This window comes from Megalops cyprinoides, chromosome 8 (genome assembly GCF_013368585.1).
Source record: "Megalops cyprinoides isolate fMegCyp1 chromosome 8, fMegCyp1.pri, whole genome shotgun sequence".
NCBI lineage: Eukaryota > Metazoa > Chordata > Actinopteri > Elopiformes > Megalopidae > Megalops > Megalops cyprinoides.
Genome location: NC_050590.1, coordinates 6,415,891 through 6,560,069, shown reverse-complemented (window position 1 = coordinate 6,560,069; position 144,179 = coordinate 6,415,891). Strand labels below are relative to the sequence as shown.

General features: G+C 44.2%; 5 protein-coding genes across 5 annotated transcripts; 3 read left to right on the top strand and 2 right to left on the bottom strand.

The window, feature by feature from the left end:
- Positions 1–1,145: 1,145 nt before the first annotated feature.
- On the bottom strand, positions 1,146–3,767 carry fem1b (fem-1 homolog b). The gene is made up of 2 exons (XM_036535674.1): positions 3,209–3,767; positions 1,146–2,859 (listed from the first exon to the last, which is right to left on the bottom strand). Exons 1-2 carry the CDS (start codon positions 3,454–3,456, stop codon positions 1,227–1,229), a joined length of 1,881 nt encoding a protein of 626 aa, XP_036391567.1. The 5' UTR covers positions 3,457–3,767; the 3' UTR covers positions 1,146–1,226.
- A 1,693-nt stretch (positions 3,768–5,460) lies between these two features.
- Positions 5,461–12,086, top strand: cln6b (CLN6 transmembrane ER protein b). The gene is made up of 7 exons (XM_036535791.1): positions 5,461–5,522; positions 7,417–7,531; positions 7,763–7,861; positions 8,874–9,062; positions 10,114–10,169; positions 10,651–10,773; positions 11,757–12,086. Exons 1-7 carry the CDS (start codon positions 5,461–5,463, stop codon positions 12,025–12,027), a joined length of 915 nt encoding a protein of 304 aa, XP_036391684.1. The 3' UTR covers positions 12,028–12,086.
- A 3,487-nt stretch (positions 12,087–15,573) lies between these two features.
- calml4b (calmodulin-like 4b) lies at positions 15,574–18,749 on the top strand (the record flags this gene model as incomplete). Its single annotated transcript, XM_036535617.1, has 4 exons — positions 15,574–15,640; positions 16,858–16,998; positions 17,619–17,807; positions 18,476–18,749. Coding segments are annotated over 4 exons (495 nt in total), but the record flags the coding sequence as incomplete, so codon positions are not given.
- Positions 18,750–26,096: 7,347 nt separating this feature from the next.
- Positions 26,097–28,178, bottom strand: LOC118782134 (relaxin-3 receptor 1-like). The gene has a single exon (XM_036535399.1). It carries the CDS (start codon positions 28,070–28,072, stop codon positions 26,837–26,839), a length of 1,236 nt encoding a protein of 411 aa, XP_036391292.1. The 5' UTR covers positions 28,073–28,178; the 3' UTR covers positions 26,097–26,836.
- A 2,601-nt stretch (positions 28,179–30,779) lies between these two features.
- On the top strand, positions 30,780–140,382 carry LOC118782252 (A disintegrin and metalloproteinase with thrombospondin motifs 7). Its single transcript, XM_036535557.1, has 25 exons — positions 30,780–30,909; positions 34,953–35,320; positions 38,175–38,349; positions 38,834–39,024; positions 43,527–43,610; positions 45,239–45,363; positions 48,049–48,198; positions 52,290–52,433; positions 61,307–61,451; positions 67,223–67,315; positions 68,569–68,714; positions 75,915–76,084; positions 77,262–77,395; positions 78,704–78,824; positions 79,247–79,491; positions 89,051–89,201; positions 107,392–107,518; positions 107,852–108,065; positions 111,745–112,751; positions 113,478–113,724; positions 114,431–114,583; positions 115,186–115,359; positions 116,088–116,234; positions 117,388–117,547; positions 140,234–140,382. Exons 1-25 carry the CDS (start codon positions 30,780–30,782, stop codon positions 140,380–140,382), a joined length of 4,950 nt encoding a protein of 1,649 aa, XP_036391450.1.
- The last annotated feature ends 3,797 nt before the right edge of the window (positions 140,383–144,179 follow it).

Here is a 144,179-nt window from a genome sequence, read left to right as displayed (position 1 = left end):
CCTTACAAAAGCATTACCACCATTAAAATTCATCACATTTCCTCCAGAATATGTCAAAAAATAAAAGGTATGAAAGAGATGTGGAAACAACTTTCAATTTCTATGTTTCCATGGTAATCTCTGACAGCTCATTTCTTGAAGAAAAAAAAAAATCAAACTATGAACAGATAGTAGTTACATGGATGAAAACGAATGAGACCGAGTCCTCTATAAACCCCCACAGCCAGGCCAGAGCTCCACAGATGCAGACCCCAAATGCCTGCCCACTTAAGAGACAGGGTGGTGTACAGCAGACTGTGCCCATCCCAATGCCCAGTTGCTCTTGCGTTCCTTCCAACTTAAGACCAACAGCCACCTGAGAAACCAGAAGAGGTGGTCTTAAAAAGTCAATTGTGTTTATGGAAATCGTGTATTAAACAGAAGAGGAATGAGTACAATACTATATTCATGAGATACATGAATAAAGTATTACATAAAGAGTGCATTACATAAAGAGTATCTCCTGAATGATGCACAGGTCCTGCCCCATAGACCGGGCTGGCTGCGCTCCCAGAGGCTGGGCAATGAGCCCAGCACACTCCCCGCCTCACCAAGCTCCGCATCTCAGACAAACACGCACCATTTCAGGGTATCCTTTATTCTGCCATTAACACAACAGGTCTGAACAACTGAAACAGGCATGAGAGCATTAAACAAAAGAAGCTAAATCACAAATCGAAAGGAACTGCTCTCTGCTCTCTTTTTCGATTTTTTTTTTTCTTTTCATAATTTTATCAGCCCTGGAACAAATATTGCATAATTGTTACCCATGTCAGGCTGGGTTTGGTCAGGTGTTAAAGCTCTGTTATATACATTTCTTATGTACATTTCTTATATACATTTCTTTGGGATTCACTTCAAAAGTACAATCACAATACACCCCCCCCTCCTCCCCGACTCTTAAGTAGGCATCAAGGCAAATGACAATTTGCTGAGAAGGACATGCCATTCTAAAGTGCTGGTACTTAAACTTAGAATACAAACCAAAAAGTAACACATAGCCATGTTAAAACAAAAATTAAAAACAACCAAACATTCACATTTCATTCTTATCAATTTCAATAATTTAACAATATTTGTTTTATTAACAAATGTTATGCCCAGCACCATTGGATTAATTGGAAGAAAAACTGAAAAACAACAACAACAACAACAACAACAACAACAAAAGTTCAAAGTTCGCTGTGTTAGTGGAGCTCCACAAACTCCTCCAGGGACTTGGGGACCTGCTTGCGGTAGGCAATCTGGTGCTTCCGCACAGCGCGCGCCGCCAGGCACTTGAGGCTCATCTTCATCCGCGTCTTGAGCAGGATCTCCGAGACGCCGGTGGTGCTCTTGTCCAGCGGCGTCTTCTTCTGCTTGTTGGTCATGTCCATGTGCGCGCCCGCCTCCACCAGGCTGACGATGACGGCGTGCAGGGTGAGGAAGTCGCTGACGGGCCGGTTGTACTGCGCGATGATGTGGAGAGGGCTGTTGCCCTCCCGGTCCACGGCGTTGACCCGGGCACCACAGTCCAGAAGCAGCTTGGTGACCTGGGCGTTGGGGAACCTGCACACACCGTTGGTGTGGAAGTCGTCGTCTGGGCTGGTGCTGACGGCAAGATGCAGCAGGGACGAGCCGTCCTGGATGCGCGGGTCCTGCCGCAGCAGCTTGTAGATCAGCTTGTTGACACGGGTGCGCCCCTCCTCGTTGCACTGCATCTTGGTGGAGACGGCCACCAGGTAGAGCAAGGTGAAGAGGTTGAAGTCGTAGTTGCCCACAGCGATATGCAGGTCCAGACCCTGCGCGCCGGCCGCCCGCCCCGCGCAGCGCTCGATCTCCGCCACGCTGTGCCGCAGCACGGTCTCCACGTCGCGGGCCCGCACCGGCACGCTCAGCTGGATCATCTTGGTGAAGACCTGAGCGAAGCGCAGCAGGTCATTGTGCGCGCTGTGGTTCCCCCTCTGCCGCAAAGCCAGGGCGTGCAGCCACAGCTCGATGCAGCGGTCGAACTCCAAGCTGTCAGCAAAGATGGTGCCGCAGTGGACGATGTTGGGCGCGATGTCGAAGCCGCTGGAGCCCAGGATCCTCTCGCGCACAATCAGGCCCTCCATCCGCATGGCGATGCTGTCCTGCCGGATCGCAGTCAGCTCCTCCTGCGTGCAGCACTCCTCCCGCCCGCCGTACGCCTCGATGGGGGGCAGCACCTCCTTGGCGAGCACATCGTCAGGGTCGCAGTACCGCTCCACCATGCCCAGGTCCAGGTAGAGGTAGGCCTTGGCGAGGTCGTAGTTGTCGCGGTCGGTGGCCAGTGAGGCACCCAGCAGCTCCACGGCCTCCACCCGACTCCTGACATCACAGTCCGTGTTGGTGAGGAACAGCTCCACCACCTCCACCTTGCAGTTCTCCGCCGCCACCTGCAGGGGTGTCAGCCCGTCGCCGTTGGTCGTCATGGAAGCGTGGCAGTGCATCAGCTCGTCGACGACGTACAGGTGCCCGCCCTTGGCAGCGAAGTGCAGGGCGGTGCCCCCGCAGTCCGCCCTGGCGTCCGGGTTGGCCCCCTTGTGCAGCAGGAAGCTCACCACGTCCGTGTAGCCCTTGAGGGCGGCCACCATCAGGCAGGTGTTGTTGTAATCGTCAACGAGGCTGATGTCGGCATGGTGCTCCACCAGGTACTGCACGATGTCCATGTCGCCGTTGAAGCAGGCGGCCAGCAGAGGGGTGGATTTGGTGAGAGTTGTGTGATTCACGTTGGCCTTGTGTAGCACAAGCAGGCGGACAACCTCGAAGTGCCCCGCCCTAGCTGCACACCACAAGGCTGTAGCACCTTCAAATACATACCTGGGGAGGGACAGAAGCGTTACTACACTGAAACAGCAAAGGATTCCCATCATGAACAATAAGACAAAACAAGACCTTAAGTAGTTGCACATGGGATTATTTTCCTTTTTGTTTTGTTCCATTTACAAGTTGCATTGGTAAATTATAAATTATAATTATACTCATATTAGAGGTAAACTGAAGAGCCTTTTCAATATCGACAGAATGACACTAGAGTATTGTATGTACTGTGGGGTACAGCAAAGCAAATATCTCTAAATCTATGCAAATGCATGCTAAGCGACATAGTTTGTCAATACAATTATTGAATTAAGGGGGGAAAGAGGAACAAAGTTACAGTGACACTTACCCATCGAAAATGACGGTTCCGGTTTGCTCGGTGTCCACACGATAGTGCTCGAGAAGTAACTTCACAACTGTTTCATGTCCGTTTTGGGCGGCAATGAGAAGGGGAGTTAAGCGTTGGAGGGGTTGGTGGGTCACATAGCTTAGCAAATAACGGGTTTCGGAGACCGAGCGGTTCAGCAGCAGGGCCACTAGTGTAAGAGCGCGGCCCTCGCAAGCCGCCTTGTAAACGTACCCGGCCAGCAACTCCATCCAGGCCCACCCAGTAGTTGCACCTCCGTCTTCGATAGAAACGCCCACAACCCTGGCCACAACGTAGCTTGTCTCCCATTAAAGGATCAGCACAAGCTCCGATGCACATACGAAACTATACTGCTGGATTTTTGGGGGAAGAAGCTAGCATTCCATTTTCTTTTGCAACCAATGATGCAAAACGTAATACCTTACCAAAAAAATGCCTTAAACAAGATCACATAAATGGTTAATTACCCCAGCAGAGAAAGCTGAGCTTGTCGTCTCTTTTCAGTAAGTTAACTAACCGTTCAAAGTAAATCTACAGGCACCTATCGTTACCTGAAGCAAACGGACAGTGACTGCAGTATTCTGGGTTCATTCACCAGCGGGGTTTTCTTCGCGCGAATGCCGTTGTCAGCGTTTGGTTAAGCACAGTATATCAGCTGAAGGTTCCCTGTTAGCCTGCTCTCTAATTGGGAATGTTTTACTTAGTCAGTGACTACAAGATAATCATTCACCTCTACTACTGTGCCCAGGATAACGTTCAGCAACCATTGTGCGTATGAGAAATACGTCCGACTAGAAAATGGTGCTCAACCAACTGGTCCGGGACACAGTCGACCTTTATAAAAGTTGGCAAACAAATTTGAGGCGTGGTTAATAACTATCGATTATTAGTGTAACAGGTGAATAATAATGTTGAAGTGTCATATTACAGCACTGCCCTGTCCTAGCCTTATATTATATTGAATGTAAAAATGGATGCGTGTATAACAGATAATTGACAAATTTCAGGGTCCAGGTTCGTATTTTGTGTACAGGTGTGTATGTGCCCACCCACCAAGGGCTACTTTGATATTTATGCATAGTCTAAATATTTGCAGTCTGACGCTGCCGTTTGATTCACATTACACAGTTCTCTCCTTCATTCATGTTTTCTGAATTGTGTGTTATCAAATATTTTAATACCTAAATCATGACTAATCTAGACAGGTGAGAGGTTAGGCTAAATAAATGTTCCGTGTAGCCTATGCCAAACGTTAGCTTTTTTAGTTGATTGGCACGTATCAGGGAGTCAATTTCTCAATTAGTGCGTTTTGTTAATAATAATAATAATAATAATAATAATAATAATAATAATAATAATAAGCTAGGTTAGTTGGCGTTGACGCTTAATATAGCCTATGTCCATCAGCTGTCCACTGCGCCCACCTCTGTTTAATTTCCTGCCGCAGAAAGTGGGTGAAAAGAGATTAAAGGTTTATCTGCAAACCGCAAACATTACATTCTGATGTCAGGGCTTCATCCGGCAGAGCGCGGTTTCATAAAGCTTAATACCAGAAGAGGAACTGAAAACGCTTATTTTTTTAAAACAAACTCGTGCCGTGTGCATTCAGCTGAAAGAAACTCTGTTTAATTTCAGCCTACACATAAGTGTGTGCTCTTAATTGTTCAGCCCTTGCAACCGTTAACATTACGGCGCTTCGGTCTTTTAAAGGATAATTCAACTTTACCCCTCCAAAATACACTGTTGCTTCAGAGCTGGTGATACACACATTCGGCTCGTGGCAGAGGTTGCTCTTGTGACAAATTACGCTTATTTTCAGAGCCGCACTCTGACTAGAAGAGGAATATCACGTATCGGTGCCTGTATTTAAAAGCGTAGTGAAGTGTAAGAGAAACTACTTCTAATGTTACAGCCTGTTACGGCTAGTCAATCTGTATCGTTGGGTTATACTGGCAGTGATGTTCGCTACTCTGTAAACAGTGTAGTTAGAAGTAACGCTAAGGGAGACGAGAGACCGGAGCAACCCTGAAGACACAACCGCTTGTGGACAAAAAAAGTACATTTTCTGTTTTGTTTTGAGAGGCGAGAAGTTGCCGGTGTGGATTTACTAGCTTTATGTGCTCACTGAGGCTGGACTGCGAGACCGGGACTGCGGCGTAGACGGAGGAGGAGGGGGCAGGAGGAAGTTACCAGTTACCCAAGAGAGAATCTTCGTTGCGCTGCTGGAAGGAAGAATGCAGGCTACAATGCGAAAGCGACAGAACTCTGCTATTCAAGCGTCAGCGTTTCACACTAGGTTTGATCAACTAACTCATCTTCCCCTGCAAATTCAACAAAAGTGCTTCCACGTTAAAGTGTAGTTAATCAGATAGCTGCACAATAATGCATGTGAGGCACTTTGTCAGTAACGAAAGCACATGCTGTAAAATCGCTATACAACGTTTAACTGTTAGGAATAAAAGTGCCTGTCTGTACGCATTGAATCTTTCCAGTGGTTAGTGCTTATTTTATATATTCAAGTCTGTATTAGCTGGGAAAAGGAAAGTTTTCCTTATTAGTGCTTTATCAGATGTTTCTTCCCCTCTCCCCATCAGTTTGATTTCTCTCCCTTTTGGTACCAACTAATTGAATCTTGGTAATTGGTAGTATATGCATAAGGATGATGTGTACATGATTGAAGCGTATTTGGAAGGTATTACGACGTTATTCAGAATGTTCATTGAATAGCCTATCTGACCTGCAGGTCCACTCAAACCACTAAACAGACCTGTCTTCAGTGGATTTGCAGAAAAAATGCTGTCAAACATTTTACTGAAAACTATAGACAGACTGTCCTCCTTTGATTGCAGTCTGTTTTTTTTTTTTTTTTTTTACCAAGTCTCTCAACATCCTGTTTCCCCTTTAAACACTGGAAGTTTTTTCTCATCCAAAAACACAACTTCTACTTTCATAAATAGGCAGTTAAAACAATGATAAGTTAAAATAAAACTCAATGCCTGTTATTTAGTGAACAGCAGCTTATTAAAATTCCCAGTAAATGTAGCATACTTTTCTTTCTAGAGGGCCGGGAGGGCCACAGCACAGTGTCACATTCATCCCAAACTCATAGCACCTGCTACCTGCAGATAGTAGGAGGAACGTGATACGCCCGGCTTTGTTCTGGTAGAGCTTTTCCGGCCGGGGACTGCCCTCTCTGCACTGAGGGAGCACCGTCGGTAGGGGACAGAGGAGATAAATCGGATGGGATTAGAGCTTTCACTGTTTTGGAACGGTTCGTATTCGCAGGTTAGAAGCAGGAGGATCACGGAAGCGCCCAGCTGTCACTCAGAATGGGGCTGACGTTTTTTTTTTGGGCTTTTCATCCCTGTCAGAATGGGGCTGCTCTCTGCCGTTCGGATGGCGAGTCTCCAAGCCCTGCTGCGGACATGACTCTGTGGATGGCTAAGTCCACGCAGGCAAACACAGGTTCGGGCCACAGACAGGAGGCGGGATATACCTGTATAATCTAAGCGCAGGGTGGCACTTCAGGGTTAAAGAAGCTCTTTTTTTTATTTCAGCGTTTTAGCCCATTTTCGTGCCCATCGTGCACAGGGTGAAAGGAACAGATGGGCTTTAAAAGCAAGCAGATGGCCCTGAGAGAGGGGAGGCCAGTGTAATCTCCTGCCGTGGATAACACAGCAGACTGAGAAGAAGGAGCGCTCAGTGCTGGGCGTTTCAGCCCTCCCCTCTGGCCTCTGCGGTCCACGCAATTCCACTTTATTCCAAATGGCCTGAAACCAATCAAATGCTGCCCGGTGTAAGAGCATCAACAGGTGGATCAAGGTGCTTAACAATCAATCCAGTTTGGTGCTTCTCGGGAAGCTATAGTTTAAAAACACACAGTCAAATCAAATGTGCTCGCGGAATTTGAACACAAGGGTTACGCCAAGGTAAAATTGAGCTTTGCTAATCTCACAGCCTGACAATTTTGTTGGTATCGCACCGTTTGTTGTTGTGAGTTTCCTTCCTGGTTCATTACACCCATCGTAATTAACCTGTGCCCTTTTGACTGGATTATCAAGCATTCAGCGTGCATTCCTTGACAGTCTCACAAGGTTGTGCACTCTCTGTACACTGGGATCTTACTGCTTTGGAGGATATATGCAAAAGCAGTAAGGAAAGCTTTGTTTCTGTGCCTGTCCTTGCAGCAGACATGGGTCCAGAGACACAGAGTCGGGACTAAAGAAGCCAGAGTTCCACCTGGACCTGTGGTTCTATTTCACGGTGCAGAACTGGGTTCTGGACTTTGGACGGCCCATTGTCATGGTAAGCAGAGCACCCATGTATAAACATGTGGGTAGTGTAGTGGCAGATTCCTGTAAATTGTAGGAAATGGATGAATCATTTGATCTTAACTCAAATTACCATGAATTAACTACGATGCCTTAAAGCCATTAGTTTCCATTGTTCAGGCCCCACGCTACCACTGCAACCCCCCAGAGAGAACAGAACATTTCAGCCAAATGTTATGTCCTTTGAGGCTGTGTCTGCTTGCAGATCATTCTACCTCTGGAGTGGTTCCCCCTGAACAAGCCCAGTGCTGGAGATTACTTCCACATGGCCTATAATGTCATAACACCCTTCCTGCTGCTCAAGGTAACTGGAAGTACTGAGCTACAATCTGCACCATTGCTTGACACAGCGTGGTCTCTTCACTGACTGTCTAGGGCACTGTTTGAGCTGAGCTCAGGGACCTTCAATAACTAATAGGGACACAGAGATTACAGGTGCACTCTTAATTGTGCTGTGATGGTTTTTAAGAGAAGGTCAGCCAACGGATGTTGTTTGCATAAAGATTAACATTTGTCTGAAAGTAAGTGTGTTTGAGCAGGATCTCTAGCGCAGATACAGCCTCCTGAATTAAAGGTGTCTGAATGGAAATGCCCTTGTCCCTGGACTTGCCTTCATTCAGAGCCTCTTTTATACTGGATGTTAAATGTCAGCAATGCGCGTGGAACAGAGAACCAGCCTTTTCACTGTCCATTATTTACAGCTGACCTTCAAAGTATGGTCTCTCTCAGCCAGGAGATTAACAGGCAACGTTTTTATTAGTGAGCCAAGAAGTTCAAATGGAACCAATGTCATTGGCATAGCCTGTTCCTGAGCCCCCAGCAGATGGATGGACAGCTCACCTCCAGTGTCTGAGCTGATTGAGAGGAGGAAAGGATCTAACACACAGCTGTGTGCATGCCTGTGTGTGTATGTGTGTGTGTGTGCGTGCATGCGTGCGTGCGTGCGTGTGGTGTGTGTGCGTGCGTGCGTGTGGTGTGTGTGTATGTGTGTGTGTGTATGTGTGTGTGTGCGTGCGTGCGTGCGTGTGGTGTGTGTGCGTGCGTGCGTGTGGTGTGTGTGCGTGCATGCGTGCGTGTGTGTGGTATGTGTGTGTGTGTGTGTGTGTGTGTGTGTGTGTGCATGTGTGTGTGCATGTGTGTGTGCGTATGTGTGTGTGTGTCTGTGTGCATGTGTGTGCGTATGTGTGTGTGTGTGTGTGCGTGCGTGCGTGCGTGTGTGTGTGTGCGTGTATGTGTGTGTGTGCGTGCGTGCGTGCGTGTGTGTGTGTGTGCGTGCGTGCGTGTGTGTTTGTATGTGTGTGTCTCTCTCTCTTTAGCTGATCGAGCGCAGCCCAAAGACCCTGCCCCGCTCTGCAGTGTACCTCTGCATCATCACCTTTGTCATGGGCGCCAGCATCCACCTAGTGGGCGACTCCATCAACCACCGGCTCATCCTGAGTGGCTACCAGCTGCACCTGTCCGTCAGAGAGAACCCCATCATCAAGAACCTCAAACCTACCTCCCTGGTACTAAACCGCAACACATCACAGCGTTACAGCTGTTTAATGGACTGGCTGATCCCTTCATCCATGAATTAAAATAAGTGCAATGAGAGATTGCGTACTGTCACCCATTTATTTCCACTTATCCCGGCACAGGCTCCCTTAGGTGCCCAACTGACTCTAGCACGCAGGGAAAATGTTGAAGAAATGACACCCTTTTGTCACGTGAAATGGCACTTGTTTCCGAGATGCTCTCATTCACAGACAAGTGCAGTACCTTTGGGGCGAGAGAAATACATGCACCTATAAGCAAATACAATGTGATTGCTCACAGTGGAGAGGTGTATCATTAACCCCCTCCTCCTCTCACTCCTGCTGTGAGTTTTAATGACTGCTTTCCCTCATGACTACGGAAATGTCACTACAGCTTATTGCCAAAAGAAAAAAATGGCATTTTATTCAACTGAAGGTGAAACTGACTTAAACTAAATTAAATATTGTTCACTTGTAGGAGAATCATTCCACTGTGTGTATGTGTGCATGCCTATATATATATATATATATATATATATATATATATATATATATATATATATATATATATATATAATGTGTGTGTGTGTGTGTGTGTGTGTGTGTATTATTCTGCAAAATGTTCAGACAGTGATCTTCAAAGATTCTCTTTACAGATCAAAATTGACATGCTGTCATATAGCATCATATACCGTCTAGTGTGTGGCAATGAATCTTTGCAAATACAGTGAACTGGCATGCAGTAGTTCTGAGGGAGATGGTCGCAAAGCAGACTTGAGCTCCTAAATGAAACTCAGGCAGCACACACACTGACTGGTACGAAGGACCTTTCTCCTGTTCGGTTGTCAGAAGGGCCGTGTGTAAACAAATACGTGCGCCAGACTTTAGCGTCTGATGAGTAGTGGAATTGAAGCCCTCTTTTCACTGGCCACTCTTGCTCCGGTTCACAGTTTCAGTTGGCGGCCTGTGAAACATGAAGGAGGAGTAAACATCTCACATGGGTGACGTGATAAGGTGTCTGACGTTCTTCTCTTTCCAACAGATCGACTCCTTCGAGCTCCTCTATTACTACGATGAAAACCTGGGCCACTGCATGTGGTAAGTGGCGGCGCAAAAGCTGTGTTTCATTTACAGTTTTATGTTTGTGCTGTACCCCGACAGCGTTTTGTCAAGATTTTTTTTTAGAGTAGGACAAAGACAAGCACGCAAAATTCATATACCGATGAGTTTGAAATATGAGTTTGAAATATTCTGGTGATTACTGAAACCACACAGTACACATAAGTCCTCCTTATGTCGTTGGTGTAAGTTAATGATTTACGGCAATCTGGAGTAGACTTGCAATATATCAGTACAAAATTGAAGTTGAGATTTGGCACATTTTTTTATTTACTTTCCTGTAAGAACTTGATTGCTCAAGCAATACACTAGTAACTTTTTTCACATCTGAATTTAATCAATATATTACATACAGCTCTGGAACAAATAAATGATAAATAATCAGAGCCAAGTAAAGTTCAGCACAATCACAGTAAATGTTTCTGTTGGTAACAACCTCCAGTTTTGTTCTCTCATTTAGGTACATCCCCTTCTTCCTCATCCTCTTCCTCTACTTCACCGGCTGCTTCACGCACATCAAGGAAGAGAAGAAGATGCCCCTCTCTGCCTGGCTGCTGCTGGGACCCAGCGCTTTCTACTATTGGTCAGTCTCCTTCTCACTTCCCCCTTTGGCCCCTCCCACTCCCAAAGGTGGCACCACAGGTGTCATGAAATGCTGCCAAAGCTTGTAATGCTAGAAGATCTGTTAAGCATCTATCAAGTGAAGGCAATCGCCTATCCCCCAAGAACAGTGTATGACACTTGTGTACCTGTGCATTCTGATTTCACTGTACCCTGTCAATAATTCACAAAAGCAATGTTCAACCCCACATGGCCTGGCCTGTTACTGCAGAATTATTTACAGACAATGTTCTTAAAGGAGGACTTGAGGGTGCTGTGGGGATTCTCTACAATGAAGGTTGTCTTTGGCAGGTGTCACCTGAATTACCGCAAGGAAAACATGAAGCAACTAATGGACCTGTGTGACAGACTTAAGCACAATTAGCTGTTATCCAATTACTGGAGTTAAAAGTTTTCTTTAATTTGTAGGTACGGAGAGTTAATTATGTGGAGCATTGATGTCATTTTTGTTTCACTTTATTGCTGTGTTCAGTGCCTTCCTGAACTTTGATGACAAGTTCTCTATTGCATGGGAGATAAGGTTATGTATACCTGCAAGAGTACAAACTTTGCAAAAGTAAAGAAGTAACAAAAAAGTTAAAAGAAAAAAAAATGCTGGAATTTACTCTTGGAGCTAGGCATTGTGTGTGCATTATATTACATTATTTCCATATAGCAGACACTGTTGTACAGAGCAACTTGGGTTCCAGTTTTTTTACATGTTATCCATTTATACAGCTGGATATTATGGAATTAGGTGGGTTAAGTACCTTGCCCAAGGGTATAGCAGCAGTGCTCCAGTGGGCAATTGCACCAGCAGCCTTTCGGTTACAAGCCCTGCTCCTTACCACTATGCTACACTGCTATTTGAGTGAGTGAGTGAGTGAGTGAGTGAGTGTCTGTCTGTCTGTCTGTCTGTGAGAGTGGCACAACAGGTCCCCTCAGTCTCCGCTCTTCTCTGCTCAGGTATCTGGTGACAGAGGGCCAGATCTTCATCCTCTTCATCTTCACCTTCTTTGCAATGACGGCCACTGTGATGCACCAGAAGCGCAAGGGCTTCGTCCCCGATAGCAACGGGCTCTTCCTGCTCTACAGTTTCTCCATAGCCCTGGGGCTGGTGACTGTCTGGGTGGCCTGTCTGTGGACTGACACGGTCTTGCGCAGGAAGTACCCTGGTGTCATCTACGTTCCAGAGCCCTGGGCCTTCTACACTCTTCACATCAAGAGGAGCCAGTAGCTGGCAGGCCACGGCTCCTTTACCCATCTGGCGCGCGTTAAGACCACTTACCAACCTCCATTCCCTGCAGTGAGTTGATCCCACGCTATGCAAAGAAACAGTCAGCACATGAACGGGTTCCTGGGCTGTGCCAAGGATGTACATGAACCCCAACAGGGGTCTGCTCTGTTTCCAGTTCCTGATTTTACAGTTGGTTGACCCCCCCCCCCCCCCAAGCCGACCCCCCCGTTGTTGTTTTCGTGTTCTGTGCCTGCCTGTTTTGTCTCCCTGGCGAAGCGCATCGACAGAGACGGGTTGCTGCTCAGAACCCTCCGCTACCGAACCTCTGGTGCCCTCTGCAGGGATTGGCCTGTCTGCTGCCCGGGCTGAAGGAGCAATCTCACCTCCAGGTGCAGCCGAGACACCCGTGGTGTGGAGCGGGTACTGCACTGGGGTGCAGTACACCTGCAGCTCTGCCTTTTCCCCTTCCCAAAGCCTCCCTCACCCACCTCTACCCCTCTGTCAGGATAAAAGCACCAATGATTCTCTGTAGAACCACACATGCATAACTATAACTGCCTATGTACACATTGTGGGTGAGGTTTTTTTTTTCAAAATTCCTTATATATTCTTTGATATGGGTATGTTTTTTTTTCCTGTTTTGAAATGTCGTTCCTCCTCTCTCCCTATGCAATGTAATGGTACTGTAATGGTGCTTACCCATGTGATGGTGCTGAGTAGAAACTGTGACTGCAGTATGCAAAAACGTACAGGATTGCATCATTTCCCTCCTAAATGTAATATTTTTCTACACCTCATTTGTCGATAATACTTCTGCTACTAATACAACTGATTAAAGGAAACATATCAAGTTATGTCCACATGAATTGTAATCTATAGCAGTGTTATTTTGCAAAGTAAGAAAACCTACACTGTGTTGTCCTGACATATGAGTACATACTGTATGCACCTTTTTCTTCCTGTCCTCTATGTTCTACATATAATGTTTCATTTGATTGGATCAAAGTGTGCTTGTTCATCATGATATCATACTAACATTGGTCCATGCTTCTGATTAATTATTGACGTGACAGGGTTTTTACTTGGCTTTAACAAGTATCAGTGCAAATACTTGTGATTATTCACATTATTTTGTGTTACTTTAAAGTAGAGGAATTGTCATTTATAATTTGCAATGCAATACTATCCAGAGTACTTCATGGCACACCTGTTAAGCAGAGGTAGATCTACTTCACAAGTGGATTTTTTTTAAATCTCCGATCCTGATGTATGTGTCTCTTAACTTGATGGCCTTGTGAGAAAACTGACTTTCACACAATATTTACTTGTTGTTGAAATTGTTGTGGGCTCAAACTATTGGAAATGTTTTTTGAGTATTGTTCAAGGTCAGTAATTTTGTTTCTGAGGGGTCTATTAGGTAAAAGCCACCATCTTATTGGACTCTTTAGTTTAGCAACAGTATTGTCTGTTTTATGTAGGACTGATCAGGAAGGCCATTACACAAAGGTCAAAGGGCAGAGTGTATGGCAGGCAATCACTTGCTGCAAAGAGAGGCCTCTCCGTTTGGGATGTAAGAACTCATGTCATCTTTGCAATTACATGCCTCCAATCCACACACTGAGGCATCGTTTTAATTTTCTCTGACCCCTCTCCAGAGCTATTCAAAAAGGGATGATTGGAATGATAGGCTATTATGGTGATTAAGCGCAATCATTATAATTAGCGTAATATGGAACTGCGGAAGATTAAAATGCATTAAATTGCGATTCACTGGTAAGGGAACGTGGTGAAAATGAAATTAAAGCGGGTTGAAGACCTCTGTGAGGTCTGTAATTGTGTGTCCAGCGGCCGTTGAAAATAAGCAAGAAAATTTATATGGGGAGGGGGGGTGCTTATGCAGATATCTGAGCTTGTGCCTAGTTAAGGGATTAAAAGTTAAGGGAACGTTTGGCTTGGTTATTAATTTTAAGAAGTCTCAAGGGAAGACTGCCAGATGGGTAAGACCTGTTGTGGGGACTTGCTGCACAGCTAACAAAACTGGCTGACACAATCAGTGACATCCACACCAGAGCAGAGGCTTAGCTTACTCCTCTCATCACGATATCGGCAGGGGTGCCGTAAGGTGACACCCTTCGCTCCTTACCTGCTTATTAACGCAGCTCGGAGGACTTTGTGTCTCAGACGGGCGAGAGCGGCTCGCAAGGGAAGAGGAGACGACCTGCGCCGTCGGTGAGCGGACAGGTGACTGGCACCAGATGTGACCACTGCCCTTGACTTTGCAGATGGTATCGGACAAGGGCGAGAGGGGGCCGAGAACGCTAATCAGGGCAGATAGTGGGTGACGGCAGGGTTGAGTCATGACAAATGACGAGAGTGAGTGACCTACAATGGCACTCGTAAACCTGTTGCCTCAGACCCAGATCTGGAGTGGATTTCGGAATTCTATTGCACAGGAGTCCTGGATGGACGAGACTGAGGGGCACGCAAGGTGCAAGACAATTACCTAGCCAAATCACAGGGCACAAATCCTACATTAGGACACAGCCCACAGGACTAAAGCCTGCCTCAGAGTGATCAAAAATAGTATGAGGAGAAGAAGACAGGCGCTTGACATCAAGTGCCCCCCAAAAAACTGCCAACATCAGCAGGAGAAGGGCTGTTTCGTGTTCACAGCCCTTGCAGGATCGGGCGGTGTTTAATGGTGTGAAATGTCATCATCCACTGTTCCATGTTGACTAGCTAGAAAGCAAGTGCCATCTAGTGGAAGTTACAAATACTGCAACTAATCGTCTTCTGTCAACGGTCCCGTTTTTTTTTTTTTTGACTGGTGAAGACACAGCGGCACCTTGGAAAGTTTCCCAGTTGGCTACTTACAGCTGGGTTTACGGTTTATGCAAGTATATAGGCCTATCTCAGTCTCTGTCTTCGTCCTTAAAAAAAACGAGCAAAATACTAAATTTTGACTTTTATTACCACTTTGTGAATCTACAATTGGATTTTATTTTATTGTGAGGAAAATTCAGAGTAAAATAAACATCCTTCAACCATTATGAAAAATGGCAGATGTGTCTCCCACACTAATACCTGTAAAATGCATTTGCAATGAAGCTCCATCTTGGTTCGCGGAAACACGTATGACTATGATGTGTAAACCAAGGCCAAAATGCACTGCCGTGATCAATATATGAACGGAACTTTTAGCATACGTCCGCGGGCTCCTGCGGCCACTGGATGGAGTGTAATCAGACGCACACCGACTCGATGCTTAAGACTGACTGGGGATAAAATGATCTGCGGTGTCATATATGTTGGTTCCCATAGCAACAGCATATCAACTACCGCTGTCCCGCGGTGGACTTTAGAATCGAATGAGTGAACGGAGATACGGAAGGCGGAAGAGGGAGGGAGAGAGAGAGAGAGAGAGAGTGACATTACAGTCAGGGAGGTGGAGAGGGAGGCACCCGAGGACGCGGAACCGCAGATGAAATGGTGAGATAATTCATTCTTTTATTCATACCATTCCTTTAATTCGAATCGTTTAAAAAACGAGACAGTAAAGTTTTCATTCTTGTTTTGTCACAGGCGAAATTCCTATCACAAGATCAGATAAATGGTAAGACGTGATGTTTTCCCAGCGATTACGTCCTTTCTCACTTTGCCAATTGTTTGTCCAAGTCCAACATTGCCTATACAGTAAAAATGTCAACTTCAAATATTTGGACGGAATTTTTTCGCATTCCTTCCGACGAGGACGCGAGCCAGAAGCGCTGTTGGAACGATGACACATCCTTATATTTATCTTTTATGTTGGCAAAAGACGTTGTTTAATACCTGTCTGTATCTACTGTCCACACCGAAGGCAAAGTCTGGAACGATTAAATTCCGCGTGGCTGCCCCAACACAACGCACTCTCTGTTGGAGCTGTTCAGCTACAGTGGTTACAATACGAACAAGACACAGGATACAGTATGTGCGCGCATGATTTAACCTTTAGAGTACATGGCGCTGTAGTCAATTTTATTCCCATATCTAGCCAAATAATTTATGTCATTAGACATTTAAATATATTCATTGCTTCGGCTCTTAGAGTAGAAGCAAAGAGAGGTGGTTAGTAATCAGAATAGAATAGAATCAGAATAGACTTTATTGTCATTGCACGGTGGGGGTGCAACGAATTTGTGGGCTGAAGTAGAGAGCCTTGAGCCGCTGCGTCCGTACGCGCCGCCATCTAACACAGTTTTCATTCACACTTTTCATTCAGATTAATACAGTAATGTATTACTCATAAAAGATATTGTGGCTCCTGCCTCAAAATGCTATATATAGTACATGAAGAGGGATGTTACTAGACTTTCCCTACAGTGCGTCCAACAGGCTATAAGGATTAGCAGCGGTGCTCAGCCAAGCACCCTAGGGGGTAGTTTTAATCCTGCAATGGCAGCATGTGGCAAGGTGGCTGAGGTATTTCCGAGAGAAAGCTCCCAGGCTGTGAGGGCGTGGTTTCGTTTAGAACTTTGACTTCTGTGCTGCAATAAAGCGTTCTTATGGAACACCGATGGCGTGCACCTCCACCTCCTCTTGTGTTTTTATTACCAAGAAACTAAATGTGCAGTTGCAGAAACAAGGAAGCCTAGGTGGATTAAGGAAATTAAAAAACTTTAAGGCCTTCCAAAAGAGACAGAAACACATATACTCTGATGCACACTTTGTTGAGTGCTTTCTAGTAAAAAAAAATGTTCCTTTTCAGAAATGTTTCATGTGTGAGTAAACTGTGAAACTAAGGAGGAAATGTGGAAATGTTGCACCTCAGCCTTCTCCCTAACACTCTAGAGTTCAAGGAATGTTTCTCCCTGTACGACAAGAAGCGGAAAGGGAAGATTGAAGCCAAGGACCTGATCACTGTGATGCGTTGCCTTGGCACCAGCCCCACCTTCGGCGAGGTGGACCGACATCTGCAGGTCCATAAGATAGGTACAGGCGGGGTGAGGCTGGGGTTACCCTGATTCCTGTGGTCCAGATCTGCTGAGATCACTTCCATTTATAAAACCCGGAAATGTTTTATGCAGAGCATGGCATTGTTGTCACCTTCATTATCAGTTCTGTACATCCATCTGTGCAACTATCAGCACTGTGAAACAAGGGCAGCTGTTCACCTTCTTTAGCAGATGCCTTGGGCTGGAAAACAATTTGGTTTGTTCCAAATGTGTTGAATGGCATTGCAGAAGGAGCTAAGTATTGTGGGAACAGAAATCACATTATTGATATTTAGCAGACACTCTTATCCAGAGCAACTTACACAGGTTACAGTTTTTACAATGTTATCCATTTAAACAGCTGAATATTTACTGAGGCAATTGTGGGTGAAGTATGTAGCCCAAGGGTAGAGCAGCAGTGGCCCAGCTGGGAATCAAACCAGAAATCTTTTAGTTATGAGCCCTGCTTCTACCACTATGCTACACTTCCAGACAGACCTATTTCCTTATTATTATTATTATTATTATTATTACTTGATAATATGGTTTATGTGGGTATAAAAAAATGATACCCACATAAAGTAAAAATCCGCTAAACAGCATCCTCTTGTGGCACAGATAAGAATGGCGAGCTGGACTTCTCCACCTTCCTGACCATGATGCACAGGCAGATTCAGCAGGAGGACCCCAAGGCGGAGATCCTGGAGGCCATGCGTATGACGGACAAGCAGAAGAAAGGCTACATCCTGGCCTCGGAGCTCCGTGCCAAGCTCACAGGACTGGGCGAGAAGCTTACTGATAAGGAAGGTACAGCATTTATAGCGTGGCCGATGCACGAGGATTTAAAGGGCAGCCCGGGATTTTCCCTGAATAATGATTATCAGGCCAACATGGAATAAAGATGCTATTCAACATGTGAATCTGATTTAAGATTTATATTAATTGTGTGTTGTCTGGAAAAATTCTGAATCAGATTGATTAATTCTCCCATGTGGAGAATTATTCTGCAAATAGAAGAAGGAATATTGCAAAAGGATCGTAGGGATAGAAACAGTAAAATAAATAAATAAATAAATAAAAAACAGGATAAAGTTCAGACTTATATGACAATGAACCTGGATCTATCAAGTAGTGATGGTAGAGTAAGGATACATAGGTAGAGGTGCTATGTATTACTGATCGCTCACTTGAGTGAATGATTTTTTTTTTGCTATGGGCCTTTTTATTAACTCTTTTTACTGGCTCATACCAGTTATTGAATGACAGTGTAGGACAGTTCCACCTATAGTTTTGCGGGTCATAAAGCCGCATTCTCCCATCACTGACACCTACCAGCCATCAAGTTAATGGATGTGCTGATATCTGTGCGTAGGACAGTAAAGCCAAATAAAATGTTGAACTGCTAGGACGTTATTGAGAGACAAGCACTGTGCAATCAACGATATACTTGTGTTCTCCCCTCCCACCTACTGCAGTGGACGAGCTGTTCCAGGAGGCGAACGTGGGTCCGGACGGACGCATACACTACGAGGACTTCACCAGGATGGTGACCTTGCCACCTGTAGATTACTGAGTGGGAGGCGACGAAGGCTGGCATGGGCAAGGGCACACTGGCTCACTGGCATGGGACATACCCCTGCTCAGAATACAGCGCGCACCTCATTTACTTCCACTCAATTATCCACAACCTCTGTCTCAGTACCTCCTGTACATCTGTCACTGACAGGCACTGTAATCCATCCCAGAGCACACCAGCGAGACGGAGCTCGGTTGCTTTAGCCTGTCCTGGCTGTAGAATGGCAGTGCCCAATTAGTTTCCCTCGACTTTGAGTTGAAGATGAAAATGGCTTTCATGTGGTTTGGTGTAATAAAGGATTTTGATGTTTTACATAGAGTTGTGTGAGTCATTTCAGATTTTAGCCCTTGTTATTAGAGTAAAAACCCCGGAAATAAAAATATTTGTTTGTGTTCCGTGTGCCTTGGGGTTGGATGGGAGAAGGGTTGTGAAAGGAAACTACGTTTTTTTTTATATCTTAAGGAAGATGGCAAGTGATGGAGATTTGAAAATGTGGGTAAAAGAATATAGGGCTGAACCAGACAAAATTCTGCTCTGAGTATCAAACTGAAGATAGTATAGAAGATAGATACCGAAGATAGTAGAGATATTCTACTCACTGCAGTCTGTATGGAAACCCTTGCATTGCTGAACCAAATGTTATTTCTCTGGAACTGTTTTCCAAAATTTGAAAATTTGAAAAAGAGGAGCACCCCAGACAGACTAAGAAGGAGTTCTTGTCCCTCCAGTGACAGAAGGTCTCCGATCAAATCATTCTAATCAGAGTTTGTGGGGAGCCAGTTTAACAGAATATTCACCCTCATTTACTTTGTATGTTTTCTTTTCTCAGCTAGTTTCTAATTATATGAGCATCAGTACACTGACACAATCCTCTCGAAAACATTACATTCAACTTAAAAACTGAGTTCTAAAAGTTGAGCTTTTGATAAAATGAATGCATTTGATGCACAGCATTGGCAATGTTTTACCAATAGGTCAAATGACAGGAGTCCTTGAAGTGTTGTCGATTTAACTGGATAACAACATGAAAAATACAATGTAAAATTGCAGTAATAACAACCAGTGTGACACTACAGCACTACACACAGAACCATCGGCACTTTTTTTTACCTTAATAGCAAACTATACTGCCACTCTCAACCGTGGCATCTCATATGAACGCTTTAACGGCCCCACATTGGTTCATTTAATTCTGTTGATTTTTCTGTAGTGTCCTCATTGAACAGAATCGATTTAGTGCGTTCGAAATGTGCTTTAAAATCTAGTGATTTTTATATGTATTGCAAGCAGTCATTTTTCTAATGACCGGGAACTGCGTTACACGTCGTCCATAGGTCTGCTCTATGAGGCGCAGTTGTGGACGAAAGTCGTGCGAAAAACGCGAGAGAGAACGAACCCTGTTTACGCGAGAGAGATCCAGTTAGCAGGCGAGAGAGGTCCGATGTCAGCCCGCGAGAGCAATTGAAGCCCTGCGAGCGGGATTGAAGCCCTCTAGTGGCAGGTCCAACGGACAGTGCGCGCGAATGAAAAATCTAGGTAGCTTCAAACGAGTTAGCTAGCTAACTAGCCAGTTAATCTCTGTTGATTTACCAGGTGAATTAATATGAATAGCTGGCTAATATAATAATGATGATCATGATCATGCTGACGATTATTTCAGTGTTTTATTCATATATTCATATATTGTAGTTCCTTATTGTACATTTGCTAAAAGGGCAATGAAATTGTATAAAATCAAAATAATTTACCAAACGACTAGCATGGGTTGATAGAGAGGACCTAAATGTTCAGGAAAATGGTAGTCTCACGTTTGGGCCACAAGCAGGTTGCTTATGATAATAGCTTTTGTAAATGCCTATGGTAACAGGAATGGGATATCAGAATCAGAATCATACGTTACAACCCGCTACTTGTCCTTACTAACCGGCTATGTGTGTAAATATTGGAGTAAGTAATTTATTTCTGTGTTGTTCTACTTTGTTTCCATATGAGTTGTGGCAACAACATCATTGCCCTTAACTATATTTATAAGTGGTTCAATGGGACCCAAAGGGTTTTAGGCCTATACAATAAATTACCCGGGTGTGACTCGGGTGATCCAAAAAAATCTAAAAATGTTGGAGCACATAGCCTAGCTGGTTGTCAAGAAAACTTTTGAGTTGAGAACTTCTGTAGATTCTGCTTAGCCAGCAGAGATGACATACAGATCAAAGATGTCAGCCATTTTCAGTTAAGAGCAACAGAGTTGCACAATGATATTGTAGGTAAACTTGGAGACAATGATGACCTGCACAGTTCACATTGTGTCAAAAAAATGTTGTCTCAGTGAATTTTTAGCATTCTTCCATCTAGTCACTCAGTTTCTGCTAGATATTCTTCATGATTTTTTGGAAGGAATTGTCCCAGTGGCTGGCAAAATGCCTGAAAGACGTGGTATCAAATGAACACTTTACTCTTGATTCTCTGAATAACTGAAACAAGTCCTTTCCATATAAGGACACTGACATAGTGAACAAGCTTTTTGAAGGGAAATGGGCATGGAAATGGACATGAAAATTGGACACTTTTACGGTTGTTGCCACTAATGATTGGGAGACACAGTATGTACCCGAGAGTGAGGCTTCATGGGAAATTTTGATGGACTTGAAAGAAATTGTTGAGTTGGTGGTTGCAACAAAGTTCTCAGAAGCAACATTGTCTTTCCTAGAGAAAAACTGTAGATCAGAGAGAGTTACTGATAGAGATTTTCCCTGACATGACATTGAGACCCAAGCATCATTACATAGAACTCGATCTGCTGCTTTGGGCTATTACTAGAACTATGGGCCATGAGATTTGCGGCTAAACAAAGATTTTAAAAAGGTAGTGTATGATGTTCACAACTTCAAAAACACTGTACTCACTCTGGTGCCAAAACACCACCCTTGCATGTGTATAATGTGAAAGCAATCAAAACCTGTACCTTTGAAGTGCCACTGAAAAATGCAGTTCTCTGAAAATATCCACACAGAGATATTACAACTCTTGCTTCTGATGCACGCTTGCAGGGTATTCAGTTTAGGGAAGGCGCAGTCTTATCAGTAGGGTGTTTCAGTGGTTTATCAGAGATTTTCAAAATCCTGTTCATTCTTGTTGATACTAATGAGGCATGTTTCCTGTGCCAGAGGTTGTCCTCTTGGTACATTGAACGCCTTCGGTGTTATGAAGGTTACGGAAACAACTGACATTGAAATTATTGAGCTGAAGGACCTAAATGATCATCATCCTTTGACAACCTACCCTGTGGGCAGAAGGACACTGCTTTCTCTGAAGAGGTTCCTCCTCCATTGAGCATATTTACATATTTCCAGGTGTGCCAAACATGTCAAACCTGTTTTGATTGGTTTACTCAATTTGATTGATTTACAACAGCAGCATCAAACCACAGACCCAGAGAGCCACAGCACTGCTCAGTCAAGTACTTGATTTATTTCATACATCCTGTCATAATATTGTCTTTGTTTTTAATATCACAGAAAATGTTGCTGCAAGTCATATAATCACTGCAAATAATATTGGAAAACTGCTTATTACAGAAGAGTTGATGTCAGTCGATCAGCTGAAAGAAATTCTTAAGGCAAGGTTTGGCCTTGAGAGTGACTTTCTAGTGTTCTATTTTTTTTTTTATTTAACAACAACAACAACAACTACAAAAAACAAAGAGCAAAGGGAAGCAATGAAGAAAAAGAAAGAAAAAAAAGGAAAAGGAAAAACAAAAAACAAACAAAAAAACAAAAAAAACAAAACCCATAATAACATTTAATAAATACATAAATAAAATGAATACATCATTCTTTCTATATATGTATTTACATTTAAAGGTTGAGGCATAAGGCAGAGAGTGACTTTCTGATACAGTATGAATATCCAGATTTTGACAATGCACTTTGCAATTTGTCTGACATCAGTGTTAAAATCATCACGAATGAAACAGACTTGCAGGTACCCTCCAGTTTATCATCCTCCTTATTAACAAGCACTAACCAGAGTTCATCACCTGCGGTTATTTACATTTACATTTACATTTATTTATTTAGCAGACGCTTTTATCCAAAGCGACTTGGATAGTGTAGTTGGATAGTAGTTACTGTATGCAAAAAGCATACAGTAAGTATAGCGATAGCGATCATAGGTTATGATGCAGCATGCCAATATAGAACAGTGGCCCTCTCCATTTCCCACTCCAGTATTTTCTCGTGTAAATGGAACTGACCTTTTCATTTCATGTTGTAACAGATATCTGTTGAGTCCTACAGAATCACATGAGTTACACTGATGAAGACCTTTCTTTCTTCCTGGGATATACTCTCTGCTAAGCTGATCAAGTTGTGTCAGACATGGAGGGGTGCACTTGGAGAGGACATGCAAGTCCTCTTGGACAAACTTTATGAAAAGGTAACCTGAGTGCTCTCTTTGCATACAAAAAAAGGAATTTGAGTCCATAATGTTTTATATAGCAAATTTACTATTACAAAGTAGAAATTTACAAAGTAGAATTCTAAAATAACTTTTTATGCTTAAATTCTTCTCCCTTTTCAGACCACTGAAGTCCTTGCGCACAGGAAGTCATCATCACTTTGAGATCTACCCTTATTTGTGACAGAGAAGACTGACAGCCTGCTGAGGATTATGGCTGGTAATGGTTCTCCTTCATTTTTTATGTTTTAAACTTTAAAGACATTTACATTTATTTAGCAGACTTTTATTTAGCAGCTTTTATCCAAAGCGACTTACATAGGTTACAGTTCTTTACAACATTATCCATTTATACAGCCGGATATTTACTGAGGCAACTGTGGGTTAAGTACCTTGCCCAAGGGTACAGCAGCAGTGTCCCAGCGGGGATTGAACCAGCAACCTTTCGGTTACGAGTCCTGCTCCCTAACCACTATGCTACACTGCCGCCGCTGTAGACACTCTACAGCATGCCTGGAATTTAACATCTTAGCTCTTATTATTGCCTCTGATCTGCGTTTTTCCTATTTTCACTTTAGGATACAGATCCAGAGAAAAGCTACACAAAGGGAGCCAAAGTTGGCATCATCACCGTATTTGAGGATGACATTACCACGGTCCACTCCAGCCCGAATATTAGTAGTGTAGCAGTTGCGTTGGAGGAACAAATTGTGGTGGGCAGTCTGGGACATCTGCCTAATGCATTTGCCCTTCTTTTTGTTTTCATTTACACGTTGAATATTGATCATCCAAAAGAAACCGAGTACGTTTAGTAACGTAGTTCAAGTAATTCAAAAGTTTCTCATGGACCTTGAGACCCACTGCACAAGGTTTTAAGGGACTGAATTCAAGGGTTGGGTGTTGCCATTGACTGTGAAGGATGCTTCAGGAGCAAGTTTTGAACACCACTACAAGTCTTTATATACAGCAATAATAGAAATGTTGCAAAGAGGTTTACATATATTTATTGATGTAATGCATTTCCCTCAGCTGGGCACTTACCCATTTACCCTCACACATGACTAGGGTGTGTAGGACTTTCAGTTGTACGTTATGTTTGGAAATATTTTGTGGTACACTGCTGTTTCAGAAACCTGCCTTTGTCAGCTCTCCACTATTTTATTTATTCCTTTTGCTGTTGCATTTGGCAGTGTAGTATTTGTTTTATTTATAATGTATGTATATATCTCACAACAAAGGTTTACATCCTTTAGCTTTTTTTGTTGAATCTTAAATTGGCAATTTAATGCAGAAACCATGAAAAATGAAGGCAACCAGCTGCAAGGTTTTTTTTTAATGATCTCAACTTAATGGGCATTAAAGTTGTACTGACACAAAGTCTTCAAGGTTCACTGGATATATACATATATATAGTACATTTTGTTCACTATACCTACATTTTTGAACCATTAAAATTAGAACTAAATGTTTGCTGAAGATAAAAATATAAGCTCATTCAACTTGAGTATATAGGTACCTACGACTATCAATGAAGAGTTTGTCGAACTAAATATTAAAATTTGAGGGAAATTGCAGCTTTAAAAATAAGTTTATGTTACTGATGTGCCGTACAGTTCAGAAAACTCAAAAAGCCGTACAGCTTTGTTTTTATGTTTTCAAGTTGTGTTTCAAGGTCATTTTTTACAGTCTATATGCCGATATAGATATATAGAGTGGCAATTATACGATTACATATAGATGAGTGGAAATTGGGGAAACGGTGTTGTGGATTTCTATATAGGCCTACTTGTTGTAAGACTTATGGTGAAGTCAAGTCTTTACAAGAATCATCCAATTGAAAAAAAAGAAAACAAAATATCCATTGCGTTTAGAAAGTCGGTCCAAATTTCCTCTAAAGTAAAAGTAATGTTAGCTACATTTGCGTGAATTCATTTAAACCCATTACCTGAGTAGATGCCATGTTTTCATGGTCCCTTAACTGGCCGTCTTCAATATTCACACATTTACAGTTCAGTCTTAAGGTTCTATAATCTTTACGTGGCTGGACCCGATGTTGATCATTACCGATTATTGATTAGTCATTGGGCCATTTAAATCTAAAGTAATCTGAATAAAATAGTGACAGTATAGGTGACTGCAGCCACCTTAGTGATCACTTGACATTGTTGCCCACTTCTTATCCAACTAAGCATTAATTTAAAAAATACGCGCCTTTCTCGCATTGCGAAACCGCATTTTAGTGTGGCGCCATTACGTTATTTCAGTTAAGTTAATTCCTTAACGCTTTTAGTCAAGGTTATGCTGGGCGCCAATAAAGCTTTGTAAGAAAAAAAAAAATACTGCACCGCAAATCCTTTCGCTCCTTGGAGAATGTCTATTAACGCCCACTTGCGGCGCCTGTGTTGGGGCTCAGACGCAAAACGAAGCAAGCCTGGATCACGCTTCCGTAACACGTAATAGTAGCTACTTGATATCGTTCCTGGTGGAGATGCTTCAAGTCACTAATTACTGCTAGTGAATATGAATTTCATTTAATTTCGACTGTTGAAGAGTTTGTTTCCGAAGGTTTTGGTTGGATATTACGTTTTAGTTTTCGTTTAATTCACATTTACTTTTTACTTTTTACTCTTTACTGTTTATTGTGTTATTGGACGTGACACGCCCTGCGGGAATAGTACAAATGAGCCTATTCCTCAAGGAATTTTAAGAAGATTGTTTATCAAACTACTCAGATGATTTGCAGAAGCTTTAAAACAAATGAAAATACTTGGCGTTTAGAATGTAAGATGCTAATGCCAAAGTATTTTAGCATATTTTTCCTTGACAGAAAAAAAACTCCGGAATAAAAGTATACTATACCAAAATTAAATAAGGTATCCAGTCCCATGTCGAAGTGATCAGGTAACTTCAGAAGGGCTAATAACATGAATACAGGTGTACATTGCAAAAGCTTGTGATCGTACATAGTCTTATGTGACCTTGCAAAACATGTCAGCCGAAAGCCATTTTTGCCCATAATAAAACATTTTATTATGCGAATTTACAGTCGAACGGTGCATGGACAGTCCTTACATTCAGTTACTCAAGAGAACACAATGCTCATTTGCAACATCTACAGAAACATTACTTACATTAAAAATACAGAAAGTTCCCTTTCCCTGGATACTTTTCGGATAGATAAGACCGGTATTTAATGCAGGTATATCTTTTCTATCCGTGTTTATAGGAAATGTATACTGTCTTGAGGCATCTGACAAAGTATAGCTAAAAAGTAACACTGAAACATACTTTTCAGATCAAAACACGGTATAGGGCCATAGTAATACTTTAAAACTATATTTAAGGCGAGACAGCGTGCGCTCAAATCTTATTTTTTGCACATTCCAAACCCCAAAATCACAGCACACCAGTGTACGCCCACAAAGAACAAACACGTGCTTGTGATTTTGTGATCATAACACTGATGCGTAAAGATTGCGGCATATGCCCAACAAAACGATTTCAATGAGCACTGCTTGTTGCATGTTTACATTTAAAAGTTGGCTTTGCTGACAGAATGTTGTATAGTACAGAAAGGCAAATTCAAGTCATGCACATGGTTTGAACCGCAGAGTTAATGCAACTTAAAAGACACGCATGTTTACAGTACATACTGAATTTGGCACGTCACGAATTTCACATTTTAACATTGACATTGGCGAAGAAAATAAGAAAGGTCTCAGTCGTAAACATATGACATCTTCAGTCGCTGGTATGGGCACGTGTATACGTTGCATGGCACCTCCACCTTCCCGTGTGCAGTCCCTCACCTCTCCACCACTCCGCTTGAAAAAGGCAGCGCGTCACATCGTCCGTTAATGATGGATAGTCTGGAGTGCTCGGTGTCGATCACGTTGAGAGGAATAACTACTTGGGTGTCATCCTGTTCTGGTTTTATAGTGCCAGAAAACGGGCGTATTTGGCAGCTGTTAGAAATAGCGGGTGAAGAAATTCGCCAAAATAAATCCTTTAGCATCTTCCTAAACTCCCTTCTCATTAAGCAATATAGAACTGGATTTAAGCAGCTGTTGACATGAGCGAGACAGACAGTTACTGGAAACACGTAGGTGTGAACGATGTAGTATGTTCTGTCCCAGTAAACCACATTGAATTTTACCAAGACACCCCAGAAAGTGATGGCATGGTTTGGCATCCAGCAGAGGAAGAACGAGAGCACCACGATGGTGACGGATTTGGTGACTCTGGACCTCCGCTTTGGGTGGTTGTTGTTCATGCTTCGCAGGCGAATGAATCGCAAAAGCATCAAATAGCAGATTGAAACTATTAGCATGGGCAAAACAAAGGCAATCAGGATTTTCTGAAGGTGGTAAAGGGCTAACCAGTAATGCCCAGCGGGAAACTTCAGAAGACAAAGCTTCTCTCCAGCTACGGTTGTCACTGTGGAGAATATGGATGTTGGTGCCGTAGCCACAGTCGCTGAGATCCACAACAGAGCGCTCACCCATTTCACCGAGCAAGTTATCTGTCGAGTTCGGTTCTTCAGAGCCGAGGCGACAGACCAGTAGCGGGTGATGCTCATGGCAGTGAGAAAGAACACGCTAGCGTACATGTTCATAACGGTGACGGAGAGGATGATCTTGCACATCGCATCTCCAAACGGCCAGCTGAAGTCCAGAGCGGTGTCTACCGCCCAGAATGGCAGGGTCAACACAAACTGGAAGTCTGTCACAGCCAGGTTAAGAATAAAGAAGTTGATTGTGGATTTCTTTCTCCCCTGCCTTATCTTCATCAGGAAAAACACCAGCAAGTTCCCCACTAAGCCCACGGCGCAGACAACGGAGTACACGATCGAAATCAGGATCCTGAGAACCGGGCTCCCGTCCGCAGTGACATCTATGTCCTCCAGGCTGCTGAATCTGTCCGTCAGAGACCTGTTAAACTTGCTGCTGCCAGCGCTGTGGTTGAAAATCTCCCCCATCATGTCTGATAAGAACGCTCTCCCAGGTGCATTTACCAGCACCAGGTGGTTTGTCGATTGCATATCAACAACTACATTGCATACTCATGTTTCTGCCAAATGACAGGGTACCGGTCACTCACATCTCCTAGACTGCGAGAAGTGTACATTTTTCTGCTGTCACCGAAAGCCCTATCCTTCCGTTCTTCCGATCGTTCTGCGCTAGCGTTTTAATAGAAGTGCGCATTCCACGCGCCTGCCCCTGAAAGTCAAGGATTGGTCAAAAGCAATTTGATTGACAGGTTATGTGAACAGCACCGCAGGTGCTAGCTGAGTATCAAAGAGAGATCAGAAACCATGTATTACACACTGGATTGCAGAGAATTGTGAAATTTAATATAGTTTCTTCCGGGTACCAATATGCAAAGGATGAAATAATAGAGTCGCGTTTTATGAATAATGCACTGCTATAGTATCTCAGACCAGTTAAAGAGTGATTCTGTCTTTGCGCAGAGATTTAAGCTTTCCTTCACTTGTTACATTTCACAATGTGCAAGGCGTATTTTTAAAGTTCTACTACAGGTACATACGCCGCTAAAGAGCATATTCCACGGTAATCACGTTAATCACGTACCCATGAACTCATCATTTGAAGGACTCACGTGCGGACAGACCACGAAAACTGGTTCTGTCCAAGATAAAAGTGGCAAAAATATAGTGGGAAACCGACTTTCCATTTGATTTTCTTAATTCTCTCTCTCTCTCTCTCTCTCTCTCTCTCTCAGACACACACACACACACACAAATGTTATAATATGCTGAAGCCGCCACTCGTTCACGGGGGCGTTTCACGCTTATATCATGGTGCTGAAGTGACAGCGCGCGCAGGCTTTGAAATCACTTCGAACCACTCAGATCCATTTTAAGACACCAGTGTTTAGGGGTTGTGAAAATACGCTTAAAAACTTTCATCAGCGATCAACGATGAAGCAATGATCCACGTGTGCTCCGTTTTGTTTTCTATAAAACCCTGTTTGGAAAACATGCATAGCCCCGAGTGCATTAGTTCAACCCATTCACCCTGCGTAACATGCCTCCAGTTTCAAGTTAATGCTTCCATTCAGTTCATTGCATAACGTCTAATAGCGTTGACTACATACTACATACTGCCCCTGTGGCTATGCAAGTACCAGTGCACCTCAAGGGTGCGGTAAGACTGCAATGCTATGAACTTACTATATGGCAATTATTTTAATACAGAATGATTTACTCAATGTTTGGGACGTCTGTAAGCTGCATAATAACTACGCTTACAGGCATGGATGTAGTTGTCTGCGTGCAAGTCAGTTTTCCCACTGGACTATTTTTCCGCAAGAGGGCGCACACACTGAAGAGATACGTCTACAGGGGGAATCGATTTGTCTCTTTTTGTTTTATCACTACCATAAACGTTTAATTTGGCTAACATTTTCATAAAAGGAAATTTTACACTTTTTCCACAACGCCACCAATCCGAGGCGGATAACAAGCACAACTTAAACATTTCAAACTGACCATATTCGACAACTAAATCCCCGACACCTTAGCCAACGTTGTAACGTGCTCAATGCCCACATGATTGAGGGCCTACTTGCCCCTGAACAAAGTTACAGTTAACCAATTTGTCGATAGCTTGGTTATTTATCATCAGCCTTGTCTATCCATCATTTCGATCCATATGCTTCAGGACAGAGCATCTGTGAAAAGAGGGGTGGGGCAGAAGGGGTTAACGATTTGTATATTCAGTTGGACCGGTTATACATTGAGATACATTGCAAATTCAAATAATACACAATATCTGCTTAGGTTCTAGGAAATCCTCTCGCGAGGGCTTCGCTCGCCCTGACAGTGGGGCTTTTGTAAATGCATGCAGGAGCATGCTTGCAGGCACTCTGTTAGTAAACTAAAGTGCACGTTTTATTGCTTGCAATCTGCACTAGAAAAAAAAATGTACATTAAGAATTAATGGCTTGAGTGTCTGTCTTATGTGTTGTGCAGTTGTTATCGGCCTGCAGATGGTCATCCCCATTCACGCTGAGATCCTAATTTGGTCCAGGACCGCTTCGGTCATGTAGTCAAGTCCCACCTAAAAACTGCATCACTCGGGATCGTAAACGGTAGAGTTTAACTGCACTGCACAAGTATTAAAGTCTCACATTTTAAATCAATGCTATAACGCCTGACTTTGTCCCTCATCACTAACGGTGTCCCGTGCACGTGTAAATTGGCGTGCACTGCTGCAAATGTATAAATACTTACGTCTTGAAGTAACAACAAACGAGTCCTTAGCTGAGAACTTTTCTCTTTGTTTGGTGCGGGGGATTCAATGAAAGAGGCATTCACTGAAGTCCTCCCACAAAGCTACTAACGTTATCGGAGAGGCGTTTCTGTTCCAAAGTTTGTAAGGGAACTACCAAAGTGCCATGCATTGTTTTGGGGACTGCTAGTAGGGAAAGGACGGGGGAGTCTTTTGTCACTTGACATCAACGCAAACTGTTCCCGAAGACCCGTTATGCCGAGTCCCTCACTAAGAGTTGCAGAAGTTGAATTCTTCTGATAGACTGCCGGGTGAAGAAGACGTTTATAAACGGAGCCTTTCCCCCATCTTCTGCACGTCACTTCAGTTGGGAAAGGATACCAGATGATTTTAGCGTGGAGAAGAAGTCTAGTTAACGATGAAAAGTACATGAAATGACATTTGGGTCGCGAGGAGGACGGATTACGAGGGGGTTTCCTTTAACCGTGCGGCAACATGCTCATTCACCGGTATTACGGATCTAATATTCTCGGACCAACTTTCTCTCCCGCTAACTTTTTAGTGGCGGCAGGGATTTTATCCGTGCTGGAAAGCCGTATAGCATTTGGACTTGAACAAAAACCAGGTGAGTAGAGTGCTTGCAGATGTGCTAAATAACAAAACCTTACATTTATTCAAGTTTTGAATTTTTGTATTATTTAACTGTTATTAATTTATTTCCCTGTCAAATATTTATTTATGTGTAATATCCCCAAGACATTCCCTCGAACATTATTTTTAGAAGATCTGCTGACTAATTAGCTCATTGTTTCCAGTGTGGACAGTTTTCTTCCCTTTTGTGGATGTATTGAGATGCAGGGTGGGAAGGAAAAAGGCGAATAGCTTTAACTGAAATGATCATTGCGTCGTGTGCAGTGTTTCGGTTTCATGCACGCATTACTGAAACGGTGTATCTGGAAGTTTTTTTGGTGAAATTAACTCAAGCCACTTGAAAACCGGTCCATAAAAGGTTTTCCATGAACAGTTCTTTCCGTTGTCCTGGGAATGTTTTCCTGCCCTCAACACACAGCTGTGTGCGGAGCGGTGCCAGCGGCGAGCTCGGGCACTCCAGTTCATGTTGTTGGACTCCTACTCTCGGCGGAGCGTTTACTGGCGACCTAGCCCGATGACTCTCAGGTTAACGTTCTCTGCTGACTTCTACACTAGGTGCACTAAGTTCGCACTGCTCTCTGCAGAATCTCGCTGCATTTCCATTACCCTCCAGTGGCGATGGTCACACACTAGGTAACCCTGACCGTATGCAGGTAGTTTACAATATTACCCCGTGCACGCACTTAACTGGTAATGCTGATCTCTCTCTCTCTCTCTCTCTCTCTCTCTCTCTCTCTCCCTCCCTCTCTCTGTATGTGCGTGTCAGAGAGGCGCATCTGTCTGGGTGTGTTTTACGTTCTGTTTGTGTTGATAGATTTCACAGAGAAGGCTGACCTCACTACCACGTCTAACTATATATCAAGGGCCGTTCTGTTCCAGCTGCGTGCCATCATATCAAAGTGTACACAGCACGAGATATAACCAACTTCCTGTTGATGAGCACACTCTCCTCAGAATACAAATTCATATTCAGAGATCCCTCTGCAGATTTGTTTAAAGAATTTACTGTAAATCAAAACATACATCAGCTAGAATCCCCGACACATATACGCACACACATTTATCATGTAGAGTGACCATACGTCCTTTTTTCCCCGGACATGTCCTCTTTTTGGGACGCATTTTTTTAGGTCCCAAAAAGAGGACATGTCCGGGAAAAAGAGGATGTATGGTCACCCGAATTTATGGTTTGTTTCTTTAAGCATATTGTGGATTTTGGAATGACAGTAGTATAATGCAAAAGGCGAAAAGACAAAAGTACAATGCCAGGTGAGTCTTACATAACGAATGAATTGATTCGCTCGGAGAAGGACTTCAGAGTTGGTACTGTTGTGTAATTTTCTATTATTCAGAAAGGGTCTGATTAAAATCACTATTCTGAGGTCTGTCATCTTTTGTGTCTTTCAGAAAATTCAGTTTGTAGTTGACAATCTGTTATGTAGAAATTATATTAAAATGTATAGAAATGGAAAATATCCCAGCAACAAATACAAAAATATAATACTGTGATATTTGATTTGAGTTGATTGCTAATAATACTCATGGAAACAGTGAGCATACATGGTAAAAATAATAACTCGTGTACCTTTTAAATAACCGGACAGATTCACTGTAATATATGCGCAGAACAAAAACTGCTGGGAATGCCAGTTACACACCAGCAAATTTCTGCTTTTGCCTGCTGCACCGTTGCATAGCAATTCAAGGCTGTCACCTCAAGGTGATACAAAGATTATGTCCAGTCGAGCTAAAAGGGCAGTATTTATTTATAAGAAAAAAAAAAAAAAACCTGAAGCCATGGAAACGCTCCCCATAAGTGCAGGTGCTGGTTGTAAATTACATTTGGAAGGTTTTTAAATGAATATTTATTTGCATTTAGTGGAAAACATTTCACCGCTGGGAGACAGCCGCCTATATCAGACCATTACAGACATTACCTATCAAGCAGAAATAATGTGGTTTCTCTTCTTTTTTTTTCCCCGCCGCAATGGAGGTTAGACTCACCTGTGGGTGCCTCGAGTGGAGATAAGAGAGGGAGTAAGTGAGGAAAAAGGAAGAGATAAACAGCAGGGAAGCTACCGGCTTTGACTGTCACCTTCCACGCAAATCAGATGGGACCGTGGTGCTAGAGAGCTCAGGAGGAGGGTTATTGGATTCTGGATGAGCTAGGTGGAGGGCTGTGTGACAGACGGAGAGGATTTTTCTGGTTCTGTGACCGTTCTCCACAGCCCAGCGCTGAGAAGTGATGGTATTCTATGAGAGTCGCGCCCGCCGGCAATTGCTGTCGTAAACTGACATTATAGGTTCTCCTCCAAGCCAGCTTCCGTTTGGCGACTCCCCACCAGCCCCCCCCCCCCCCCCCCCCACCCCCCCAAGAAAGTGCTCTTTGGGTATTCACGGGGGTTTCAAAGACGAAGAGAGAGTCCTGAAAGTCACTGCATGAATATGAAGCAGAAACAGAATAGCTCCATTGTCTGAAGGGGCTCCAACCTGCTCCTGGAACGTTCCTCTATTTGTCGGCTTTCATGCCGACCCCACTTCTGAGTCACTTCACAGGAGCAAATTCAACACTTTGCCGAGTACATTTGTTACGTATAGTATCTAGGCATTGTTGCATTGTTTAATGTGTGGGAAGTCATTTCCTTAAGTTTGTCCTGATTTTTTTTAAGCTACATCAAGAAGAATGAATATACATCAAACAAAAGTGAATTGTATTGTCAGATTTTGACACAGTCTCTCACCCAGAAAGATGTTCCTGTTACTATCCCTATAAGTTATAGGGGGGCTTTCAACCTAACAGTTCTTAACTGTCCTTAAATTTGAACAAAGAACTGTTTGAAGTCATCATATGTTCTGCATTAGATGAAAGGATCCAATGAAAAATCTCCAAAGAAAAATCTTCATCAAGCAAGCAGAGATTGGGTTTTACCCCTTGATCATCGTACATTTTGGCCCGTTTTTAACCCTTTTACCTTTTAACGTTTGCCTGTATTACGATTTTTTATCTTTTCTTTATTTATAATGTTTCTTTTTGTACATCTCCGTCCTCTTGTCAAGCAATAACCTTTTTTAATGGGAGAACAGTTACACAATTACCGCATGTAGGGTAATGGTTTTCAGTCATTGTTCAATGCTAATTATGAAAAGTTCAGTTAAACTGAAAGCCAGTGCACATGGATCCACCAGGATTAGGATTTAAATGATATATCTGGCAAATTCTGAAATATAAACTGCCTATCTGCCTGTTCTTACAATGAGGTTATTCAGAGTGTAATTAAGCTTCTTGTGTTTTGCTGGTAAATGCATTGTAGCTATACTTGCTCAAATGGGAATACTCTCTCAAGGTCACTTGTGTTCCTGTTTTGATGTGAAGCAAGTGAGACAGTCAAGTCAGTGCCCCCCGAAGACTATTAGGAGGAGAATTCATTTGATCGATGATGATAAACCATTTGTTAGTGGCTCAATGATCCATGTTGCAAATTTAATAGCTTTCCAGATTCCACTGTGTCATTTCTCCCATTTTTGTGTCTGCTCATGAAACACAAAAATAAGGCTTACCCTTGGCCTGATAGTGTGTGCTTTATGCTGAAAATAGCCAAACATCATCAAGACTCCGTGTTATTAATTAAGTTCAGATTCATTTACAGTTAATCTTATGGATGATTAAGACGAATCATGATAACCATATGCTCTTCTCACCCTCACTCCATCTCTTGTCCTCACTCTTTCATTCTCTTTTTGCCTTTCTTCCTTTTCTCCTTCTGTTTCTCTCTGTATTTCTCCTCCTACACTGTCCATCTTTCCCTCTCTGTCGTATCATAAGAGGTGTACTTTGTTATGTTGATGAGAGAGGAAACTTTGTGCTGACCTTTTAAAGATGTAGATTTTTTTGTTGCCTGTTTTCTTTCATCTTTCTTTTATCTTTTTTTTTTTACTCAAAATATGGTAATTTTAAGTATTGATGAACTTTTTAAAAGTCGAGAGTCTTCCCTCACACTCTTTTTTTTCCCACTGCAGACAGCGTTCTTAAGGAACTTGCCCAATATGAGATCGTGCACCCCTCGAGGGTGGATGCGAGGGGTCAGTTCGTGTCGAATTTCGTTTCTCACCGAGTAAGCCGGATCAAGAGGCGGGACGCCCCATCCGCGGAGAGACCCCAGACCCGCGTGTTCTACCAGCTGCAGCACGGCGGGCAGGACCTCCGCCTCAACCTCACGCTCAACTCTCACCTGCTGGCCCCGGGCTTCCTCACTGAGACGAGGTACGGTGGCCTGGATGGGGCGAAGATCCGCTCTGGAGGCCACGCCCTCTGCCACTTCATCGGGGAGGTGTGGGAGGAGAGGAGGTCGAGGGGTCTGGCTGCCATCAGCACCTGTGATGGCCTGGTGAGTATCCCCCCCCCCGAGACACAGCTTCAGTAAAGACAGGACTCAGAATCCTTTGGCTCTCTGTGCAGGGGAGGGCTGGCGGACACCGACCTGTCCAGGCGTTAACACATGCGCAAACATGATGGAAAGATTGAGTCCGCCCCAACGAGGTGCAGCAGACCGATAGTTTTTGATTGCTCCCTTTTTGACAGGTTGTTCAGATACCAGAGGGAAAAGTCCGCTTTAATTCTCTAGCTCATCAATCCGAGTTTGAAGGCATTTGGTGCATGTTATTGAAGAGAGTGCAGGACGGCTGAATGGAGGAGCCTCTCTATGAAACTTTCGATGTGTTTGGAAATCTGTTCAAGAGCAGCATGACATCGATGGCTTCCTGAGGATTTTGCATTTAAATTACAACATTAAATTACAACAATACATGCTGCTGTTTCAGCAGCAGAAAGTAGTTGGCTTTCAGTTCTCCAGATATTTTGATTCTTTCAATTTTTTACGTCAGATTTTTTGTTTTTATTTATGCTTTCTTTAACATGGAAGTCCCACTGATATTACAATTCTCTTTTGCCAGTCTAGACCTGGCCAAGAAGATAGCATACAATACATATCATGTTGATATGACAAACAAATGCATTTATCACAGTCAAATAAATAAAAAAAGATCATGACAAACATGATACATCACAGTTATGTAATTTTGAATTATCACAGGAAAACAAATCAAAACTAAATCAGATCAAGATTCAAATTTATAGCCACAACAACCACAGCAATACAACTGATGTGGAATAATGTCATTGTTGTGGATGTTTTTTTCCAGTAACAAATTGTAGGAGGGTAATTATGTTCAAAAGATCACAATAAAGCATAAAGATCATTATTCTATGCGGCCCTCAGGAAAATGATTCCTATCTTGTTCTGTTTGATCAGCAAGAGGAGTGCTGCTTAATATAAGAGTGTTTGATCCCAGAGCTATGAGAAGGTGGTTATTAACATGTCTATTGTATCACACATACATGTGTGAGAAGAGGCATCTCGTGTCACCAATTAAGAATTCTTTTTTGGCACAACAGTCCCGGTCTTTGAGGCACCGTCTGTGTTTGATGAGTATCCTGAGGACAAGGTCAAGGTGCTCTCTTTATCGGCCGAGATGGAGTAACGGCCCGCTGTTGATTTTCCCTGCTGTTCTGTCTTTAGTTGACAAATGCTCTGCTTTGGTGATGCAGTGTCCCCAGGAGCCCCCCCCCCCATCCTCTACAGCCGCTTCCACTGCCACCATCATGGATGCATCCTGGATGCATCCCCACTCAGCACCACTCCCCAACATCTGGAAAGTCCAGGGCGCGCTGCAATTAAATTTTAACCCCCCCCCACCCCCAAACACCTCATTAACACACAATTTGTCTCATTGCGCCTCCTCTGACTGCCACCACAGCGTGTCACAAACTGCTGGAGAATGCTTGATGGGTTTAACTTGTGATAGTATTAAGATTCATGAGTGCTTAAATTACTGTTGCCACATTAAATATGGAGCTGCAGAGGTACAGAGCTGTGGCAGAAAATCTGACCGGCAGGAGTGAAATAAAGTTAACAAGCCATAATGGGTAACCTCAGGATATATGGTAAACCCAGCGCAGGTTCTGTAGGGCTCTTTTGTGCTTACACGGCATAACAGTCAATTATTTCAGAAGCTGTACCCTTAAGGCATTTTTGGTTGTGTTATCCACCTTCCCATTCTACATACATTACGTATATTCCTTTGGTGAGCTGAGCTCACACTGTGAAGTTTGACTTATTCATTTTTCATCATTTCTTGCTTATCTGCTCCCGGTGATGCTAGCGTGGTATATTCATTGTAGTACTTTGTCATGTATGGCTGTACACTGTGCAACCTGGCATTAACTGGTCGTTTTATTCGGTCAGCACCATAAATAACTTTGTAGTAACACCAGTGTTGTGGACCCAGTTCCGTGCCTGGCAGTGAATAGACCAGCCCGAGCTACCCCACCAACAAGCTCCTGTGAGCAGAGTGGGTATTGAGATGACTTGGACCGAGAATGAATTTTGATTGCGGTGTGTCAGGAAGCATTTTTTGGAAATCACAGGACAAAAAAGGCCATCTGTCTTCGCTTTGATCGTTTGGTGCGAACCATCCTCCCAGCACACTGGGCCAACCACCGATGAAGAACTTATTATGTGGGCAATTTGGACGCAGGGGAAAATGCCGGTCGTATTCAGTCAGATTTTTAAATAAATGTTTTTAAATAAATAAATAAATGTCTTCGAATGTGACCAACGGTTTTGGCCCAGTCTTACAGTCCCTGCTGTCTCAGCATGTGTGGTGAGGGACTTGTGTCCAGGGATGGCAAACAGAAGGTATGGCAGACATGCTTCTGTTTAGACATGGGGAGGAAGTTTCGGTCCAGTTCCCAGAGCAGTAAAAATGACATGGCTCTGTGGGTGGTTGCTTGTGACGGGGTGAGAGTGGACTGTGTGGGTGGGATGGAGGTGATAATTTGGCACACGCTCCCACCTCCCTTCCCTAGCCCCAGAGGTTTTGTTAAAGCGAGCAGCACTTTGGGTCATTAATCACATTCGGTTCGGAACATCTCGGACGGCTCCGGTCGTAACTCTGTATCACTGAGTGGGGCCGAATCCCCCCTTATTTTTTGTGTGAGTTTTAGTTCCCTAGAGTTAAATACCACAATAATCTAACAAAGCTTCAAAACACGCTTGGCATTTACATAATGCTTTTTGGGTGTGATGTCCCCTCCCCAAAGGGTATTTCATATGCAGACAAATGTTTTCCACTCCATAAAACCCCCCCATCTCCAGTGATGACCCCTCTCCTTTTCTCTAGACGGGTCTGTTTAAGCTGTCAGAAGAGGAGTTCTTTATCAGGCCTCTGGAGCCCGCCCAGGATGAGGGGTCACCACAGGCCCATGTGATATACAAGCGCCATATCGCCCAGCCTTCAGCCCAGCTGATCCGCCTGACCCAGGAGCACAGAGCCAATGGGACCTGTGGAGTCAAAGGTACGGGAAAATGGAAATGTTCACAAGCCCCAAGCCTGGCTCTGTATTCTAAGGCTGCACTACAAGAGAGCAGCCCCTTCAGGCTGCAATATCGCTGAGGCAAATAGAAAGAGACATACTGGGCACGGAAAGCTGCGGCTGAGAGGAATATCCTTCAGCGTTTGAGGCCCCGGGAGCACATAATTAGAGGTTGTCTTCAACTTGGCACTGCCTCCTGAAGTGTTCTTCAAAGCAAAGGTTCAGCTTCCACTCTTAAGTTGTGGTGCTTGGCTTCGCTGAAAGCATTAATGAGACATTTCATTCAAATCTCTATCATCCCCCTGTTTGTCGGGACTGTTTTCCCCAGCCTTTCGGTGCTTTTACTTGTTTTTTGTATCCATAGCTACCCCTCCCACCCACTGCTGTGAGATGTGTTTGATGATGACGATTGTGTGATTCATCTTTTTTTTTGGGGGGGGGGGGGGGTTCTCTGTGTCCACCCCAGACCTCCATGAGGGCGGGGCACGGGCGGAGCGCCACCGGGAACGGTGGGAGCAGAAGCAGCAGAGGCGTCGGATTCGCCAGCGCTCCATCAGCCGGGAGAAGTGGGTGGAGACGCTGGTGGTGGCCGACCCCAAGATGGTGGAGTACCACGGCAAGGGCGTGGAGAGCTACGTGCTGGCCGTCATGAACATCGTGAGTGTCTGACCTTCTGGCCTGTCTTCTCCCCCAAGCATTTTCACCAGTGCCCAGTTTACGAGTTTGGTTCCCAGGTAGTGTGCCGCTGTTGTACCTTTCATTAGGGCGCTCACCCTGAATTCCTTAGGTAAACTGTCACAATTAAGCGCTTACAGTTTCACAGGCTTGAGTGTAAATTTGTCACCTCAGACTGCAGTGCAAAGATTTGCTGTTAAAAGGTCAGCGCTAAGGCGTTACAGGGAAAGAAAGTGATTAGTGTTAATTATGTCCCAGCTGTCCCTTTGCTGTAACAGCCATGCTGTGTTTTGTTTTACTCCAGCACTCCTCTCCTGGTAACATGTGTTTTTGTCTCTCACGGCTCCGTCTGTCGCTTTCCCAACGACTGTGCAACTTCCTGTCAAGTGACCGTTGTTCCAACAGCCCTCATTTTGGATGGGGTCCCAGTGGGCTGACCCGTCTCTGAGTCCGTTGCCCTCTGTCAGGCTCATTTTCCAAAATACACAGGGCCTGCCGAGGACCAGCCGGCTGTTATCGGGCCCAAGTCAGAGGAAGCGGTCACCTCGAGAGGGGAGGGGGTCCGCGCGGCCGACTGGAGTCACGCAGAGAGGGAGCGCACAGCTCTCATTGACAGCTGCCTCTTCCTCGGCTGCCCCGTTCACCCCCCAACCCCCCCAACCGGGGGGGCCACCCATTGCATATTAAACAGCTAATGAAATCCAGATCCTCGCCGGAATCTCTCAGTGGAAATCACACCGGCGATGAAGCGGCGCGGCTCACCCGGCTTGAGAGGGCGTGTTTCTGCAGAAGGCACACAGAGCAGGCCCAGACAGTCCCAGGGACTGCCCCATTGTTACAGGGGACCAGTGGACCTGGCGCTCTCCGATAAATGGAAATAGGAAATGCATTTAACAGCTCCCACCAGGGCGAGATTACGCGGCGTTATGCTTTGTTGTTCCTCTGCGGCGGGCGGCTCTCGAAAGTCAGGAAGGAAGCCTTTTGAGGTAAATAGCCAGGTGTCATTTTAATTGCCCTCTCCGCAGCATGGCATCGGTGACAAGGGTAGCGCTGGCGCCGGGAGAGACGAGCGTGTTGGTGGTGCCAGGTAGGGGGAGGCTGCCGGGGGCTGGGCACGACGCCTGTGTGACTTCTACAGCTGCATTGTTTTGGGAGTGCGTTTTCATCCTCCCCCAAGGATGGCTTTCTCCCTTGGCAGCGGGGAAAATTACCAGCGCGCCCCGTAATGAATGAGTCTCCTTATTCACAGCTCCCGAGATACGGCGCCTTTTTCGATCCCAGGAGACAAAGCGGAGCAGAATCTGTCATTCGCAGCAGCAGTGGCTGAAAACCCAGGCGCATGGAGGGTGCTGGAGTAAAAAAAAAAAAATAAATAGAAAGCTGCAGTATTTCTCAGTGGTGGTTCCAAACCTTTCCCATAAGTGCACGTTGTGGATAGCGGTTTGGTAATGTAAATAGAGACGTGTGGCTTGCTTTCATTTGTCACATTTAACTATAGCTCTAGGACCGCCCACAGTTTGCGGGTCTGCCCACAAAAAAAAAAAAAAAAATGGATCTCCATAAACTTTCCTTCAGGTGCGATGACACGTGAATATATTTGCGAACTAATTTCAATTTGTTTGTGTAGCCCACTTGCCGGGTTCTACAGATTTTATTTTGCAACTTTTCCTTGCGCCTGGCTTGCTCTACCTGCAGCCGAAATTCTCAGAGGGACACGCAGCTGTGATGGAGAATACAGATACCCTGTGTGTTATGCTCCTGCTTGCTTGCTTGCTGTTGTGTTTAATTCAGGTGCTTTAGCCAAGCAACTGAAGTGGAAGTGGAACATCTTGTAAAAAGAGTTGCAGGACTGCGTGTGGAAGAGATGAGGCATCCATTTGGAAACACGAGGCCAAAGATTCACTTCGGCAGGCTGCGGTTTGGTGCCCTTTTTTGAGGCAGTTCTTCCCAGCTGGGGCTCAATGTGCTGTTTGCTTTCGTTCGGCACAAATTTTCAGCGGACCAAAATAACAAAAGGCACAGACGTCTTAACCCCACCCCTCTGTAGCGGCCGTGGTTCAATTGTTTTAAGTCGCATCCTGAGGAGATTTTGTATCTGTCAAGATTTCACAATGCGGCTCTGAAATGGTCTTAAAAAAACAATCATTCAAGGTAGTTGAGAATGGTGCCTGTTGTTTCTGAATGTTGAATGATGATATTCACCAGTGAAGTAGTTTGGAATAGGTGTTTGTGATTGTCACAACTGTCATCTGTATACCTAACTGAGAAGTAGGAGGCCTCTCCAAAATGTGAGATGTTTATTAGTGCTTAATGTTAAATGTTTGCGTGCATGTATTTAGCTGAAATTAAATACCATCTTCTCAAATAACAGAACTGACTTCATTGGCTCCATTTTCGGTTCTGATTAATTGTAATTGTCATCGTCTGTAATTTGGACTGTGTGTCAGACCAGTCATTGGAGTTAATGAGCCACACCTGCCTTATTAAATACTGCAGAATACAACATATTAAATACAGATGTGTGGCTGAAGACCCAGGTCACCCATTTCAGTAGCTGTTTTTTGGTAGCTGTGCACCTGTGCTCTTGTTCAGGGTGGTTATAGTCCGCTTTGTTTCATTTTTAAAATAATTTTTTTTGATTTTTGTACAAATTCTCCTTCTTGCAGTTTCTATGTGTGATTCATCGAACAGCAGCGCCACACTAACAGTCTGTTCATTGACTCTCGGTGGTATTTCTCAATGAATCAGTCAGTGGACCCAGCTGTGGGTTGTGGAATGCCGGAGACAGCGTGTGGAGGATGAGACGGGGTGAGACCGGCATTAGTTACAGAAAGCGTCAGAGTGAGTTAGATCTGCAGTCACACCGTGGTGCCATCTGACAGCCAGTTTTGTTTTGACACAGTAGTAACGATGGACCAGAAACGCTCAGCGATAGTTTTGTCGTGGGCCGGCACAGAGGAGAGCTGCACCAGGTGTGCGATGGCACCTCTGCCAGTAGTACTGAGGCAAGCCAAAGCATCTTATTTTCTGCAGGCAACCCGGGAAGGAAAATAAATTCATTCGCAGAATTTATTTTTTTCACAACCATACCCCATGGGCCATGAGCAGAAGCATATTTTGAAACAGTCCTTGGGCTACTTGCTCAGGCCACAGTTGTCAGGTCAATGTGGAGAAGAGTGGAGTGTACAGTTTATTCTGGCAATCTTACGGTGATGGCAGAACTCCGCTTTCTCAGTTCATTTCAAATTTATGTCAGCAAAGTGCTGACATTTCTACTCTTGAAGGTCTTAAGATGGAGCGTGGAAGGTCTCCTCTCCTTTTTACTTTTTACTTTTTTTTTTTTTTTTGGTGTGGTGGCAGGGAGAGGGCTGAGACGCTCAGGGTTGAACTGGATTAAATCTGCTCCCCCCGGGGGGCGGGAATGGGACCGAGGGGCACCTCTCTGTTTCACAGCTTCTGAAGAGATTGCCTCTTTGGCTGGAAGGAAATGCCGGTCACATCCAAGAGCCTGTGAGTGCCGAGGGAGACCTCTTCAAAAGGGAGCTGGAAAGGATGAAAATGATCTGTCACCAAGGAATTCTCTGTGCTCTGGTGCAGTACAGGACGGAATGTTACACTATAGTACAGTATATTACGGTTCACCATGGGTTGGAATTGCACAGTGTTGTATTAAGTTGTAACACTGTTGACAGCTCCATGTTCAGCACTTTAATTACTCAGACATGCCCAGAGACTGGATGATGTGCCCTGCATTCTGCCTGGAAGCTGGGAAAAGGCGCAAGTGTTTGAATTAATTTTTCTTCAAGTGGGACGTTGGAGAACTGCAAATAATTGCTAATTACTCGCTTGCTGGAGATTACTGCCATGCTTTGCTGAATTTGCCACCTGTTTCTTCCAGTGTAGTTGAAATTTCTTGAAATTAAAGCCAAAATAATAATAATAATATTAATTGCAAGCTAAGACACAACCTCTCTGACAAAAAACAATGTACTTCAGCAGCAGTGCCAAATCAATAGTGCAACAGAAAATAACTACTGGAAAGTGAAAGGCAGAGGATTTGATTGAAAGAGAATTCTGCGGTTATTCCAAACCCCTTCTTGAGCAGTTTCTGGGCCATGAGACACTTCTTATTCTCTGATTACCGTGGATACTGGTAAAGCATCACATCTTTTATTGTGATGGACAGCAAGAGGAAAGGAAGAGTGGTTGTAGCACTGTGCCTGTGGCTATTAGTCGTGCCAGGGCTAACCCTTGGGAGCCAATTGGGAAAACAGTGGCCAGCTCAACAGGGAACGGGCATCCAGTAGCTTTTATTTAACTTTGAGAGCCTGAGATTTCTAAATTCTTCTCTCTGACTTGCAGTTGATATGCTGGCGACATGCAGTGCTGGTACAGAAGAGATATAGCCATTGTGGGTGGGGAAAAAGGGTTGATTACTCATGGAAGGGGGGGGGGGTTTCCCTGTGCTTACCTGTGCGTTTCAGGTGTCGGGGTTATTCCGGGACGCCAGCATCGGGAACTCCATTAACATTGTGGTGGTCAGACTCATCCTGCTGGAGAAGGACGAGGTAAGAGCGGATTGTGTGGCGAGTCACTTCGCCGGAACATTCTTGCACCGCTTCAGGGTCTGTTGACCAACATGACTGCACATCTTGTGCCCACTCTTTAAAGCAGATTGAGAGTCCAATTTGGAGCTGGCCTGGCCTGTCTGTGGGTGAGGGGAAAAATAAATCTCAATTTTCAATTAGAGGGTTTGTGAGGTGTTGGGGTGGATTTTAACACAGCGATATGAATCATAAATGAAAAATCTCTCCCAGATGGTTTGTCTCCAGTGTGCTGCGTGAGCTAAAGTTGCCTTGGTTGCAAGATTGCAGTAGTGAATTTAATGATTTTCATAGACCTGGCTCAGTAGCCCTGTAGGAAGAATGTCCACTCATATTTCACAGGCAGAGCCTTTTGCTCCCACACACTCACACATCCTCCCATTGCCATTTTACCAAACGTTGCATGAACAAGCGTGGTAATCGCCTAACATTCAGTTACCCTCTAGACTTTTTGCAACCAGAAGTCCCTACTCAGCATTCTGTGTGAAAGCACAGCATGTTATAATTAGTTCCATGTTCATCTATCCTGAATACGTACATAGTATTAATCAGTGTATTTAATGTGGTGGGGAATACAATATTAGGCCTGAGGATATGTACTACCCTTAGAATACGTGTCGTAGTGGCATGTCTCTCATCCCTCTTGTATGGTTCCATGCAAACACGTGCAGTCGATACATAATGCTAGAGGTTGTTCATCTCAGCAGTAATGATGAGTGATTATAAAGCAGAAGGGTGAGCTTTTCACGAAGGAAATGAGAACCAGCTCTAATGTCATTTTTTGAATTGTGTTGATATGAGTCAACTCTGTCCGGTGTATTTATCTCTATAATCTCCTGTTGGGTGCCCCAGGGAATGTCCACATCACACGGCAGTTCTTTTTCACAGAAATCTTCACAGTGTTATTTCAGTGTCATGAATGGACTTTTTGCCTAGACTGTTTGCGTCATACAGCTAGTGTTGGGTGGAGTACATTTTTTGGGGGCCTTTTGGAAATGGGGATACGTCTGTGTTCAGTTTTGTGGATGCACTCGTTGCGTGACTGAGTGCTGGTAACATGTCATTGCTCTGGAGCCATCAATCAGACTGAGCCAGGACTCACTGGCAAACCACGTCATCGCCGGGTCCTTTTCAAGGATTTCTGTCACACGCTGTTCCACCAGCTTTGTCATTTCTGAGTCTGGTGGAAATGAAGTTGTCAATCATTGTATTATTATTATTATTATTATTATTATTATTTTCTTTCTTGCATCTTGTAATATATCCAAACAATGACCCTTGGGTGCTAGAGGATAGATTGTCTTTCATGTAATGGAGAGCACCTTCCACAAAATGTGTGCTGTTTCCAAACCATCACCTATAAGAGCAACAGTACATCACAGCATTCACATATTGAAAAACACTGATCCGTAGGAGCAGAACTAGCTTTCATAACACTAATGTACTCACTGTACACAGAAATAACCTTTAAGAGCAAGGTTATACAACATCTGCTGCTAGGCATAGTATACATCCATGTTTCTGTGTGACCCTTTGTTGATCCGATGACGTGGCAAAGATGATCACGTAACCGTGATCTGACTGTTCCCCAGGAGGACCTGAAGATCTCCCATCATGCAGACAACAGCCTGAGCAGCTTCTGCAAGTGGCAGAAAAGGCTCAACATGAAGGGGGACGAGCACCCGGTGCACCACGACGTGGCCGTCCTCCTCACCAGGTACACCAGACCAGTGTTTCTCAATCCTGCTCCTGGAGGCCCACTGTCCTGCACGTTTTCCATCTTTCCCTGCTCTACCTACCTGACTGAACTCATCAGCGGCACTTTTGATTAGCTGAGCTCACCTGATTTAATTAAGAGCATGTTACTCACACTAATCAGGTGTGAGTGTGAGTGGACCTGATCCACAGGTGTGGGTCCTGCTCCTCCACCCATCGAAAGTGCTAGTAATTTTACCAGCCCTAGCAGACAGGATCATGTTACATTTTTTGGTGCTGAGGAGAGAGAAGATGCTAATTCTTTCTTTCTAGCATGCCTGATTTGTTTACAGGGGAAACAAAGTGAAACTTTCACCAGAAAAACAGCGTAATCCACAGCGTAATCAAGGCACAATTGCAGACAGTTGTTTCCAATTAAGACAAATACCTTGTGATTTTCTTGGGTTGATGTGTGTCTGCTGTTGCAGCACAATCCTCTATTGTAATTAGGCAAAAGAACATGATGTGTGGCTTAATTTCTAGAAATGATAAATGCATTCATTGCAATGAGAACTTCTGGCATGATGGCTGAGGTATGCTGTGGAGAAGGACAATGTTCATGTCAGACTGCCTTTATATATTGGTGGTTGAACAATTTTAATCAACATTCTACAAAACGATACAGTACAACTCCAGAAAGGACTGGAACAATGTACGTTGTTTTTTGTGAGAGGACAGATGTGAGCAAGGAAATGTGGCATAGGGGTCATAGAGAGGAACGGGCCATCACACGAGAGCTTTATTTACAAAAGTGGCGCAGGTGATTGGTATACACAGTGCAAGTCCAAAACAGCAGAGGTGCATCAGAAAAGAAAAAACACAAAGTATACCAATAATCCAGGCCTAAAGCTGCCTGCAAGCCCTACCGGCTAATGCCACTGTTGCTGCCAGGCAGCTGGTGTACACTTAGACTTACAAGGAACACGGGCATAGAAGCTAAGACCCTCTCCGGGTCTCCCCTTAAGTGAGCCGACCAGCAGTTAAAATGAACTCACCTTACCAGACCCCGCCGTAGACTACATTCAATATCCAAATGACACTTTAAAAAAAAAGAACACAAATTAACGACATTTAAGAACGATAGGAGCGCTCCCCTGTCGCAAAGCCGGAGTGAGGCGCCGATACAGGTATAAACATGCACGTGCATGCGGCCGCATTCCCGCAGCGTCCGCACCTGCAGACCACGGTAAGTTAGTTTTCGCTTTAGTCCTCCCGAACACAAGCAGCCGTTTGCACAGTATTCCTCTTCAAACTGCGATGTTGCCAGCTAGCTAGACTCCGCATACATGCACGGGCGCAATGATAAACACTCAAGCTTAACATACAGAAGTGTTTTGAATTGCACGTCCGCTGATGGTAAACTTCGCTCCGTTGTAATCAGTGACATTCACAAACGAATGGAAACGACCAAGGAAATGTGACGGCGAGGGAACTCGCTGGTAAGGACTGAATGGAAAAATAAATTTAATGGGCATACATGTTATTAAGGCGTCACTTGAATTGACTGTCAAGTATAAATAATTATAACTTGATGAAGAAGGGGCCTGCTCAACTTCATCACAAGAGAACACAAATGTAAATCTGCTGAAAGTGTCGTCATTGAAAAATTACTGGTATCGGCACTGGTCACGATAACATCTCAAACACTAAAATACTCCAATGTAGTGATACACTCAATAAACAGCGCCTGTCTGTTTTTTTTTTTCCTTTCATTAAGTTTATTGTACTGCGAGATTGTGTACGGTTTCAGGTTTCCGCGCATGATCTGGTTCACCTTTTAAGTGGAGTACGCACGTTTTGATTCACTGCCTTAAGGGACGACCTGGCGTCAATTTGTTATATGACAGCAGAAACAACAAAAGAGGGACCAGGCGTGCAAACCAAGAAAGGCGAGGCTTTCCTTATCAGTGTCCTCCCAGCCCAATCCTTCAGCGCTTTATCTTTTTGCCCCTGAAATTGCGTCCACCATACCGTGGGCTACCGTAATTGAATTAGGCTCGCTGTTCGCCGTCAAGCCAGCTCTCCGCTCTGCGCCTTATTTCTCGGCCGCCCGTTTACTTGACGACCTCAGTAATTAAAGGAAGGCGTCTGAACTGTAATCACCGAAGCGTGAGGAGAAGACCCCAAGGCAGTGTGACAAAAATCCGGTCGCGCTACTTTAGCAGGAGGGGGGGGGGGGGGGGGGGGGGGGGGGGGTGGCTGTGCGGGGGGGTTGAACAGCTTGCTAGGACCCTGCCATGTGCCACTGGCGAATTTAATTCCAAGTGCTTGCTTCCATGGAGCCATCATTTTCTTACCTTTATTTTCAGCGCATGGTGAGCACAGCATATTCAATGTAAAACTAGAGAGCAGCTGGACCAAATGTCTCCCCCCCCCCCCCCCCACACACACACACACACACACACACACACACGCACGCACGCACACAATGAAGTGTACAGGGAAACAGAAGCAATAGTTGATAAAGACAGTAATATTCTGAAATCCTCTAAGAGCAATACTCTGTCCCCCTGACTACAGTGTTTTATGATCTGCCAGTAGCATGTGGTGTGGTGTGGTGTGGTGTGGTGGGGGGGTGGGTGGGGGGGTTTGTGGGCCGCTGCGGATATAACCCTGTAGAGACTGACGGCTCTCACTCTGTGCACAGGAAGGACATCTGTGCGGCCATCAACAAGCCATGCGAGACGCTGGGCCTGTCCCACGTGGCCGGGATGTGCCAGCCGCACCGCAGCTGCAGCATCAGTGAGGACACCGGCCTGCCGCTGGCCTTCACCGTGGCGCACGAGCTCGGCCACAAGTAAGCATCGCGAGCGTCTGCCGCCGCCCGGCACTGCGCCCCACCGGAGTAAACTGGCTCAGCGTTCACAGAGCTGGCTCAGATCAGTGTTACCGAAAAAAAAAAAAAAAACATTGTTAGTGTGGGTGGAAGGTTCAACCTTTGCGGAGTAATTATAGCCTGTTACCATTATCAAAAATTTAATTTGTCTTGCCACAAGTTGCAAATTTGGTTAAATTAATCATCACCTCTCTTAGCATTGACTAGTCTGTTATGAAGCACCTACTCTGAGTATCACTCAGTATCTGGAGTTTTGTAATTTAGTGTTCATAAGATTAAGATGCAAAGGGCTGTCCATCATCTTTGGTTTACTGGTGCAATCTTGCAGGAAAAAAGTGTTTTCAGATTAATCTCAATGTCTTTGGGGAAAACGAAATTAACCTGTGAAAGTAATTACAATATTTTAAAACGCTTATATAGATCGACTTTCCATTTGCTATTTTAATGTGTTCTGCATGTGTGAGTGTGTGAGTGTTTGATCCCCAGCTCTTCTGTACATTACCTCAGTTGTCTAATTTATGTCTTTTTAATCTTATATTTTGAGTTAGCATTTATGCAAAACACGCAGCGGAGGGAGGAAATCTAGCAGTGTTCAGAGATTCAAACAAATAAATTATTGATATCAAAAGGGCTCTTGAAATCAATGCGGTTTCCAGTAATGTTCGTAATTTGTTTTCATTTCTCAGTTCAGTGACACAGCATATTTAATCAGTTTGTTATTGAAGAGGAAATTTACCCCAAACTTACTGTGAAGATAGTTTTGTCCCGCTCAGCAACACTGATATCTTAATTATCTCTCCCTTGAAAATGCGTTGCTGGCAGGGCATAGAGGACAAACGGATCTTCGGGTTGAGTCAGAAGCCTTATCGGGCTTATATCTGCAGTTTCACTGGGAATGCTTTCTCTTGGGTACCAATTAGACTTATCAGACAGCTGCTTTTGTTCTCCCGGGAATAGCACATTAAATCCCCCATGCCAGCATATTACACAGGCTTATGCTTAGTACAAATTTGGCAAGGTGTTTAACAGGATCACGATCACAATACATTACGGTGATGTTGAGATACTGTGCGCTATCTACCTGAGTACTACCCTTTGCTGCCCCTCCACTTTATTTTATAGCTGAACCACTTGGGTACGTGCCATGAGTTCAGAGAGAGAGCGGTTGTGGTATATTATACATATATATTAGGGTGGCAGTGTAGTGTAGTGGTTGAGGAGCAGGACTCGTAACCGAAAGGTTGCTGGTTTGATTCCCTGCTGGGGCACTGCTGCTGTGCCCTTGGGCAAGGTACTTAACCCAATTATCTTAGTAAATATACAGCTGTATAAATGGATAACATTGTAAAAAAAAAAAAAAAAACTGTGATGTAAGTTGCTCTGGATAAAAGCATCTGCTAAATGCCAATAATATTATATAATATTACATTGCATTCCCTTTTGGAGCTACTGAGGGAGTGAGCGAGAGAACGGGAGAGTGAACGTGTGATTCAGTGAGGGAGCGAGTGAGTTGGTGAATTAGTGAGGAGGAGGAGGGCATAGGTTGAGATGGCTCAAGTTTCAGCCCTGGTGCACTGAAGGCAGAGAGAGGAAAAAGGAATTCCACACACAGCAGGGGTGATGCTCGGATGAAGAAGGGGGAAAAAAAATTGAATCCTTATTCCCAGAGACACGCATACATGTTACGCACACATGCATATATACATTACATTACATTCATTTAGCACATGCTGTTATCCAGAGCAACCTCTAACACAGCAGAACATACGCACATACTCATACATACATACACTCTCACAAGCACAACCTCATGGCCTCACACACACACACAAACATGCACGCACATACACACACATACATACACATGTAAATGTACTCAAATGTACACTTACACACACAGAAAAGAATAGAGAATAGAGAACACTCACGCACGCACATTAAAATAAATTCACACTTCACATCCCATAAACAGCTTCAGGCCTTTTTGCTTAGCTCTGCGGTGTCACATGATATACTGTGGAGCTCTTTCTGAAATAAATTCAGATCATTTCCACCAAACACTCTGCTCATCCATTGCAGTCTCAGATTGGGATTTATACTGCCTCATTTGACAGAATCTTAAAATAGAAACTTTTCAATTCTTACTTGACACAGTTTAAATTGCACACCGTAAGACATATGGTACACTCACTGTATATAAAACACATGAAGGCAGACACTTATTTAACCTTTCTCTCTCCATTCGACCCCCCCGTCCATTTCAGATGTTTTCTCAAAATGAGTCATAAACACACAGAGATGTCTCGAGACACCAGACGTCTGATCCACATACTATATAGAAAAGCCACACAGAGCAATTGAATAGAGAAAGAACAGTGCTGAATGGAGCTCTGTTAGCAAAGCCTGTTTGGAAGGGGAATATTAGATAAACTTGCACCTCGCTCTCTAAAGAATACCCTTGTTATTTTAGCTCAAGAGTCAGCCATTAGGGAAGAACTGAGGTCATTGTACCCAGAGGGAGAAAATCAGACTGCATGTGTGAATGTGTCTGTGTCTGTGTGTGTTTTGTGAGAGTCAGTGTGCACATATCTGCATGCCTCTGTGTGTGTGTGTGTGTGTGCATGTGTGTCTGCGTGCATGTGTGCGTATGTGCATATGTGTGTGTGTGTGTGTGTGTGTGTGTGTGTGTGTGTGTGTGTGCGCGCGTGTGCATGTATATGTGCATATCTGTATGTGCATATGTGTGTATATGTGTGTGTGTGTCTGTGTCTGCATGTGTGCATTCATATTGGCATATCTGTGTATGTGCATGTGTGTGCGTGTGTGTGTGTGTGCGTGTGCATGTATATGTGCATATCTGTATGTGTATATGTGTGTGTGTCTATGTGTCTGCGTGTGTGCATTCATATTTGCATATCTGTGTATGTGCATGTGTGTGCGTGTGTGTTTCTATGTGTCAGCCTGTGCGCATGCATATGTGCATATCTGTGTATGTGTATGTGTGTGTGTGTGTGCGCATGCGTATGTACATATTTGTGTGTGCACATGTGTGTGTGTGCAGGCGTGTGTACATATCTGTGTGCGTACATGTGTATGTATGTATGTGTGTGTTGTTCTGTCAATCCATTTGTAACCAGTTTGTGTCTCTGTGAACAGTGGCGGCATCCATTAAATTAAAAAATACGTCTGGCATTCTTGTCCCTTCTGCAGTGCTGTACGTCAGTGCAATTCCCATGTAATCCAGGTGCATTCAGAAACAGTCTGTGGGAAACCTTTAGGCAGCCAGCCAGTCACCTAGCCAGGCAAGCCTCATTGTTTCGCGAGACGCTGACTGGAAATTTGCGGTCAGCGGATTTAATTACCTCTGAATGGCAACAAATCACAAAGCCGCTCATACCTTCACCCAGGTCGGAACATGCATGGGGGCAGCCTCATTCCCAGGTGTGTCAGAGGCAAAAAAGGTCTGTGTTCTTGTTTTTTCCACAAAGCCCAGCTGCTGCTCTCTTAGGTTGGGAAAGCCAGGCGTGAGATACACAGTGAAGGAGCAAGGCAGCTCACCTCAGTCTATCCAGGAGCTGGAGTTTGCCAGCAGACATGAATCCCCCTGTGAAGCCTGGGAGCTGTTTTGTGAGCTCTCTCTCAACCAGAGCAAGCCTTTTGTTAGGGAAGATGACTGAAACTGAGACCAGCGTCATTAAACCTGAAGGCCTTCTGCCTAAAGGAGTGAGGATTAGGGAAGGCCGGGGGTGAAGCAGAGGCAGACAGTGATGCTGGTCTGAGAGGCTGGTTCTTCCTCTCGTCAGGACAATGTGAAGTGGCATCGCTGCCTTGGCTCAGAGGAAATGCTAGCAATTATGAAATATCCCAAGAGGGTTCTGAAGATCAAGTTTGGTTCTTGAGCTGACTTAATGGGAATGTGGAAGGTGTGTGGGTGCATGTGTGTGTATGTGTGTCTGTCTGTCTGTGCTTGTGTGTGTGTGTGTGCGTGCGTGTGTGTACGTACTGGATGCTCACTCACACTGCCCCCTTGTGGATGTGCTCTTACACTGCAGCTTTGGGATTCAGCATGATGGGAGCGGAAATGACTGTGAGCCGATTGGGAAAAGACCTTTCATCATGTCTCCACAGCTCCTGTACGGCACCTCTCCGCCCAGCTGGTCTCGCTGTAGCCGCCAGTACATCACACGCTTCCTCGAGTGAGTCCCTCTCCCCCCCAGACCCTCCCTCTCCCCCCCGACCCTTCCATTCTCATCCACTCTACCGCTCGCGATATACGTCCTTCATCTGAATGCTTTTATACAGGTTTGAACACGAGGGCCCTGAGCTTTCTTATTGTTTCCTTGTCAGAGATAAAACGCTTTTGTGTGCTGATGTTCCGACCACCGCATCACAGCTGTGTCCATTAAGCGCCCTTGATGGAGAACAAATATTTCAGCGACCTTCATCCTCCAATGACCTGCCTATTTAGCGCAACGAACGAGGTACAGATAGGTAATGCTGTAAGTCCCAGGAAACTGGGAGGGTAGCGGCTTTCTATAGGAGGATAGCGCTGAACACCTCCTGTTTTCATGTTCCCATTCTCTCCCTTGCACGACCAAGTGAGCTGACTCCATTCTCAGCCTCCGGTGCAGGAGCATATTTCCAGCTTCTGCATTTTCCCCGGGATTTCTCTGGGCAGGAAGTGGAGGGGCTGGGCAGCAGGCATGGCCGCGCCCACTCTTGCATTGAAGTCGCTCCGGTTTGAAGGCGCATGAGCCCGCCATATGGCTCGCATTAAGCGTGGCTTGGCGGCTGTGGATCGACCCCGAGTTAGGGAGAACTAGCGCACCCCAGGGACCGCTCTGCACGGCAGGCAGTGACCCGGGACCGTGTAACCCAATCTGGGCCCGGGCCGGGTATTTTTTTTCTTGTTTTTTTTTTTTTTTTAAGGAGCTGAGTAATTGATTCATGTTCTCGCCTGCCCAGTGGCCCCGGTTGCTCCCACACTTCTGGCAGGCCCGGGCAAACCCCCCTCCCTCCAGGCTGCAGCTGGGGTCATGCGCTCAACATTTTTTACGAGCAGCCTGTGATGTCATCCTTTGGAGAGTTGCCGTGGCGCCGAGGAGAACCGAGTCCAGAGAGGGAATCCCTGCAGCCAGCTCGCAGAAAGAGAACAATGGAATCCGGGGGCAAGACAAAGCCCAACTGTCTTAATCAGGTCTGACAAGGAAAACAGGAGCCTTCATTAAACAAAAAAAGTCAAAAAAACAAACAAACAAGTGTCAGTATCTGATTTGCAGGTTCTCAGAATCTAATTACTGGTGAGGAGTCAACACAAAAATCCCAACATATTGGCGAATGCCTTCGTCAAGGGAGAGCCAAGTCAAATTAAGTAAGGTAGGCAGATTAAATAAATGATTTAAATTAGCAGTGATGAACATCTGCTGCATACAACAAGTTGCTAATTTGTCAATTAAAACATTCTGTCTCTGAATCCTTATTGCACTGACAACTTGATGCAAGTGAAAGCCCTACTCTGACGTTAGCAAACAATTAATCATCGTAATTAATGAAGGCCTAAAAATAATTAGAATAAAATCAATCAAAAAAGTTTGCTGCACCAAGTGTATAAATCAACATCAGAATCACTCAAGTTACACGAACAAACTACATTTGATTTATTTTTATACATATTTATTTATTTATTAATATTTTATTTTTTTTATTGAAGGCAGTATCTATACGATAGACCATATGGGTCAACATTATATTAATTTTTCCCCCAAAGCAGTTGTTTTAATAGTGAGCAGATATTCAAAATATATTGTTTTTTTTTTACATTTAATTAATTTTATTCAGTGTCTTCAAATAGTCTGCAAGCTCACAGCAACACAAAATATATTCAGCTTTATAATACGCAATAATTTAGCTTTCTGACCTTTTACATCCACACGTCCCATCAAGATTACTCACGTCCGCTGACCAGTTCCTTTTAGTTGTTCCAAAATCAAGGTTGAAGCATAGGGGAGATCGTGCCTTTGCACTGATAGCACCTAAACTCTGTAATGAGTTGCCTCTGCATGTAAGGCTGGCCCCTACACTGCCTGTTTTTAAATCTCGTCTTAAAACACATTTTTATTCCTTGGCTTTTAACTCAGTATAAGAGTTGCTTTTGCTTTTTCGTTCGTTTTATTGCTATGGTCTCATTGCTTTTATTTATTGTCTTTTGTCTGTTTATTTATTTATTGTTTTCTGTACAGCACTTTGGTCAACTGCTGTTGTTTTTAAATGTGCTTTATAAATAAACTTGACTTGACTTGACGACACCAAAAGAACGAGAACGACAAATTAGATGAGCACGGATCACACGTCTATCTCTTGTTGAGCCCTCCCGGTACTGCCTTGTGAAGACTGCAAATCCAGTCGGCCTCCCGTCAGAGGATTAGATTATACATCACCACAGGTTGCGTACCTCACACTGAGAGGGAATGGAAAAAAAAATGTTCAAGCTTGAAATTCAGCAAAGGCCCCCTTTTTTTAAAAGTCTGCTGATGGAGGCTTAGGGAAATATTCATATTCATGATTATCGACTTTATTTCCTCGGTAGGTGCTTGCTGTTTTTGTTGTTGTTGCTGTTGCTGTTGCTGCTGCTGTTGTTGTTGTTATGGTTATTATTTGCATTTTTGTGCTAATTTGAAAAAAGATAAGCAGGCACCGGAGGCTAAAATATTAGTCCTATGGGAGTCCCATTTTTTTAAAATGTTAGACCATAACAAAAGCACAGCTAACCCACTTCCTGAGGCAAACTATAACACACAGGAAGCTTACAATGTAAACAGAGTCCTCCACCAAAAAGCAGTGGTTGTTAGAGGGCCTGATTAGAGTCTGTGGCCATGTTTGTCTCTCTTATGTAGCCTCATAATGGCGCTTTAAAAATAACCTGTTTGGAGCACGTTCTCAGCCAGCGGAGTGGTGGAGCATCTTGCCGCATGTTCAATGGGGGTGCATTAATGCCATAGTGAAAGCGCTGTTTGTCACAGTGACACGCAGTAACGCATTCATAACCATGGCTTAATTGCTGCCCAAAGCATTCATTAAACTTTCAGTCAAACTTTCGGTCTTGAGTCGCGCTTCTTGTGGCCATTGTGTAAATTTTCGGGAAGGGACAGGTTGTCCTTGGAGAGAGTGTGAGTGCTTGGTGCGTTATTACATTATGAAACGCTACCATGTCTTGCTGGGTACGGCCTGGCAGAAGGGCCGGCCCTGTATCACACCAGCGTTCGGGATGGGAACGTCAGGACCTCCACCCTCCGGCTGAGTCTCACTGAAAGCATGGGCTTGTTGCTTCTCTCTTCCCGCACACAATGCACCTTTGTCTTGTGATTGGCCCTGATGTGTCACATGAGGGTGGCAGGACCAATCAGAGAAGCACGTGAAAAACAAAATGCCTCCTTTCCTGACCCCTTGCAGCCCAACCCCTCCTCTTTCTCTCCTCCCGTGCAACTTGTGAACTCTGTGAGACACTCGGCCCTCTGCCCCTCACGCTTCTCTCTCCCACGTGTTGCTCAAAGTGGGCACCAGGCTGGGGGGGGAGGGGGGGGGGGATCTCAGAGCCCTTTGTTGAGCGTTTGTGGTTAATGCTACGTCGGGCCCGAGGTGTTAGCCTGATCTGGAATGTGGCAGGGCAGATGGGGGGGGGGGGGGTTAGGGGATGGGGGGAGTGTGGTTCAGATGGTTATCGAACAGAAGGGGCTGTGTTCAGACAGGGCCCTCTCTCTGCCGTCTAGACGAACTCTATTTAAAGCTTTTTTTTTCCACAAGCGCAATTATGATAAAAGGAACATGGGTATTACAGCGGGCGCAATTTACTTTTGTTTGCGGGTTTGATCATCTGTGTGCAGACGCAGCCATGATGTCTCCACCTTCAGTCTGCCCCCGCAGAACGCAGGTTAGGGTGGTGTTTTTACAGCATGCGCAGAGCTGAAATATCTGTGGGTTTGGTTTCAGTCCAGTGTGATAACCTGAAGCAGGTTAAATGCAGGCTCAGCGCCCGGAGAAAATACAGAGCGGTGCACTTGCAATCCACGGGAGTGAACAAAAAGTCATATCTTAAAAAACGCAATAAATATTATGTAGACAAGTGTGTGTGCAAAACTGGAATATCTGTGGGTTTGGTTTCATTCCAGTGTGAGATCCTGAAACAGGCAGCGTTAAATAGCTGGGTGAAGGTGTGTATAAGCCACTGAAACCTAGGATATGTCACTGCATAGAAACATGAAGACACTCCTTTTGTTATTATTGTTAAGGTCAATACCTGGAGATGTTCTCCTGGACAAATGGGGCATTTCCATCCTGTAGGTCCATTAGTGCAGATATTTTTCAATTTTGTATTTTATATGTTTTTTATTGGTATATTTATGATTAATCACTGTCACATGTTCTTCAGTTTGAGTTCATGTTGACCTGTTCATGTACAGTACATAACCAATCCATGCCTGAACCATTTTAGAAACATCCATTATATTACATTATTGTCATTTAGCGGATGCTCTTAACCAGAGTGAATTACATAGGGTACCATTTTATTCATTTATACAGCTGGATAGTTACTGAGGCCATTGTGGTTTAAGTGTACAACAGCAGTGCCCCAGCAGGGAATCGAACCAGCAAGCTTTCAGTTGCAAGCCCTTCTCCGTACCATTATACTACACTACTGCTCCATGAAGGCTGTGCTGAAATGCATTGTTGTGGTTTTAAGAATAAAGCTTGCCTGTATTTTCTGTCTGAGAGTCAGAGAAATGTCTTTCACTAGTTCCTTTTTGTCCCCTTATGTCTTTATGTATTGTTCGTGGGAGATCAGCCAAGTGTGTGTACCACTAGTGTGGTTTGCTAGTGTATTCCTCTCCTAAAGTACAGGAGACTGCAGTGCTGTCAGATTTTATCAGCGATAAAAGCCCCATATCAGAGCCCTTCCACCAAGGTACATGTACATTATATTACATTATTATCATTTGGCAGATGCTCTTTTCCGGAGTGACTTACATAGGTTGTAGTTTTAACATGTTATCGATTTATACAGCTGCGTATTTACTGAGGCAGTTCTGGGTTAAGCACCTTGACCAAGGGTATAGCAGAAGAGCCCCAGCAGGGAATAATCGACCCAGCAACCTTTCAGTTACAAGCCCTGCTCCTTACCGCTACACCACACTGTTCCCCCGGATCACGCAGTTCTCTTCGAATTGCATTTGCATGCAGACAGGACAGCATCACTGCACCTACGTTAAATTTTGAATGGAGATGTGATTCAGTCACTTACGCAAGTCACATAAACAAGCTTCTCTGTTTTAAACTTGATGATTTTTTTTTTTAACTTATTGGACGTCTAAACCAGGCTGTTTGTTGAGATTTCGCCTCCATCCGGCGACCTGATTGCTTTGCCAGATTGCTTGTTTGTTTTCTTTCTTTCCTTCCTTTCATCTGCTCCTCGTGTGCTTTCGTTTAATTGAAATATCAAGATATGAACTGCAAACAAATTAATCACAGTTTTGATTCACTGACTAAGAAGTCAGTGTATCTCCCTATGCTTTGCAAGAATCAAAACGCGTGGCAGTGTAGCATAGTGGTTAACAAACAGGGCTCGTAACCGAAAAGTTGCCGGTTCGATTCCCCACAGAGGCTGTACCCTTGGGTAGGGTACTTAATCCGCAATTGCCTCAATAAGTATCCAGCTGTATAAATGGATAACATTGTAAAAACCTTTAATTGATGGAAGTCCAATGCCAATAATGTAATGAATCAGTGGTAAGAATAACCAGGTTTACACTGAATGAGATTTGTGAAAAAGATTCTGTTGTGTAAAAAAAAAAATGTAAACTCAAAAATTCTGTACATTTTGTTTGGTAAACAACAGATGCGGATAGAAATTTTTACTATACCGTAAATGGCACAATGGTTGATTACTGTCCCATCTACACTTATGCACGGTATGTGCCGAAGTGTAGAGGGAACAATTATTAAACAGTTATTAAAGGAATGTTGCCAGGACGTGCCGTTGTATGATATACTCTTAGTCAGCTGACCACCAGAACCTTAACATTCAGATGAAAAACATGTTGGTGGAGAAACAGTTACCCCTTGAGGGTGGAGGAAATTAAAGAGTTTCTCAGTTTGATTTTGCAGCACGGTGTTGCTGCAGTGGGATAGGTGCCAAAGAAATGTCATTCTTTTTCAGCTACTTCACAGAGAGATGAGTTACAGCAATCAGTGGACACAACAAATGGAGCAAGTGGAAGGTGTGGAAGCAGTCTTACATACTGAGGAGAGATCTAGCACACAGTGGAGACTGAGAATCAAGCACATTTCAAAGAGATGGATGAAATCCTTGCACAACGGCCCTTTGTCATGTCAGTGTGATCAGAACAAGGCGATCAGTTTCAAAGAAAAAGTGATAATTGCAGCATAAGTCACTACAACGTCTTGCTGGAACTGACTTGGAGAGAAGTTTAAAGTTTAAACGTCTGCACTTCAGAGTAGGGTTCTGCAAACCCTGTTTACACACCATATCTGCAGCTCCCACCCCCAACACACACACACACACACACACACACAAACACTATTACTGAAAGGCAGCACAACTGCCTTACCATGAAAAACGAATAAAATAAAGGTAAAAATGAAGAGTAAAAACAATGACAGATGCAGCCATTCAGTTTATAGTGAGAACCAGCCCTGCATATGTGATAGGAGCATCTGAGTCAGGAGCAGACTATGCACAGGGGTGACTCTTCTGTGATAATGAGGAGGTTGTGTTTTGGTTGGAAAACATTTTGACCTGCATTGTGTAAGACACGTGCAAAACCCATTAGTCAATGTAGCTAAAGTGCCGAAATGCGGGATGCATCAGGAGTGTGTGTACAAGGTCCACATCTGAGTGCTTCACCACGGTTACACCAAAGGCATCCACCTTTACCCTACCACTGTTTAGAATTCAAGAGATTCGAGGCTGTGACATCATTGAGTCCAGTCTTTTTGTTCACCAGGAGCTAGCTGAATGAAATCTGAATGAAACGTTTGAGGATAAAACGTGAATAATTTTGTGTTTGAACTCTCAATCAAAATTCACTCAAGTTGTGGTTATTGACATTAATGATGTGTGTTATGTGGGTGATTTTTTAATTTAAATTGACACAGTTGTTAATCAATCAGAAGAATCAAAAAAAAAATTTCTTGGTTAATTAGCCCTGAAAAGCAGGGTTGCAATTATGTGTTGCCCTGTTATGTAACAAAGCTGGTAAGAGCCTGTTTTTTGTACATAGCCTACAGTCAAGGCAATCTAGGCTTTGGCTCCATTTTCAGGTTGGGGGGGGGGACTCTCTAAGTGTTCCACATGCTGCTGTGATCATATTGTACTAATTACTGGGCTGGATACACTGGTCTGAGCAACAGCAGAAGCTGCTTGCTTGCCAACTCTGGGAATTATGATCTGCACCGTTCATAATTGGCAATCCCTGTGTTGCCACGGTAATCCCTGCAAGTAAATGCAGCGGAAATGGCTTTGTGTCTTTGCTGATTACTTTGTACACACACACACGCACACACTGACATACACGTGTGTGCGTGCGTACACACACACACACACACCCCCCTCACCGTTCTTGCTGAATCCTTAAGTTTCCTGCAACTCTCAAGAGGAACGGCTATACAGAGCTAGTTCTCCAGCAGCACTGTAACATGTAAGGCATGAGCTTGAATGTGGGGCTAATCAGCTCATCAGTGAAATACTGTTTTATTGTTTCTGCTTTATTGCCTCACCAGCAGAGAGAAAATGCTCTAAATTGCTGCATTTGAGAGATTTTCACTGTTAGCGAGCCCCTCTGTTCGTCCGCTGTATGTCTGTTGTTGCGTTCTGAGGCACATAAAAGGCAGCTGGTTCTTTTAAAGATTGAATTTTAAAGGACAAACTCCAGCTCATTCTCGCTCTGCCTCAGAAGCAGACTCGTCTATTGTGGTGTGTTCGTTTTTTATTTATTTATTTTTTTAGCCTTGGGGTTGACTGGTACATCTCTCCTCTGTGCCCACTATCAGGACCTTCCTTTGTCCAATCACACAGTTTTCGCCTCTTTGTTTGATTGACTGCATGACATAGCTCTCGTTCTAAGCTTGTTTCTTAGTCAGTCATACATGAAAGAAGTGTCGTACTGGGTAAAGCTTGGAGAAAACGTATTCTTTGCAATTACAAAAAAGAAAAGTAGCTCTCTGATGTAGGCTTAAGAGTTTGCACGGGGGCTGACACGGCCAAGCTGTTGGTTTTGGGATTGCGGCATCGTATTCATTCCACAAGTGGTGGAGGATTTATTCTGGCTTGTGGCTGATGGAGCATACCAGGCCAGAGCTGGGCTGAAGAGGGGAATTCGGTGCAGCGGGGAAGGCGATGTGCAGCCTGCAGCCGGCCGCTGCGCCTGTCACGTAGAGCCCTGAGTAATGTCTTCCAGCTGAACCACCCATCTTCCAGCCCCACAGCGGCGGCAGCGACGGGGTTTGGATCAGAGGCACAGGCGCGGGCTTCAGTCTGGGGGTGCTCTGCTTTTTACTGCACCAGCTGCTAATGGACGCCAATCCCTAGACTTTATGAGAGACGCTACTGCGGGAGTGAAATGTGTGAAACGTATGGGGAGTGTAGGGAGCATGTCAGACTGCCCAGCATATGGTTTTCTGTGTGTGTTTTTGCGTGTGTAGGACGTCTGAAGAGGATGTGGTGCGGGGAGTATTTCAAAGCATCTGGTTGCCCGTGTATGTTTGTGTGTGTGAGAGTAAGACTGTGTGCATATGTGTACGTGTACGACTGTGTGTGTGTGTGTGTGTGTGTGTGTGTGTGTGTGTGTGTGTGTGTGTGTGAGTGAGAGTGTGCATGTGAATGCATGTGTGTGCATGTATGTGTGTGTCTGTGTGTATGACTGTGTGTGTGTGCGTGTCTGTGTTTGTGTGTGTGTATGACTGTGTGTGTGCATGCGTGCGTGTGTGTGAGTGTGTCTGTATGACTGTGTGTGCGTGTGTGTGTTACTGATGCTGGTGTTGTTGCTGTGTTCCACAGCCGTGGCTGGGGCTGGTGCCTGGACGATGCCCCTGTGCGGGACGAGCTGACCTTGCACTCGGCGCCCCCTGGTGTCCTGTACAGCGCCGCGCACCAATGCCGCCTGCAGTACGGCTCAAGCTCCCTCCTCTGTGACGACATGGACGTAAGACACGCCTCCTCTCTTCCCTACCCGCACCTCCTCAGGTCACATGGACCCAGTCCTCTCATCCTCCCAGGGCCCAGCTGGTTGATATATGGCAGGTGACTGTTAGGGGAGACAGGGTCATGGAGGGCACACATGCAGAGCATTCATTATCGACACAAATCCTCATGCAGCTAACGTCCCACACAGCTGTATTCAAACAGGCGTTGCAAACTGGAGATTTCAGACTTTTTTAGAAGTGCTGGTTGACAGGTTGTAATCAAACACAAAGAAACGATGAGCAAGTTGAAAAAATTGTTATATTGTACCGTAGTGCGCGGATGGGCAGTAAATGGTTTGTTGTCGTTTTTTTTCTCCCCATTTCATCCGCAAAACCGTAGAATAAAATCCATCACAATTGTGTTCACTGAAAGAGTACCTGAAGCGCATCATGGAATGCAAGATTTCAAATGAAAGGAACAGAATCAACTTAGATAACCTTAAAGCCTGACCTTACCTTACAGTCTGAAACAATGACGGAGAATGCCTACAGCTACAGTATGGTATCCGCAAACTGAGCCGCATCGCAAATGCTGATCTTATCCAGTATCGATCTCTGTCGTGCCCGGAGTTGAGCGCATGCAATCAGAAGATATCCCAGCAAAAAGATATCAGCCCTTTGTGTGTTCTTCTGTAATTTATAGACACAGAAAAAAAAATGAACCGCCTTGAATCATCCTTCATGCGAACACAAAAGGAGAGTAAAACAGGTTTTTATTTCAGATGTCTGTCTGTGCTTTTGAATGATACATTTTACCCATACGCCAAAAAGCCAGACTTTAGAGAGTGGAAGCCAGTCACTCCGTATCAGCGGTTTTGCGATAACTCACAGCCTTCCCCCGAATCGTTTGCCTGCAATTTACACGCGAAGGCAGCCAACCCATTTATCTGTATGTACACACAGAGGTCCCGTGGGGGCTCCTTGGCTGTTGGCAGAATGAGAATACTTCTCCTTCGGTAATGGATTTTGACAGAATCAAAGTGCTCCATATGTGTCTGTTTAGCGCTAATGGAGCGATTTGTTTAAATTACCGCCATGTTAAAGCCCAATCTGAAAGATAACCCCCCGTGTTTCTGTTCATGTACATGAGGGTCTAATCGACCCAACAAAACCAGGAAATATGTCTCCATTCATCACCTGTTGCCTGAGGTAATGGGGCATGAACCGGTCAATTGATGCGCGTTACCCAACGGTCAGGGCCACATCCTGAACCCTAGAAAGTCCTCTGTTAGTAAAGCTCCCCCAGCCGTCTCTTGCTAGTCCCCACCTCAGAGGCAATTCGCATAATCTAAGGCCCCCGCTGTTTGCCAAGTGCTCAGAATTGATCTCATTGTGAAACCATCCGATGAAGCAAGCAGGGCCGCGCTCTGTATTTGCGGGTAGGGTTTTTTTTGTTTGTTTCCTTGCCTCTAAGTCGCCTGTGGACCACATGGATTCAGCTCAGAGGAGCCTCTCGAGCTGTCAGGACGGTGTGATCCGTGGGGTTTGGTGGCGGTAGGGAAGAGGAGCAGGATGGGAACAGGAAATGGACCACACGCATGCAGCAGACCCTGCTAGGAAAGCCGTTACGGCACTTCCTGTCTCATAAATGATTGTGGCATGGTTCACATGGACGGAGCTTTGCAGACAGGAAAACAAATGTGGGACAGAAGTCAAGCCACAGTCATGCTTTTTCATGTCTGTGCCAAGGCTGAAGGGGGGGGAAATCGGAATTTAATTTACATTTACTGTCTTTCCTCCCTCGTACAGTATCCTGTTTTTGCAAGCAGGATGACCCCATATGCTGGCTGATACAGTTCATAAACTCACACACTTAGAAAGCAATGAAAACAAATAGTTTTGTGAAGAAAAGATTTTGAAAAACATGTAGAGAAAACAGTCATATTGCAGATTTTAAAAATAGATGCAGTGTATTTGAGTATGGCCTCTACATGTTCACAATGCATCATATTTGCACCAAAGAGTGCAAAAGTTTTGTTTGTAGAGACAGTGTGCCATTTTGACACAAAGCATATCATTTTTTTGAAGAAACAGACCTGTTTGAATTATGACCCTCTTATCTGTAGCAACTAAAATAGGGTCAGTGAAATGAGGGTCAGTTTCCCAATAAAAGCACTTTGTCAGTATAATTTTTTCTCATTAAATTTGGTGGTCGCTGAACTTGGTGTACTGTGTTTGTGAAGGGAAAAGATATACATTAATTTAATTATAAAGCAAAGTCGAGGAATAATACGGATTTGCTGCAAGGATGCGTCTGGGATGAATGTGGCAGCCTTCTTCCTGTCACTGCTTGGTGGCCCAGGCAAGTGTAGACAGGAAACAAATCCAGCCTTTGCCGCCCTCAGATGCACATCTCTGATTAAATGCCTGCCAGACAAGACAGAGCTTTCCCTTCATCAGTCAAAAATGTCACAAGAGAAGACGTCCGAGAAGCTGATTGGGCTCGGTCGTCGATAAGACCCGACAGTGACCCCCCCGGGGCTTTTATCTGACTGACCCATATCGAGAAGGCTGTTCATCACCTCAGGCAGCTCAAGTAGGTGATGAAATCCACCCCTGCACTCCCTGTCATTCTACCCCCCCCCCCCCCCCCCCAACCCCCAGTTGACCTGGGTACAAATTCTCACCTTCCCATGTGGCTTTGAGCTCCTGTGGGATCATTCCAATCCATACTGTGTCAAAGGTCTGGTGTCGGCTGAATCACCTGCAAAGGGGCTGTATGCAACGACAGGGATGGGTGTCTCTGACATGGGTCAGCTCTGAGGAGGGCTTTTCTAAGACAATCGGCCTCCAGACAGCTCCCTAGTACTCTAACAAGAAGGCATTTTGCTCAAGATAAGAAAAGGTGAACGTGACACGATGCACAACCCAGTATCTCTGAACCAGTGGTCAATCTGGCAGACAATGGCCTATTTATAGAAGATTAATGAAAGTACTCAGAAGCCGCTAAGTGCTACATGCACCACATATTGTGACTTTAAAGACAGTGCTCAGAGCCTGTTTAATGCAGGGTTTAAACAGTTCAAACAGTGTATTTGCAAATGTAAAACATTTTATAGTATGGATGGAGATCCATGCTCCTATGCTGTAAGTAACCATGGTCTTTAAGATCCCTTATCTAAAGCCTTTCAGATTATTTATCAGTCTGGGACCTCAAATGCATAGTGATTTTCCCAGCACCCGAGGTTTCATGCAAAAAATGATGTATCCTGTGAGAGATTACATTATTGTCATTTAGCTCTTATCTAGATTGACTTACATAGGTTACAGTTGTACATGTTATCCATTTATACAGCTGGATATTTACTAGGGCAATTCTGGGTTAAGTACTTTCCCAAGGGTACGACTGCAGTCCCCCAGAGGGGAACCGAATCAGCAACCTTTCAGTTGTGAGCCCAAGTCATTACCACCATGCTACGCTGCCGTCCCTACTTGATTGCCAAGATTACACAAACACAAACACACGTTACATCACACATCAGTGTGTTTATTGTGCTGCGTAATCTACCTGTGGTAATTTATCAGGGCGTATGACGCTATCAGCTAAAGTCCAGCATGAAACTGTGGGATCATCATTTTCTGTGCAGCCGTGGTGCTTGGCTTAGATGCACTGGGATTTCCTGCATTTAATTCTCTCTATTGTAATTTCACATTTAATATGTGGGCTGTGCATATTGCCAGGAGACACTGTTTCATGGGTAATTTCATACTCTGCTTTCCTCAGAGGTCCTCTGAGGAGAGTTTTGAAGGATCTGTATGGTAATGATGCCTCCCTCTCTGTTACCTTCATAACTTTGCCTGTAGGGTTTGCTCAGCTTATCGCGTTCCAGAGCTGAGTTTCATAACAGTATACAGTCTTAGTCATACATCCTGCCCTGGAAGTAGATCAACACCTGCACGCAGAAATCTCCCGTTTCTGTCATATGTCACCATTACGGATATACAATGCATGTGGAAAACAATAAATTGTTCTTCTCTGATTCATTAGTTTGTATTAGTGTAATATTAACGTAAGAAATATTAGACTGTATTATATACTGTTGCAGTGGTAATACTTTAAATTAAATAAAGCAAAGTAACAATTGGTTTGGACTGCAGTTACTTTGCAAGTGTGTTCCAAGACCTCTTTACATAATAACCAGATAGTAGTTAATGGGGAACGCCTTTATTTTAGAATTGAGATTGTAATGACAGATTTTTATATAGCAACCACATAGCAACTAGTGTGGTTGTAGTCTAATCTGGAGTTGTGGGGTTTGCATAAGTGCAGTAATACAAAATCTCACTACTTCACTGTTAGTTACTATGTTGTTACTATGGAGCAATGTGCTGTTCCTCACTCATCCCCAAGTTAATTACAGTTTTATTACACTGATATAATGTACATTTAATATGAACTGTTACAATTAGTGTTATTACATATAAAGCATGTCTATTCACTTAAAAGTTGGTTCCTCCTCTGTGCTGTAATATGTGTATGCAGACATGTATTTATGAAACAGCAAGCAATCAAGCGCAGTTATGCAATTATGAGCAATGGCTATAGAATCCCCAGTTCAGGAGGCCATCTGAGGTTACAGACTGAATGAAACTCCATGTTCCATAGCCTGAGCTACAGTCTGCTAGCTGGTCTGCAAGGCTCATTGTCCTGTCTGATTCTGGTTGCGCTGGCAAGAGGCTGTTTTATTGTGCTCTCCAAGATCGCTGTTCCATACAACTGGAAAATGGTAATGGTGAAAACAGCAATGCTATTGCTGTGTTGCCTGTGAGAAGCCGACCCTGAGGATTCATTTTCAACTTTTTACCCTTGACTTTGACATATGATTAAATGTATGTGTTACTTTTTTCCCTTCACAAACACAGTTAGGTTGAGTTCAGCAAGTGTGGAAATCACCGAGAAAAAAATGTGTTTATATTGAAAAAAAGTTGCACTTTTATTTGAAAGTCAGAGTTAAAGATGAGTGTTGGCTAAATTCAAGAGTGAGTTTCCTGTTTCTCCAGATGTTTTTTAGGAGAGTATGAATTTCAGTGATTACCGCCATATGTGAAGTTAATGGAATAGGACTTTTTTTTTTCTTTCTACCTTGGTGATCCTGTTCACAAGGAAGTAGATACATGTCCCACAATCCTCTTATTGTACCAACAGTGGTATGAGGAGGAGTCTGTCAGCATTTTTAGACTTTACATGAAGCCTGCCGGCACTCACCCTAATAGCTGTACATATTCATCATGTCAGATTCGGGTTTCATCTGTCAAAAACATTTGCTTTGTTTCTGACAGTCTGTCAGCTAAGGAGGAATTTTTCCCAGTGCTTCACAGGCCTTGCTGAAATCATGTGTCTTATATAAGTGATCTGCCCACGATGTTGCAGTGCTGTTAGAGTTCTGAATGACTGAGGTGTCACGGCAGCTGTGGCTAAAGCAGGGGTTTTGTTTTACATTATATTACATCACGCTACATTACTTTTACATTACATTACTGTCATTTAGCCGGTGCTCTTATCCAGAGCAACTTACATAGGTTACAGTTGATATGTGTTACCCATTTATACAGCTAGATATTTATTGAGGCAATTGTGGGTTAAGTACCTTGCCTTAGGGTACAGCAGCAGTGTCCCAGCGGGGAATTGAAGCAGCAGCCTTTCAGCTACAAGCCCTGCTCCTTAACCACTGTGCTGCACTGCCGCCCGTCAAACATATGTGCGTTTTATGTACTTTGTCCTGTTTTGCAGAGTGTCTGCAGCACGTTGTGGTGTACCGTGGGTGACACCTGTCACTCAAAGCTCGACGGGGCTGTAGACGGGACCAGGTGCGGGGAGAACAAGGTGAGTCACCTTGGAGTCTGGATTCAGCCAACGTTTGTCCTTGACCCAATCCAAGAGTACAGTACCTTAGTTTTTCAGTATGCTTTTCCGCTTTTGTGCACCCCTTCTTTTTTGGAATCGCCAGTGGAACATTGTCATCCCTCACTGCGATGACAGCTGTACTCGTACAGGAGTGCAGGGAGCAATGTAAGAAACCTTCTCTTACACTCACATGCCGACACATTTTTCACACTGCAGTCACCCAGCGAATAACAATAAGCTAAGCACCTAGCGGAGAACGGGTGTGGCTGCACCCATGTCACACTAGCTACCTGAAGGTGCTTGACAAGTCACAGGGTGCCTGAGAGCGGTGAGATGAGAAACCCCTGCTAACATACCCACCGCTATCCCCAGTGGAACAGAGCCGATTTGTTCTACTGCTATGGGTTCCTAGGTCACCGGCAGATGACACAGCTGAGATCAAATCCAGGCTGTGGAGCTCAGTTTGTATTTAAAGTGAGCATCTTACTCAGTAAGCTGATCAGGAGCCCCAGGGATTCCTTATTTTCAGCGCAAACATAATGTGTTGCATTCATTTTGAGCATCTCTGGATTTGTGATAGATGTAGCTGGATTATGAGTTCAAGTCTGAGCTGTGTCGCTAGCTGACAGTGACCAGGAGTCTGGAGCAATGCAAGGTTTGACCCCCCCAGTTATTGTCAGTAAGAGATGCGCTGATCCTCCAATCAGCGTTCACTCTCCTCCGGTGCATTTTGGCACAGTGGGACCGTTGACCGAAATCAAGGGTATCAGAGAATTACAGTCGTGCTTCAGCGCCCCTGTGTGCATGAGCCTAATGCACAATCGGCGATTCCAAACTCGAGGTCAAAAAGCTGGGAAAACTGAGTAGTACAGCAGTGTTTTATCTGTGAGCCAAAGTCAAGTTCAAACAATGAGGGAACCGGGGTCAGTGTTTAAGCACTGTTGTGCTGCCTTTCTAAAAGACACATCAGACGTATCACTGGTAGCTTCCAGGCCTTTCTTCCCACTGCCCCCAGTCCATGTGTGTGGTCTGCATCACGTCTGCAGGGAGGACAATACGGGAGCTCTGTGCAGCTGCGAGGGAACCTAAATCATTCTTTCAACAGCGCTGCGCAAATCCCTCCGTCTTGGTTTTACAGTGCGCTTGTTGGCCTGCTACACACTGAGCTGAGTCATGCATGTTCCCTGGACGTGGCGCCCTGACCGCTGTCTGCCTGTGTGTCTGTGTGCCAGTGGTGCTTCCACGGGGAGTGCCTCCCAGCGGGGTACAGGCCGGAGAGGGTGGACGGGGGCTGGGCGCCGTGGGGCGAGTGGTCGGCCTGCTCCAGAACCTGCAGCATCGGGGTCCAGAACGCAGAGAGGGACTGCAGCAACCCTGTGTGAGTCTCCGGCCCCCGATCGATGCCCTCGTCCCGATCTCACTACACCCTGCCACGCGCGCACACACACACACACACACACACACACACACACACACACACATCACACACACATACACACACACACCACACACACGTACACACACACACACACACACACACACACACACACCACGCACACATACACACACACACACACGCGCACACACACACACACACACACACACACACACACACACACACACACACATACATGCTCGCATGCACACACACACGCGCACACACCAACCACACACACATACACACATGCACGCACACACACACACACACACACACACACACACACACACACACACACACACACACACACACATACACAAACACCATACACACACACACATACACATACACAGACACACAGACACACACACACACACACCACACACACACACACACACACACACACACACACACATCACACACACATACACACACACGTACACACACACACACACACACACACACACACACACACACGCACATACATGCTCGCATGCACACACACACGCGCACACACCAACCACACACACATACACACATGCACGCACACACACACACACACACACACACACACACACATACACAAACACCATACACACACACACATACACATACACAGACACACAGACACACACACACACACACCACACACACACCACACACACACACACACACACACAGACACACACACACACACACACACACTGAGGGAGTACTTCACCACCTTTGTGTGTTTTCTTGCCATTAGCCCACATCATGCTTTGCCACTACAAGTGTAGAGCAACACTTTTCAAGCAGGAGGTGGCGTGCAGCTGTCTCACGTTTTATATGTGACATGTCCATTGTTAAACGCACGCCCTGAGATTGGTTTGCAGTGCATTAAATGGTTACAGTCACGGTGCTTCTGATGTGGCTCTGTTTTGGTATGGGTTAATCAGTGTACAAAAAATATGATTTAGAATTCTGTGCAGAGTGAACTGATCTCTTAGTAACAGCAGGAGGGTTATTGCACAACTCCAATTTTGGTGTCAGTGGGTGTGCACCCCAGTCCTAAGCACTAAGTTATTCTAAATAACAGACTGCCTTTAAAGAAGTGTTTGCCTCAGCTTGATGGCTAATTGTAACAAAAAGAGCTTCAATTACACGGATAAGGCCGTACTTTCGCTTGTGAACGCTCATGCAGGTTGGACACAGCCAGTGATTCTGACAAATCTGTTTTGGCGCTGTGACATTAGCCAGATGCGTGTCAGATGGCTGGCACGTCCACACTTAGCAATTAGCAGGTCTGTGTATGTGCGGGGGGGGGGGGGGGGGGGGGGGTGGATGGGGGCGCTGATTCCTGATTATCTGCACTGTTATAAAAATTCCAGGTTGTGCAGGGTATTTATGGGGTGTGTGTGGGAGATTTCAAAAGTATGAAACGCAGGTGTTCTTTGTATGGACCAGATAGTCATTTCCCTGTGTGTCACGGCGAGAGTTCTGACTTTGCCCATTGTTCAAGATTGTTGATGCTGTACATTTTTTCCTTTTTCGGTGGCTCATTATGAACATTCTTGGATGGGTGGTGTTTAAAGCAAAACAAGCATAGCTGGCATAGCAATGCAATGAAAAATCATAGATAAGGGCGTAAGGAGGACGGAAGGCATGCAGGAGCCGAATATCTGGTCATAATGTAGAATATCTGTGTATAGAATGACTTAATCAGCAGCCCTACAGTACATAACAGTATACTGCCTAGTGAGGAACATTCCTGGCCTTAGAGGTTTTTAGCCTCCAATTCCCATCTGTCTTGGTTGAAAACATGTTTATTTGGATCTTGGCTTATTTTTTGGTTGTTTTTGTAACAGAACTTTTGGGTCAGATTGACTCTTCAGGCTGAACCTAAAAAAGAGAACAAATTGTGATGCACCAGAAAGTCTCTGGATCTTTGTGTCCTTGTATGAAAAAAAGAACTGTATAAAGACATAAAAATGTAAACGCTGATTAAAGCAGATAACCACAACAATATACACTCAGAGGCTGTCAAGGCACAGGCATCAACTCAAGCGCAGACCAGGCAGGTACACGTTCAAAGGGGTTTTTATTTGAATCAAAAGGCAAGTTCGTAGTGGCAGTACAGGCAGCGTCAAAAAACTGGGAAGGCAGTCCAAGGCAAGGCAAAAACAGAAGCAGGGAAAAAACACAGAAACAAGCTGGCTCAAACCGGGTAGGCAGGCAGATCAATCAACCAAAGCAAAACGGCAGGCAGAGACAAAGTCGTGGAACAGACGAGGTCAACACAGGAAACTCCAAACAGAAAAACACAGGCGGGACCAGGACAGGCGAAAAACACCGTGACAAAATGGCAAGAAGACAGAGACAAGCAGGGGAGATATAGGGCTGGGCTAACAAGGTGATGGGAAGCAGGTGGGCAGGCTGGCAGGTGGAGGTGATCAGGTAATCAGGTGGGCGGGGACAGGGCAGAGAGCGGGGCAGGGCTGGAACACAAGGAAAAACAGTAAACAAAAGCACATGGCCCACAATGACGGATGGGGAGAACACCAAAACAACAGCTAGGGGGCCGGAGTACTGACAGAGACATTGTCATGATTTTAGTGATCTCCAGTTACATTGCCTTGTTTGTCCCAGCATAACCTCTGAATCTGTAGGATTCTGTAAGAGGAGAATCTGAAGTGATGTGGACGCCATCATGACTAATTTCACTCAGCAAAACCCACGTCATGCTCCAGTGAAGAGGGCACCAATTAGAGCGTAAACGCCGCTGCACTGATGTCATCCAAGCAATTCGCAAGAGCCTGACAGGTCACAGGTTGCCGGAAGCAATGTGATGAATGGACCCTGGGCGACCTACACACCCCATCTCTCTGGTTAAGCAAAGCCTATTTTTTTCCGCCACTGTGGGCTCCCAGTCATTGAAGGCCAATGATACGGCTGGTTTTGAATTGTAGGTCTCAGCCTGCACTCAGGACAGGAGCCCCAATGTCCTGGGGTAAACCAGGATATGAAATTATGAGACTGTCTTTACAGCCATCCGCTATGGTTTCAGCTGGAAACATCTTTGTAGAGGTTTGTCCAGTACCACCTTACACCTATGACCGGGCTGCCATCTTGTAGGTTTGTAAAGTTTTTACTGATGCCACAGCTGACTACCCTTCCACAGTCACAATCAAAGCGTCGATCCATCCTCTACCAACACCCAGAAAGGGAAGAAAAGAAAGCCACCTGCTGTAATTGTCCACTGCCTCCACATCTGCCAACGGTCTCGGCTTCGCTGTCAGCAACAGAACGGTTTGAGCTGCGTTTCATACATTTTATGAATAGCATTGGCCCATTTACACACAGCAAAGCATTGCTCTGTTTGATTGTGGCTGTTGTTACCAGCCTCCAGATGGGAGCAGACATATTGGAGCTCACACTGAGCGGATGGAGCTGCATCAAACTGCCGCCTGAAGTGATATTTTGGACCTGTAATAATTACAGAAGAATTTAATGGGTGTTAAAGTGCAGCGTTCCCTCAGCTTGCTTTGTGCCAATGTTTTGTCTGTGCAGCAGGGACAGCAATTACTAATAGGCAACATATTATTATCCTGTGAAACTTGATCCTTTGCGGAAAAGCGAATGTTTTCGGAAGTGGATGGTGCACAGGGCAGTGGACACATGGCCACATGTGCTGCATGCCCAAGGCAGGGGGGGGGGCGGGGGGGGAGGGGGGGGGGGCATGGTTGGATGTTTTTACGCTAATGACATGCGCTGCACGTCGAACCACTGCGGGCTGCTTTACCCCCCTTTTCGCAGCTTGGACATCTTGAGTTCCTCAGGAAGCGTTACCTCTCAGAAAGCATATTATTTGTCCATTGTCTGTCTCTTTTGCATTTCAGGGGTTTCAAAAGATCTGTGCATTTTCACCTTCAGGAATAATCCTGAATGCATAGAGGTTGCCTGGGAAAAAAAATCCATTTCCTGAATGTGCTCAACAATCGGCTGATAGGTGTTAGACGTACGGAGAGAGGATCTTTTGTAAGGGGGCAGTTATTATCTGAGGTGTTAAAACTCATTTACCCCCATTAGCCACCACATCAGACAAAAGGGTTTCTTTACCAAAACGCTTCAGTGGAGATTCAGCTTGAAACTTCATAACCCACTGTATGGTGGATGTGTGTGTTGATGCATGTGTGCATATGTACTGTATGAATAAATGTGTATACGTGTGTGTGCGTGTGTGTGTGTGTGTGTGTGTGTGTGTGTGTGTGTGTGTAGGCCTGTGTGTGTGCGCGTGTGAGCTTCTGGCCATCGGAGGTGTGCATGTGTGTATGTGTGTGTGTGTGTGTGTGTGTGTGCATGTGTGTGTGCATGTATGTGTAGGCCTGTGTGTGTGTGTGTGAGCTTCTGGCCATCGGAGGTGTGCATGTGTGTATGTGTGTATGTGTGTGTGTGTGTGTGTGTGTGTGTGTGTGCATGTGTGTGTGCATGTATGTGTAGGCCTGTGTGTGTGTGTGTGAGCTTCTAGCCATCGGAGGTGTGCATGTGTGTGCGTGCGTGTGTGTCTGTGTGAGTGTGTGTGTGTGTCTGTCTGTCTGTCTGTCTGTCTCTGTGTGTGTAGGCCTGTTTGTTTATGTGTGTGTGTGTGTGTGCGCATGCGTGTGGCTCTGTGTGTGTGCGCGTGTGTGTGTAGGCCTGTTTGTTTGTGTTTGTGTGTGCCATTACCTTGGGCCCCAGCAGTACAGTCGGTACAATGTGCTGTCACTGTGAGACTCACCTTGAAGCACAGAGGGCAAAGCTCTTCACAGGAGGAAGCTGGACAGCTTGCACATTTCCTCCTGCACTTCTGTCGCCGTTGTGATTTCAGCCGTGCAGCCTCAATTACCTTTAGCCAGAAATGTCAAATGTCGTTTGTCATTATCTGTCAGTGTTATGCGATACCCTTCAACCCACACACACCAAAATGTTCTAATCAAAAGGACCGAAAGACGCATACAGCTGTGCAGGAGGCAGCTCTGTTCGCATCATTAAATGATCAAAATACCGCCTCGCCGAGTGATGCTCTGTTAAGCAAACATCTGAATGCGCATTTGCCTGTGGTCAAAGCAGCGGCAATCGATTCTGACCTTGACGGCGCTAAGGACACTAGGCGCAAACGGCGGAAAAAAAAAGGTCTCAAACACGAATCCTCGCTTAGCAAGAGGAGAGGATTTTAGTTAATCGAGTCATTATTATTATTATTATTATTTTTGCAGGACCTCGGTAAACACAGCAAATTGGAGACTTCAAACAGAACGCGGGCCACATCAAACAGCCTCTCCACGACACCTTCGATTTCATCACAGTCGCTGTGTGCATTCCAAATGCGCTCATTAAACGAGGAGTCTGTGGCACGTCACCTCCCCTCGCCCCGCCAGGGCTTTATCCTGATTAAAGCGTGGCAGGTAGCGCGCCGCTTTGCTCTGTGCTGGATCTGGGGAAGGCCCAGCTGTAGGAAGCGCAGGGCACGGAGGGCGTTCTGTGTGAGAGCGTGCAGAAGTGTGTATGTGCGTTTGAGGTGCGGGTGTGTGTGTGTGTGGGAGCCTGTGGGCTGCTGGCCATCTGAGGTTTTTGTGTGTGTGTGTGCGCGTGCGTGGGCGTGCGTGCGTGCATGCGTGCGTGTGTGTGTGTGTGTGTGTGTGTGTGTGTGTGTGTGTGTGTCGGCTGCTGGACATACGTGGTAGTCAGATCCGGTGAGCCCTGAAGGGCTGGAATGGATAACCCAAGACAGAAGCTCTTTGAGGTATTCAGTTACCGTGGAAATCTCCGTCACACGTCCAGAAAAACACTCCTTCCCCTGTTCCCCTGTTTCAGTGGGGCTTCTGGTGATTCGCTCACTCTCAAGGTTTAGTGTGAACGAAAGCTGATTATGAGTGACGTGCAGAGTAGTTAAAAACAGCAGGGGTACGCAGAAACACATCGGCAGGTCTGTGTGCTGTAACAGGTTGTAGTAATCATGAATTAAGCCCGTCTCTGGCACTAAAGATCACGTCCAGCACATCGGTTTGGCTCCAAAAAAGCAGCTCACCCTCTCAATCATAACTACTTTGGATGTTCTTCCGGATTTATGCTGGATAGTCCATTTAACAGTCTCTGTTTTGTTCTGAGCTTTGTTGTACGCTGTTTAGAAATGCCAAAGTTTATAGAAGATCAGTACTATTTGTTCCAGATGCATTGTTAAAATGTACTTGTCATTTTTTTTTGGAATGTATCTGTGGCCTCAAAAAAGCCTATTCAGTAAGACTTTTTTTATCTTGATTGCTCATGTGGAATGAGTCATAGGTTTTGCAAAAATGATTTTAAACAGCATGCATTAAACTCAGCTTTTAAAGTAAAGTAGGTATAATAGTTGGGGACTGATGAGAAACAATATGAAAATGATTCTACTGTGTTATCAAGGTGGAGGTTTAGTACATTCTGCCACATTTATTGACTTTGATAATTAATGCTAATTTTCTCTAATTTTACAGCATACATCTATTTGAAACTCAACAAAGTGTCTTGATGTTAATATGTACTTCTGGGACATATTTTGTTTCCATGGGCTTCGGATTGCATTTTGTACCTGATATGCAGTTTCTGGAGTTATTTAGTTTTAGTTACATTTTTTTCCTATTTTGCATGTGTCAGTGGTTATGCTGGTCCTGGTGCTCAATGTTCCATACCTTCATTACCCCTGGTTGAGGATTGGGTTGAGGATGGAGTCTGATCAGATCGTTTGCTATTTCCCCCTTGCAGTCTTGCACAGGAGCTGGTGCACAAGCAGCACAAAGCCATTTATAATTAAAAACTTTAGGTGGAGTTTACCCTGCTCAGTATTATGGGAGTGAGCCCTCACACGGTGAATCTCAATTATTTGGGTCCAAACTGTACACGTGTCGTTTAAATTCCGTGTCTTCGGGACATTTTGGGGAATTTTTTTTTTTTTGGATATCGTTGTTTTGCAAAAGGATTCCAAGGATTTCTATACCTGTGTTAAACAAACCCTGTTTACATTACAACCATTTTTTAACACCTCCAACCTCCATGTTGTCTAGACAGCCAGGTTGCCTCTCTCTGACCTGCTGTATCTAAAGACAGACGATTTGACAGTATGCTCCTCTCCCCTCTTTTTTCCCGCAGTCCTAAGAATGGAGGGAAGTACTGCCTCGGGGAGCGACGCAGGTACCGGATCTGTAAAAACGCCCCCTGTCCCACCAACCTACCCTCCTTCAGGCATATTCAATGCAGCCACTTCGACACCATGCCTTACAAGGGCAAGTTCTATAAGTGGGTGCAGGTCAACAACAGAGGTGAGCATTGCATCGATTGCAAGAAATGCTGGCATCTAAAAAACGCTGATATTTCAAAGTTCAGTGCTGAGATATTGACCTAATTACCATACTTGCTATTATGATGATGATAATGGTGATAATGATTAGTATTATTATAAATTTATTCATATTGTGCGTATAATTCATATTGTGTGAGATAGGCATTCAGTTGCTAACATTGCAATAACATTGTATTCCCACACCTCCTTTGTATGTAGCCCCCTCGAATTCCCCCACCCCTTCCCATGAAAATCCATGCATACACTAGCACACAGTCTTATCTGGAAATGCATGGAGTCTGCATACACCAGGGACACTAAGCAGATTTACGAGGTAGAACCAATGGGAGACGAGAAGATAACACAAACCTGCTGAGAATTGCAGTGCTCTGTGCACTGTCTTCAGTCAAATTGCTCTGATAGTGAATAAATGTTTAGTGTTTGCGTGTTTGATCACCTTTTTTTTTGGCTGACCATGTCTGCCTTCATGTGTCTGACCTTTGGTAAAAATCTGACCGTGTCTGACCCTTTGTCTCTTTTTGATAACCCCCTATGTTTGTGTCTCTGTCGGTCGTCAAAAACTGTTTTATGTCTGTTTTCATGTCTGTCTCTGAGTAGGAAAAAAGTAGGAAAAAAAGGAAATCATATGCATGTCCAATAATTTGAACAGGCATCAAAAAGGGTAGACCTACAGTCCATGTTCTTCACCAGGTTACAACTTCAGTTCTTTTTCGGCATTAAATCACCTGGGAGCACAGTGTATGTTCAGTAATCTTAAGCTTTTTGTCTCAGACATGACCACATCTGTGTCCTCGTCAGCGAACCTGATCTTGTCTTTGATTGGCTTTGATTGCGTGGGTGTGAACCTGTGGTCCTGGCTCTGTCTCTGTGGGTGAAACTATGACAGCGACTGTGCCCTGTTACCCCTTTCAGTGAGGACATAAACTCAGTGAACTGCCCCCTGGAGAGGCAATAGTAAGCAAAACAAATTTCCCTCGGTGAGCCACTACAGACTGGATGGCCAGTGCCTCACTGTTCTTCATCAATGATCTTGTTTCCCAGAGGACTCAAGTAGCAAGGCTGCAACTTGGAAAAGGTTTGCTTCCCCCCCCCACCAGCTGAACACTAACTCTTTATCTGGTCTGTGTCTGTGCCAGTGAACCCATGCGAGCTTCATTGCCGTCCCCTGAATGAATACTTCTCAGAGAAGATGCGGGACGCTGTCATTGATGGGACGCAGTGCTACGAGGGCACCTCCAGCCGTGACGTCTGCATCAATGGCATCTGCAAGGTAACGGTCGCCAATGGCGCCAGCAAACCCCTTATTTGCGCCCCCCCCCACCCCCCAACCCAACACCCCCCTCCCTCCCCCTCCTTTTAAGTCATTGCCTCTGACAACAGTGGAGAAAATCCCATTTTCATCTGCGCACCACTCCTCCGTTCTGATCGCCTCGGCTTTTTCCTCAGAGACCTAATTGGAAACACACGTTGCTGGCTTGCAATCACAAGTTTGTTTTCTTTGCGGAATTGCTCTGAGAATTCGACACGCCATGAGAAAGTTTGTTGAAGGAAGCACGTTCTGGCAAAGCCGATATCTCATCAGTATCCGAGATCAGTGGATTACCGCGTCTCAGTGTCAGTCACTGCACCGGGGGTGTTTGAGCGGTGCAAGCATCCGCTTGTGTGCGCTTTTTTACGTTTGAAGGGTAGCTTCCATGGTTCCCATCTGGGTGAAAAGGAATTGTTATTCTAGCCCACATTCTGCAGCTGTTTATCTTAAATGTTTAGCTTGTTTAATTGATTTTTGAGGGGTTTTTTTTGCAGGAAATATTTCAATATTTAGTCTGTCTCAAGAGCCACTGAAATGTTTGTGGTCTTCATTCTTTCTTTTGTATTTACATTTTCGTGTTAAATGTACTTTTGACCTTGGACTGTATGCTTAGCCGTGTCCTCACAAGGAACCCTTGAGGAGTAGAAAGCCAGGGGTATTAAATTCTTTTCACAACTCAAATAAATACCAGTAATAGCGTATTTATTTAGAATGCAGTGTATTTTACGATGGGTGTACAGCCTCATCTGTGCTAAAAGGTAATTGCCAAATTTCTAAGGAGTCCCTGCCTTCGTTCGTGGTATCAGTGGGAGTGTGGGACAACAGTGGGTGTGTTGTCAAAGGATTGCTGGTCAGGGTGTACAGAAAAATTGAAGTTCCTCTATGTGGATCAAAAGGCTGTTTTTTGTGTGTGTGTGGAAAGGAACGTTTTTAGTACAAAAGCCACATTGATCTCAGTGTAATCCCAATCGCCTAAGGGTCGGGAAAAGGTGCCTCCACAGGTGTACCTACCCACTCTCCTTGGATGGTTGTCCCATGCCTCCGGCCACAGGATGTTACACGCTCATTCAAACTTCCCCCAGTCAGATTTCCACCCCTCACTCCGCTGTTGTCACCGCGCCGCTGAACTCTACGATTTAGATAAAACAAAAAAAAAAAGAAAACACCCCGTGCCTGGCTTTGACAGCGGTCCTGTTGCTTGGCTGTGACTTGCGTCGGTGCGGTCTCTCTCTCTCTCTCTCTTTCTCTGATCGTGCCTCCGTCTTGCAGAACGTGGGCTGCGATTATGAGATTGACTCCAACGCCGTAGAGGACCGCTGCGGGGTCTGCCATGGCAATGGCTCCACCTGCGAGACAGTGAAGAAGACCTTCGAGAAGAGCGAGGGGCTCGGTACAGCAACGGGTGATCGGGTGGTGGGGGGTGGGGGGTGTACCCCTAAAACACCATGACAGCACACTGCGGGGTTCTGATGGAGACAGCAGCACTGGGAATTGGGGAAACTGTATTTTTGGATAAGATATATTTCACAAAGCCGTGGCTGTGTGGCTCTCAGAAACCCACGGGTGCTGCGAGATGGCGAGATAAGATGGCCAGATAGACAGATGGGCAGTCGTGTGACATCTGCAGATATGGTAATGGCCACAATAGCTTGTTGTTGATAATCTGTCTGGATGAAAAATGAAGGGCCTTTTGCCTTTCATCTCCAACTGATATAATAATCTGTGTTCCTTGTTCACAGTCACTCTCTCTGTCTCTCTCCCTCTCTTTCTTTCTCTCTCCCTCTCCCTCTCTCTTTGTCTCTCTCCTCCCAGGATATGTGGACATTGGTCTTATTCCACAGGGAGCGAGAGACATCCGCATTGAAGAGGTGGCCGAGGCGGGGAACTTCCTGGCGCTACGGAGCAACGACCCCGACAGGTACTTTCTGAACGGCGGCTGGACCATCCAGTGGAACGGGGACTACAAGGCCGCTGGGACGGTGTTCACCTATGAGAGGACGGGCCACCTGGAGAACCTGACCTCACCTGGGCCTACCCTGGAGCCCGTGTGGATACAGGTAAGGAATGCTGTTGTGCTGTGTGGGGTTCGTGGGGTTAGGGGCGGCAGTGTAGCATAGTGGTTAAGGAGCAGGACTCGTAACCAAAAGGTCACCAGTTCAGTTCCCCACTGGGGCACCACTGCTGTACCCTTGGGCAAGGTACTTAACCCACAACTGCCTCAGTCAATATCCAGCTGTATAAATGGATAACATTGTAAAAAACTGTAACTGATGCAAGTCTTTCTGGGTAAGAGCATCTGCTAAATGCCAATAATGTAATGTAATGGATCAAACTGGGTCACGCTGGCTTTAGGGTGCAGGGGTCATTCTTGTAACACTGAGGTGGTGGACCAGTCCAGCTGGTCTGACACAGAACTTATTGCAATTGGCTTCTGTGTTCCAACATTTATTGCAATTGGCTTCTGTGTTCCAACATTTAGCATTTCCTTTTATCTAGTAACTAATGGATGTTTCTGTTTGCAATCCTGCCAGTATTCAGCATGGTATAACATGAGTCATAAAAAATTAAAAAATTAAAAGAAAAAAGGAAAAAAAATCCAAACAACTCCAACTTGCTTATTTGCGTAGTTAAGCTATCGAATGGATAAGACTTGTCCAAGGACTTGCCCGGATTAAGTGAACAATTACCTTCAGAGAGTTCTTTGCTGTGCTGTCAAGAGCAATCAAAGCTATTCAAAATTATTTATAATCTTTAAAGGGAATGTCTGTCACAGCAGTCCAGAGAGAGAGAGAGAGAGAGAGAGAGAGAGAGAGAGAGAGCTCCTGCTATTTGAAAGGAAAGTGAGGAGGTGGATGGCTCCAGGACCAGCTGGGTGGCTGCAGATGTCTTTAGTACACTGTAACTCCTCCTCTTCCACCCCCCCCCCCCCCCCCCCCCCAAATCCCCCCACCCAACACACACACACACACACACACACGCACACACACCCACACACACACACACACACACACACACACACACACACACACACACACTCTCGCGCCTGCTATGTAGATAAAGTTATGGCTCTCTCCCCTGCTGCTGAAACAGGGAAAGGAATTGCCTCCGCTTGACTCGTTCTGAAGTTTTAAGGGAGCAGCTGTTCTGTTGGGTACAAAATGCTTTCAGCTAAGAAGCCCCTCTATCTGACGTTATGAAAGATAGCCGTGTTTCACTGCGTGGTGTGGCATGAAATCTGAAAGTAAAAGAAATTCAGATGTTCAGTGTAACGTACAGCAAAATGTGCAGGATATTAGCAAATAAATCTCTGCCTTATTCCCATGGGTTTTCTGCGGTATATTTAAGAATATTTTAGAACTTATGGGATTTTTAATATAGTTTACAAATTAGACAGTGAAATACATCTGTAAAACAGATTTGCAGTATGTATTTAACATGCAGTACGTATATGTAAGAGTACAAAAGAAACCAGAAAAAGAAAGAACAAAATTCTGGGTCATCTGGTATAATTGCATAGGCTAATCAATAATCTCTTTTAAGGCTGGTGTTAATGAAGTTTTACCCCCTGTAGTGACGTTACACTGCTTCCACATAAAAGTGTAAATGTAATAAAGCATGCATTTATTTAGCACTTGTAGAAATATGTAGGGACTCTATTTTCCTGTTTATTTCCCCTTAACTCCTGACTGGACGTACTGTAGGAGAACAGGAAGTGGGCACGAGAGAAGGTCTTACCAATCTTCACTTTCATTAATAATGGAGAGTATACTTCTTGAGTGTCATATCACGCTTTTTATTGAATCCAGCGTTCTCGGGGCCAGGCACATGAAAGCGACAGTGTGGTTCATTAGCGGTGTGGGGGCTGGGGGGGGGGGATCCGCAGTCCTTTGGCAAGTGTCCCATGCTGGGGGTTGGGGGGTACAGAACCGTCTGCTGTGGCAGGAGACTGAGAAATGAACGGTACGGTGCTGAAGTAATGATCCTGTGTGTGGGTTGGACTCTGTGTTCCACAGATCGTCACATCCATCCAGGTGTCGCTCTCGAGAGCTGGAGTCTCTCTGTCTCTCTCTCTGCCAGCTACAGACAAGCAGAAGCTGTTGCTTGAATATTTACTTTATCCGTGAATCAGCTTTTGCATAATTTTATAGTGACTTTTACTTACTTTAGCTACTATTAGCAGCTATTTTCTTAAATATCGGAAAAGAAGATCTGCAGATCTGGAAACTAATTTACCTATCAGACATATGTTATACTGTTGGCCACCGTACATATATATATACATACACACACACACACACACACACACACACACACACACACGCATATATTAGGGATGGGAATCACCAGGGACCTCCCGATACGATACCTAGGTGCCGATTCAATTTGTATTGCGATTTTGTAAGTATAGCAATTCTATAAATATCCCAATTCGATATTACAATTTTTCCGATTTTTTGTTACGATTTTAAAGCCTTGAACCATGTAAAAAAAAGTTGAGTCATACCTCTAAAGCTTTGTACCTTGAAAGCTTTATTCAACAGCTGCGCAACTGAATTGAACATGGGTAATTAAATGTAGCCTACTCCTTATAACATTATTTTTTTCCCCTCAAAAACCAAGGGCAGCATTTAAACAATACAAAATAACTTCAGATACAACAGTATAAAATTTTACTTGAGTCATACGCTTTATTCAATAGCTGCACAAGTGAATTGAACATGAGTAATTAAATGTAGCCTACTCCTGTTGTAGATGTTGGGTAGGGTTGTGTCGGAGAAAAAAGCGTCTTGATGGTATGGCGTACCTTGGCTCTGAAGTGTAAATCATATTACGAAAACCTGTATTTTGCACAACGCTGTATGGCCTCAGATCTTTGCATATAAAATGAGCAATTGACGTTGTGATGCGCTTGGCTTTATCTGAACTGCTAGGAATCTTGTTCAAACTTGTGTCCAGTGTTCGTTGTTGGCTGCTAGCAACAGGTTTAGCTTTCTCTGTCTCCTTGTCTAACTCAGGATGGTGTTGAGCAATATGGGCCCGTATGTTAATCGTATTACCACAATACTTAACTTTAACATGACACAGTTTGCATCCTCATGGCTCCTGTCCAACTCCCCTTTACCACTTAAATTATGAAAGCCAAAGTGCCCCCATACGTTCAATTTAAACTGTGGAGGAGCAGCACGTATCTCTGGTATGTTATCCGCCATAATTGTTATTTCTAAACAAAGCTAAATAATTCGCTCCTACCACACGGGATGCTGTGCTGCCTGCCGATACATGAATCGCCGCACAAAAGAATCACGATACATAACTGAATCAATTTTTTTCCTCCATATATATATGTGTGTGTGTGTGTGCGTCTATGTGGATATGTATACAAATATCAATATAGGCATAAAAACCTAACTGACTACAAACTGACTGACAACTTACACTACATACCAAAAGTAACTTTTTTCTCTTGTTTTCTCTGCTGTTGTTTAGCAACAGGTGGTTGCGGTCCACTGCTATTTCCGTTTGTTTTTGAGAAATGTGTTTTCCAGGGGTTGGCTCATTCATTGTACATTGTATATCAGAATTTTCTATAAATGGCTCATGTGATCTGATATTGTATCCACCGGCAGACTGCATCGTGCTGTCACAGTGGAAGAGATCAGCAGCAAGTCGATCTCAACGGTTTCAATGCATATGGGAGATGTGGAGATGACAGCTCGCTCTCTCTCTCTCTCTCTCTCTCTCTCTCTCTCTCTCTCTCTCTCTCTCTCTCTCTCTCTCTCTCTCTCTCTCTCTCTCTCTCTCACTCTCTCTCTCTCTCAGGAATTCCCAACTTACAGCAAGAAAAATCTGGCCATTAAGTCAGTAAATGGGCTGTAATACATATACTTTTTTTGGGTTGGCAGAAAGCACATTTGTTTTTGGCTCTGGGCAAGAATTCCTTCAACAGTCTTTCACAAGAGAACCGCTAGGTATGCACACATGGGCCAGCTTTTCTTCAGTGTACCCTTGACCTCAGTTTCTGCACCAGACCCTGAACCTTGAGCATGTTGGGTGGCGGTACGGCAGTGTGGATGAAGAAGGTTATAACCGTTAGTAGACAGCTCAAATCCCAGGCGGAAAGCTCCGGAGTCTGGTCTTGTTTTCCTACATCAGGGCTGCTCAGCTCCTTGGGGAGAGTCACCTACCTTTTATGGCAGATTTTGGTGGCTCGGGGAGCAGTGTGTCCACCTGTCCAAATCAAGTCCACTGTCTCTCAGACAGGGAAGAACCAAAGACAGGTGGGCCGAGGGCGGAGTTATTGTGAAGGTGGTCTGCTGTTGTTCCTGAATTTTTAGTGAATCCTAATTGGCTTGTATAAGACCTGGGTCACATTGTTCCTCAGCGTGAGAGAGAGGCCGGAGGCAAGGAAACGGTGATAAATATGTCTTTATTGAGCACGACGCTGTGTTGCTTCTGTTGTTCATTACAAGAACCCAATCTGTCTTCGGTGAGGCATTGAGGGCGTAGTTATAATAACTGTTATTATGACGTGCAGTCAGTTACAGTTAGGCACTTGATCCGCTTAACAAGGATGCAATGTTCTCCCCTTTTGTCAGGGGGGTGACTTTCATGCATCCCCGTCACAATGGAGAGCCATTATTTGTTTCATTATTATGATGAATGACCCATTAAAAAAACTGATGCGAAAAAGCCCAGATGAATGTGATCAAGGTACCCGTTGCTGTGTGTGTGGCTGGTAAATGACGCTGCTTTGTTTAAAAAAAAAAATCTTGCGGTCTTGTTAAAAGCAGCTTTTATGTCTTTGGCTGTGAAAGGATTCCCACTCCATCTTCATCACAGAGTCTGTCTTTGCTGACAGCAGATAGCATCCTTTGTCTGATTACAGACATCCCATGAAGATGGGCGCATAAATGATATATGAATCATACATATGAAAAAAAAAATGCATGTTTTGCATATTAGTTGAAATCCTTCCCAAAGCTCCCTCATATTTGGACTGGTTTTTTAGAACTCTCTGTCCCCTTGAAGTTTGTTACAGCTGAATGCAGTTTTATCACGACAGCAGTTCTGACTACACAGGGTACTGACCTAACATAGGTCTTTGAATAGCAGAGGGGAATGGACAGGGCTATGAGAGCTGGCAGATTACCCCCAGGGATCATTGTGTGCTGTTTGTTTGGCCGGGCGGCTGGAACAGGGAACACGGTTGTGTATCATTTTTATTGTCAGGGCCTTTTTAGGCATTACACTAATCCAAAAAAATCTCAGCACTTCCAGCAAATCTTGACTGTTCAATTAATGCAACAGCTGTGTCACTGGAGCCCGGGGTTTTGGGGAATAATCTTGCCAGAACACACATAAGTCTGTTCCAGTTAGGAGCTACTGGACGACAGCTGAGAGCCGATTGAATTCCCCCTGCTTATTTTCAACACCGCCAGCCTCTCTCAGCAGGCGTGCTCTGATTGGCTGTGAGCCTGTGAAGTATGACAGCCTGGAACACGCGCCTCTCTGCATTCTAACCATCTCCGCCGCGCGGGATAGGTGCAGCGTCTTAACGCCTTTGGCCAGAACTCCCCGCGGAGAACGTCCTGGCTCTTCGCATGGTGCTCTTCTGCTCTGACAGAAAAAAAAAATGGCCATTTGTGGGGCTCGGTCTTTCTCCAGCGAAGCTTCGTCCAGGTGTGTAAATGTTTGTGCTGGTTAATCACATCATTCTGATCCAGGAGAGTTGGGCAAGGTGTGATGATGGTTTCTAAGGAGTATTGCTGTGACTCCATCACTCCTCAAAGGATAAAAGAGACCAGTGACACCCCCCACAGATCAGTGGCCAATACCAGGAACTACATTACATTGCTATAAACTGAGGCAGACAGAATATCTAGTCAGCACTCAGTGGGATATGTGCCCTCCAGTGCAGAATTCGACCATACACAACTCTTATTACCAGTATCACCACCATACATCTGTTTTTTTAATATTACTTTGACTCATCTGTTAATACACTTTGCAAAAGTGTTTGCTCCTAACACAAAGGGCCAAAGTGCTCTGACCAGTAACATGTAACAGGTGCACAATGCATGTGCTGGGTTCACACGTACTGCATACATCTTACAATCCAAAAGTAAGCACTCCAAATAATAAAATAGCTTTGAACCAGAAGTTTAATCATGAAACCAAATTAAAAGAACAGGATCATAAAGATGTAATTACGCTTTTAATGTAACAAAATAATAGCTGTATAAACTCAGGAGATACAGATCATTAAAAATGGAAAAAGCAAAGAAATATAATTATTCTAAACAGTAACACAAATAAGTTTAATTGTACAAAGTGGAAATTATTTACATATCATTATGGATTGAGCCTACCTTCTGTAATTTGCCACATATTCTCATTGACATCATATCTTATTTCCTCATTGGGAAGGCACCGTGGGAAAAATCTCTGGGAGTGCCTTGTCCACCCCTGACCCTGTTGTGCTGTGATGTTATTACACGCCTCACCCATGGCCTGGATGAGGTTGGCTTGCTTGTTAGACTGGTGGACAAAGTGTCTCCACCTCCAGTCTGAAAACACTTCCTCTGTTGGGTTGATAAAATGTGACTGGGCTTGGAGGAGTATCCTATGGCCCTCTGGCCATGCTGAAAACCAGTATCTTATACCCAGTGTAAATTTGCATTGATCCAGACCACAACAGATGTATTCCTGGCATACGGATATACAAGGCAAGCGTGCAGTACATCCAGAACAGCTGTGCACAGTTGTATGGCCACGAGTCCTCTCTCTGATACGGCAGTACACATTGGTATATCCCCTCCGCAACAGCGGATCAGTGTATGTCTTCCTGGCCTGACAGTCTGACTGACATTGGCTCAGATTGCTCAAATTGAATCCTGCTCATTCAACGTGTGGAAACTCATGATGGTGAATGCCTAATGAATGCTTGCATTTAACTCCATCTCTCACTGAAACAGTGGATACCTAACAATACATGTGCATTACTGAGTTTCATAGAGCAGCTTTCACAACCTCCCTATTTCTACTGTACTGTATACACACAAGACGCATACATACTTCCTATCCACAGACTGTGTCATTGTTCATACCAGTGGTGTTGCAGCTACTGTAAATTGCTGTACGCCCACAACTGAATATACTCATATCTCAAGTCCTTCATGCTACATTTCCTTTGAAAACGTTACCAAACAGATGCGCTTTATGGATATTTTGTTCCTTTACAGAATGCATTTGGTTGTTTTGCTGATGGCCCTTTGGAATGTGTTTTCTACTGCAGTTACGTTTTGCTGAATGCCCTTCAGTCATTCTTTGCCAGCACTATGTTAAATGGCTGCCTTAGTAATGTATCCTATTAAGTACAGTACGGAAGAGCAATCCTTTAACAATAATTTCACACCAGCACAACAATAGTGCTACTGAAACACACTTTGGGCAATGTCAGCAATACTGTACATACAACTCATAAAACTGTGTGAACGACCAGATTCCTAGTGTGAAATACTTCAATAATAGAGGTTCCAGTTGGCCTCTGAAGGAATTGATCGGACAACCAGTACAGCTGCTTGCAATGTGAGACCTCTAACTGTGGCACGGCCAATTACTCTTGCCGTAATTCCATTTGAAATGGTTGTACACCTTCTAACACGACCCGTGGCCTTGACTTTATGCACAACCCCATCCACCTTCAACGTCAGCTTCGCCTTCCTCCTCCGTATTGTCAGGAAACAGCGCTGCAGTTTGAATCAGCCTTGTCCTGTAGGGCTGCAGCTATTATCCTTTGCATTAGCCTTGCATTTTCACATGAGCAGAGCCATTAGCAGTGATGAGATGTAATTGTAAACATACGTTTCTCTGAATGAGTCAGAGAAACATGTTTTTATTTTTATTATTCTTATTCTTATTGTACATATTTTTACTCTCTAGTTTTTTATTCTTACTGTACATACTTTTCTCCTTTTATCTATTTTTTATCTATTTTATTTTTATCTCTGCTGCTTTGCACAGTCTAAGGAGTTGGACCAGTTGTACATTTCACTGCAAGTCGTATACTGTTTGTAGCTGTGCACGTGACAAATAAAGATTCTTGATTCTTGATCTGCATTACGAGTAATCAGCATTGGAATGCTCCCCTTAAATGAGGTGCTAGTATTTAGAATATTGAGCAGGTGGTTAAGAGTTTTGAATTTTTGTATAAAAACTTAATATTCTGTGTCTTAAGGCTAGAATTTTGCAACTTGCTTTGGCTATTTGTGGTAAGAGTTATACACAAGAGTGTTTTGAACAGTCAGTTGAAAGCAGTTGTAAAAACCTATAATACCTTTTCATTTGTCTTTATCTTTTCTTTCTTTCTCGCTGTTTTTCCCTTCTGGTTCTCTGGGTTATACTGTGCTCTCTAGCTGGCAAGGGGTAGGGAAAATCTGAATGCAATTCAGTCATGCTGTTTGATTGCACAGACTTCAGCCAGACACTCTTTTGTCACCATTTTCAAAGACCGAGGGCTTATTTGAAGCTCTTCAAAGAGAAGTGTGAATACATCTCACAGGCAAGAGCATCATCTGTTTCCAGGAATATCTATGACTGTGACCAAAAGCTCTTAAGATTTGTAGCAGCGCTTGAGTGAGGCATGTTTGAGAAAGAGCACTGCTCTGTGCAAGGGAGGAAGAAGAAAAAAAAAAAAACATGGGACGCTTGACCTGGAGCGTCTGAAGGAAGTTTCCGTAGAAGGAAATGAAAATTCTTGAATGTGTGGTTGCCGTGGAATCCTGTGGAAACTTTAGCACAGGGAGGAAATCTATGTGAGAACCTGGAAACCCCAGGAGATTTCGGGTGGGAGTTCACATCGCTGAATCCTTTCTGCAGCTGATCTCCTCTAATGAGCGTATGGTTAAAACACGACCGTGTCCAAGCAGGTGACAAACACCACTACACCGGAACTAATGGGTTGTTTATAAAACCATGACCTCCAACCTGTGTTATATATACGTGTGGAGGCATGTGTATGTGTACATGAGTGTTTTGTGTGTGTATGTGCTTTTTCAGTGTGTGTGTATGTGTTTGAGTATGCATGTATTTGTGCATCCATGCATGTGTTTGACTGCGTTATGTGCGTGAGAGAGAGTGTGTGTGCGTGTGTGTTTGAATATGCATGTATTTGTCCATTCACACGTGTTTGTGTTACGTGCGTGAGAGAGAGAGAGAGAGAGAGAGAGTGTGTGTGTGTGTGTGTGTGTGTGTGTGCATGCGTGAATATGCATGTATTTGTCCATTCACACGTGTTTGTGTTATGTGCGTGAGAGAGAGAGAGAGTGTGTGTGTGTGTGTGTGTGTGTGTGTGTGTGCATGCGTGAATATGCATGTATTTGTCCATTCACACGTGTTTGTGTTATGTGCGTGAGAGAGAGAGAGAGTGTGTGTGTGTGTGTGTGTGTGTGTGTGTGTGTGCATGCGTGAATATGCATGTATTTGTCCATTCACACACATGTGTTTGTGTTATGTGTGTGAGAGTTTGTACATATGCGTGTGCGTGTCAGTGTCATGTGTTGGCCTTGCATGTTCTCCCGGCATTCTCCTCAGCTGGCTTGTCCTTGTGTGTTCCAGTTACTGTTTCAGGAGACTAACCCTGGGGTCCGCTATGAGTACACCATCAGCCGAGGCGAGACCTTCACGGATTCCGACAATGACATAGTTGCCCCTGACTTCCTCTGGCAATACGGTTCATGGACAGAGTGCAGCGCCACCTGTGGGACAGGTAAGACACCGCTGAGGACCTGTAACTGGCAGTGCAGCTTGAGTCAATTTGATCGCGCAACTCACTTTTGCAAAAGCCACTTTATGGTGGTTACTTTGAAATTTTTTTACAATGAAATCAGGTGATGAGCTAACCTTTTCTCGCTTGCATTCTCTCTTTTTTTGCATTTTGTTTGATATTAAAACAATTTAGCATGCTACCGAAGGATACTGGGCAGATGGGAGGCAGACACTGTCCTTTTTCTCTGTTTTTACTCCTTATGAGTTCATACTGAATGCTCTGTTTTTACAAGTTCGGCATGAGTTAGCAAGAGGGGAATTCTAGAGCCAGAAGTCAGAAATATGTGTTAAGGACAGTCTGCCAAGTGTAGCTGGACAGTGGCTTATCAGTAGTTGTGAAAGAGTGGAACATTTGCAGTCAGGCATTATGGATATTGCATTTTTTGTGGGAACAGCCACAAATCTATGGTTTGTTGGTGTAGCAGCGTGAGGAGATCTGATTGATCAATATTTATTAATAAGCAGAATATAACGTGTTTTAATTTTTCTTTACACTTGAATCCACTTGAATCTGAGTTGGTATTTGAATTAATCAAATTCACCACACATTTCGTCTTCATCTCCAGAATAAAAGTATGTGTTAAAAAAAGATGAAGCATGTCTTAATTTTAAATAATGCTTTTTGTTTAAGATTCTTTTTCAACTTTAAATCTTGTATAGAGAAAGTGCAGGAAGTTGGTAAGTGCTCCACAACAAAATAATGGACTGTGTTCAATCAATGGAAGTTTTTTGCCATCTTTTGAAAACATTCTTTAAAGCAGTGATCTTTACTTTTCTGTCAAGATTCTCTACAGTCACCAGATTCCATCTGTTTCAAATTCTCCTCCCATTTAAAAAAAAACATTCATTCCTCTCTCTTATTAACTGCCAGATTTCACTGTAGAGATTAACTGTACAGATTTGACTATTGTCCTGTAGTTTCTAGAACACACACACACATATATATATATATAGTATATATAGTATGTATTTTTATACATTTGTATGTATATGTTTGTAGTTATACATATACATCTCTATATACTCTATATACACACACACACACACACACACACACACACACGCAACTGCTGCCGTATACATATTGTGTATGTATTACAGAATGTATAAAATTTGGATGTATGTGCAGTTTGTGTTGAGAGCCCATCTGCTGGCAGATGGCTTTAAATGGATTCTGAGTAATTCACTGTTTGATCACTTGCAGCGCCATGCTGCGAAGTCTGAACCCATGAAAATGCTTGTCCTCAATGATTTCTCCTGTCTTGTCAAATTTCACATTTGCTCTTTGATCTTTTCTCTGTGGTGTTCATGGGCTTTAAGGATGTATGCGGTGACGCAGAGATTTGCTTCTGTATGCTTTTTTTTAATGATGGCATATAGGGAGTTTGTTTAGAGGATGGGCTGTTGTGCTGAAATATAGATGCAGTAATGGCCCACTGTTACCCGGGGGGAGTGGTAATTGCTCTTAACACCGACAGAGGAGCTGACATGACCTAAGACTTTCCTTTTTTCCCTTTAATCTTTGATTTTCCCCATGAATAATCCCCTTGAATGCCCCAGGATATCAAATTTATAGGAAGCGTGAATAATTTATTTCATCCAAACTTTGGGTTTCCGCATGAAGTTTTCCTTGACGTATGCACAATAATTACAAAGCAATTGAGTTAAGAGGTTTTTGGCATAAAAATACAGATGTAAATGACCATTAATTTTGGCCTTTGCTCTTAAAAATTATTATTTCATGCTGCAGGTAATCAAGCGATTGTTGATTTTGCATATTTCCTAACCCAAACCGAAAGTTTTGAATGAATAACTATCCTTTTTGCGGGGTGGGGGTTTAAAAGTGACAGCATTGGTATATAAGCTGTTATCATATCAAAACCAAGTATGTTTGAGTGCTAAACCTGTAATCTAAATGAGTTTGTAATAACCCCAAATTAGCCACAGACTGTCTGTCTCAGAAGTCTTTGATCCACCTGCCCTTTCCCGAATGCAATTTCACGAAATTCAGAGTTATGTTGTCATAAGAGTGTAAAACACAAAGCAACAACCCCTTAAGTCAAGGGAACTGGGAGATAGATGCACCGCATACGGCAGACCCAAGTGACTTGAGTGTTAATGAGGTCTGTTCTCCCCGGTCTGTGACAGCCGGATCTTATGATTGAGAAGTCTGCTGAAGGTCTCCAGTGGCCTATTCATGGACTGAATTGTGCAGAGGCACAAGCTTATTTGGTCTAAAATCAGCATTTGCAGATGGGGATGGGTTTGGAGGGCAGGGGACGTTCTCCAGGAGTTTTCAGCATTTAGGATCCCTGCCCAAATTTTTTTTAAAGCATATTTTTAGATATGGGTAGGTATTCACACCGCTAAGCCTCTGTGAGGGAACAAATTTGGCCGCTCACCATTTTGGCGAGCTGGGACTTCTCAGCACAAGTTCCTCAGAGTTTAGTGGTTCGGTGGTCTCGTGGTTACAGAGTGCAGCTTGATTCAGGAGTGCTGGGAGTTCCACTTCTGTCTGAGTCCTCCCTGCTTTAAACTGTAAAAATGAAACCCTCTGCTTTTCCTTTTCTATGCAGCAATAAATTGGATTTTTGGAAACAATGCCCACTTTTAACCCAAAATCAGCCTCTCACCCTGCTTGGCACTCATGGGTGGAAATTGGACTGACCTGCATTACATTAGAACAATGTGAGGCAGCAACAGGATTGTTATTTGCATTTATTCATTTAGCAGACGCTTTTATCCAAAGCGACTTACATAGGTTACAGTTCTTTACAATGTTATCCATTTATACAGCTGGATATTTACTGAGGCAATTGGGAGTTAAGTACCTTGCCCAAGGGTACAGCAGCAGTGTCCCAGCGGGGATCGAACTGGCAACCTTGCGGTTATGAGTCCAGCGCCTTAACCACTGCCGACCCAGTTATGATTTGTAATTACTATTATACAACAAATTTTTTGATGAAGTAAGATAATAATGTTCAATTCTACAGACATAAGCAACACAAAAATAGCATGTGAGGTGAGCTGGATGTCTTGGGGGAGAGTTCTGGCAGGGATCATTCAACCCGAGGACAAACTGTGGATATTTTTATTAGCCCACAATCCTGCATCAGCAGAGCATTTTTTGGATGAGAAGAAGCTTGTTTTTTTCCGGCTGACATCTTTGACAAACTGCCTTGACAAACTTTGATAGATCTACTGCATTCCTTCACAACACAACCAAAAAAAATTCCAGTTCTGAGAACATCAGAAATTTTTTTCCTTAAAAACGTTAAGAGAATTGTAATGTAATGTTCCCAAAACATTCCCACAACTTTAATGAAGCATTCTCAGAATGTTCTGGGAACCAAGATGTGTCAGTTGAGAAGCCTCTTCTTCCACTTTTACCTATTAAGCTAGCTAGTGATGAAGGCACTGAATGTCCAATTGAAAACTTCTGTCCTATTTTAGCAGAGAGCTGTCACATTAATGGACACTGCAAAATCAATTTTAATTTTCTGCTTTTTTTGTGATTAGCCTTTGGCCATTTTGAGCAACTCGGGCCTCTTCACTCTATTCACTCTACCTGCCCATATTCAACTCACGTAGGTGTAAACGGTGCATAGAACTGGTGCGTAATTAGTTGCCCTGAGGTAACTCCAATTTCGTTTGGCCTTGGGTAGCAGCAAGGTGGAGCGGAGGTTCCGGGGTCATTGCTGGAAAAAATTTGTGCGGCGCTGGGTCAGAGGGCCATCCCTTTTCAAGCAGTCGCTCCACAAGCTCCGACCCTCATGAGCCACACCGGCTCATGTGAGCAGCTGTCTCGTAGAAGAGCACGTCGCGATCTGAGCCTCTGAGCCTGGGAGCCAGTGTTCTGAAGCGTACGCCGACCGCCTCTGACAGGCGAAGGGGCGCTGATGGATGCTGTGCAGTCGCTTGGACTTATCAGTCCTGGAGCAGCAAGGAGTGATGGCCGGCCTCCGGAGACCTCCACTCTCAGTTCTGCTTCAGCTCCTTTTGTACTTTACCTCACTCCAGTTTCAGACAGGGAGAACCACCCCCCCCCACCCCCCACCCCTCACTTCAGGAGAGAAAGGCATGCAATGCCTTTGGCTAAAGCTTGGCCATCGTTTTTTTTTTTTTTTTTTCCTTTTTGTTATCAGGAGTGCTGTCAGATCAGACCCTCCCACACATGCTGAACTCATACAGTCTATGTTGTCTGATGCATCGGCACCAAGAATGTGTTTTTTTTCTTTCCTTGAACCTCAGATTAAACATTTAGTTTTGCCCCCCCCCCCCCCCCCCCCCGTGCAAACGGTGTTGAACGGCCAGCAGGGAAGCTGCACCCTCTTCACTTGCCCAACCGTTTGATAGCAGGTTGGATCACAGCGGTCCTTTAGTGTTTGTGCTCTTTGGCAGTAAATTGATCTCATTCTGGTTTCAGTTGTGTTGTGTAATACAATAGGAGGCCTTTTCTCTGAGATGCATTTTTGTTGTTGTTGTTGTTGTTCGAAATATACTCCCATTTATTTGTTTCAATGCTGGCTGGACATTATTTTCCCATTTCTTTAATTTTTTCCTGTTAATTGTACATAGAAAAGCAGGTGCAATTTTGGCATTATTAATGCACTGACACTGCGAATTACATCTGTTACCAGCCTGTGAGTCAGGACCAGAGGATGTCTTATTGGTGTCTTATTGGTAAGAGCTTCCCCTTAACCCTCACTGTGCCCAGTCAGTCGGAGTTCTGTGGGGCCACTGTGTCATTTCAGTTTGTTTGGGGATTTTTTTTTTCTGCGCATTTGCCTGAGTAGCATGTCAAACAAGAACCTCTGCCACAGTGTGTGTGCATAGATTGAAAATGGTAATTCAGTGTTCAGAGAGACTTGATTGCTGATACACAAGGTTAGTAATGTGCAATTTAGGTCATCCCACCACTGCTATGCGGTTGTTGACATTTTCTGTGTTACCAACAGTTCTTAGTATTCCTCAGAGGAAACTAACCGTCAGTGCAATGGTTTGGGCTTGTTTGGGTTTGGATTGTCTTGGTGGGGGGTTTTTTCCCCTTTTTTTTTTTTAAAAAAAGAAAATCGTTCTTCTTGACAGCAAGAATTATCGTGCATTTATGCATCTTGCCTACCACTGCTCACAGTTGGGCTTACCTCAGCCTCATTAAACTTGTGGAGTGAAAGGAGGAGGCTTGAATTTTACTGTGTGGTTCTTTGCACTCAATCACCCCTCACTCACAGAGGGTGGGGATGGGGTGGGGGGGAGGCTCAGCATCCGTGCTAAGGTCAGGGGCTCGTTCGGGGGTCCGGTGTTGGGGTTCGGAGCAACAGCTGTGAGGACTCTGAGCTCGGAGGAGACGGGCGATTGCATTAGCCTTATCTGTTTTACACGAGCCAGGGCGACGAGCTATCTGAGGCCGCTCTTTTGTGCCTCGCGAGGTGCACAAATTTGACACCGGTATCAGAATTCCCTGACAGCTGGTGTCAAACACTGTGTTTGCTTATCTTTATTTATCCACAGCATTTACATTATGTGGACTCAAAAAAAAAAAAAAAACGCAGAGCAGGCAGGCAGCAGAGAAGCAGCACTGCAGGGGGAGAAACCCAGGAAGGAGCTTGTGAGGTTGTGAGGTGTTTTTTTTTTGTTTGTTTTGTTTTTTTTTTTTTTTTTTTTTTTTTTAAATGAGGTGAGGGCTGGTTCTCCTCCTACACCATCATAAAATCGCCTGACAGCTTCTTTTGAGAGGCGTCTCCGGCAGTAAGCGTTCCATCTCCCTTAAACTCTCTGTTGACACAAACCACCTTCATTATCATCTGTTTGCTTTCTGTCAGCCTTAATTCAACATTTCCACGTCCCCACAAATCAGCAATTTCTCATTAGCGGAGACATTCCTGTCACTTTTACTGTTGGGGGCGAGGGGGGGGGGGGGGGGGGGGGGCGATGGGGGCGCTGTACAGTGGATTTCCTGAATGTTCATTCTTTCTCGTTCAGTTTGCCCTTATCGGCTCTAGAAATGTAATTTAGCCTCTGTCTGTTTAAACGGCATGTCTGCACGAAGAAAGTATTGGTTACCTTGCCCTTGCGTACTTCTTGAAATGAGTTTAACAGGCAAACAGGGTACGACATCAGGTGTGCCCGGAGCCTCAGTAACGGCTGTTGGTTCGCTTCCTCTTTTTTTTTTGGCTCCGTTTGCGTGTGCTGACGGTCTGTACCTGGTCACTGTGCACCCACCCTGCTGTCTTCCTAAGAATGTCTCCATACCTGTAATTCACTGAATGGCCCACTTCTCCCCTCTCTGTGGCTGGGATCCCACTCCACACTGCCTCAGCTCCTGCTGTTCTGAGTCGTTGCATACCCTGGGAAATAAATTTGTGGCGTTTCAGCGTTTACATCAGTTCAGTGGCGCCATTGTGCTTTTTGCCCAGCTACACTACAGTGGGATGAAGACCAGCTGAGAACTTTAATTAAAATAAAGGAAAACCATTTTGCTCTTGACATCTACTTCTGTCTAATTATATTTGACATTCAAATTAGATTAGAAGTACCTTGAACAATATACAAGGCTGGCATTAGTTTATTTGCGAGAAAAAATTAATTCTGTCCCTAGATAAATGGACGTTTTGGTCCTACAAGAGGATATTCTGTGTATTCTATTCGAGGTGTGATTTCTGTGACATTTTTATCTCTGGGGCTCATTCATTTTTAAAAACAAATACTTTTGAGATAATTGTGTTTATGATGCCACAATTTGAATTTGCCACATTTTTTTGAGATAAAATGCAATTTCCGTGAATGTTTTGGAAAGCAAATTATTTGCGAACCGTAGGGTTGTTGAATTTTTAATCCTTTTGTTTTTTTGTTTTTTTTTAACTAACTTGCTCTTTCAAAGTCTCCCTTTAATTCTGGGACACTCTTACACATACACTCTGTTTGCTTCCCTGTAACGCTGCCAGAACACCCAGGGTGGATTCTTTCCCTCGTGTGCTCAAAAATATACTTGCTCCAGACACATAATAAACTGCTCACAAATTCGCAAACCTGGAGGTATGAATTTATTAGAAAGTAAAACTCAGCTAAGCACACTTCAAGGATCTCATTCCAATTACAAACAATGTAGGCGTGCATAACTGGAAGTCCCTCTGTCTTGCTCTGCTGAGCTCCCACTGAACATAACTGGACTAGCAGAGCAGGGCAAAGTATATTATTTCATATTGACACCAGTGTTTATGGACTTTATATTGGTCAGGCTGTAGTTATTTTAATATTCAGTGTAGGGTGATAAGTGGGATTTATAAATGCAATTTACTGAAATGAGTTGTGTCAGTCATTGCACTTGTGTCTGCCTGGCAAGTAACTGCTACAAAAAGGAAATCCTGAATAATGCAAACAGCTCTGGGAAAGTTCTTATGCAACATTAGAGGCTTACAGTAGATTAGCTATATGCTTGGGAAATAGAGACAGAAATATTGTAGGCTTAACCAAAGACAGTGAAACACATTTTTGGGACCGTTAGCACAAATTACAAAACTCAAAGCTCAAACCTTTACTTCCATTTTCCTAAACACCTGCAAAACTGCAATGAGATGTTGTTGGTGATTTTTATATGCATTCAGTTGCAAGGTAATATGTTATGGAAAGTAGTAATAATTCAGAGGGAAGGTGCATGAGGTCAAATAATTTAAACTGGTAAACAGTGGCAGTATGAAATTAATCAGTACTGTAGCAGGCTATGAAATAATTGCTTGGAAGGGATGCTGTAAGGGATGAGCTTGTGTGGCTTGCGTGGGGCAACAGTGTGGCGTAGTGGTAACAAGCAGGGCTTGTAACCGAAAGGTTGCCAGTTTGATTCCCCACTGGGGCACTGCTGTTGTACCCTTGGGAAAACCCTCAACCCAGAATTGCCGCAAACATCCAGCTGCATCAATAGATGATGTGTGGAACTGTAACCCTATTTAAATTTCTTGGGATAACAGCATCTGTTAAATGACAATAATGTAATCTTATGTAACGCTTGGCTTCACGGTAGTGCACTGGAGCCTTGGCCAAGCTGAGTAAGGGGTGATACAGAATGATATCTACCTGTGGAACACCTGGCGGTTCCAATATTAAGTAGTGGCTTAGGAGGGGGGGACGTGTCACTGCATGTCAGTAGTTCATGATTCACAATTGTCTATTTGCAAAGATATGCTAGCATGGTAGTCCCTTCTTCCTCTGTGTATGGATGTGCCTGGAGACTGAAGTTTTGCAGTCCCTTAATGGACCCTCTCCTCAAGCCCTGGAAGATGCATGCAGTAACACACATGCAAACAGCCACGGACTCATCAAGGTTGGAGTTTATTTTTTATATACACATAAGGCTTTTGCTGTTAAGTTAATGAGAACGTACAGTCCCAGACAAATGAAAGACTTAGTAATATGCTTATGCAGATACATGAAAATACGATTTATCAATTTGTAATTTTTTTTTCCCTCAGTAATTCAGGGCTCATGTCTAATTGAACATCGAATGTAGCTAATTCGTAACAAGTTTCTCTTTCATAAGATTACTGATTTTTAATAGATTTAACTTAAAATGCATTTTATTTTCTTTCATTTCTGTAATTAAATTGATGATTTTGATAAGTTTCATAAATAATGTGTTTTGCTGTCAGTATGTGGTTTTGAAGGAAGTCTGAGTATGCCTTAGAAATTTATGCTTTTGGTTTGTGCTTTTGTGTCTTTTCCCTACAATATAGCTGCCTAGATGTGCTGTCAGTTTTTTTATTTTTTACTGTAGTCAATAAGGTTTTAAAAGCAAACTGTAATACATACACAAACATACATATACATATACATATATATGTATTTCCCTATGGTAGTTAGATGCTTTTGAAAGTGCAGGATTGTCAGTACAAACACTATTTCTCCTCAGAGCTCTGCAGCTGCATTGAGAATAAATTCAGCTGATTCCTCAAAAGTTGTAGAGACAGAAATATTTAAAAAAAAAACATATTCTGTTATTTGAATGTATGATAATGTCTGATGGCATGTTGTCAGCTATTTTACCTTACCTGCTATTTATCAGGCCCGTATACTGCTGAGATATATGACCGTTCAGGAGCAAAACACAGATACAGAATTATACACTACAAAACGCATGAAAAGGGAATGGTCTGTCAGTCATGTCTTTTCTATAATCTGTGGAAGTCTTGGGGGAAGTGACCTGCATCCCGGTCTGCCGGATGAATTCCACCGAAATCTGCTGTTGGTCCCACAGAGACTGGTCCTCAGACAGCCATTTTGTTCAGCCCTGTGTTGTTTGATTTGTGACAGACAACATCCTGCCCCTCCTGGTTTATGTATGGTTGGAAAAAAAAAAAATCCGGTTCATCCACCATTTTTCACGCATAGCAGGGTGAAGCGTCAAGTACCAAGCCAGATGATCCCTCAGTAAAGACTTGTAGTCTGCGCTGCACTTTGAGTTCTGAATATCAACACAGATGGCTACAGAGCTCTAATGTTTCTAGTGGGGTTTTTTTTCCCCCTGTGTTGGAGAACTTACATAAAATGACAGGAACATTCTTTAATTAAGTGGCCCTGTTGTAATTGCATGTGCTTAGAGGGCGCTTTTTAAATAATGCACAGGCACAGATTATAAACCTCCGGGAATGCAGTTCCTTGAGAGTAAGGTGGTATTATGTGCCCGCTGATGAGACTAGGGGTGTGTCCTATGTCCTCACCCCCTGGCCCAGCCCTCCTGTGTGCCTGTGACGTGATCTGACACTGTCCATGTGGTGACCAATGCCACTATGACCACACAGTACGATTAGGTGACACATATTTCCACAAAACCCACTCAATGGTTTTATGACTTACAGTTTTTTTGCGATTGCTTACACACTTGTTGCGGAATTTGGCTCATTGTGTCGAAACTCTACACACAAGCCAAACAAGACACTTGGAGATAAACATCTCACTTCTGTGTCAAAATGAAACTCTGCAATCAACAGTTCTTTTTCAAAATGGCATTTTTGCAACAAAGTGATACACACATGCACCATTTGAATTACTCTTTCAAAGCAGCAACAACACACTGATGTACTTTATACAAAACACTGCTGTCTTTAGTACTTTGTATACCTTTTTAATTTTCTCATATAGGCTTCTGTGAAAGATTGTTCCAGTACAGTACATCTACTCATTTCAATGAACACAAAAATAGAAAGGCTTCAGAAAAAACATATATACAGCTTATTTTTTGCCATTGCAGGTTTTTACAACAACAAAAAACACAAAGAAAAGTAGAATTACAGTACAGTAATCAATACAACATGTTACTGTAAACTCACAGAAACAAAAATAATTACAGTAAAATTACAGTGCAGTGGTAAACACAAAATAGTATTGTAAGGGACTGTAACAGATGGGGTGGATGGTTTATTCCCGCCCTCTGTTAGGGTCTGGTCACGTCACCTCATCCACATCACAAGCAATGTCATCCTATGCTAGGCAACGGGGAAAATATCGCCTTGCGTGCCGTATCCAACCCTGGACTGACCCCATCTCAATGTCTCCGCATGCCTCTTCCATTGCTTGCAGAAAAGGCAGGTGGGCATGTGGTTGGCGGGCATACACTTTCCAACGCCAAGCCGAAACGAATCGGATCAATCAATCAGATTGAGAAATGGGGAGTAAGGGGGCAAGTATACCACTGTGAAGTTATTGTGGCTGGTGAACCAGTCCCGGACCAGAGCAGCCCGGTGGAAACTAACATTATCCCAGATGACAACAAACCTGGGCTGCTCTGGTCCATCCTGTACAACTGCAATACATGTATGAAATACGACCATATGTGCATTATTGTAGAGACCTAGGGTGGCATGGTGATGGAGAACTCCTTGCAGATTAATGGCGGCACACAAGGCGATATTTCCCCCACGCTGCCCAGGGACGTTCACAGCGGCTCTTTGTCCTATAACATTTCGGCCCCGACGCCTGGTTTTAGCCAGATTGAATCCAGCTTCATCAATGTAAATGAACTCATGAGGCTGTGCAGCTGCATCAAAGGACTCTCTGTAACAGAAAATGCGTGCACTGTACCGTGAATATGGTGTAACTCAAAACACAGGACTACAATGTCTACATTTTCACACAAGGACGGGGGTGAGGGTGGGTCAGACACATTCAGTCAAAACTACAAGCTACAGGCAAGGCAGGTGCCCCCACAGACATCTCCACCCCCCACCCTCAGAATGGGGGCACCTGCCTAGGTCGCATACTGCTTTGTCTGAATGTATCCATGCAGTGCCAATAGGACACAATCTACTGCCGTTACTGTATTACAGTATAGTACAGTGACACTTACTTGTACATAGTCATAGCGAAGGTCTTTGACTCTAACGCTGTTCCTCTCAAATGGATCCCTGTACAGCTGCTTCATCATAAGTTGGTGTTGATGCAAGATGTGGCAGAGTGTCGAAATACTGACATGGTTGATGTTATGGAATGTTGTGTGATCTGCGATGATTTGCCCTCGTAGTTGATGTAGGCAGATGGTGTTGTTTGCCAACACTATATTGACAATGGCCAGTTCCTGTTCATGGGTGAACAGACGTTGCCTTCCACCCTCAGGAGGTTGTCTGGCAGAAAATGCAAGAACATGATGTCATTGGTTACGTTCTTTTTTACATACTGTACTGTCATACTGTACACAGTAACACCAAAACTGTATTACATGTACTTCACAGCACTATATCTATTTTTTTTTTGTTCACTGAGGAGCATAGACCTAATATTGTAGGACTACATTGTATTGTACTGTGATGCAGAATGATGTGCAACATTTACATAAGTAAAGTCTAGTGTAGAAAGTTGAAGACATACCTGTTCTCCAGTCTAAATGTCCGTATTATGGATGCTACCGTGTAGTGACTCAGGTTGGGCTGGACTCTCTGCCCAGCCTGCCTCATAGTCAGGCCATGATTTATGACATGGTCCACCAAAGTGGACCTAATGTCGTAGGAAATATGTCTCCGTCTATTGCCTGGTCCCCTTCTTTGTTCTTGTCCTCATCCTCCTCCTACGCCACTCTCTCTTCCTCTTCCTCCTCCTCTCGCTCTCTCTCTCTCACTGCCTCCATGTTTGCAAAGTTCTCACAAAAGAGGTGAGCTTACCTGAGGTCTATTTGTAGTGCTAAGGCTCAGACTGACACTATAAGTGTTTTCATGTGGTTGTGTGGGTGTTGCCAATTTCAGGTATGTTTTGCATTTTGAATAGAAGTGTTTTCCCAATGATTGCAAGTGATTTCATTCTTGAAGTGTAATGTAAGAAACAGTGTGTAGTGTTTTGCAAGAAGTGTGTTGCCAAATTTTAGTTTTTTTCAATTGCTAACAAGCATTGGTCAATACTGAAGCCTTTTTCAAAACTCTTCATACAGTCTGCATTACCAACATGCATCTTGGCCAAACAGTTAATCTCACCTCCAAAACTCACTCAAACCACCAAAACCCTACATAACTGTCTCAAAATAAGCTCATTCGACCATAACACTGGCAACAGTTCTCACTCAGAAAGCATACATTGTCACTCACAACACACTGACCTAAAAAACACTAACAGGGAGCATTACATAAATGATGAACTTTTATCTTTGAAGTTTGAATGACTTTTCACATAAATCAGTATTTCATTATAGAATAAGAATAACACCTTTTCACTTTATTGACTGTACTAAAGTGTATGTAACAAGAATGAATCAGAAATGCAGCAGTTTGCTTCAATATCCTTTATTTTTTCTATATCTTTGTATATAGTAATTTACTTGTGAAAAATAAAAAGTTGAAACAAAAAACAAATTCCTGAAATTCCAGGGCTGCAATAATAATTACAAAAATAAAAGAACAACATGTATAGTATAATCACTGTACAGTACTGTGGGGGTTGTAGTCCTCCCTCTCTCCTGCATTTGGCCACAAGTTCTCATCAACATCACATCTTATGTCTTCTCTGGCGATCTCCTGGAATGTCTAATCCAACCCTGGCAGTTTTCAGGAGAAGTGTCTCCACACCCCGCATTCATGGCATCCAGTAAGGACATCTGGTCATGTGGATGGTGGTCATAAACCTTCCAACTCCACGCAGATAAAAACTCCTCTGTGGGGTTTAGGAAGGGGGAGTATGGAGGCAGGAACAGTACTGACATCCTGGGATGTGCAGCAAACCAGTCTGTGACTGCAGCAGAGTGGTGGAATGTTACATTATCCCACACAACAACGAAGGTTGGGGAGTTTATTGCCCCCCAACTTCTCTCCTCCGCTGGCACAAGTTGATTATGCAGGTCATCCAGGAAAGAAATGAGCCTCTCTGTATTGTAGGGGACAATGAGTGGTTTGTGTAACAGCAAACCATCATTGGAGAGTGCTGCATACATCGTGATGTTAGCTCCTCTCTGGCCTGGGACATCCACGGTTGCTCTCTGTCCAATCACATTTCTTCCCTTACGGCGTGTTTTTGCCAGGTTGAATCCAGCTTCATCCACAAAGATGAATGTATGTGCAGTTTGCTTGGTTTCCATCTCCATTATTCTCTGAAATACAGTAAATCCACAGTTTTACAGTACATTACATTATGCATAGCTGTGTATGTACCCTGTTTGGTTATCAAACAGTCATCTTACCTGGACATATTGATACCGGAGTTCTTTCACACGTTCACCATTTCTCTCAAAGGGTACAGTGTACAGCTGCTTCATCCTTATTTCATGTTTGTCTAGCACTCTGGCAGTTGTCGTTGTGCTGACCTTATTCACATTCCCAAAAGTGATATTGTCTGCCAGCACTCTGTCCTGAATTTCCAGCAGTTTTATTGCATTGTTGCCAATTACCATGTCAACAATGGCAATTTCCTGCGCATCTGAAAATATCCTGCCTCTCCCTCCTGTGGGGAGCAACCTTTGGATCCTATTGTAAAACACAAAACAATCAATATATTTCAGAATGTCAGTACATGTAAAAATGTAAACATACTGTATTGTACTGTAATATTGAGTTCAATTATCATTGAAAGATGCACATCTCACCTGTTGTTTTGCCGGAAAATTTGTACTATTGATGCAACTGTTGAACGCTGCAGATTTGGTTGCACCCTTGAACCAGCCTCTCTCAAAGAGAAACCATGGTTTACAACATGATCAATAATTGTAGCCCTTATCTCATCAGAGACCACTGCTCTTGGTCTTCCTCTCCTTTGTCCTCCACGCATTCTTCCTCTCCCTACCACTCTTATTTCCCCACCAACCTGTCTTCCTTGATCCATGTTTCCAAACAAAATCATTCCAAAGCCATCCCCTTTTGTCTGTTTGGTAATGAGACTAAAAACAGGACACCTGGTTAGGCTTTCAGCTGAAATTGCAATCAGCTGTGTTAGGAATGCTTATTATTTCATTTTACGTATTGTATTTCATTGTAAGTATTCTGGTAAGATTTTCTATATATTTCAATATGGTTACTGCAGAAATTCACGAAATTTGCCATCATTCTGTTTTGAATGTGTTTTTAACAGTTTTGAAAACAGTGTGTTAGCATATGAAAAATGTGTTGCAAATATATAGTGTTTTGCAGGTGATGGAGTATGAATGAGAAAAGCGTTCATGGATTTTGGAAAATGTTGTCATTGAATGTGTGTGAAAACAATGAGAAATGAATCACAGTTTGGCCCACATAGACTTCTGTTTCGCTGACTGTGTGAAGAGTTTTGACAATGTGACTTCAGTTTTCACCAATGCATGTTAGGAGTTGAAAAAAACTGTAAACAAAGTGCAAAGCACTTTGTACTTTTGGTGCCCTTTGTTTAAGGCATGGTTACAAAAGTTAAGGTTTTGATGCTTTTGTCTAAGCATTCGCTTTCAGTGAGTAAGCAATTGGCAAAAACTGTAAGATCCATCACTTCAGTCTCCGTTTTGGCTCCCATACCATGCAGTAACACTTAAATACTTCCTTTTCTTGTATGTTGCCGTGGGGTGTTATTGTACTTGTTGTTCCTTTTTTATTTTGGCACTTATTATATTCTGTATGGCACTGGTTATCATAGCAATTTGTTGCTCAAGGGCTCATATTCATTTCCTGTATGTATTGTTGTAAATTTGGCCTTATGATATGCTCTTTGTGCCTTTGCTTTGATAATTTCTCTGGGTAATAACGTCTGCCAAGTGACTGAGTGTAAATTTTAGAATGAAAACTGCATTCAGGGGTATTCTGTTTCATGTTTGGATCTTAGTGCTTTGCACCAGGCCAGAAAGGCATGACTGGAAACTAATAGCAGTAATAGCAGTCGGATTCCTTGTTGAAAAACAGCATCTGTGAATATGCAGCAGCAGCCTGGCAGCGTCCTTTTGAGCCAGCGTGGATGAGTTGTGTTATCTTCAGTAACTGCGCGGAAAACCAATTTCTCGCATTTGCAAATTCTTAGTGGGGCTGCTGTGAATTCACCGCATTTCTGTGTAGGAGGCTGACGACGCGCTTCCGACAGCAAAGCGGCTGTGGAACTGGGTGTGCGTCACCCTAACCCCTGCCTCTCAGGCCTGGTGTGTGTGTGTGTGTGTGTGTGTGTGTGTGTGTGTGTGTGTGTCTGTTTGCGTGTGTGTGTATGGGAGTGTGAGTGTGTGCATGTGTGTTCATATGTCTGTGTGTATGTGTGTGCGTGTTCATATGCCTGTGTGTGTGCTCATGTGTGTTAGCATATGTTTGCGTATATATGTGAGTGACAACCCACAACTCCATAGTAACTGTGAACAGAAGTGGAGATTCCTCTGATGCTTTCACAGAACCCGCGGCTCTGAAACGCGGTGTCCCTGAGCTGAGGAGAGGCGTGAGCTTGTGGCGCTTGCCGAACGCTCGCTTTTCTCTACGCCAGCAAATTCATCAAGAGGTCGCTCCTCCAATCTTAGCATGCACAAGCCCCTCTCCCCGCAGCTAGGAATGCACTCCAATTTCAGCACAGCCCATCAACAGGAAAACGATTGTGAAGGTATTAGCATACAGTGCTAATACGATGCTGTAATGCCCCTTTTAGTGGAGTGCGAGGCACAAGTCACATATATTGTCACTGACACAGAAGACATTAACCCCTGGACTCAAAAAGAATTGCTAAGTTTATCATAAAGAGCAGACAAAAGGAAAAAAAAAAATCACTTCATTATAACAGAGTGGCCCCTAGATTTGTTGAAAAACTACAAGGCTAGTCAGAGGAAGGAAGTCACTTTGTTATGTAGACATCTTTGTTCTTGAAAGGGTAATTTTTTTATTGAATGGCACTCCTCCATAAGGCGACAGTGGGCATTTGATTGAATCCTGGATAATTCAATGTCGCAGAGAAAAAGAATCTTTCCCACAGTGAGTGGCCTGGCATGTTATTGGCAAGTTGCTCAGATGATGCGAAGTATACAGTATATTTAGAGCACTGCAGTGGGTTGGGGCATGCCCTGCCTCAGTACCGTTACAGTGCATTACAACAGGAGTGAACCATTTTCAGCTCAGACTGGATTCGCAGGCTGGGATTCACAGGCTGATCTCATTAAACTAAGACAGTATGCCTTTTTTTCATGCCATCAGTCTCCTGGCGTGATCCCCTGTATCTGATGGCTTCCTCTCTCTCTCTCTGACCCCTGACATGGCATGGAACTCCCTTCAATCCCACATTCTCGCCCCCCCCCACCCCCCGCATGAAATACGGAGCGTGTTATTCCGCGACTGAAATCCACCGCCACTCACAGACAGCAACAGAGGCGTAAATCAGTGTGGATGACATGGCACCAGTGGGGGCTGGGGGGGGGGGGGGGTGAAAGGGGGATGATTCTCTTAGACAGATATGGATCAGCAGAAGGGGGGGGGGGGGGCACGGTGGGGTAGACACACGAGACGGGAACATCAGAGGATCATGTAAAGCTGTGCGTTATCCCCACAGAACCTGCGGTCTCTCAGACTTCACCTCATGGGCTCCTCCACTTTGAAGCTTTCGAATTCCCGTTTTTCTCTCTTCGCTGATGCATGCTTTTTTAGTCAAGGTGCGTCACGCCAGGAGTGAGTTGCTCTGCCTTTTATCAGAGGAGAAGTTCTGTTGCCTTGTTTAAGACATGCTTTTTTGTTTTTCCTTTTTTCCTTTTTTTTTTAGAAAAAACAGCAGCAGCAACAGGTCGATTTTGTGTGTGTGTGTGTATGTCTGTGGAAAGGATCGTTGGTATTGAGAATGATTCATTGTTCGTTTTTCTTTTAATCACTGTGCTGTTACCACTGCATGGCGATTGCCAGCCCTCAGGCTCTGTTGTCCAGATGGAAAAGGTCAGGTAATTATAGCATTCCACGCATCCTGATGCTATGCCCAGGCCACTGGCAACTGCAGTGCAGGTGTCGTTTTCCCCTCTCTCCCAGCTGGCTGCTGTCTTTGCAATCTGAACTCAGCAACTCTCCAGTTCCTCAGTCTGTCTCTGGTCTATGTGTGTGTGTGTGTGTGTGTGTGTGAGTGTGTGTGTGTGTGTGTGAGAGAGTGTGTGTGTGTGTGTGTGCGTGTCTGTGTGTCTGTGTGTCAGTGTGTGTGTATTTGTGTGTTTGCGTGTGCGTGTGTCTGTGTGTGTTTGTTTACATGTGTGTCTGTGTGTGTGTGTGTGTGAGAGAGTGTGTGTGTGTGTGTGTGTGTGTGAGAGAGAGTGTGTGTGTGTGTGTCTGTGTGTCAGTGTGTGCGTATTTGTGTGTTTGCGTGTGCGTGTGTCTGTGTGTGTGTGTCTTTGCGTGTGTCTGTGTGTTTGTTTACATGTGTGTCTGTGTGTGTGTGTGTGTGTGTGTGTGAGAGAGTGTGTGTGTGTGCGTGTGTGTGTATGTGAGAGTGTGTGTGTCAGTGTGTGTGTGTGTGTGTGTGTGTGTGTGTGTGTGTGTGTGTGTTTGCGTGTGTGCGTGTGTGTGTATGTGAGAGTGTGTGTGTGTGAGTGTGTGTGTGTGTGTGTGTGTGTGTGTGTGTGTGTGTGTGTGTGTGTGTGTGTGTGTAACCCATTTACGTGCCTGCACCTACACTGAGTGCATGTGTTCTCTGTGTGCCAGCCAGAGCTGTGTTCTGCAGGGCTGCGCCTGCACATTGTCACCAGCTGTGCTCACACCAACCTGTCCTCCTTCCAGGTGTTCGGCGACAGATTGTCCACTGTGTGGAGCGGACTTCTGGGATAGTGGAGGAGCACTACTGTGACCCAGCGACCCGGCCAGATGACAAAAGCGGCAGCTGTAACGAGGAGCTGTGCCCTGCCAGGTGAGGCGGGGCTCCTGAGAGGAGGGAGGGGAGAGAACCGGTGAGGAATGTGTGGTCCGGAGGCAGGAGGAGGAGGAGGAGTTGGAGACATCCTTGAATGGACGAGGACAGTGAGCAGTCCTTGTACATAGACCTCCAAGTGCCTGCGGCCCGCTTCTGCAGCAGCACTGAGAGGCCTTGTTATGGTCTGAAGCAAAAGAGGACAAAAAAAGAGGAAAAAAATGAATAGAAAGCAGCACATTTTTTTCCATCCTTTTGTGAAGGGAGCCCTTGTTACAGCTGCAATTTGTCATGCCGTGACGGCCGCTTGAAATTCCTGTCATTCTGGTCCAGATGGTGGGTTGGAGAGTGGCAGAAGTGTTCGGCGAGCTGCGGGGACACAGGGGTGACCAGGAGGACGGTCCTGTGCATCCGGAGTGTCACCCTGGAGGAGCAGAGAGCCCTGCAGCCCTCTGAGTGCCAGCACCTGCCGCGACCCGAGGCCGTTTCCCCCTGCAACACACACCTGCCCTGCCCCGCCAACTGGACCACGGGCAACTGGTCAGAGGTGAGGAGAGCTGCCCCCCACAATACATTGCTCGTGCTGATTTAGATTGCTGACCTTTGACCTTATCATCCAGGTGTGGGAGTTGCAGTTTGGTTTTTTGTTGGTTAAAACTGGCTTAACCATGCACCTGAGGCAGTTTGCTTAATTTCCTGAAAGCATCTGCTTTCTGATGAACTGTTGCCTCTTGTCTTGTGTTTTTGTTCTTTCCAACATCCAGTATTTCTAACAGGGCTTTGGATCGACAAAAATAGACCTCGCCCTAGTTCTGACACCGATGAGAAACCCTTTGATTGCTTGCCCTGTAATGAGCAGGTGCATTTGCGATCTTCTCGCAGCAGGTAGAGAGTGAGAAAGTGCAAGACGTTGGACAAGAACTAAGGTGTAGACAAGAGGCAACAGTGGTACAAAACCTAGTATGGGAGTGTTGTGGCGTGTGTGAAAGCACCCTGATTTCCAGGTGTGAAAGCACTCTCATTTCCAAGAATTTTACCTCCATCCAACCCAAGGACTAGCCCCAACCACATCACAAGGCCCTGTGCTCCATTCTTTTCCCATTTTCCCTTGATATATCATTGCTAAAACCAATTTTTTGGTTTTTAAAAGTCTGTTTAGCAGATAGTTTTCAATTATTCAATTGGTTTATTGTAATTATGTGATAGTTACAATAAACAAATATGTGTAGTCCATAATTTTTTTTTTTTTTTTTTTTATGTCAACCACAATTCACATGACATGCAGCCCAAGGATATTCTTCACTGGTGTTTCTCAGAATAATCCTCTTGTCATGCCACAGATTCTCTTTCAACTCAAATACTTCTGTGAAAACTCTTGAATCAACTCGTGAATGATCTTGCACAAAAGACAGCTTGTATACCCTTGGTGAATGCACCTTTCTCTTCATTCAGTTTATCAGTCCAGAAAGTTTTGGACCGTCATTTTTCAATAATGAGTCTCAGCTGGGCTGACAAATTTTTGCTATTTCCAGATGTGTCTGCATTTTCCCCCGTGGTAACCCTAACCCTAGAAATGACAGCCTTATATAGAAAAACATCAGAAGCACAAACACAAAAAGAAAGCCCATACCAGGCATTGTGAGAGAGAATCAATGTGAAAACTAGGTCTTAGCTAGTGACTGGCTGATGAATCAGTCATTTCTCGTCAAAAAAGGGAGAATTTTAACAAACACCATCCAGTGGACTGCTGTCCTTCCATGAACTCAAAAACTAAACTACAACAAAGAAGCAGGTTTCCTCTGTGTACCAAAGGTGCATAGCAATAAAGCCGTTTGTGGCAAATACACAATGTTGCTTTATCATGCTGTTCTGCTTTGTCAAAAAAATTGTTGAAGATAATGAAAAACCCACTACTAGTAATGGGACATTTGTTTTTGGCTGTCCGCAACCCCAAAGCACCAAACAGGATGAAAACCAGAGATTAAAATAAATCATCAACAACACAGCATAATTATGAAAGCAAGCAAAATGAGAACAAAGCATATAATGCCTGAAAGATACATTAAAAAAAAGATAAAAAATTATACATTAAAAAACAAACAACTAAAATACCCAAACAGGCAATTAAAGTTTTCAAGATGATGAAGGTAATGTTTGAAAGTCAGGTTAAATAGGTGTGCTCTTGGTGTGAATTTAAAAGCACAGTGCAGTGAGACGTAAGTAAGAAAAGATAAGATCTCTGCTCAGTTAAATGCTCTCACTCCATTGTTGTGTTAGCTGTGGCTGAGGTGGAGAAGGTTAGAAACAGAGGGTGAGAGAAGGCCATGGAGATTTGTGTGGAACCATCCTACCTTCCTACCTTCCCTGTGAGCCAGTAATTTTCTCAACGCTGGAAACAGAATAGTTTTCTGTTGCAGTCAATGGTACTGTCTGCAACAACCCCCCCCCCCCCCCCCCCTTTTCACACATGACCCTCTCCCTTCTTGTGTGATTGCCAGGCTTGGTGCAATTTCTGTTATTGTGCTGTCTGATTCTGACAGTGGCCATGCAGATCGACCGCATGCTTTGTGGCGTTCCTATGGCAGCAACGTATGCACAGTCCAGAGCTAGTGCTCTAGAACTGACACAACAGTTCCGGAAGCTGTAAGAACCTAACCTAACAAAGACGTGAGTGAGTTTTTCTGCACACGGTTCTAGAGAGAGGCAGCCTTTATGCAGCGGGGTTCCTTGGGTGAAAAGGAAACCTTGCTAGTAATCTTGATATGAGATGAGAGATGAAGGTGTATCGTATTAGTTGCCCTATACGCTGTAGTTGTACAAATCTGACAGTACTGTGTCCTCAGACAGACCTTGCTCTCAGCTGAGAACTGTCTCATTGTGGAACTGTACACATCCTGTCCCCGTACTGTCGCTATACTTGCTGTATGCACTTTTGTACATCGCTTTGGATAAAAGCGTCTGCTAAATAAATAAATGTAAATGTAAATGAAACTAAAGGACAGTGTGGAATCAAAACAAGAGCAAGTTTAGCCGTTGGAGAGGCACAAACAGCAAACCCAGCGCTGAGAAAACAGTAAAGCCATCTCAAGGCAAAAATCACTGATATCTAAAGGGTGGCAGTGTAGCATAGTGGTTAAGGAGCAGGACTCGGGACCGAAAGGTTGCCAGTTCGATCCCCGGACACTGCTGCTGTACCCTTGGGCAAGGTACTTAACTGGATAACATTGTAAAGAACTGTAACGTATGTAAATCGCTTTGGATAAAAGCATCTGCTAAATGAATAAATGTAAATGTAAAAAAAAACATTCACAATACTGTAAAGCATTATCAGGCCTCCTTTGGAAAAGAATAAACTAAGCTTAAAAAGTGTCAGTGTTTCTTGAAAAATGCACTGTTTCAAAAAAAACTCATGGATGCTGAAAAACTATGTGCACAATTCCATAATTGCACTAAAAATGCTACAAATACTTGATGATCTGTCCTGTTTGGACATATGGAGAATTTGCAAAAACTGCCCCAAATCTAGCCATCTAAATCATTATTTACCCCCATATTATTGACAAACAATTTATAAAAACACATACCTGCCATTGCCATAGACAGACGGAAGGCTGAGAGAAAAAAAAATGGCTGCTGTATTAATGCAATATATTGGATATTGCTTTGTAAAAACGTCTCAGCGAGGCTTCACGCACAAGTGCGAATTTGGTCTACAGAAAATCTCAAAGTACCACTTGATTCAATTAGACATCATTCAAAACCTCTCAGACTACCATGCGTGCATAACAACAGGTTCTCTGAAGTCCTTTGTATTTAACTCTGAATAATGAATACTGAACGCATAATGTTGTTTCCCCGGCAGACGACCTTGGGTACACTTTTCTGTTATGCACGCTTGGCTGCAGGAGTTTTGCACTGGCATGCTGTTTTATATATAGATAAAATGGCGCAAATAATACCAAACACAGTAAAAGACAGCACAAGCACAGAAGCACAAAACAGACTTAATGCACAGTTTATATGTGAGAGAAATCATGTATTTTGCCGACTCTTTTAAAACAGTTACGTCCAACCAGAGGTAAAAGGAATGGTGTTGACCTTTAGTTTGTACAGTGTCAGATTTTTCTGCCCTCACCAACCTGTTGTCAGCAACCTTCCCAAGATATGTGTGGTTGTCGACAACCTCAGCCCTCTTGCCATTTATAACTGTCTGTGGTCCTCCGCAGTGCTCAGTGACGTGTGGCGAGGGGCTGCAGAGGCGTGACGTGACCTGCACCCAGTATGCTGGAGCCGACTGCGATCCGCGGGAGAGGCCCAGCGCGGACAAGCCCTGCCACCGGCGGGACTGCCCCAGGGCCTTCGACGACTTCGGCAGCGACTGGTCCGGCAGTGGAGCGTCCAGCCGGGAGGTGTTCGGCAACGTCAACTCCATTCCCGAAGGGAACGGAAACCGCCTGCCGAAACCAGGGCAGGGAACCACCAGGGCCCACCCGTCGTCCAGGGACCGCGGGGACCTCAACGATATCCTGGAAGGAGATTTTTCCCAGCGCAACCGGATCGAGCAGACGGGCGACAACTACATCAGCAACAACGTGCAGGTGGACGATTTCTACTACGACTACAACTTCATCAAGTTTCACGAGGACCTGTCCTACGACTTCGACTTCGGCTTTGAAAAAGGGGATGAGCAGACCGATTTGGGGCAGAACTGGCAGCCTCATCCCAGCCCTATCACAGTAAAGTCTGTAAACACAGACCCTCCCACAGATCCGCCTGCTGCTACCACACAAAACTCCATCTCCACCCCAGAACACCTGCCAGCTACTGGGACAGTACCACGCAGTGTAGAGGAGGCTCCAGAGACCACCACTGCTCAGAACCTGGGACACGCCCGAGACCAAGACAGCTTCCCCGCTGAGAGACCTGCTGAGGTCTACCCTGAAAATGAGGAGGAAGGATTTGACTCTGAAGACTACTTCCTTCTAGTTTCCACCACACCGATGCCGTTCACCTCAACCGTCAGCTTTTCACCAAGGTGGAAGGTGTCAATTGGGGATGTTGACCTGATCCATGACCTCAGCACAGCACACCCCCCGGTATCGGCTGATGATGGCCCTTCCAGAGATGTGTATGGCATGAGGGAGAGGGAGGAGCCAGAGGTGGAGCACTCCCATGATGCATTGGGGTGGCTTACAGAGGAAGGAGAAGCTGGCCATAAGGACATGGAGAGCCAGTATGAGGACACTGAATCTGTAGATACAACTGAAATGCCTGTTGGCCTTGACTATAACACTGGTGAGGTTCTGGTTGGTGGGGAAAGAGAGGAAGTGGGGGATTATGACCTCAGAATCGGTGACCCCAGCAGGAGTGGGGCAGATCTCAGAGGTGAGGTCACTCCTCAAAACAACCAGGGAGACTGGAGGATAGTGTTAACATCTGGAAGAGACACTGGGTCTCCCTCTCCCTTTGATGACCTGTTTCACATTGAAACCCATGGGGAAAGTTTGTTCCCCGGCACTACTGAAAGCCCACAGACAACCACAATGCAGGCGTATGATTGGGGAGTCAGTGAGTCTGCCACTGTAGGTGACTTTGAAAGGCTGTCCATAGACAAGCAGGATCAGTACTACTCAACAGAAACCACCACAGAAAAGGGCATGACCAGGCACTGGGACATTGAACACATAGGATACTCAGATACCTCTGGTCCTCTCTCCCAGGACCACCTTGTTCCATCCCTCTCTGATCCAATCACAGGAGAGGAGAGAATAGTGGACCAATCTCCCTCTCCGGCAGTCCCTGTAACCCTGCCCCCAGAAGATGTGGAGGACAGCCCACAATCCCTTTCACCAATTTCAGATGAAGTTCTAAAAATCCAGGCAGGCCCTGATCAGTCCACCTTTCCTCCCATTCACCCCACGCAACACGTGACCCCCTCGTTTAAAACCACTGATCCCAGTCCAGAGACGGCCGGCCCTCATGCCCCCTCGCCCGCGTGGTCGGAAATTGACTTCAACGAGATCCTCATCCCGCCCTTGCTGAGGCCCAGGGGCACGGACCCTCCCGTCCCAGATCGCCCCGCCCGGGCGAATATGAGCCTGAACGCGGACCGCCCCACCGGGCCCCCAGGCACTCCTCGGGTGGAAGACCCGCCCACACCCCAGCCAGATGGCACGGCCTACTGGACCACAGGGAGCTGGAGTGCGGTGAGTGACGCTCCAAACATTCCCCGCATTCTCACACAGTAGAGTCAGCCTGGGTGCAGAAACAGCCACAGTGCTATTATTAACCTCCCTTATTGCTTTTATTGGCGAGAAGATGGATGGTACAGATTTTCGGCATAGTCAATTTAACAGGTCATTTTGCTTCTTGCTTGAAGGTGTTTTTATTTTGTGTTGATATTTCTACTGCATGTTTTTTTTTTTTCGACACGAACGGTTGATTCTGAGAGGAGATCTGTCAAAAACACTTTTCCTGGTATTAGTCACAATATGGTCTGCCATGAACAGTGACATTGTTTGCAATTAGAGTGTCCTGAATCAAAACACGAATGTATACAGACTTTAGTGCATATAGTACAGCTGGCTGTGTACTGACCAGCGAAGTTCTTCACAGTCGCAGAGGGGATGTGAGTGCAGGGTCTTGAGTCTTGTTACATAACGTTATTTAATTGTCTGGCTAAACTCCATTATCCGGGGATTTTTCCATAGATTTAACTTAACATATTATCCATTTGCACAGCTGAGTATTTGTCAGTACTGCTCCACTTAAATATTTTTCTCAGGATTACACCTGGGACTCAATCCCATGACCCTCGGGGTACAAGGTCACTTCCATAACCGCAGTGTCACGCTGCCACCTGCCCAGGGGGGTGACCCCGACCCCCCTTGAACCCCTGGTGTATTGTTGCAGTGCTCCACCAGCTGCGGCCTGGGCGCCATCTGGAGGTCAGTGCTGTGCAGCGCGGGGAACGACTCACACTGTGACCCGTCCAAGAGGCCGCCCCCAGCACGCCGCTGCTACCTGCGACCGTGCTCCACCTGGAGGGTCGGGGAGTGGAGCAAGGTGACGCTCCAAGCCCCCGAGTGCAGGGGGTTCCCGCATGCTCTGAATATCATTACATTACATTACATTATTGGCATTTAGCAGATGCTCTTATCCAGAGCAATTTACATAGGTTACAGTTTTTTACAATGTTATCCATTTATACAGCTGGATATTTACTGAGGCAGTTGTGGGTTAAGTGCCTTTCTTGAGGGCACAGCAGCAGTGCCCCCATGGGGAAGCCTTTTGGTTAGGAGTCCTGCTCCTTACCCATTATGCATCGCTGCCCATGTTACCTTACCTTACCTTACTTTACAGTATTGTAATTTAGCAGACGCTCTTATCCAGAAGGACTTGCATAGGTTACAATGTTATCCATTTATACAGCTGGATATTTACTGAGCCAATTGTGGGTTAAGTACCTGGCCCAAGGGTATAACAGCAGTGCCATATACATATATATATATATATATATATATATATATATATTCTTTCACAGGCTAAAGAAAGGGTATGCTTGCATAGCGTATCAGGACACGTTTTTACTAGTGGTATCTAAGCAAATATCTAACTCAAGGGCCTGGAGGTAGTGAAATGAAGCCATTCTCTCGGTATAATGGCAGTGCTCCAAGAACTGCGGAGGGGGAGTGAAGTTTCGAGAGATCCAGTGCTTCGACACCCGAGACCGCCGGCCGCTGCGGCCCTTCCACTGCCAGGCCATCACCCCCAGGCCCTCAGTGCAGGTGCCCTGCAACGGCCAGCCCTGCCTGGACTGGTACAGCTCCTCCTGGGGCCAGGTGAGGCGTTGGTGTCCTCCATCCCTCCAGGGTGCCTTCCACCAGCTCTCAGCGGTGCTGAGTCAGCATCCGCATGCCCACAGCCGCCTAAACCGCTCCGTTGGTTCCCCCCCATGCGGCTCCATTACATTACATTACATTACATTATTGGCATTTAGCAGACGCTCTTACCCAGAGCGATTTACATCAGTTACAATGCTATCCATTTACACGGCTGGATATTTACTGAGGCAATTAGGGGTTAAGTACCTTGCCCAAGGGTACAGCAGCAGTGCCCCAGCGGGAATTGAACCAGCAACATTTTGGTTACTGTAATGAAAACAGACTGGGATCCGAGAGCGGTCAACGAAGTTTAATAACGCAAGGGAAAATCGTAGTCAAGGACAAAACGGGTCGGGAACAAGAAGCAGCAGTGCAAATCCAGATCCAAAACACGAGCAAGGTCCAAAAACAGGCAAGGGTCAAAAACAGTAAACACAGAATGGCTGAGTGCTGGCTTGGTATGGAGCAACAAACAATACCTCACAATGAGGCAACAGAAACCGAGTCCTTAAATAGCCAGGACTTGACTGAGGAATGAGTCACAGGTGCGCTTGATGAGTGGGTGTGGTTGAGCCAGGCTGAACTGGGCGTGGCTGAGCTGGCTGACTGGGAGCGGGTATGACAGTTACGAGTCCTGCTCCTTAACCACTGTGCTACACTTCACTTTCCCCCGTCTCTTCCTGCAGTGCTCTGAGCTGTGTGGGGGAGGGGAGCAGCAGCGCATGGTCACCTGCCCGGAGCCCAGTAAATGCGACGATGCCCTCCAGCCCAACAGCATCCAGGCTTGTAATGAGCAGCCGTGCGCTCAGTGGGTGACGGGCTCCTGGGGTCAGGTGAGGCATCCTGACCAACACCTGTTACAGCCACGCAGGATTTGCGTTCAGGATCTTTTGTACTCTGTGTGTGTGTGTGTGTGTGTGTGTGTGTGTGTGTGTGTGTGTGTGTGTGTGTGTGTGTGTGTGTGTGTGTGCATGCCATCACAAAACACTGAAAATGCAGTCCCAGTGTGACACCTGAGTCATGGTTTGCTGTGAAAAATAATAGAGGACCGAAGGTCATGGAGAGAGGATTGTTACAAAAAAAAAGATTGATCATTTTTTTGTTTTGGAGGATGAAGTATCGGGGGTATGTGAGGAGAAATGATGGGGAATCATTGGAAGTCACCCAAAAGTATAAACACATCTCTGCACCAGCAGATCACCCAAGTTACATGACTCATCCCCAGCATCGCACCCTCCCCTCCGCCCCTCCCACAAACCCAGCAGCCAATCTGTACGCTGTATTTATCACAACCATAATGCTCTGAGCTTCCTTAACACCTCAGAGCTCCTCCCACTCCCCCACGGAGGACCTGAGGCACTGTCACAGATTCTTTTATGTGGAGTGTGCAAATGCTTGGCTAATGCGTCAAATGGCGAAAGGATGACGGTTTTGATGTCTGTCCATCTGATAGTGTGTGGTCGGGCTCTGTGCTTTAAACTCAGGTAGAGAGCTGTAATTGAACAGGGCCCTGATTCAATTTTCCACATTCCGAGGTTTGTTCCTTAACTTTGAAAAAAATTAATTTAAGTAAATTTACCTCGTTCCTCGTTTCCAGGACAATATTTGTTTGGTATTCACCGCACTGTTGTGAAGTGTCAGAATTTCTTGTTTGACTTTGTTACTCAAAGTTAAAGACAAACTGCAAAAAAATGGGAGGATGTAATCATGCCCCGGATCAGTTCTCTGTACTACACAAGAAAAGGAAAAGGTAAGGTCACTTTGAGGAGGCACCATAAAGTGGTCGGACCAAATCAGATCCCAGATCAGTCTTCTGTGTTGTACAAACAGGGAAGGAATGAGGTCCCTCAAAGGACAAAACCCTCAAAGCGGTAGGATGTAATCAGGTCCCAGATCAGTGTTGTGTGCGCTGTGTAGATAGGTGTAGAGACGGGGTCCCTTTGGGTCTCTGTACGTGTCTGAGCCCTGGGTGCTTCTCTCCCCCAGTGCTCGGCTTCCTGCGGGGGAGGGGTGCAGCGTCGGCTGGTGAAGTGTGTCAACACTAAGACGGAGCAGGACGAGGAGGACCCTGAGCGGTGCAACCACGAGCCCTGGCCGGAGAACATGCAGAAATGCAATCTGCAGGAGTGTGAGACTGCTGCATCTGGTGAGCACCGCACCCATCCCCCTCCCCTCCCCGCCCTCCCTCCCCAATCACCCCCAATCCCCCCCCCGATCCCCCCCACACACCCCTGCCCCCTCCCCCTACCCAAACCTGTTTGGGGTGTCTGTTCGTTACCATCACATTGTTGTCATTTAGAAGATGCCCTTATCCAGTGAGGCTTTCGTAGGTTGCAATTTTATCCATTTACGGAGCTGAATATTTCTGAGGCAACTGTGGGGTAAGTGACCTTTCCCAAGGGTACAGCAGCAGTGCCCCAGAAGGGGATCGAACCAGCAACCTTTTGGTTACTAACCCCGCTCCCTACCACCACATCACACTTCTGTGTTACCAATCTGAGATTGCAAACCCTTGGCCCTTTGGTTTAACTCACTCAGGTACAGGTCCCCCTCAGGCAATCAATTTGCGACACCGGCAACACCTGCCTACATTTCATAAGGATACACTGCCACTGAGGGATTTCATTACATTATTGTCATTTAGCAGACACTCTTATCCAATGTGACTTGCATAGCTTACAGTTTTTACATGTTATCCATTTATACAGCTGGATATTTACTGAGGCGATTGTGGGTTAAGTACCTTGCCCCAGGGTACAACACCAGCACCCCAGCGGGGAGTCGAACCAGCAGCCTTTCAGTTACAAGTCCTGCCCCTTACCACTATGCTACACTGCTGCCCCAGACGCTGTTACTGGAGGGCTGTGTGTTCTGCTTATTTTTACAACCAGCCTCTCTGATTTAATTGGCCTTGCTAGTTAATCAGCTGTTTACCGTTTACGGCATTCTTAAAATACACTGCGGCAGTCCTTGAGCAGAGGCCACGAGTAAAAACCGAAGCAGTGGTTTGTTATTGTACAAAAATGTTAAATTAAGAACTTGAACAAATGGCCGGGCTTCGTTTTCCTCTTAAGCATTTAAGAGCAGAGGCTGGGTAACAAAAAACCAAGGACGCAGACAATATGCTCAAATGATAAAAAGGTTGCATTGTCCCTTTAAGCAAGAGGAGCTGAGCTAAAAAACAAAATCCATTTGCAGAGCTGTTATTCCAAAGGTTATATTCCAAAAACGGCAAAAAAAAATTTGCGTCTCCATGCGTCGGGTCGGGATAGATGTGGTATGAGTATATGCTGATGCAGATAAAATACCTTCTTCAGAACCTGAATAGCTTCTTTTGTCTCTCCAGCACAAGTGAAATGGAGGGAAGAATAATGCCAAGGTCCGTTTTCAGCGCAAGGCAAGGTCTTGCATCAAAATTGACAGATGCATTACCTTAAGACTGTTGTTAAGACTGTTCCACAGCACATGAACCTTGCAAAAAAGGGTCATGTGGTGTAGAAGCGACACAGTACTTTTCCCCAGCATGAATGTAGCATGTGCATACATTAAACCTCCATTATTAACAAAGCCCTGACCTGTATAACAGGTCCTGTTTGGATGGGTTCTCTCCCATCTCGCCTGGAACGGTTGTCAGTGCTTCTCTTGTTGTCTCTTAAAGGCTGCTACAGAATCCTTTGCTGTCTCTGTCTGCCTCCCTTTCTGCTTGTTGTCCCTTTGTCGTATTATCTTTCCTGTCCTCTTCCTTTTTCTCTTCTCTCTCGAACAATGACGCATCCATCTCAATGACGAAGGTGTACGACCATCATCAAAGCCGGGGCAGCAAACAAAGCTATGTCCTCTCAAGAGGCATCTGGAACATAGTGACCTCTAAATGTGAAAACGGCTTTCAGACATGATCGTTCAATCTGTTGCTTGTCACAAGGGAGAAAGCTGAAAGCTAAAGATGAGTTTTGGCAAAGGAAAAATCTGGAAACAATCATGGTTTCAATTGAGTTAGAGGCACACTCTTTTGCGAGGGTCATCTCCGAACGGAAAAACATTTATGTAAGACTTCATGTCATCTTCACGCTTCTCCACATTGTCAATTTGCTCTGGAACCTTCATCTTGATAGGAAACAGTCTTTTTATTGAGAACTTGAGGTCTCACTCTTTGTCAGTTAACAAGGATATACAGTACCAGTCAAAAGACACAACTTTTTTTACTTTTTTTTATTTTTACTATACTATTTACTAGAATAAAGACCTCAAATCTATGAAATAACACAAATAAAATTATGCAGTGACCAAAAAAGTGTTAAATAAATCAAAATTATCTTACATTTTAGATTTTTCACAGTAGGCAAAAAATATTTTTAAAAACATTTTTTGGAAAAAAAATTCATACAGAAGCACTATTTATACAGAAACTAACTTCAAACATGCAAGCATAAGTCTTTGAATGCATGTTTCCCATTATCTTAATCAGGTGTGTCCAAACTTTTGACTGGTACTGTATGTCATTTCATGTAAAATCCTGAAATGCAGAAAGGAAGTTGGAAGTCATTCGGTCCTCTGTGAAGTGGTAATAACAAGTTTATATTACAAAGTCTGGAGCGGAGCAAACAACACTCAAAGAAATATCTAATTCACATTTAACGATACAACAAACACACATCTCAATGTGGGCTGTATGGTACATATGGTAATAGAAACAGTGGGTTACAAAAGAAAAATGGTCCACAGAGTAGTGAGTGTTGAACTGAACAGAAACATGTAGACATTTTAACAGTGTGGCTAGAAATCGGGAACCATAAAGCCATGGTACCATTTCTAGCTCCCTGTGAGACACCATGCCGAGGGATCACTCAGGATCAGACGTGAGTGACAGTCAGGCTAAAGGTCACTCTCTGCTGCCTGCGGCAGTGTTGTGATGCATCAGTGACTTTCTGGCCCTCGTGCCCATCCATGCTTCACTCTGCCTCCCATTGGCTGCCCACTGCTCATCCCTTGGGCCGGAAGCCATCCCCTCTGAGCTTCCATGGGGCAATCAGGGCTTTACCCCTGTTGGGAATTTTTCAGGCTTTTAGCTGAGCACAGAAATAAGCTGGGTTTTTAGTCCTGTCAAACAAACCCCCCCCACTCAGTCCACTGTGGCAGATAGACCTGTTTCACTTCATTTTCCCTCACTTTCTTTCCAGGTAGTTTAATTGCCTTAATATAATCTTCATAATAGGTCATTCTTAGATAAGGGCTGAATGCCCTGATGATTATGATCTTGATATTAGTAGTATTCATATTAGTATTACTATTAATATTAGTATTATTCTACTGTATCTGACGTATTATGAGCCTGTCCGTGCTGATAGAGAACATACATACAATAGCATTATTATTAATGTTCATTCGGTGCTTCCTTTTCTTTTTTTAGGATTGGTTTGAAGGACCTACTCACCGGGTCCTCGGTTTCTATACTGATGGCTGAAAGCCTCCAACTCTGGAGTGTTCTTCAATACGCTCTCTAAAATTTCATTGAAGTTTTGCAATACGGCTAATATGCAGACACTGTGTGAAAAGTTAAATATGTTACCTCTTTAGTGTTATCTCTTTAACCTGTGTGGCAGCATCTGGGCTGGAACCTACAGGCCACATCCCCATTTCTTTCTGCCTCTCTCTCTTTCTCTCTTCCTCTCTCTCTGTCTTTTCTTTCTTGCTCTCTTCTCTCTCTCTAGCTCTCTGTCTCTCTTTCTCGCTCTCTCTCTCTCTCTCTGTCCCTCTCTCGCTCTCTGTCACTGTCTCTCTCTTCCTCTCCTTCTCTCTCTCTCTTTGTCTGTCTCTCTCTCTCTCAAATTCAAATTCAAATTCAAATGAGCTTTATTGGCATGACAAAAACTCCATTTGTATTGCCAAAGCATTTATACATACATTAAAACAAACAAACAACAAATACAGAAGTGTGTGTGTGTGTGTGTGTGTGTGTGTGGTGTGTGTGAGTGTTAGTGTTAGTGTGAGTGTGAGTGTGCGTGTGTGTGTAGTGTGAGTGTGTGTGTGTGTGTGTGTGTGTGTGTGTGTGTGTGTGTGTGTGTGTGTGTATTTATTTCTTGAGGTGTTTTACCGATGGAGTGACTCTCTTTCTCTGTGGCAGGCATCCACATACCTAGCTGCGACTCTGGCACTATCTTGTTCCTCGCCTAGTAAAATTCTTAGGATCTTACTGTCCTCAAACTTTTCAAAGTCTGGGTAGATTTTTTTGAATTCAGGAAAGAATTTCTTCCGGATATCTTTGAATTTGCAGCATTCACTCAAGAAGTGGAGCTCTGTTTCTATCATGCCCTGGCTGCAATGGGTACATAGTCTCTCTTCTGTGGGCAGCCAGGTTTGCCTGTGTCTGCCTCTTTCAATAGCCAGGTTATGGTTGCTTAGTCTGTACCTGGTCAAGGTTTTCCTTTGTTTTGTATTAGACACTGTGGACAGGTAGTCTGCTACAGTGTATTCTCTGTTTAGGGCCAAATAGCATTGAAGTTTACTTTGACTTTTTGTTGTTTCAATCCAATATGTCAGATAGTTTTCTTTTTGTGTTTTTATAATTTGGTTAGGCCGAATTGTTTGTGCGAGGGTGGCATAGTCCTGAGGCTGATTGTTAGTTGTATTAGTCTGGTTATTCTTGTTTGTCGTATTAGTTTGTGTGAGCCTCAAGACTAGCTGGCAGAGGGGACTTATTTTTGTGCTCATCTCTTGGCTTTTCAGGGCTTTAAAACAATAAGCGTTGGGGTCACTTGATTTGAGGTGTTTCCAGAATTTGATGGCTCGTTTCTCAATTTTAATTGATAGGGGATAGTGGCCTAATTCAGCCCTGCATGCATTGTTAGGTGTGCTCCTCTGTACTTTGAGGATACGCTTACAGAACTCTGCATGCAGGGTTTCAACTGGGTGTTTGTCCCATTTTTCAAACCCACTGTACATGAGTGGACCCCACACTTCACTGCCGTATAATGCAATTGGTTCTATGACTGATTGGAAAATTTTGAGCCAGATTCTAATTGGTATGTCAAATTGGATAGATTTTTTAATGGCATAGAAAGCCCTTCTTGCTTTCTCTTTCAAGTCATTCACGGCCAGGTTAAAGTTACCGGTTGTAGTAATCTTCAGCCCAAGGTATGTGTAATTTTTTGCATGTTCGATTGTATTTGAACCGAGGGTGAATTTTTTTCCCTGACATCTGGATTTTTTCTAAAATGTTAGTATTTTTGTTTTTTGGGGGTTAATAGTCAGGGCCCAGGTCTGACAGAATTTGTGCAAGAGATTTAGGTTCTGCTGTAGACCCTCTTCTGTTGGAGACAGCAGGACCAAGTCGTCTGCAAAAAGAAGGAATTTAATTTCAGAGTCATTTAATGAGAGACCAGGTACTGCTGACTGCTCGAGTCTTTTTGCCAATTCATTAATATAAATATTGAAGAGGGTCGGTGATAGTGGGCAGCCCTGTCTCACACCCCGTTCTTGAGTGAAGAATTCTGTTTGTTTGTTTCCAATTTTAATTGCACATTTGTTTTTTGAGTACATTGATTTTATTATGTTATATGTTTTTCCCCCTACAACAGTTTCAATAAGTTTAAAGAATAATCCATCATGCCAAATTGAATCAAAGGCCTTTTGAAAATCTACAAAGCAGGCGAATATTTTGCCTTTATTTTGGTTTACATATTTGTCAATTAGGGTGTGTAGGGTGAAAATGTGATCTGATGTTCTGCATTTAGGTAAAAAACCAATTTGACTTCTACTCAAGGCATTGTGTTCGATAAGGAAGTTTATAATTCTGTTGTTCAAAATGCTACAAAACAACTTCCCCAGGTTACTGCTCACACAGATGCCTCGGTAGTTGTTGGGGTCGAATCTGTCTCCGCTTTTGAAAAGGGGTGTAATGAGTCCTTTGTTCCAGACATCAGGGAAGTATCCGACACTCAGAATCAAGTTGAACAGTTTTAGAATAGCCATACGGAGGTTGTGGCTTGCGTTTTTGAGCATTTCATTGAGAATGCCATCAGGCCCGCTTGCCTTTTTTGGTTGCAGGTCTTGGATTTTTTCTAATAATTCTTTTTCTGTTATTAGGTAATCTAAAGGGTTTTGATATTCCTTAATTGTCTTTTCCATATTGATCATTTTTTCGTAGATTTGCATTTGTTCTGAGTTCATGTTATATTTACCATACAAGTTTTCAAAGTGGCCTTTCCATATATCTCCATTTTGTATGGCAAGTTCCTCATGTTGCTTTTTATTCAGTGTATTCCAATTATTCCAGAAGTTGTTTGAGTTTATAGATTCTTCAATTGTTTTTAATTGATTTTGAGTGAACTGTTCTCTTTTCCTTCTGAGTGTGCTTTTATATTTTTTAAGCTCATTGTAATAAGTAAGGCGTAAATCAGGGTCGTTGGGTTGTCTGTGCTTTTGGTTTGATAGTAGCCTAAGGTTATTTCTCATAATTTTGCAATCCCTATCAAACCATTTTTCCTTTTCTTGGCTATTCTTATGAGTTCTTTTTGTTGTTTTAAGATTAGAAATTGATGCCAAGTAATGAAAAATGTTACTTAGGTTTTTGACAGCATGATTTACGCCTTCTTTACTATGGGGGTAAGTATTAATTAAAAAGTTTTCTATCAGTGAACTGACTTGGGGTTGGCAGATTGCTCTCAGGTAGTTTTCTTTGCTGTTTTCGGCCCATCTGTATTTTTCTCTGATGTTATAGAGCTTGCTGGGCCTTGTGAGTGTGTTAGTATTTTTTGTTATTTTAAAATAAACAGTAATTTGACTATGGTCTGATAGAGGTGTTAGTGGTTTGACCGTGAATGCTTTGAAAGTGAATGGGTCCAGATCTGTAATCATATAATCAACTGTTGAGCAGCCAAGTGATGAGCTGTAGGTATATCTCCCAAAGGAGTCCCCTCGCACCCTGCCATTGAGCAGGTACAGACCGAGGCTTTTGCAGAGCTCAATGAGTGATTTGCCGCTTTTGTTTATAAGTTTGTCAGAGGTATTACGGGCAAAGTTGACCAGGTCTTGTGTATAACTGCTGCCAAATATGTGGCTGTTGCCTTCATCTGAATTGTAGTCAGGTAGGGATCCTGTCCTTGCATTTAAGTCTCCGCAGATCAATACTTTTCCCTGGGCCTGGAAGTGGTTGATCTGACTGTGGAGATTATCAAAGATCTCCTCATTGTAGTAGGGAGATTCAGAGGGGGGGATGTACAGAGCACAGAGAAATATGTCATTTTCTGTCTGTGTTAGTTTTTTGTTGATTTTTAGCCAGATATGTGATTCTTCTTTTTTGATTGTAGTGATGTATTTTGCTATTTCTATTTTGAACCAAATAATTATGCCCCCTGAATCTCTTCCACGTGTGACCTTTGGATGTTTCTTGGATGAAATTGCTACTTCACAGTATCCTGTGGGACAGAGAGTCACTTCACCAGTTCTACACCATGTCTCTTGAAGGATTATTATATCCATGTTTTTCATGTTTTTCCTAAATTCCAGGGCTTTAGTTTTATTACCAAAGCTGGATGAATGAATGCCCTGGATATTCCATACTGTAATCATTAAAGATTTCATTGTATACAAGCATTTAACAAAATTTAACAAGCTTCAGGAACTCTACAATGAACAAAACCCATACTGAAATCTTTCTTGGAAATCTTTTTTTTTTTTAATTAATATTTTCACTATATTGTTGTGTTATTGTTATACCTTTGTATTGGTCAAAATCATGAATTATTTTAATTAGACATCATGAGTTACTCACAAGTAGTCCATCAGTCGTGTGCATATGATGCCAAGTAGGTCTCTGATCTCTTCCAGTTTAGTATTGCTGGTGCTGTTTGTGTTACTGAGCACTGCAGCGTAGCTAGGCTGCCCCTGCTGCTCCGGCTTGCCGAGAGGTATCTTGAGGGCTGGTCGCCGGCCTGCCAGGGGGCTGGGGTGGTTACCCTGGCGTCCTGATGTTGGTGGATGCTGGTGTTCTTGATGCAGATGTCGAGGATAACCAATATGATGCTGGTGTGGCGGCATGGGGTGCCCGTTCGGGTGCGTGGGGTGCCTCTGATGCCTTGTAGGGCGACGGGGTGAGGGATACTGCAGCTTTTGATGTCTGTGTCGGGTTGCAGGGTTATGGGGCACTCCACAGTGGGGACCAGAGTGTAGCTTGGGCATAGGATGGTGGTTGTGATGGGGTCCTGGATGGTATGTTTTGGCAGGGTGAGGGGCCATGGATGTTTTCTTTATGAGAATTCGGCCAAGGGCAACATCTTTTAGTGTTTTGGCAACTAAACACTAAAAGATGTCTCTCTCTCTCTCTTTCTCTCTCTTTCTCTCTCTCTCTCTCTCTCTCTCTCAATCTCTCTCTTTCACTCTCTCTCTCTCTCTCTCTCTCTCGGTCTCGCTCTTTCACACTCTCTCTCTCTCTGTCTCGCTCTCGCTCTTTCTCTCTCTCTCCCTCGGTCTCACTCTCTGTCGCTCTCTCTCTCTCTCTCTCTCTCTCTCTCTCGGTCTCTCTCTCTCTCTCTCTCTGTCTCTCTCAGTCTCGCTCTCTCACACTCCTCCCACTGCAGCTTATTCCAGTCAAATCCCCCATCACCATGCTTTTGCTCATCACCAAAGACCCGGGTGTCACAGTACGTAATTACCTCCATTAGCGCTCTGAAACGTACTGATTTTGCTAGCATTAGAAAACGCAAATGAAATTATATTGGCTTAGAACACCAATTAAAATCTAAATTTGGACCATGGGTACAGTTGGTTTATTTCCTCATATCTCTCAGAGTAGTAAAAATGTTTTTTTTATGTGTGTGTGTGTATGTGTGTGTGTTTTTTTGGGGGTTTTTTTTTGAGGGTTTCTTCGCAGCTCATCTCATTAGGATTCTGAGGATACCGTTTGCCTCCTAGGCTGGAGGCCCACAGTTTGTAATTGATTCCTGACCTCTGACCTCCCGTTAGAATGCTGGGGCCTGCTTCACCCTCTCTCCCTTCCTGTTCTCTGTGTTGCTGTGTCCCTGTGTTCCTGCCTGAGGAAAGAGCTGCAGTCATTAGGATCATACGTTTGACATCTTTTTGGCCTGCTGTCTGAAAGACGATGGAACTTGATAGTGAAGGAAGGGCAAAAAAGGTCTGCGTGTGAGAGAGATTGGGGGGGGGGGGGTTAATCTTGGTTTAATTATGTGAAGGAGGGGTAATACTGAGGGAGGGAGGCACATGTCTAAACAAGCCCCCCCCACAGCGTTAGATATTATAAGATGGAATGCATGCAGCTCTGTTATTTTGGGGAAGCCACTGGGGAGAAGGACCTGAGACAGCAGGAGCCTACAGCAGTGTCTGGGATGTCTCAGGAATCCCACGCTGCCGAGCGGATGAATTGCTATGCTTTTGAGTAAGACCAGTGTGTGTATGTGTGTGTATGTGTGTGTATGTGTGTGGGGGTGGGACTGAGGACAGCGCCTGTTTTGACAGGGCTGAGGCCAAGTCTGTGGTCTTACCCCCCCACCCCCCCATCCCCCCCGCCTAAACCACAGGATCTGCAGTGGGTATAAATCACAGACAGCCTGGCAGGACAAAAGAACCAAGATAAATGGGGGGGGGGCTCTTTAGCCGCCCTCAGAAAGGGGGGGGCGGTTCCTGGTTTTGCTCAGACACCAAGGAGAATGGAAAAGATTCATGTGTGGGATCGGCCTGTGTTGACTGGCATGTTTCCTGGAGACAGTAAGTTTGGGGTTTCATCCAGCAGCCATTAACATTGTATATGCGGCGTCCTGAAATGTTTCTGAGAGTTCATCTGTAGGTGTTTACATGGTACATCCAGACAGCGCTAGACAAATACACAAAACTGTCATAACAGACAGAACATGTGACTTGGAAGTGAATAGATGACCAGCATGTGCAATACATTTAATATACTACTGTGTGAGACTGTCATATGTAATTGGCAGAAAATATCCCCATCTTAAAATACATGTTAGAACAGGGATGGCTGGCTGCAACTTCCTGACAGAATAATTTAAGGCTGTGCTGAAGGTGAGAGATTATTTATTTTATTTGTGCTTTGAATCTAGTTTTAACATGAGACCAGTGATGGGCTTATACTGATTTTCCTGCCTCCTTGATAGAGCAAGCTCGTGTCTGTGCATTTCAGAGTAAATGAGTCTTACCTTTTGTATGTTTTCTATGGTCTGTGGTCTAACGCCGTTCTGAGACTGGTAAATTATGTAGCAGATGGATGAAGAGACCAGATTCACTGATATCGTAATTGGATTAATCTTGAATGCTTGTAATCATTTCACCAGTTCAGCTTAGGTGCAGCCATGACTTTCTGCACAACATATTACAGCTAAGGGTTTGTGAATGATGCTTCAGTTTTAAATTTGGGCTGGAGTGAATACTGTAAAAAAGAGAGTGCTGGCAAATACCAGATGAACATGAATACAATTGCACTCAAAAAAGATTTCTTTAAATGAAATTTAAGGCCAGCTTCTTGCAAACATAGCTAGTCAATTATCCAATTTTATATTACTTTTATATTGTTGTGTCAGGCATTACCAGTGTTTTATTTACCTAAAGAAATGGGTGACCCTTGATAAGTTTTATCCAGTGGGAAACATTGGATGACGCAAGTGTGTTTTATATTGGTTTGAGTTAGAAATAAAAATGACCTTTAAAAAGCTGATTTTGTTTAGATAGTGTAAATATATTTAAATCAGTACATCTACCAAGCAAATATCTCTGAAAACAAACCTAACTAGTTTGTTTGACTGTGACATATCTCATTTCTAAATCAAGGGGAGATTGCTGTTATTTTTAATGTTCCCTGGGAAAATGTTAATGGATATGGTTGCATATGGTTGGACATCCCTAGCATGTGACTCGTGGATGGCCATAATAAAAGGTTTTCATCTACAATCACTCTCCCTGGATGTGACGTTTTTCAACAGACCAATACTCTATATGTCCTCTAAAGGTGTAGTTTTAAGATATATAGGCAGTTCCAAAAATGTGTGTCCCCACTTATAGTTTGGGGAAAATATTTGACCCTTGTCCTCATCAGATGGGGCTGTTGCTGGCCCAGGCTATGAGGCTGCTGTTATCCTTGAAGGGTGTAATCCTTCAAGTAGATAAATGAGCTTTATCTTGCGGGTGTCTGGGTGTGAATCACAATCTCTGAGCCTAGAGAGAGTAGAAAGAGGAGAAACGGCCACAGCTACAGAGTGACAGATGTGGACATCAGAGCTGCTATTCTTATAATGGACCTGGACTGTTTCATTGCAGTTCTTGGTGTTTGCCAAACCAACCATACTCAGCCCAGAGACGCTGTCTTACTGTTTCACAAGAGCTGCCTGAATCACAATTAAAGTTAATATGAATAAAATTCCAGAGAGTATTGTGAAAACCAAGCTAGTAAATTTTATTAATCTCGTGAAATCATTAATATTGAACATGTGAGCAGGTTAACATTTCAGCATAGGCTTAAATTACAGGCTGAATCTTGGGTTCGTAGCTTGTTCTGCATTCACACTGTTAAAAGCCCTGGTGCACAGGAGGAAGGGCCTGTAATATACTTGACCCAGTTTGAAGACATTTGATTTGCCTGCTTGTGGGAGGCTGCTGAAGAAGGCTGCCTTTATTGCCAGTATTACATTCTTGTTCCAGGCGTTGCTGTGGAATAGCATGGCTTGACAGGGTGCCAGAGCACAGATAATCTTGGCTGCATTTTCATCTGAATTCATATCGCTCACTGCAGTGGTACCATGCATGCACTATCAGCTCTTTAAGGCTCAAAATGTCCCTCGTGGTTTAAAATGACGGCTGCGGTTCTTGGCTTTTGTATTATCTCACCGTTGGTATTTATCATCTATATACTGTCAGCATGCAGATGAAGGATCCCTTGTGCAGTGTTAGTATCATTCTGAAAGATTTTTTTTTTTTTTAAACTCTCAGGAGTTAAATATTTACAGAAGGATCTTTGCACTGCAGCCGGTTGTTTGCAGGGAATTTGAATTTCATTAATAAAGTCAATCTAATGCTACTCTATTACCGTAACAAATCCTTAAAGCAATTTCAGATTCACAAACAATACATGCTCACGCCCAATCCAGATTTTGTACAGCACGCACACCACCATAATGTCAGGCAATCAAATGCCACAGTTTTTGCCGTTTGTTTCACCTTCCTGCGTAGACATAATGGTTCCACTTGTCCTGAGGGCGTATGCAAGACGACACGCATAAAAGCCACTCTTGTATCGAAATGGGAAAGATACGCCACCCTAAGCGTCGCCGGTGTCATTAATGAAGTTCGCAAACGGCGCTCCGCGGCGGTCTTAATCTCCCTAATCCTGTCTGTTCAAAAGGTCGAGCCATAGCAGATGCAGCCACACTGACATTTACAGTTATGCCCATCTCCCCTCGGAGTTCATCACTCTCCTGGGGAAGGTCGGGGGGGGGGGGGGTTGGGGGGGGCGCTGTCTGGTGCCCATTTAACCCTCAAGAGCTATATGGTCAGTCTGGATGATTGAATGGTTCCTACTCCCCGTTGCCTGTCGTGGGAAAAATATCTCTGAGCGGTCCCTGCTGGAAGCACGTTGTGGGTGACTGACTGCCTATGGGTCTGCAGCCACGCAGTGCTGTTCAGGTCGAATTGAATACGGATGCGGTGTGTTCCGTTCAGACGTTTTTAACGGCCCATTCATTACGAGCGCGCCGCTGAGGGTCACGAGCCTCAGTTTCCACCCTGCAGAGTGCTGTGTTACCAAAAAAGATCTAAGTCCTTGTTTTACCCGTTCTCTTACCCCCCCCCCTTACACATTGTGGGGGCAGTGTGCGGAGGCTGTTCAGAGGAAATGAACACACTCTCTGGCTGCTGAATTGCCCCGGAGGGGGGCGTGTGTGCTTGGGAAAATCTCACATACGAGGCTCTCCATACTCTCAAGCACTGTCACTCAGCCATCAGGTCCCCCAGGACACTGACATTTTACCCTCAAAAACAACATGTAGATGCTCACTGTGCTGATAAATACCATGACCCGAGATCCATATCTCCATGTGTGTCAGGATTTTTCATGTGCCTTCATGACCTTTCTTATTAGAGAGTCAGCTTAAATGATGGGTGAAAATAAGATCCTCAGAGCTGCGCTCTATGCAGTGTCTGCACAGTGCCTATGCATTGTAAGGTTCGCTCACTGACATAAAGCTCACGCTTACACCAGAGGACAATCAGTAACAGCAAAATAAAAGCCGGTTATGTCACCTCATTGGTGCGCATACGGAACTGGTTCATGGTTATGTCCTGGTTCATGTCCTCTGTCGCAGAATTACATAATGATGTAAATGATGGTCTAGAATCTTGTGAGAAAAGCTGTGATGGTGGTCGGCAGATCTCAAAACGATAGGCCACAGATTCTGTGAAATTTAGAGATGCCATGAATTCCTAAAAGCTGCTGATAGCAAGTACAAAATAGGAACACAAGATAAGAAGAAAAATTAAAACTGAAATGGTTATTATATTTGTAAAGGGTTGTAAAAATAAAAATAAAGCTTGCCTCTTTCACTGAATTTATTGTTACTATGACCCTGCAGGTTCATGCAGCAATACTAAGGTAACAAGGTGTCTGGTAAGGCTGGGTCCTAGTGTGAGGTCCATGCAGTGACTTGCTAGACTCAACCACAAGAATTAACCATACCAAATGTTTTGTCAGCTACACTGGCTCCACACAAATCAGGACCCATCAACCACTGTTTTTCTGTTATTTTTAATGTATGAATCATATCAGTGAAGCAAAGAATGTCTGTGAGTTTCACTTGTGGCAAGTAACTGCCATGGTTCTGTAAAATGGTCAGGAGGCCTGTGATTAGTTCTGTTACCCATAGCGGCTTTTGAATATCACTGTATGAATTAAGACCTTTCGCTGCCGAAGGATCTGTGGTCACATCCCCTCAAATGGCATTCTGGATTTTTTCAACACTGATTTTCAGTCAGTTGGTTCCATCTTAGTATGTATATTGGTTGACTAGTGTTGTCTTTGTAGACTTTGATGAAACATCCAGTTCAAATAAATTTTTTTTTTGTCATAAAGCAGGTGTTATGTTCACCTTAGAGTCCACCCCTGATACCAGTGGGGTTTTCAACTGAAGGCACTTTCACCGCTCAATGTTATGTCACTGAGTGCAACCCTGTAGCCTGTGCTTTTTCCTAAGACTTTGAAGCAGGTCCTAATTAAACAAGTAAATGCATTTACATTACTTGCTTGTTAAAGGTCTCTGCATATATGTATATGTTGTATTGTACCTCACTTGTAAGTCGCTTTGGATAAAAGCATCTGCCAAATGAATAAATGTAAATGTAAATGTAAATATACCATATTGCAGAGCAAACTCCTGTTCTTTCACATGTCTGGGCCGTAGCCGTGCTATTTCATGATGTGGAAGAGGATTGTCCATTATAGGTAGTTGGCAAGCTTAAAGAGGTGAACAGTTACATGAAAGCTGATCTCCCAATTGTACGCCATTGGACATGACATTTGATTGATTATATTGTGTGTGCCGGCTGAAAATGAGCTTGAATGAAAAGTGAGCTTACATAGATTATACTGAACTGCAATGCAATAAGCTGAGTGAACTCTTGGACTTAGTTGCAAGGTGATTCAGTGAAAGGCTCCCCTTATGTATTCTGTAAATATTGTTTTAATCAATTCTGTACTCCAATTGTCAAATTAAGCATCCGTTATTTAATAGGTTATCTAATTCAGTTTCATTGAATTCAGTTTATTGAATTTCTACTTGTTGGTAAAAAAAAAAAAAAAAAAAAACATTACTGCTTAAGTGTGTTCACATCAGCTGTTTACCTGTCTTTGTCCTCTGTATTCAGTATCTGTTCTTGTGTAGTATCTGTTCTTGCGAGCGCTCAGAGGAGAAGTGCGTTAGTGTGATATGGGTCATCTCAAATGTTATTAAAATGGTAACAAAGTTCCACTGACTTGGCAAACCTGTGAATTGTCAGTCACCGAGTAGATGTCAGCAAAGTTTAATTTGGTGCGTAAGTAAGCACTTCATAAAATTAGGAATAGAGTATTGTATTCTACATGATTGGGACTGATAGCTAGATTTCCTGCCAGCAGTGAAACTGAAACAGGACTCACGTCTCATTCACAGATTTGTTTGGTGTGAATGAGATGTGAGAGATTCATGGTGCAGGATTGTCGGATTTCACAGAACGACATGTTGTTCCAGAACAAGTGAACAGTACAGTTATTTCGATTTTAAAATCATAACAAATGATCACATCAGCGGTATAACATAAATCAGATCTTCTGTATTGCTAACATATGTTTAGCATTTTGTTTACAGTCTATAGTTAATTACAGTATGCAGCACATTTTACTGAATTACTGCATTAGGTGTGTGTGTATTTAATGCCTGCAAACATCCGTCTGTGGTATTTACTGAAAAGAAATCCCTGTTGTAATCGTAGCCCTGCCTGGGTAAAGAGGCTGTTTTGTCTGAATGGCGGTGCGGTCCCTGAGAGCCATCTCATCTCTCATGACTGCAGGGTGTATCACTCCACACAGAGATCAGACTCTTGTGTCCTATTGTTGTGTCTCCCAGGGAGCGGCACATTAATTTAAAAGGTATCTTGTCATCTTCTCGCACCAGAGAAATGGAGCAAAATGCACCAGCCTGGGACTGGTGCTGATTAGGAATGGACTGAGAAGGTGGTGCTGAAGCCCCCCTCCCCCGCCACCCCCACTCCCCCCAACACAGCATTGTTCCTTTTCCTGCAGGTGTCCACGTGCCACCTCTCAAATCCTCCCCCCCACCACTCCAGAAGACATTAACCCGTGTCTCTGCCATTTGCATGGAAATGGGGAGGCCACAATTGGGATGGGGAATGAGGGGATACTAATAATAAACGCAAATAGCAAGTCATTGTGTTCGCCCGCGCTCCAAGCTCCTCAGGCAGGAACTGGAAGGAGAAGAGAATAGGACAAAGACGTCAATAGGAGGAGAAATGCTGGAGGTCACTCGGTGTGCTCACAAGTTTCCCTCTGCTGTCAGCCTGTGTAAGTCATATGCGCAGAGACTGTTGTGCACCTGACTACTGGAACAGGGTGTATCTGTGAGTGTGTGTGTGTGTGTGTGTCTGCATCTGTGCTACAAAAAACAATGTTATAAGGTTAAGTGACATTAAATACACTGCAGAAGCTTGCACCTGTCCATCCAGTTCGTTGTCCATGAAATATTTTAAATTATTTGGGTATTTCAAATCACTTATGTCTTTTCTGATCCTTCTGTATTCCGTATTGCTATACCGGATTACTGTGTTACTAACAGCGGCTGTGTATTTGTTTTGTCCATAAGACTAAGAACTGGAGAAAGATATTCATTCTTCTTGTATGATGTATCGCTCCATGTCTTCTGGATTTGTCCTCCTGGACGTACAGCCAGTACCAGGCTGTGAAAAGGCAGCCTGCGGCAAAATTGGTGCATTGGTCTGGCTTGTTGTTTGAGTGGACAGGAAGTGACAGTTTTCAGTGGTCAGTAATGAGGTGCACTCAGCGGATGCGATATTTAGAGGTGGAAGTGGAATATAGAAACTGACAGCCGTATCTGTACTGGGGTAAACGAATCAGTGGAGCAGTAATAGTCACGTCTGGGATTAATATCGCTTGTTTGTTCTACTGTATCTCCCAGAAGCGATTGTGACATTTTAAACCAGGTCACCCACCCCTGCCCCTTTCACATAGCTTGATGGAGTTTGTATTCAGAGTTATTTGGCATGAGATTCATTGTAAATGTTTGTTTATTTACAATGAAAAAAGTATGTTTGTTTATATTTGCATTCATGTAAGATTACATTATGACATTATACTTATCCAGAACAACTTACACAAGATACAGTTTTTACATGTTATCCATTTATACAGTTAGATATTTACTGAGGCAATTCTGGGTTAAGTACCTTCCCCAAGGGTACAGTAGCAGTGCCCCAGCAGGGAATCAAACCAGCAACCTTTCAGTTACAACCCCTGTTCCTTACCACCACACTACACTGCCACCCTATTGTTAAGATAATGCCCTGCAAAGGCCATCACAGTGATCAGTCAAAATCATCCAGGGAAATCATGGCTTAGCTCTGCTAAAGCACAGGGATCTAAACCGTGGAGAAGTGTGCTTTAGTCTACTCCCACAGCCCTCAGTGTAGAGCCCTTAAGCCAAGTTTAACCCACTTCAGTTCAGCTCAGTTCAGAGCTGTTTTTTGTCAATCGCTTCAGTTATAACCGTCCTGGAATGCCGCTTTCAGTCCGTCTCAGACCATCGGCTCCCAGAATGCACCCTGGGTTACGCTGAGTGACAGCAAAAGAAATGTAAAGAGATGTCTGCCCGCACTCGTGGTGGGAGTTTATGAATCACTGCAGGTTTACTCAAGTGTTGTATGTATGTGTGTGTGTGTGTGTGTGTGTGTGTGTGTGTGTGTGTGTGTGTGTGTACGTGTAGTGAGTAGATAATGGGCTGAAAGACATCAGCGTGATTTGTTAACTAGCGCACTAGTTGATGAAATTACAGATAAGGACTGTTTCTGGGTGTGAGTCCTGGCCCTTTATGCAAATGCACACTTCCGTTTTGCCATCTTAATTTCTTTCTCTTTTATTTCCAATTGCAATGCTGCAGGGCAGCTTTATGTAGTCCATCAGATTCCAAGCTCTCGTAATTCACATCTCGACATTATATTATATATATATATATTTTTTTTTTTTTTGGCAGTTACCCTCTGAAAATGTTTGCATGTGTTCTCATGACTTCGACCAGATAAAGACAGGCTGTCCTCCATGTTCCCGTGATGTACTGGACGTACGGCTCACTGCAATAGCAATAGTAGGGCGTATCTTTAGACAGACTCCGTATTTACTTGGTCTCCCTCCATAGCTGATGGTAGTACTGTATTTCGGTCATTCTGATTGCCACTGGGTTTAATCTGCAAATGTTTGCATGGTGCCGACCACCTTAGTAAACCAGGCCTTGAGTGTATTGGCATTTTCCTTTAATTAAAGGCTAGAGGATGTCACTGTCTCCTTTGTTTACTGTTGTGTGGTTTGGGAGGCAGGGGTCCGCTGGGGATAGAGCTGGGGTGGGGGTGGTTGGGGTGGTTGGGGGGGGTTTAGGCGGACAACAGGAAGCTGTGCAGCTGTAACCTTTGGCCCAGGCTGATGTCATTCTCCTTGTGATCTTGCTGTATGGATAAGACCCTTGCTGTTGGCACGACTGGGAGTCTGAGTGGCTCTTTTTGAAAAATGATTCTTTTTTTTTGTCAGAAACACCACATAAAAGAAAGGAGAGTGATGTGAACAGATGGATCACATGATGCAGTTCTTTTTCTCAGGGTGCCATCAGCTCTTTGCAGGGAGAGCATAACTCATCGGCACTGATGTTAACACAAACAGCAGTGCTTTTTCCTCATGAATGGAGACTCATATACAGAACAACATTATTTTTCTCTGTGTGCATTGTTTTAAGTCATTTTTAAGTCATGTTTCTGAAAAATAAGTTCAGACACAGAAATATTTAGGAATCACATGCTGTTTTTATTTCCTTTTCTCATTTTGAGATCTGCTTACTTCTCAGAATTATATTCTGAGATTAGAGTTTAATGAATGCCGCATCATCTTTCTCCCAAACATAATAGTTGAAGACAAATGTGAGCAATTATGTTATTGGGCTCCAATATATTATTGCTTCATGCTAATGACCTTTCCCATTTCTGAAATTCAGTCTGTCATGCAATTTCTCAACAGGAAGCCACCAAATAATTTTTACTCAGTCATACATCATACCTCAAATGAATTACCAGCCAAATGAGGCGAAAACACTTTAGGAGTAGTATTTATAATGTAGTGTTGTACGTTAAGTCATCTGGGTCACGAGACGATACAAAAGTCAAAAAAATGCATCGCAGTATCAGGTCTTTAAATGTTTCTTGGGGACAGCCGTAAAAACCTGAGAAACCAGATTTATTCAAGAGCATGGATCCCGCCTGGAGTCATCGAAAATTTTCCGACTCATTTTAGCCAGACGTGACTGTAAGCTCTCCTGCATTCTCTGGTGATGTTGTTAAAAGCATAGCCCACTGTTAGCTTCATCAGGGACAGGGGCTGTGCGCCGGCATTAATATCTGACAAGAGGGAGATTTCCTTTCTTCCCCGCTTAAAAAAAAAAAATAAAACAAAACACCCACAAGCTAATGGGATGGGCAATAAACCATCTGGCCTTTCTGTGCACCCATATTGTGAGGGCAACTGTGCCCGGCTCCATGATGGATCAGGGAGGTGCACTCCGTTGCCCTGGACAGTGGGAAGACCGATGCCGGTTGCTTCTAAACCAATAACAGCAGGAGGGATTTCGAGTGAAGAGGCTCTTCTCCGCAGATCAGGGGCGGCAAGGAGTCTCTGCTGGAGATATCAGCAGGCAGGTAAAGCCATCAGCCCCGACCGCCCCTTTTCCTGTGAGCATTCCGGCCGCAGGCTTACCCAGACTCACCTTCCTGCGGGAAGGGGGATTCGTTTTACAGTCTCCCCCACAGCCCACAGCCTCCAGTCATGACGCCCCGAGCTCTGATAGGAACTTAAGTGCAGCAGCAGCGGTTTTAATGGGAAGAATAGGGGAAGGCTTTGTCCCAGTCCTGCCCTGCTATCAGTAATAAGAAAACAAATCTATTACCCAGCAAGCAATTGGACGTCCAGCTGACAGTGGTGGTGAAGGGATGGGTAAAGACAGCCGCACGTGGAGTTTTTATCGCACCAGAAATGCCCGTATTTGCACTCGTTCTGTAGAAAGTGTTAACGCAAAAGGCGTAGGTAATCAAGACAATCCTCTAGTCCTAAGAGTGGGACCGCTGTGATTTGGATGAATTTATACTTCCAACAGTGTTCCATTTAATATTGTTTTTCTGCTTAATCCCTCGCTGAAGACTTTGGAATTAATCACTGAGAATATCCTATGAGTATGTGCCCATAGTTGATTAAAATGCATTTCAATGTGAGAAAGAGAGCACAGCATTTCTCAGCTGAGGTTTAGACCCCGGTTTGGTGTTGGCGCTTATTTGACACGCGCACAGATATGTCTCACAGTCACAGCTCAGACAGCCCATGAGTTTTGGCAGCTCTTTTGGAATTCAAAGAAAGTGTAATCACAAAGATTTTTGACTCCGTAAGAGAGAATAACGTTCGTGGGAAACTGCGAGTCAGTCCCTTTCTTGCAAAGAGCAGAACTAGATGTGATTCTTGTGTTGCCCTACAGAGTAGATCGTTGTCAGTTTACCGCAGGCAGTTTATACATAATGAAGAAAATTGGATTTTTAAAAAAATGTTCTGTTCCTCATTTTCTGACACTATTTTTGTCTGTTTTACAAGTAGGGAAATGTGACGAAAAGATGACAGATCTACCCAGTGGGACATCCTGTTAAAATGCGAAAATACACACAGAATCCCTCCAGTTTTTTTCTGTTGATGAAAGAGTCCTCTGGGTTCTCTAACATTGTTCATCAGTTTGGGACAAGTTTTAAAATATAATTTGGTTTATATCCCCCAGAGTCATTCGCTATCAGAAATTGCTCCATATTTTGAGTTAAAAGACCAGCTGAATCGATTTACCTCGTTCTTCATGAGCATTAAATTTAAACACTAATTGATTTCACGTCAGTGGGCAGTCAGCACCAGCAATCCAGTTTCGCTAGCACAGAGGAAACCCCCTCTGAGACGCGCCAAAGAAGGCCAGCCCTGAGACGAATCCCATTCAGACAGAGGCAGTGTAGCATAGTGGTAAGGAGCGGGGCTCGTAACTCAGGGGTTGCTGGTTCGATTCCCCGCAGGGGCACTGCTGCAGTACCCTCGGGCAAGGTGCTTAACCCAGACTCGCCTCAGTGAATACCCAGCTGTAATATCCACATGCAAAAAACTCTGTAACCTCTGTAAGTCATTCTGGATAAGAGTGTCTGCTACATGACAATAATGTAGTGTAATGTAATGTAATAACGATAAACCCTGGTTTGTGGAAAGGGCCTGATTTTCAAAGCAAGGGCTGACCGCATTCCTGCACCCTTGCTTTCCTATGTGGATGTAAACACGGTGAAAGCAGCCCTGTCTCCGTAGCAGCCGGTGCTTTTCCCAGCGGGCTAGAACGGCAGAGGGACCGGGGCAGGCAGGCGTACCCCTGGGAGACGGGCACTCTCGCACCCGGGTCTGGGGGGGACAAAAAGGACGGACTGCAGCGGCACAGTTCTTTTGCCACATCTCACCCTCTGATTAGATTTAGAGAGAGAGGGGCAGCAGCGTGGTGTAGTGGTAAGGAGCGGGGCTTGTAAAAGAAAGCTTGCTGGTTTGATTCCTAACTGGGGCACTGTTCTTGTACCCTTAGGCAAAGTATTTAACACATAATTTCCTCAAGAAATATCCAGCTGTATAAATGAATAAAGTTATGGGGGTGGCTATGAAAGTAACTCTGGATAAGAGCATCTGCTATATGACAATAATGTAATATAATGACATGATGGTGAGATTGTTCTGATCAGAGGAGGACCACAGCCTCTAAGATGTGTTACAAAAGCATACCTTGCTAGTTGACACAAGGACTTCTTAATGCTCTTTTGAAACAGAGAGCTGAAGGCACACAATTAATTACACTACATGCATGCAATGCATATATATGCTGTTTTTTTTCACCCCTACATCAAGCTAGTTTGATTTCCCAATGAGGCACCACAATTGTAGCCTTGGGCAATGTACCTAACCCCAAACTGCCTCAGTGAATATCCAGCTGTATAAATGGATAACATATGAAAATTGTTACCTATGTAATATATAATGTAATGTTGTCTACTGTTTCTGGATCGGCGCTTAACCTTTCAGTGGTTTAGGAACCTCTTCTCTGCAGGAAATGTTCAGCATTGGTAAAAGTTATTACGTCCCTGTGATCTCAACGTCACTTTAGTGTGAACAGCAATGAGAGGCTTAGTGCGGTCATCTGTGACACCATTGAATGGTTCATCAAGGTCTTAATTTGCTCCTGTACGAAGTTGCACTGACTTGTCACAGAAGAGAAGGACACTTGTAAAAAAGCTTTGCCTTGAATAAGTCACTCTGATAAGCATGTGCTAGCAATGGCATTTTTCTCACTGGCCATGCAGACAACCGAAGACTGTTCCAGCATTTAAGCGTCCTCTTCTCAGCACTGGTATCTGTGATGTCAGAACTGTGAGAATATACATTGCAGAGGTCTTGTCCTTGGAAGCAGAGATGTACTTTAGTGTACATTTGATTATGCAGACTTTAGAGGATCCACCATAAAGAATGTGAAGGCTGTACAGTATGTAGTGTTATGAATCTTCTCTTGGGTGTTTCTCCCTCTATCTCTCTCTCTCTCTGTCTCTCTCTCCTTCCCAATTTCTCTCTCTCTCTCTCTCTCTGTCTCTCTCTCTTCCTCTCTCTCTGTCTCTGTCTCGTCATCTCTCTCTCTGTCTCTCTCTGTCTCTCTCTCTTCCTCTTTCTCTGTCTCTGTCTCTCTCTCTCTGTCTCTGTCTCGTCATCTCTCTCTCTGTCTCTCTCTCTTTCCCACTTTCTCTCTCTCTCTCTCTCGCCTACTCTCTCTCTCTCTGCCCGTCCACCTGTCTCTCTCTCTCTCTCTCTGTCTCTGTCTCTGTCTCTCTCGCTCTCTCTCTCTGCCCGTCCACCTGTCTCTCTCTCTCTCTCTCTCTCTCTCTCTCTCTCTGTCTCTCTCGCTCTCTCTCTCTCTGCCCGTCCACCTGTCTCTCCATCCGTCTCCCTGTCTTCCTGTCTCAGATCAGGTGTGCCAGCGTGACAGCCTGACGTTCCGGTTCTGTCAGACCTTGCAGTGGCTGGGCCGTTGCCAGCTGCCCACCGTCCGAGCCCAATGCTGCAAGACCTGCGGCCAGCGTTCCCGTGGTAACGAGCGGATATCTCGACGCTGAGGCCCTGGTGATCCGACACTGGGCTGCATTGTATCAGGGTGGACGCGCAAGTCTTGCACACACGCGCACACACACACACACACACACACACACACACTGACACACACACCTGTGCTCTGCCATGAATACGCACGTATGCAACAATCAGCTGACACACTGGTACACACACACACACACACACACGCACACACACACACACACAACCACAAACACACACACACCTGTGCTCTGCCATGAACACACACGTATGCAACAATCAAATGACACACTGGCACACACACAGACACACGCACACACAAAACACCTGTGTTCTGCCATGAACACACACGTATGCAACAATCAACTGACACACTGGCACACACAGACACACACACACACTGACACACAAACACGCACTGTTACAAGTGAACCTGCAGACTCCGCCCTAACACCCACTGTTGAACTGTCAGTCAAGTGGGAAGCCTGTGTGTTGAGGACAGACAGGAGGGCTTGTCTCTTCTTTCACACCTGACTGCTGGAGACATGTCAGCACTGGGCTCTTTCCTTAGGTGTTACTCTCATTGTTCTTTGTATCTGAACAAAACAGGACTGATTGACTGCAACATGCAAATAGTCAAACACAGAGCTATGCGCTAAGTTGTGCAGTACTGTTGCTAGTACGACGGGCTGTGGCCAGTATGGTATTGTTGCAGGATAACCACAGGAGCTTGGCTGCATGCTAAATTAAATCCCATCTGCAATAAAAAAAAAATTTGGACAAATGAGTCAGCATTAACAAACGTTGGATTGGCTCCCAAAGCACAATTTCACAGGTTTCCTTGTGGTTTCGTTCCTCTTGAATTGAGGTTTGCTGAAACTGAGAGCGACTTTAGTATGCAGCTGGAGACCACCGTTGGCAGCAAGGTGCGTGGCTATGGCAGCCTGACAAGCATACTAAATTCGTATGCAGTCACACACCAATCCGCAGAATCCTCTAGCAGTCCATGCCCTGCTTCCTTCATTGCACACAACCTGATCGTTTCACAGGGAAAGTCTCAGTACGCTTTGAAACTGCTTTGGTGCTGCAACAATAACCTGGTGCTATGGATGGTCCCAGTCCCCATGCACAACCAGGCGCTGGCTTGCCTGTGCATTTGCCTGCTTGAACTGTTGTTTTCAATTCTAATTTGTTTCTAAAACTTGGCTCTCTTCATATTGTTTTATTTTTTTATGTGCCCTGATCAATGAGGGCTTGCCCAGGGCGTCCCAGAGTTATTAAGCAAAATAATGTTATGTTATGTTTTTTTTTTTTGTTCTTGAGGTGCTTTGAAGTTTTGGTTGATAGATGGGGTCTATGTATTACTACAAGTGGAGATCCTGTAAACTGCAGTTAGAATTTTATATATTTAATGACCAGCTTTATGAATATGTATTTTAAATGTTTCACGTGTGTTTGTTTTTTCTATTTTTTTTTTTACCAAAAGCCTGCAATTTATGCAGTTGCTTCAGGCCGTTCTTGATACCCACCTCCCTCCCACGGCCAGTGTTTTAATCTCCGCTACCCTTTTATTTCTACGCCATGATTTATAATCTTTGCTCAGAAGGATTTATTTGCAATTTGAGTTAGTCAAAAAAAAGATCTTCTGCTGTCTGATACCAGTAGAACGAGTAACACCCATCTCAAAGATAATCAACTCAGATGATTTTATCTTGTTTTCAGCCCTGATGTTACAGCTAAGTTTGTGTTTTTCAGGGCACTACATGGTACCTTGCATGTACATTTGAAGCCACTCAGGTGTTTTATAACATTATTGTTTGAAAGAGGAGGTAAAGGGTCATTTTAAAATATGGTGCTTGAGGTGGGGGGGCTAGAACTGAAATACTTACCATTAATGTTGACAACATACTCATTGAAGTGTCAGTATTCAGACCCTCTCGAAACCAGGAAATAGCCTGATGAAAGATGCATAGTTGTCTTAATACAGGGACCAAATTAGCCATGCATTTTTGCGTCTTTCCCCAGAGCTTCAACCACTTCAGCCAAAATGTAGGCATGAAAGGTCATGACCGATAAATATTCACTGTGCCCATTCCTGTCACCATTGCTAAATATTTACTGACAGACTATTCTGAGATACATAGACATATACATAGAATAGCTTGCAGTTATTAATAATATTATTATTAGAAGCTGAGAATGAAATGAATGAAAATAAAACAAATAGGCAGAGTAGCAGTCCCTTACTTCTGGTGAAGCCGAGTTGAGGTCCACAGTGTGGGTTTACACAAAATTGCTGTTAAATGTGTGGGTTTATCCCAGAAATCTCCTGGTTTTAAAACCAGCATGTTTATTTTTAACATGCTAAGTACCCAACGATTAAAAAAATCCACCCGGCCCACGAGACGTTTGTCCGAAGGCAGCTGTGAACTTACCTGTGCGGATCTGCGAGAAGGAGACCTGTGTGATCGTCCACAGCAGTGGCAGCAAGATGAGATTAGGTACCAAGTCATTTCTGTGAGCCCTAAACTCATGGTCTCTGTAATCTCAGTAGCAACTTCTGCCCAGCACAGCATGCTCCGTATGTACGAGCCTTTATGCTCACAGCCCGCAAACACAATACCATCAGAAACTATTTTTTGGAAAATGTTGGTCATCTTTTTTCTGTTTTTTTTTTTTTGTTTTTTTTTTTACTTGTTATTTTTTAAATACATTTCAATCCGGTAACTTAAGTGTTTTGATTTATTTTTCTTTTTTTTGTATTTATATGTACACCAAATAAAAAAAAGGGAATAAAAAGAGATGGCTTTCCTGTTGTGAATGTGTATGCATGGCATGATGAAAAGAGTTGTCTTCCAGCTCGGCTTTAGCTCACTCTGTTTTTCAGAGCTGAACATGGGCTGAGTACAGCCCATCTCTTCAAGCACCCCCCCACCCCAACTCCTGCTTTCTGAGGTTGAAGTCACAGATCTGAAACTTGTTCCTAATGATTTATGCATGAACCAGCTGAGACTACAGTTTCTGAGTAGGGGCCAAGTGTTCAGGAGGAAGCGGGGCACTGTACAGACTGTTTTGCTCTGAGTTAGAGCTCAAGCCTTTTAACTGCCTGACTGGGTAATGCAGACAACGTGCTCCACCAAGCCTGCCCTCACAGACCAGCTTTTTGTGTGTGTGTGTGTGTGTGTGTGTGTGCATGTGCATGTGCACGTGTATATATATATATATATATATATAGTCTTTTCTGACCTAGTTAAATTCTGAATGGGTTTAATATTCCTAGAATATTTTTTAAAAGCAGGGTAATGGAACATATTTTACTGAGAGTGGGGAGCTTTCTGAGTGGACAGTGGTTGCAGATAACTTGGTCATAGTCACTGAATGGGATTCACAGAGCACCCCTGTAATAAGGTCCATCCTGCTTAGCTAATGCCCTTATCCAGTGAAATATACATACAGTAGCTTTCAACCTAAAATAGTATGCATTCATACAGCTGTAAAAAAAAAAAAGGTTGAATGTGTTGCGGTAGGGGGACAACAGGATTCCTCAGTTGGAATTTACACTTGCGGCATGCTGATTTATGCTTATTTATCCAATGGCAAAAGCCATCATCACAGAGGCATGCATAGACAACGCAAAATTCTCCATGCTACTGGTGACATTTCCAATGACATTTGCTGGAGAAAACGACAACATACACACCTAGGAGGCCCCGCTAATGACTTTGGATGAAAACAGCAACACGTTGTTAGGGATTGTTAGGAGTGTATTGTTTAGGGATTTTCGAATGCTTAGTTCTGTCAATTTGGAGGAATGAGTGTC

Excerpts from the sequence above, each read along its gene's own strand:
- cln6b (XM_036535791.1), top strand. The coding sequence starts at position 5,461 with ATGCAGGCTACAATGCGAAAGCGACAGAACTCTGCTATTCAAGCGTCA. Across the intron at positions 7,532-7,762 it reads TTGGACGGCCCATTGTCATG|ATCATTCTACCTCTGGAGTG; the intron begins GTAAGCAGAGCA and ends GTCTGCTTGCAG. Across the intron at positions 9,063-10,113 it reads ACCTCAAACCTACCTCCCTG|ATCGACTCCTTCGAGCTCCT; the intron begins GTACTAAACCGC and ends TCTTTCCAACAG.
- LOC118782134 (XM_036535399.1), bottom strand. The coding sequence starts at position 28,072 with ATGCAATCGACAAACCACCTGGTGCTGGTAAATGCACCTGGGAGAGCG.
- fem1b (XM_036535674.1), bottom strand. The coding sequence starts at position 3,456 with ATGGAGTTGCTGGCCGGGTACGTTTACAAGGCGGCTTGCGAGGGCCGC. Across the intron at positions 2,860-3,208 it reads GGAACCGTCATTTTCGATGG|GTATGTATTTGAAGGTGCTA; the intron begins GTAAGTGTCACT and ends GTCCCTCCCCAG.
- LOC118782252 (XM_036535557.1), top strand. The coding sequence starts at position 30,780 with ATGCTCATTCACCGGTATTACGGATCTAATATTCTCGGACCAACTTTC. Across the intron at positions 30,910-34,952 it reads TGGACTTGAACAAAAACCAG|ACAGCGTTCTTAAGGAACTT; the intron begins GTGAGTAGAGTG and ends TTCCCACTGCAG. Across the intron at positions 38,350-38,833 it reads TGGGACCTGTGGAGTCAAAG|ACCTCCATGAGGGCGGGGCA; the intron begins GTACGGGAAAAT and ends TGTCCACCCCAG.